General features: G+C 41.2%; 2 protein-coding genes and 3 long non-coding RNA genes across 7 annotated transcripts; 2 read left to right on the top strand and 3 right to left on the bottom strand.

The window, feature by feature from the left end:
- Positions 1 to 25,391: 25,391 nt before the first annotated feature.
- On the bottom strand, positions 25,392 to 37,578 carry TLR5 (toll like receptor 5). Its single transcript, XM_053973384.1, has 2 exons — positions 37,563 to 37,578; positions 25,392 to 29,282 (listed from the first exon to the last, which is right to left on the bottom strand). The coding sequence occupies exon 2, from the start codon at positions 29,275 to 29,277 to the stop codon at positions 26,698 to 26,700; it is 2,580 nt and encodes an 859-aa protein (XP_053829359.1). The 5' UTR covers positions 29,278 to 29,282; positions 37,563 to 37,578; the 3' UTR covers positions 25,392 to 26,697.
- On the top strand, positions 37,089 to 38,901 carry LOC128804990 (uncharacterized). The gene is made up of 3 exons (XR_008436236.1): positions 37,089 to 37,460; positions 38,306 to 38,397; positions 38,746 to 38,901. It is a non-coding gene; the product is annotated as an uncharacterized LOC128804990 (long non-coding RNA).
- Positions 38,902 to 56,045: 17,144 nt separating this feature from the next.
- Positions 56,046 to 127,196, bottom strand: SUSD4 (sushi domain containing 4). Of its 3 annotated transcripts, none has more exons than XM_053973884.1 (9): positions 127,135 to 127,196; positions 126,322 to 126,477; positions 85,663 to 85,875; positions 78,245 to 78,424; positions 74,676 to 74,864; positions 60,550 to 60,741; positions 59,889 to 60,033; positions 58,278 to 58,660; positions 56,046 to 57,111 (listed from the first exon to the last, which is right to left on the bottom strand). In XM_053973884.1, exons 2-9 carry the CDS (start codon positions 126,440 to 126,442, stop codon positions 57,083 to 57,085), a joined length of 1,452 nt encoding a protein of 483 aa, XP_053829859.1. In that variant the 5' UTR covers positions 126,443 to 126,477; positions 127,135 to 127,196; the 3' UTR covers positions 56,046 to 57,082. The 3 variants fall into 3 exon arrangements, with proteins under 3 accessions (XP_053829859.1, XP_053829858.1, XP_053829857.1); XM_053973883.1 differs by lacking the exon at positions 127,135 to 127,196 and adding an exon at positions 126,844 to 126,923; XM_053973882.1 differs by lacking the exon at positions 127,135 to 127,196 and adding an exon at positions 126,657 to 126,733.
- Positions 60,658 to 61,877, top strand: LOC128805301 (uncharacterized). Its single transcript, XR_008436370.1, has 3 exons — positions 60,658 to 60,729; positions 61,467 to 61,588; positions 61,736 to 61,877. It is a non-coding gene; the product is annotated as an uncharacterized LOC128805301 (long non-coding RNA).
- Positions 104,806 to 108,066, bottom strand: LOC128805302 (uncharacterized). Its single transcript, XR_008436371.1, has 3 exons — positions 107,856 to 108,066; positions 107,224 to 107,385; positions 104,806 to 106,761 (listed from the first exon to the last, which is right to left on the bottom strand). It is a non-coding gene; the product is annotated as an uncharacterized LOC128805302 (long non-coding RNA).
- Positions 127,197 to 144,179: the final 16,983 nt, after the last annotated feature.

The following is a 144,179-nucleotide window of genomic DNA, read 5'->3' as shown; positions in this document are numbered from 1 at the left end:
TAATGCTGTCTTTATTTCAGTGCCCTGATCTTTGGAAAACAGTGTGACTAAAATACACACTCAGTAATGGCAGGCCCTTAAAAATTTGACCTAAGCCATGTCTTCTGCATACAATAATATTTTTACAATATTATTCAGTAATTGGAAATGTCGTAGTTTAAATTGTAAGATTGATGATGTACTGAAATTATTACTGAGTTTACGCATATTTGAAGTCATTTTCAGGACAAGTGAAGGACAGGTGAGGACAGCTTGTCTGACGAGGTGGCACCTCTGGTTGTCTGCTCTCACTCAAGCCTCAGAGCAGGTCACCACCTGGCTGTGGTGGCAGCATTCAGGAGCTGACAGGAGCTGCCAGGTTCCTGCAGCATGGTGGGGAGCAGAGGGGCAGCAGCTGCATCAGCCTCCTCTTCTCCCATTTCCTCACTGGTAAAGTTCTCCATTTGGTAATAAAAGCCCCTTCAGTGTGTTGTATGCTGGAGCAATAATTCACCTCTTGTTTTAGTGGTATAAATCAGAAGTAAGTTAATTGGAGTTATTTGAGCTGTATTAGTATAAGAAAGAGAGGTATCACAACTGCTGAGTTATTGGCTCTCGTAAAAATTCCAAAGCGTTTGGCCCAAAATCTGCTTTTGAGGAGAGATGTTTATGTGCAAATGCAGAACCCATCAAAGTTCTTATAGTACAGGTAAAAATGAACAGAAATTGGCAACTGAAGGCATGTGAACTCAGTCCTGAAAAGATTTGACAGCACAGAAAAGCAGGATTAGCATTTCTTTGAGAGGAGAGATCTGTTGGAGCCATCCTGCAGTACAAAATTAGATACTCTCCTTCACTTTTTCTTACAAAAATAGTCTGTTTTTATATTTTTTTACATCTATATTTTTAAAATTATGTTTTAAATATCTCTTTTATAATATATTATAGTATTGTCCCAAAATTTTCCAAGTGGCGTAATATGCCATGGCTGAACATCAAACCTTTTCCCTAAAAAATGCTCTTTTCAATCTGATGGAACTTGAACTCATGACAGTCACATCATAAAACTGCTTGTAGCAGGCCTTCTCTCCTTTTGTTGGTTCCTTTTGTTTTGGGCTCCTGAAGTACAGCTTCTGTAGTGGTGTAGCATAATCTCTTTGAGCCTTTCTTATTAGAGGAGCTTTATTTACATTTGGGGAGTATAATATGTCAGCTTTTAAGACTTCACAGCAGTATTGCACTACAAAATGAGGCAGAAATAGAGAGGGCTGTGTTACAGTGACACTGGTTTGAATACTTGGAGCAGTAGGTAGTTCCATTACATGGAGGTGTTTTATTTGGCATAGCACTGAAAGAGTATAATCCTCACAAAGACAGGCATTATGAGTCTTGTAACATAAATGACAGATAATAACTTACTCTCACCTTCTTTTGTGTAGCATAACCTTCACACAAAGAAACTTAAAAGAAGTAATTCAGGAAGTATTAAGCAAAACAACATAAAATTGAAAAGTGCTTGGATTACAGTGGCTTGCCAGGAGGTAAACTCTACTGCTTTTTCAATTCTTTAAGGACTTTTTAAACCACCTTGCTTAATATGTCCCAGGTGAACAACATGCTGATGTTGAATGAGAATTCAAGAAACTTTCCTCCAATACAGTATCACTTTCCAGAGAAGTTTGAGTATGTGAAATAAAAGGACTGGGGAAAGATACCTTACCAAAATAAGGTGTCATAATGAAACTATCATTCAGGTATTAATCTGGCTTTTTCATCATTTGGAGCTGAGAAGTATTATGGGACTTGAACTAATAATACATTTTGACTGCAAAGTACTCAAGCCTGTGTGCAAGAATTTGAGACAGCTCAGTAGGTGCACTGGATAACTTAGATATCAATTATCTTAAAGCAGGGGAGAGAGAGAGAATCCCAAATCCTTATTTGTATTGAAATACTCTTGTACATATACAGAGGGACCAAATGTATTGAAAATATGTTTAAACTACAATATTTGAGATGACAGTAACTTTTATGATCTCAGAGTAATAAGCATGAAACTGAGTTACAAACAATAGCATGTATAATGTGATTGATGCTTAATTAGGGATTGGGAACTTCTGTGCATTTGAAAACACCAGTATTTGAAAGGGGAGCATTCAGAGAACCTGCAGTAAATCATAGAATCACTTAGGTTTGAAAAGACCTTTATGATTATTGAGTCCAAGTGTTAACCCAGCACTGCAAGCCACCACTAAACCATGTCGCCAAGTACCATATCTACGTCTTTTAGATAACTCCAGGGATAGTGGCTCAACCACTTCCCCAGGCAGCCTGTTCCAGTGCTTTACAACCTTTTCTGTGAAAAAAAAATTCCTAATATACAGTCTAAACCTCCTGTGGTGCAACTTGAGGCCATTTCCTCTGTCCTATTACTTGTTACCTGGGAGAAGAGACTGATCCCCACCTGGCTACAAGCTCCTTTCAGGCAGTTGTAGAGAGTGAAAAGGTCTCCCTGAGCCTTCTTTTCTTCAGGCTAAACACCTCCAGCTCCCTCAGCTGCTCCTCACAGAATTTGTGCTCTAGACCCTTCCTCAGCTCCATGGCCCTTCTCTGGACTCTCTCCAGCCCTTCAATGTCCTCCCTATAATGAGGGGCCCAGAAATGGACGAAGCATTTGAGGATTCACTCCCCTCATCCAGATCACTGATAAAATGATCATTAACATTAAACAGGGCTGGCCTCCAACACAGAGCTCTGAGGAACATCCCCAGTATTCCTTACTGGGCCACCAGCTGGATGTGACTCCAGTCACCACCAGTCTGGGCCCAGCCACCCAGCCAGGTTTTACCCAGTGAACAGTGCACCCATCCAAGGCATGAGCAGCTGGTTTCTCCAGGAGGGTCCTGTGGGAAATGATGCCAAAGGCTTTACTAAAGTCCTGGGTAAGTGCATCCACTGTCTTCTCTTCATCCGCTAAGTGAGTCACTCATCATAGATGGAGATCAGGTTGGCCAAGCAGGACCTGCCTTTCATCAGTCCATGCTGGCTGGCCTGATCTCCTGGTTGTCCTGCATGTGCTATTAATGGCAACCCAGCTGATCTGCTTTATGGTTTCCCTGGCACTGAGGTCAGACTGACACGCCTGTAGTTCCCTGGAGCCTCCTTCAGCCCTTCTTGGCGAACGGCTTAGTCATATTTGCCAACTTCAGGAAACTGGGACCTCCTCAGTTAGCCAGGATTGCTGGTAAATGGCTTGGGGAGCACATCCACCAGCTCCTTCAGTACCTTTGGAAGGGTCTCATCCAACCCCTCACACTTGTGTGTCTGAGTGGTGCAGCAGATCCCGTTGGTGCTTGTTCAAGTACATCCAAATAGTTTTCAGTGCTATAACTTCTATATACTCCACTTGGTATCTGTTACACAGGTTCACAGGTACATCAGTGCAGTGAATTCAGCTGTCACCAGTCTGGACTTTGGATGGGGACTGAAGTGCCTCCTGAATGAGCAGCTCAAAACTGAGACCACCTCTGAAAGCAGAGTATGCCTGTTTGGCTTATGCTAGACACTGGTTTGCTGTGGGCAATGGAGAAGGGAGGTTGAAATCTCTGCTTCTGTTTGTCCCCTGAATACAGAAACTGATAACTTTGCCCAGCATAGATATTTCAAAACTCAAAAGGTGAATCAATGAAGTCCTTGTGGTCCTGTGTAACTGAAACTTTGTGTATGGGCTGGGATTCTTTGATTGTTCCAAATAAATACTTACATTTTTGTAGCTAAGAAGTTGCTTATGTTCAAACTTATTTATTTTTCACTTCACCCTGTTAAGTGTAAAAGTTGGCCTGATCTATTTTTGCTTTGGTGCTGTCAAAGAAACAATATGCTCTTATGTTTAAATTAATATTTATTTTAAATATATAAAAGCTAGAATAACATGCCTGGCTTAAATTCCTATTATTATAACTGATGTTTAATGTTATTATTACTTCAGTATTTTTATAAATGGGCAAGACCAGTAGAGACATATAACCTCTGATTTAATTTACCAGTTTTAGTACATTGTGATTGTATTTCATGAGGCCTTTAAAATAATGAATTTCAAAGGCTAGGCCTGGATGCATAGATGATTCAAAGCACCTGAACTTGCATCCCAAAGGACAAGAGCTGGTTATGCTATTGCAAGGGGCCAACCAGTTCTGAGGGGCTGCACTTAGGCCAGTGTATGCCTGCTTTTTCAGTGTGTTTCCAGACACAGAACTTGAAAAAGACCCACTATTATATCTCTGCTAGTGCTTTGAGCAGAGGGAGGGGTTGATCTCAAGCAGCAGAGCAGGTGATATGGCCTGTGCAGCAGGGGGGCACTGGGCCATGCAATCCTTGAGGATTAGAGCTCTCAGCAATTTATCTGTCTGATATTGGGTCTAAATTGGCCTTTTGTCCCTTGCCATTGTGTTACCCTGCACGTTACTCCCCTTCCTTTGGGCGGCTCCCTCCTGGTGCTCATGTTCCTCAAATCCCTGCAGTTGCTGCTGCCTGCAAGGAGGCCCCACTGAGGAGGAATCCCCGCTGCTCCCTTGTTAAGGGGAGGAAGAGCTGGTGGCATTCATTTATTTCAGTGGCCTTGCCCCAAAGGTAGCTGTTGTTTTGGACGGTCACCTCCTCTGCCTTCTAGGGTCTGGGAAAAGAGCAGGGGTGCTGTGAGCTCCTGAGGTGGACTGTAAACGTGAGGGCTGTGAATTTAAACCTCTTGTGTTTCTAATCTCAGAAATCGTCCTGACATCTCACATCTGCTGTCTCGCTCCTGGGTTTTGATACACTAAAATAGTGTATCCTGAAAAGCCTGATTGATGTGAAACCCTGCTGGAGTTTTCAGTTTCTGAACTTGCTCTGGTTTCATATTGCATTTTAAGATCAGAAGAGCAAAGATTCATGTCAGATGTTGCTGCTGTTGTCTTCCTGCTTCCCTCCACCCAAACCCATGCTATCTGGAAATGGGTCCGCCCTTCCTTAGGAAACCCAGACAGTGAGGAAGCCACAGCCTCTTCATGTTTTTACATTTAGGTGTGCCTGGCTGGATATGGATTTCCTCAAAGCCATCACAACTCTCATACTGGTTTGTTTTTACTTCAGAGAGTCTGAAGTGATTCAGAGTATTGAACTAGATGCAACTCTTGTTTGTAACCTCTCCTACAGTGGGAGGGGAGATGGGAAAGACAGAAACTGTGTCAAAAGACTCAGTTCTTCCATCCCTTCTCTGCAGGACAGTGGCTGATTTGTAGCTGATGATCTGAACTGAGAATTCAACTCATAGCTACCAAATTTTGCCATATAGTGAATTAGTAAAGGGCGATCTTGAAGCTCCAGCCTGCCTGGGTACGGATGCAGCACCTAGAGCTGATTGCTGACATAAGGAAAAGGATGTGCATCCTGGGCTGTGCTGTGCTCCCTGAAATTCCTCTGTTCTCACTGCAAAATACTCCAAATTAAATGTGGGACAGGAAGCTACTGACTATGGAATAGTAACATGAGATGTAGCCCCCTTGTCTTCTGCCAACAACCAATCCAGGTGCAACCCTCTGGAAGCACGTGTGTCTTTTCCCAGTGACTGTCCAGAGAGCCCAAGGTCCTAATTCAGGAGCAGCAAATCCTACCTAACTTGGAACATCACCCTCTGAAGGTTTTCAGAAGTTGCAATCTCTTTTTTTTTTTGCTAACATTGCAGTATAGGTTCTTTCCTGTTAATTCACAGACAAGCAGATTGAGACCTGAAAGTGGAAAGTTGGAAAAGCACAGGAACAGGTGAAATACATCTTCTTTGAGGTTGCAATATGGCAAAGGGGCTCCCATAAATCTTTCTGTTTGACCAGACAAAGGAAAAGGAGGACAGCCTTAACCTGAGATACATGCTCTGCTCCCCTTAGCTACCAAAGGAATCCAGCTGGAGCAACACAAACTCTGGCCTGGTTTATTTATCCTGTCTTCAGTACTTAGTTCCCACAGGTATCTCTGTGCTGTGGAAATTAAACCATAAGCCAGTGCTGGCTTCTGTGGGAAATCATCCTGTGCAATAGTGTTTAGGAGTTGCCTTTTAGGGACAGAGCATCTCCTTTTCCAGGTAACTGCTTGCCTGTGTCATGATAGGGTTGAATCCATGGGTTTGGTAGTCCCTGGCTCTGAGCCCAGCTCTTGTCTCTTGTCTTTCCTGTATTGATGCTTCAAATCTAGTCCATCTTCCTCCCAGCATTCACCCCTCAACCATGTGCTGGCTTGGGAAAGCTTGATTCAGCTGACCAATCTATTGTTCCTGTTTGTTTGTGTGTGCAGTTTTTAACAGGAAAAGGCGTGGGGTTTATGCATGGCATCAGGCAGCACTCACCCAGCACAGCTGGTACTGCTGCTCTGTGTGCAATGCGCATCTTAATAAATCTTGTGTACTCTTCATAAACTAAACCACTGGATTTCCAGGTCAAAATCTTCCAGTGTGTAAATACAGATGTTAGGAAATACAGATTGTTATGTGTTATATGTATAATTCACGCCTATAAAGTGATATATGGGTAGAAGTTTTATATGATTAAAATATAGACACAAAGCAAGCGAGCCAGGGCAAGGGGGTTGCCTCACGTATGTTGAGACCATTGTAGACAAGGCTTCATTTGCAAGTTAATACATGTGGCTGCTCGGAGATGGGCTGTTTCTCGAGATTATCTAGGAATTCCCAAGCGATGATCATGATCTTCCCGACAACTACCCGAGATTGGGATCGCTGGAACCTGCAAAAGATGCATCTCAATGTCGGTTCCTGTAACTCCATCATTGATGTACATCTCTTCCCAGACCTCGGATTGTCGCGCAGAATGGGTGGTGTGAAGCACAGGAGATCCTCTGCTAGAGTGGTTGAACCTGTGTCTCACCCAGCGCCGATCCCGGGCTCAGCACTGTCCTTTTCTTTGTGGCTGGTTCAGATAGAATTTGATCGCTATAATAAAAATAGTTTTTTTTCTTTTTAATTTGGCTGGGTCAATTTTTACCTATAAAAGGTGATCTATTCTTGTTCTTAGGAATGAGCAGTTTTCTTCCATACCTCTATATTTTTATGTCAGAGCCATCATTTGATTCAGATTTTGAACAAAACCTCTCTAACTCTGGAATTTACAGTTGTCCTTTCCTGTGAGGAGAAATTAAATGAGAAATAGTTTTTCTGGTAAAGTTTTATCATTATATACCCATATGTAAGTGTATGTATAAAAATAAAAGCTAAATAAGCAGGCAAACCCCTGGATTTCTTTAAATGTTAGATCTGGTCATAAAAATTGACAATTTTTAAAAAAAGAAGTAAAAAATCTTGTTCTTACAGTGTTTACTCACAGTGTTTAGGCCAGCTTTGAGACACATCAGCATACTTTACTTGAGAAAACTCAGGTTTACGTTAGTTTCTAAAATTGTAGTCTTTCACTCCCAGCTTTCTAAGAAAGAAGGCACTACATGGTATCTGCTTCAATTCTGCAATATTAAACATAGGGCAGTAGTGAAAAGAATGCCAAATTAAGGCAGATGGTTTGGTTGTCCAGCATTTTTAGTTCTGTATTTCTTCTGCAGCCTTTTGCGGATGTTCCAGGATTGACAGATAAATATGAGGTCAACTCTGGACAGAAAGGTTATTAAGAGATTAATAGATGAAAGAATTAGGGAGAGTTAGGTGACTAATATTCATATTAGCTACTCCTGATTTAGAACTTACAGGACAGGGCAGCATCCCATAAATTACATCTCCAGTGTGATTGCATGATTTTAGTTATTAAAAACTATATATGAAATAAAAAGGCAAGTCTAATTCTCAGATAATGGGTTAAATCTATAGCACTGGCAGCCAGATAAATCCTTCTTCTGCCTGGCAAATAAAGCAGAGACAGAAGTGGCTGCTCAGCGGTGTGTTTAATATTGACTGCAAGAATAAAAGGGGCACATGTAGAGACAGAATAGGAGAGCCTGAGTTGTCAATTTGCCTCTAAGAGTGTGTATTGCTGCCTGGGTGGGTCTTTAATGTGTTGAGTTAGGAAGAACTGCCCTGGAACAACTGGAGTTAAGCAGTGTGTGCAGAAGTGTGACAGGGGCCCTGGTGGATGTGCAGACACTATGCTGCACAGTAACTGGAGAAATGCCACAGACACCCATTACTGTGTTGGCATGGGTTGCAGCACGCAGCCATCTGGGGCTCATCTGCCAGCATTTCAAGAGGAAAGGCAAAATTCCTTCATTATCTCAGTCTGGATTGCTGCTCTGTCTGGTTTTTGCACTGCTATAGGTACAGAAGGGGTGAGTGAGTTGTTTGGTCAAGATTTTTCCTGACACTGCTCTCAGGTGTGGCTGTTTCAAGTAAGGTTTAAGTGCTGATTGTGTCCTCATTGTAATCACACTGAAGTGTTGTATGGGTGAGGGTGGGAAAGCTGTTTTGTCATGACTGGTGATCAGTTTGTTCCCTTGAAGCAGGACAGCCGATACCTTTGACCATTTTTCATTAGCCAGTGTTATATTAGATACTATTCTTATTCCTCTGGATGTCTAATCCAGCTTTTGTTCCCTGCCAGAGGATATCCAAGCAGAAGGGAGAAGAACAAGGAAGACACTGTACTGATGTGGTGTGACTGCTGTTACCAGGAATCCACAACAGTAATTGCAGGGTTTTCCTGCTCTGGTTTCCTTTTCCTGTTGGTATTGAAGCTAATGAGGATTTGAAATAATTCTTCAATTTTGTGCTTGCATAATAATTATTGATATTCTGAACAATGAAGGCAACATAATTATGTGCCATCAGAAAATGCTAAGTGTTGTTGCTGGGGGGCTGAGAGGGTCACACAAAATACAGTGCAAACAATATTTCTTTAAGTAAAGCAGGAAGTCAAAACCTTCCCCAGGCCTTTATAGTTCAAGAATTCATTCTAAATTTTGCCAAGAGAGCAACTTGTCTAAGAAAGCAGTTTCTGGAATAAATCAAAGTCCTTGTTGCCCTTAGGGCCTCATTGAGATGTTCTTCTCAGATATCAGCTGCATGAGAGATGAAAATAAGTGTGTCTTTCTGACTGACTGCTGTTCTACCTTGTCTTTCTGTCAGCCTGGAGAGAATTAACAGTCACAGGCCTGGAGTGAGTGGGGTTGTCAGAAACTGCAATATTCAGGAGTCTTGATCTTTAAGGGAAAACCTCAGAACATGGCTGAGCTGGAAAACTCTAAAGAAAAACACAAACAGAAGAAATTTAGCCATTTAATGAAATAAACTGTTTATCAGCTCTGGGAATCACTGTCCATAGCTGTGTCTGGCCATGGATTGGCAGTAGCAAATGTTTTGTTCTGCTTGTCATTCAGCGTGAGGCACTAGGCAGGAATAAGAAACAGTGAGCTCTGTACCCCCCTAAATGTTATTTTTAAAAAGAGAAGCTGTAAAGAAAATAAGAAATAAACAATCATGTTATGCTCTTTGTTTTCAAACTGATGCTGAGTGATACCTGAATCCAGGGACTCAGACCTCCAGTATTATTGTTTATTTCAAATGTTATTGCTATGATTTTATTCAAGTGCAGTTTGGACAATTTTGAAATGTCAGAAATGTGACTCAGGGTGTTATTACAGGGCTTGTGAAGTGCTGAGGATAGAAAAATTATCTTTAAAAATGTTTCAGTTTTGAAGGCCTTTACATACAGCATAAACACCTTATTAATTCAAAATATTTCACCTGCATTCATACAGAAAAAGTCCACATTTCTTTGTGGCTGCTTGACATTTTCTCTTTTTCTCTCTGAGTCTTTCCATTTTGCCATTGAAAAAGTGTAAGAAGAGGAAAAGAGATAAAGGAAATCAATCAAACAAACAAAAAAAAAGAAAAGACAAGAAAACTGAAGCTTCTTTAATTGAGGGTTCATTTTTTTTTCAGAAGATGTTTCTGAATATATGATTTTTGCTGGAAACTAATATTTTAAATGTTTTCTGAAATTAAAGAAGCACCTCAATCTGATAAGAAAAGCTTGTTTTAAGACTTTGATCTCTTTCCTACCCCTGGCCTTTGTGCAGCTTTGTCTCCTGTTTTATAAATCACAGGCTGGGTCTTTTCACTCCAATTTGGGAAGAATGTCAGGTATGCCTGTGTCAAATTGCCCACATAACCTTCTCTGCTTTAAGGCACACACTGACATTAAGCTGTCTCTTTGTAACAGTGTCCAAGCTATCTGGTTTATCTCTGACACCTCCAGGTGAAGTCTCCTTCCACACTTTTCCAGGTAACAATTAAAACCAATAAGCGCCCAGACTTCTCAGCTCTGCCATGTGTGCCTGATGCTTGGCAACACGAGTCCCTGTGAGCAGAAACTACAGAGGAAATCCAGCTCCAGTGAAGTCTGATCTCTGGTATTTTTAGCACCAGAGGATATGAAAAAACAAAACAAAACAAAACAAAACAAAACAAAACAAAACCACCAAAAATCCCCACCACATTTATTTCTTTCATATTGCTGATCTTTCTATGTGGATATGTGGAGATGCCTGGATCTCCCAAATTCTTCACTTTCTTTCCTTCTTTTCTCTTACAAAAAGTTGCTACTTTGTCCAGATGCTGGCATGCACAGAGTTTATCAGTGCTAAAAAAAAATGAGATCACTCTGGTTTCAGTGAATTTTCTGGGGCAATCTTGATTCTCATGAAGATGTCTCTACAGCGTTGTGCCAGTTTCCCTTGCTGCATTCCCTAATTTCTGTTTGCAGTTTCCCTCCCATCTCAAATTAGCCTATCCCAGTAATACTTAGTTCTTCTTCTTTGCTTATTTCCATGTTTCACACAAACCTGTTTATGATATTTTCCTTGGCAAAGGCACTTGGAAATTAGAGGTGTTATAAGAATAACTCTGCAATGCAATGACTTTTTTTAATCTCCAAACCTCCCTCCCTATGAAGCAAAAGCTTTTTACAAGTTGAAACAAGACTAGTCACCAAGACTGTGCAGTGAAATTGCAATCACAGAAAGTTACTTGTATTTCCTTCTGAGGTGTTCAGCATGTCCAACCAGTTCTTGGGCAAAAACTGTGTTTGATGACTCAGCTGAGCAAAAATGGAATTATTTGATTTTTTTTTCCAAAAGATTTTGCATGGTCCACATGGTGGTTAAAGCAGCAAACATAGGGATTGTAATGATGGCCCAGACTTTGCCTTTTCCAATGACTTGTACTATTTGATTTCTCTGTGCTCTCAGGTCTGAGCAGTGGAGGAAGGATAATGCTGATTCTTCAGGAAAGAGAGGGAAGTTTACAAAGTACTCAGGAACTGCAGGCTTCTGTTACATGGCATGAATTTTGAACAGTTCACCCAGACATTCCTAATCTGCTCCTGGAAGGGACTACCTGGTTACTGAAGCCCTCTTCCCTAGAATCCCAAAGGAAAAATATCAGTGGCATGATATGGCCATGAAAAAACAGAGAGAAATGTGCAGACACATGAGCAGAATTTCATTTTGTCTTTCATCTTGGAATCTTGGAAGCCAAGGATTTCATCTTGGCTTCCAGAGCCAGCAGGACTGAGACTGGGTCTTGTCTGCAACTTGGACTTGTCTTTTTTGAAGCACAGATTGAAAACAACAGCCTGGATTTTTGAGGGTTTGTTGTTGTTTTTTTCACCCCCTCCTGCATGAATTATTTAATTATTCCCTGAAGTTTTGTAGCCAATTCCATTTCACACCTCACACTTTGCAGCTCTTCAAGAGCTCTGTATAATGTTGTCATGTTTGGAGATGCTTCACCTTAGATACATCCCATATGTCAGATATTGCCTGGAAATGAGACAGAAAACAATGGGTTGGAGTGTGATGACTTCCACATGACATATAAATCTTATATAAATTTTATATAGCACATGTTAATAATGTTATATAAAAAGTTATCACAGATGCTGAAAAAGTTCCATGGCCTAACAGACCTCTCCAGGTACTGTCATTTAAGCATGCTGTGATTCTTTGCTATCCCAGTGGATATTTTGTCCAAGGTCAGTTATGGGTATGCTTAGGTTTCAGAACAGATTTTGGTTTGTAGCATTTGGTTTGTAGATTTTGGTTTGTGTGCAAGTGGAGTGGAAGTCACAGAAGCCACTGTGTGTAATCCAAAGCCAAATATTTTACTCAAAACTCTAAGAATTTTGCCTTTAAAATGCCCTTTATCGATTACCTGGTTCTTCCTGTTCCAATAATAGCTTTTCTGATTCTTTCTCTGAAAAATGAAATCACATTATGAAATTACATTAGTGTGCATTGAGAGAGCGCCAGTTATCTCATCTGACATTTTATGTATTGATTGAAATGCTGAGAGACAAGAAAGTCATTATTTATAAGAGTACAGTGAAAGACTGAGAAACAGGTGAGGGAAGGTCACAAAACATGAGCAGTAAATGGGGTCTGAGCACACTCAGATGAGTCTGACAGGGCTATTCCATGATGAGAAAGAAGGAATATGGGGCGGGGGGGGGCTCTTATTCCCCAATCCAAGTTTGGTTTGCTTAGCTGTTTTATTTTTCTAGGTAGTCTTATGAACCTATGTGGAATAATCCCCACTGATTGTAAGAATTTATACTAATACCTAATGCAGTACATCTTATTAAAAAATAGTTCAGAAAGTTAAAATAGTCAAAAACAGTTCAGAAAGTTAAAGCAGCAGAGATGCCCCAAGGTGATTACCTAGCAGGCTGCTGGGGAAGCCAGGATAGCCCCCAGCACTCTTGAACCCCAATCAAGGAGTCTGTCCTTTTGGCTGAATTGCCTCTGATCATGAGACCAAGGAGTGATGTCAGGGTTATGTTGTCATCTGCACTTTGCAATAGCTGGACAAGTCACATTTAACTTGAGCTGGTTTCTGGAGCATGCTTGGCTTTGTCAGCCCGCCAACCTTGGCCCCTGGGGAAGAGCACAGAATGTCTTTCAGGGGAGGGTTTTTTAAAACAAGATTTTTGCTTTAATTGCTATTTACACGTTCCACCCTTCGCCCTTTTTCAGCTGCAGGGAGATCTTGTTCTATTTTAAAAGCTTGGGCAGGAACTTGAGGCTAGAGACTGCAGCCAAATCAAACGGGAATCTCACCAACCCAATAGAGGGTTGGCTGATAATAAAGGCTATCTTCCCAAGCCTTTAAAGCTCTCTTCTTCCAAAGACACTCCCTTATCTGAATCCTCTGGCTTCCCATGAGAGGGTATAAACATCTTCCTATGCAGCAGGGTACCCTTTGACATTAAGAGGAAAGCACAACTCAAGATAAATTGAAGAAGCTTTTATGTCTAATCTCAGTAAGCATTCAGAGGCTGTGAATGTCTTTTTATCCTGAGTTGTTGAGGTTTGTTTTGTTTTTTTGGCTGGGAGCACATTTTGCTTGGAGTTCTACTACATCCCTCATGGCTTTTTTTTTTTTTTTTCCTCCTTTTTCCAGATGAGCTGTCAGTGCAGTACTTGTTTGGTCAAGACTTGTGTGTTTACTTGGCATCTTCAGTGTATAAACCCAGTGCTGTTTGCAGGGCTTCCATGCAGCCAATTCTGCTAATATTTTAAGGCTCTGATTAATGTGGCTTGAGGGTAAATGTTTTCTGACTTAAACATTGTACCTTGCTTACAAGAGCAAATTCTGATTACTTCCTTTCATTGGCAGAGGTTTCAACTTTGTCAATTCACTGCTATTCCTCATTAGAGGTTTTTTTAAAAGGTGTCAAAGATTTTATTCTTTTTTTGTTTTCATAGCTGTTGGGATCCCATGAATGAACAGCTCATAGAAAGCCCAGCTCACTTCATAGAAATGCATCCTCTGTGACTGCTGAAAGCAAGACCCCTGTGCTCCCTTTGCACTAATAATCTTCTCTTTCAGGAGTGCAGATCTCCAGTGTGCTCTCCAGGACCTCTTCAATGATCCTTGTTTCATGTCCATTCCCAGCCCTTGCATCCCAACCACCCTTCTCCTGGCTAATGCAGAGCAAATGAGGTCTCATTCAGAGCCTGTTGTAAGTGTCCCCACTGCTGTCCCAAAGGATGGAGGCTGAAGGATTTGGGAGGTTCTTGGTGCCAGCCCAGGGCTGTACACTCTGCTTCTGCTGCCCTCCAGCCTGTCAGGCTGGGAAGACACTGGAATTGACCTTCTCCTCCCAGCAGCAGTGCCAAAAGCCTTGCTATTCTGCTTGCTGGAAGCCAATTAGAGAGAAAACAAAGACATTTCAGCATAGGATTCACCCCTGTGACTTACCAGCAGTGCTGTCTTTACTCAAAGGCTGTCTTGAGCCTGCCCCTTCTATCCCGTGGATAGAAAGGAGTGCCTTACATGTTCCCAGTAACCACAACAGGCCTTCCACACTGGATGTACCCTCATGTTCCAGCCACTTTCATTTCTTTCAGAAAGAAAACATCCCTCGAGGCTCATAGTGTGAATGTGTTTTTAGATAAAGAACAAGTATCCAACCACTATAATTAACCTTCCATTTTAAAACCTCCAGTTCCAGATCAGCTCCCTACAGGCTAATTTTTCTGTTTGCAGGAATGCATGAGTGATGCACAGATGCTCTGTCAGGACACTTTACCTATTCATTAAGTTTGATTAGATAGCATTTGCACTCTGCCATCTAAGAGTGTGCCACTTTCCGATATAATTAGTGTTCCTCCAATTAGGATAAATGGCTGTTTCATTACTTTAAAGTGGATCATTAAAGTGCCATTCCTGTCTCCTGCCTCTGGAGCTGACAAGGGTACCTGCACACCCTTTTTGCAAAGTCAAACCTAATTTCAGGAGGCTAATGGGGAAGGTAATGTACTAGGGCAGATGTTGCTCAGGGCACCTGCTGAGAGCAGTTCCTGGGTAGTTGATGTTCCTGTGTGTTTGAGACTCTGATTTGTGAAACAGAAGTGCCTGATTGCTAAGACAACTTTGGAAGAAGTTCCTGGAGGCATCACAACTTGGAAATTATTTAAAATGCATATTGATAAGCTTCTGTTGCCAAATAAATTCCTGTTATGACTGTGGAATTGTATTATTGTCACGGGGAAAACACAGACATGATACCTCATCAAGACCAGTCTTTGTATTCCCATCCCACATTCATCCACAAGGATATCTTCTCTCCATGGTCATGCAATTTGCTTGGAACCTGGGTGTAGCAGCCCTTTTTGTTTCTCCAAGAGGCCTTGCAATTCCTTAATCATTAGATACTGGTGTGTTACAAACACCATTTTCTGAGAACTAGAGGGCAGATTTCTGGCCCATATCAGAGAATTGTGACTCACATTTTGGGAAGGGAAGATTTGAGTTGTGAGTCACCATGCTGGTCCCTTTCTGTAATTTTTTCCTTTTTAGATGTGGAATTCATAGACAGCTGTATATTTTAAAAATGCTTAAGGCCACATCTGCAGAAGAATAATCTTGACAATTTTGGAGGCTGTAAGTCAGAAGCTGGTCGAGCTCTGAGATCATCTGATTTGCCCCATCAAGATCTAATACTGTTTCTAAAAATTCCTCAAGAAGGGCTAAGATTTTGGAAAACAAAGATTATACTTCCTACTGCAGGTTTAATCTACTTAAGATGTAGTAAAAATGCATTAAAAAAAAAAACCCTAAAATATCTGTGGAACTCCGTGGGTATCTTTCTGTTGATGAAGCTGGGTCAGATCTTAGATTGCTTTAAATGTAAGAGGCCTATTTGTTTTTCTCTGCACTTTTTGTTCTCCTCTAGTTTTCTCTGATTTTCAAGCCCTTTTGTTATCTTCTGACTCACGGTTGCTGGTTTTCTTTTTGCCACAACATAATTGTGTAAGACTTATCCTCCCCAGTTCCTCCAGCTTAAAACCATCCACATATTTCTTAGGTTCACATCTCAGATGAATAATGAAAGCCAAAACGTCCATTAACCAGTCACCAACCTACTGATTGTGTTTATTTCTCGTAAGTCTGGAAGAAAAAAACCAGTCAAAATGTTTTTCTCATCCTCTTCAAAGTCAGTGGGTATCAGGCAGGTGGGCTGCAACCTTTATCCCCTCCAATGACTTCTCAGTGGGTAGATTGAAACATGCAGAGCAGTCACAAAAGCCAAGTGGGAGCTGGGCAGGAGGGATTAGATCTTGAGGAATTTTATTTAATTAATCTTTCTGTTAAAGTAATCACATCTCACTTCTCAGACTCTTACCCTTCTAGGTCATGTTTTCTGTATCAAACTGTGAAGTAACACACAGAATTATATAGCCTTCTTGGTATCTTTGATTTAAAATAAAAACATAAATAATTCTGAAGTGACATGAAAGTATAAATAGATGGGGTAAGAAAATATTTACTGCTGTGTAAACAGCTATCAGTCTGTCAGAGACATATGCAGCTGCTGGATCTCGGTGGGAGGCAGCCTGAGCCTTGCACCTTGAGCCACTTGTGACAAAGGTTTGCATTGATCCCAGATGCTACTTTGAAAACTGAGGCTCGATGCATCTCTAGTCTTTGCAGGAAGTCAGAATGAACGCAGCAGCTCCTGTCTGCAGTCTGTGCTGGTTTTGCTGTGGAGGGTGTAGCAGCTCCAAGTGAAGATTCTGGCTCCAGATGCACATTCCACAGCAGAGCGCTATTTTGCAATGCCACATTTCAGTGACTTAGGCCCCAAACACACCCTGGGGTAGATCATCAGGCATTGTCAATGCATGTATCCTGGAGCTCTTGAGATGAGGTCTGGCCTCAGGTTCATAGGTTCAGGCAGGATGTGCTGCTTTGTCATGTCAATGAAACACAGTCAACAGGATATGGGGAGATCTCCAGCCTCAGTGAGGGGTACTAAAGGGTCACTGGAAGAAAAGCTGCTTCTTCTCCATGTGAAGTACCAGTGTATCCCTTCAGAGCGTCTCCTGCTAAGCTTTTCCTTCAAAGGGGTAAAACCAAGGTCAGGGAGCAGTAAGTTATTGAGTTAAAAACTCTGGATTCTGAGGCCATCTGGGAAGTCTACAGCATGGCAGTAGGAGAGGTGAGGCTTTGCTGAGGAGAGCTGCTGTTGCGCTGCTGTTGATGCAGGTCTGTTCAGTGAATTTCGTCACCCATTGCTGTGTCTCATGAATGTGAAGTATGAGCCAGTTTCTGGATAAATGTCTTACTCCCACAGGAGAACTGACATCTGAGAAATACATTTCTCTGAAAATTCAGGAGGTAGAACAGCCCAGCCATAATGATTACTTGCAGCAACCTACTTTGTAAAATATTTTTTCTCCAGAAATTCCTGATGGTGCCTAATTTATAGTGTCAGACCTCTTTCCTAAGGGCTTGCAAATACTGAGTACATGCAAACCTGAGGTGAGTCATGGATTCTTCCTAAATCTTGGACCCTGCAAGGAGCCCATGGAGAGTAACTTGAGTGGCAGAAATGATTGTTTACTGATAAGAGTGTCCCTGGTGCAGCTCTCTGAGGACAGTCAGTGGTGTCTGTGCAGGTGTCCCAGGCTGCCTGTTGGATGAGAAGGATAAAGCTTGTAGAGTGCCACTGCTGCCTCCTCACCACAATATCAGCAGGGCAGATTAAAAAGGGGCATGTCTGGTGCCTCTGGCAGCTCCCAAGTATGTTGGAGCTCTGTAGAAAACTGCAGTTATTGTTTTTATTCCTCAGGCTTGATACAACTGGGCAGCCCTTTTATCTCCCAGTGATTTTAGGACTGTAACACATATGTCGGCCTAGTGGAGTTGTGCAGAGGAGGTGTGTGCACCTTGGTAGCTGTGTGCCCCTACAGTGCTGTAACATGAACAAGATAGTTTAGTTCTGTCCCTTCAGCTAACTCCAAACTGTGTTATAGCCCATCCTCAGGTAGGACAAACTTCCCTGTGTGCCCTTCCTCCTTGCAGGGCACAGATGTGTCCCCTGTGTGTGCACTGTGGTTGGCCACCTGCAGCCTGGCCTGCCTCTCTCCTCGGGGTCAGGCTCTTGGCTGACTGGGTCAGTCTTCCCCAAATCATTTACTACAGCCACTCTTAAGCATTTTATAGTCCTTCCTCTTTATTGCTCAGCTTGCAGGAAGCTGATTCCTCTCTCACGAGGCGTACGCTCCGTGTTCTGACAGCACACGTGGCCCGGTGTGGAAACAGTCACGGTGCCAAATCCTCTAAATATTGTAAAATTCCAAGACCCAGTCCAGGTCTCCTAAAATAGCATGTCTGTGCAAACTTCCTGGGGCTTTTTAAACAGCCTTCTGATGTGTGTGCTGGCGTATGAATGGAACTGCGGATTTCTGAAGTGTCAAGGGAGTGAATGTGTGTGCACCCAAATGAGAATATTATGAATGAGTCTCTTCAGAGAAGAACACTGATGAAAAGGACACTGTTAGCAAAAAACGACCACAGAAGTATGAGCAAATACTCGAAAGGAAGAACACCCAGGGGGAGTGGGTTCCCACTTTCTAGTGAACTACATTATTTTCTTTTCAGAAGTCATGCTAAATAGGAACTATTTTCCAGTTTTAGCAAAAAACTGAAATAATGTCTGTCCTTAGTGTAAGTTCTCATGAGTGCGAAGACAAGTCCCAGTGTACTTCCATGGCCATAGGATAAGCCTATGGATTTGGCTCTTAGGAGGAGTTAAGTTAAAATAGGCTAAACTCTTACTTGCCTCCTGTGTTTACATTGCTTCATCAGCATGTTGTTTAATTGTCTCTCAGTTTTAATGTCTTTACAATTACAGCACCCTCATGATAAAGGGTTTCTGCTGTCTTCACACAAAGAAAGATGAAAAGGTGAGGCATAAAGGAGGTGGTTTGCACAAGGTTCTTTAAAAGTTGAATTTGTCTCCATTATTTCAGGCTATTGGCCTCTCATACCATTCTTTGTCTTCCATTTGGTCATCTACAATATGAATAGACAGCTGACAGGGACAGTGCCCTCTGTAGTAGTGCAGCTCCTCTTTTTTCACACTGAAAACTTCTGTGGGCTTCAGATATAATTTTCCTGCAGCTGTTGTTGGTAGTTCTGCTTCTCTGTATTCTTCAGCTCTTTCAAATCAGACTAAAGATCTTTCCTAACCTCTGTCTTGAGTGATTTGTTTCCATGTTCCGCAAGGAGAATGGCACAAAAATGGAAAACAGGGCAGAAAACTGCATGGGCTTTTCTAAAACATATCTCAAGTTTAGGAACAAAAAAGAAGAAATTCCCCCTTTATTTAAACTAACCAAGCTCTGTCATTCATAGCTCGAGTCTGTTCTCCATCAAGTCACATTCCAAAATTGCTCCTGATAAAGAATTGTAAAGACAGAACTGAGTGAAATACCACTGGCTTTGTACTAACCAACAATCTTTCCTCTTGCTGGATGTGGCTCTGAAAGGTATCAAGGGATTTGGCAAAGGTGAAGTGTGTTCTGGATTTCTCTTTGTTCCACACCAGCCTGTATTTTCCCTCGTGCCATGAGGATTGTCAAGGGCACCACTGGCTGCTACAGCTGAAGACTGAGCTGACATCTTTATAAAAGGTCCTGCCTCTGGCAAGAAAAGTGCAGCTCAGACTTCAGAGACATGAAGAAGGGCTGTGATTAATCTGTGGCTTTTCTCTGAAGCCCTGGTAGAGTATGGTGGAAATACGTGGGTAAATGGCTTGCAGATCTTTCCTGACTTGTATTTAATCACACAGAAGTTCATGGTACTTAGCTGCTCTCAGTCCTCCCTTGCAGCGCAGGATGGGCTGCAAATCTATTTATGGCAAAAGATGGTGCAGGGATGTTTGATGGTGCAGAACAAGGGAGGTTACAAAAAGGAGTTGCAAAGCAGTTAAAGCTTGAAATTAAGGAAGCTGACACTGAAAATTGCAAGATTGCTTCCAACAGGCAGTTGGAATGCAGCTTGAAGGCTGTTCTCCCTAGGAAAAGAGTGAGAAATTCAAGGCCTGCTTTTTGGGAGTGCTGAATGTTTATGTCAGGAGGGCTGCAGGTGCTAGCACTCTTATACAAAGTAAGTGATTCACCCTGGCATTTCTCACCATCCCAAAGGGAAAGCTGGGTGTATGGGCCTGGGGTTTTCCTTTCTGATGAGTTAAAGTGGACAAATTCCAGAACACCATCTTTGGATAAAAGGAGGTTATAGTTAGAATAGTTTTGTTAATTTCTCTTGCTCTGTACAACTTTTTGTTTTACCTTATTTTTTTCTTATTGACATTAATTTCTTAGGCGTCATTGTTTTGAAACAACATATCCAAATGGCCCATTCCAAAGATTTTTCATGATTACTGATGAATTTTAGTATCTGAGAGTTCTCAAAATAGACTCCATGCATTTCTAATTATCTTGCCTTCTCCTTATTCTTCCTACTCCATTGATCACTTTCCCATGGGTCCATCTTCATGAGGACAATGTCCTTATTGGGGTCATATGTGTTTTGTGTTTTTTTCCTATTATTCTTAATTTGCAAGCCCTCATCACAAATACCAGACCATGTGGGTACCTGAAAAGTATCAGCACCTCCCAGTGAAATGCCCAGTGGATTCTGGCTCCCATCCTGCATAAGCTCAGATCAAGTTGGTGACACTCAATTACTCTTCAGCCACCTTCTCCTCCCTGTAAAACCAGTTGTGACCCACATGGGCAGACTGGTAGCCATTAAGTGGAGGCCTTACACTGTTAATTAGTTCTGCTGCTAAATAGAAGACTTCAGTTTAAAGGTAATAAAAATGCCCATTGTAAAACTCCTGCTAAACCAAGCAAACAGACCTAAGAGCTTTGACAAAGCTGAGCTCTCTTCCAAGTGCTGCCTGTGCCCAAAGGTATATAATTTGATCCTCTCTGCCTCAATTCCTCCATCTTTATAGAGGAGATAATATCATGCACTCATCTTTATAAAACTCTTCTACGTTTACTGCTACAAAGTCCCACATGTGCCAAATATGTTTTGATACTGCACCTGATCTCAATGCTGAAATTACATTGCCAATCCAATTTTTAGGAACACTGTCAACAGACCTCAGGACTTGAAGTACTTAGCTTTAGGTAGCAGCATGAACAGCCTGGTAGGTATAATCCTGATTCAACACTCTCCCCCACATCTGCAATTCTGATATCTTAAACTGTTGTTTTGCATGAGGATTCTCCATTTGCTCCCCTCCTGTCCATCACTGCCCTCCATGCAGGCTTGAGGCAGCCTGATTTCTTACACTGTGGAATCTTGTATATGGTGATCAACCCAGTGCAATGACTGTTTATAAATCCAGTTTTGCAAGAGACTGGTGAACTAGTAAAAATACTCTAAACAGCATTTGGGACACACTAAATAAAAAGTGAAGCCTTCTTTGATACTTACTGATGTTTACATACCATGTAATTATTATTATCATTGAAAATCCCAACTTCCTCTCTTTGAACATAATGTCTAAACAGGAAAAAGCTAACCTTCCTGTTTTGTGAATTGTTAGTTTCAGAAGAAATATACTTTTTTCTCTCTTGCTTGCAGTTCTCAAAGATTTTATTTTTAATACAAATCAAAAAGACAAACAATAGACTATCTAAAAGGAAGGAAAACCACATGTCTGAAACAAACAGAGTCTGCTATGAATAGATAATCTTTGCACTATGAAATAACTCATGTCATACCTACATTTTGACTTTTGCATATTGGGAAAGGAAATGTAGACTTATTTTTGGCACCCCCTGCACCGTATATACACAATACAGAAAGCAAAGCTAAAGTTAGAGAAGGAAGAGAAGCCTCCTGTCAATCTGTACAGAGAGGAGGAATCATGTAGGCAGTTGGCCTGGCCCAACAGTAATTTCTAGATGTGATGCAAGGCTGACTTTAAAACTTCAGGTATGTGCTTGGCATACAGTGTTCTCTGGTTCAAGTCAGTGCTGACATGGCTTTTTGGGTAAATCTCACCTCCTAAACTCTGCTTTTGCAGCTTTTGTTTAGTTAAAGGAAATACTGGTGGAGCAGCACCTGCAGCTCTGTTCCAGGTGTGTGTGGAATTTCTGATGGCTTCCAGGAGCAGCACAGTGAGACGGAAGACCGAGACCCTCTGCTCATCTTTGGGAGGCAGAAATCAGAAAACAGGTAACTGAAAGCTGACTATGAAAAAGGGTTCCTACCCAAGGCAGAATGAACTGTTTGGCATTCCAAAGGCATTTCATACCTTCCCAGAGTGTGACAGGCAGCCTAATGGAATAACCACAAGGAGAGGCCTTGTGAGGACTGCTGATGTCAATTTGTCAGTATGGGAAGTGTTCATATTGTCACTTCTCCTTCATGTTATTTCATTGCGGGCAAGGCTGTAGTCTTGCTGATCCTATTTAACAGCAACTGCTGAAACATCTTGCATGAATGGAAGAGTATATATATGATATAAGATCGCTGGCCACAGAGGGCTGGGAAGCTGGAAAGGCCTGTCTTTTCTCCACCATCTTCCTAAAGTTCTGTATTCCAGGCCTGACTAATTTAGATGTTCTTAACAGCTAAACAGAAGTCCTGAAATACTTGGGCAAATTCTTGGCTCTTGTATTTACAGACTGTATGAATATCTACCATCTTTTGATCATGTGAAAAATGTGAAAGGAAGTGTGAAAATGTGGTCTTACAGGGTCAAATACCATTCATTTATAATTGTTTTCTATTCCTTGGGGTTTTTTTGCACCAGTCTATGATTTTGGAAGCCTTATTTTACAGAACTGCCAGCTTACTTTTGGCAGTACTGTGTAAGAGTAAAGAAACCCTGCCAATATTTTCTCAGGCTATTTCCAGATGGATCTTCTTATTCCATTAGGGCATTATTCTTGCTCATGTTTGTAGAGTCAGACCCTAAAGACATATCTTGTTCCTCGTCTGTCTTTGCTTGCTTCATGTTTGCACTTCTCATGGAAGCCAAGTGCGCACCCTACCCAGCTTTGTGCTTTTCCAGAGATTCACAGGTGAAGCTTCAGCTCCATTTGCAGCCCCTCACTCCTGCCACTCAGATGTGTCCTGCTCTTCATCTGTATCTTCCAAGGTATGGGCCTTGCTCTGTGATTTAACTGGACTGCAGCTCCAGCAAGAGAACATGTTAAAGCTGTTGTAAAATAATGGGCACCACATGAAATCGAGAAGGTGAGGTCCAATGATCTGAACTGCAGATGGTCATTGCAGGGAGAAGGAGAGCTGTCATGCTGAAAAGAAGACCCAGAAGTCAGCAAATGAGCTGAGTTAATGATGTGACACAAGAAAATTAAGGGCAGAGTGTATGTAGGAGTGTCCCTCTTGAGACTGAGCTCTCTGGAATTTTATCTGTGCTTGTGCAGGTTTTGGGGTGGGAGCAGTGCTGGATACTAACTGTCAGTAGTTAGATCTATCACCTCATTAATTAACAACATGATACTCTACCAGCATGTGGAACAGGCTCTCTGATTGGGATTAAAAAGTGCAATTGGACTTCACTGAGAATACTATGCATGTCAGATGGGAGGGGATGCCTGATTTCACAGTGTAGGAAATAGCAATAATAATGTCAAATGTGAAATAATATGTGGCCATACAATTGTTTCCTTCTGTTAGTCTCCATAGGGATGTTTATAGAATCTGGATTCTGGTCCTGAGTGCCTGGATTTCAAGGAGGAGCCCATGCAATCCTTGGACTCTGAGAGGCTGGCTAGATGTCACTGTTGAACAACAGTGCCCATTTGACCAGTTAGTGCTTATGATATGTATTGCAATGGCAGGACTGGGCTTTGCTATTGAATATCTGAGCTGATACCATGGGGCACTGAGTCACTGTCCTCCCCTGTGCTGCTACTGCAAATAAATTCACCAGCTTCCATCTTAATAGCTTGCTTTAGAGCCAGTGCCACACTTCACACTCTATTCTGGACCCTCTCCAACAAATTAATGTTTTTTACTGAGGAAGGTGAGTAAAAATGATGAGAGTATCCTTAACTAAGGAGCCATAAAATTCTGATAGAGCAGTAATGTTCCCAGTGAGCCTGAAGGAAATCCGATCAATAGTTATGAGGCTGAGGCTCAATTTATGGCCTGAATTCATCAAGCATAGTCATTCTCCATTTTTGTACAGGATGCTTTTGTGGTTCCTGCTGAGCAGAGGAGTATAAAGTCAGCACAAGCTCTTTCTCAACAATTCCCCAGGCTTTGTCATTTAAGATAGCTGACTCTACAGAGATGGTGATCAGGGTCCTATGATCTATTTGGAGGCAATTTTTCATCATATAGGACAGGCTGTACCAACTGTTTGTGTTCTGAGAGTCTCAGGCTTGGAATGGTTTCACAAAGAGTAAAAAATAAAGTTATTTTGAATCTCTTTGACACTGCAGTTATTAATCTGCCTGCAAACCACTCCACAGTCAGGAATGGTTCAGTAGCCTGTTCTCCAAAAATCCTTTTACTGCTTTTTGTAGACCCCTTGCAATAGAATTTTCTAGATGGAGGCTGGACTAATTCTACATTTCTAAGCTGCCTCTGTGGAAGAAGTTTTCCCATCTGATTCCAGCACAGGTGTGATCTCCTTAAGTTTTGAAATTGGCTTTTAAGGACAAAGGCAGACAATGAAATTTCATCCAAGGGTTTTATTAAAACCTCCATATAAAAAGTCAGACCTTTCCAAAGTCTGAAGTAAATGCAAACCTTATGTAGCCATCTCCCACCAGTGGCATAAGCATGGAATAGACAGAAGCTTTTCAAATGAAATGGAAAAACCTTGGTTTAAGCCATCTCCTGTATCTACTTGTCATTCCTGCATACACAGGTTAGCAGTGAAGTGACAGCAGTATTTTGTAAATATACACTAAGGTCCTAAGTGGAGAGGGCTCTAAATTAACACTTGACCAAAAATATTTTGTGATACTCGTTTGAATATAATTTCTTAAGGGTGCTTTTAAATCCCCAACTCTTACACCATGCACAGATCCATAGACTAAGTACCTGGACCTGCAGATGATCTTCATTGTACAGATTCATTCTTGCTTTGGCTATCTGCCAGTGGGTTTTATGTGAAATACTCCCTGGTATAGCCTCTGCATTTAAAGGATGCCTATAAATATCTGCACTGGCTGATGGGACAAAAAGAGAAAGAGTTGTACTTTTTTAGAGAAATGTAAGATGTGCAGAGAGCTGAAATGCCCGTGGTGACTCTTCTGACGGCTCAGGGCGGGCTCTGGGAAGACAGGGCTGCTGGTGCTTTCCCAGCCCTCTCCCTGCAGCAGGATTTTCCCCTCCTGCCAGCAGCTACAGGAGACAGGAGGGGCTCAGGAAAGCCGGGCTGTTATCTGAGCCAACAGCGACACCCAGAGCTCCAGCAGCACAGTCAATCCCTTCTTACATCTGCAGCCCCGTGTCCATGTCGCCTGGAAAATATCCCAAGGTTTAGCCCTTTTTGCCTTCCTGAATGACTACGCTTATTGCGAAGGAAGAGATATTTTGCTGTAGTAATTTTATCAATAGCAATCGTGTATACTGTGCTGAGAGTAAATTAGATCAGCCACAGGCACATCTATATTCCAACGCCTGCATTCACACAAAGTGGATTACACTCTTTCATCTCTATCAAAACAGTTAAGATAATGTTATTTATTTGCAGCTAAGGTTGAGGCAGACAACTTATAAAACCTCCCATTCCTGCTTCCTCACTACTGCAAGAAGTCTAACTGAGACCACACTGAAATTATTTTGGTAAGCTTTTGTTGAACAAATGCACAAACAGACCCGAACAGTACATGCAAGGACTACGTCAAGTTCAACATAATAGGTGCAGGTCCTGTAACAGTGAACATTGAGTCAGAATTTTATTAAAATTACCCTAAACAACCCCTTGAAGACATATACTGAGCAGACAGCAGTAAAATAATTAGAGAAGAGAGAGCTAGGCATTAATGTCTCTAGAAAAACATTTCAACAGAAGCAAGGAAACACCTTAGAATTGATCAGCACACGGGGTGTGCTGAGGACAACCCAAATTACACAGGACAATTACAAAGTACAAGTGTATTTCCCACTCCCAGAATGCAAAAGCCCTGTCACCAGGGTACAGCCTGCACAGCTGCTGAGGTAGTTTCTCGCCTCAGGCTTGCTTCAGATCCAAAGGGAATAGTGGTTCCTCTCTGCAGGGCAGGAGGCAGGTCGAGTGAAAAAGCACCAAAGCTTAGCAAATGTTGTAGACTAATGATTGTAATTTGACCACCAAGCAGAGAAGTTGGTGGAGGGGAAGGGCACAAATGGAGTCCAAAGTTTGTATGTTCCGGCTGAGCTGAGCTTAATTGAGAAGAAAACAAACAAATTAAGTCTGGGTTACACCAATATAAAGCATAAAGGTGCAAAACTATGTGAAACAGAGCATGAAAAGTTACCAGTGCAGCAAGCACAGAATTAAGTAGTCCAGGAAGCACAATGATCGGGCTTGGCAGTGCCGGAGAGCACTTTTGGTCACTCCTGGACAGCACCATGGGTTTTCTTTGAAAAAACAACCATGAGCATCCTTCTCTAGCTGAAACAGACCATTAAGCAGTACTCCAAAACCAGGACTAAAGTGCCTGAAGATGTATCCAAAATATGAAGCATCCATGATTCATTCAATTCTTCTGAAAATGCATGTTGTAGTCCATTTGCACTTTAATAAATCTGCTGGTTGCTTTGTCTCTGTGTTCTGAAGGATTTATACTGAAACAGTTACCATTCTGCATGTCTTTTCAAGGAAAGATGAAGCCATCTTCTTTTTATTCCTGCTATGGCACAGTTGGAAATGGGATATTTGCCAGGAACTCACATAGTCAATGTGAGACAGTTGCTATAGGCTGCAGCTCTATACCACTGGTTTTCCTTTGCACTTTTTTTTCCTTCAGAATTTGGCAAGAAAGGTTATCTAAAAACCAGTCTACATCTTGATAATCTTCAGGCCACCGCAAATACTGACTCCTTTGTAAGAAGTTTCGAATTGGTTTGTGTTTCTTCAGTTGATACTGAGAAAGTGACCCAACCACTACCATAATGAGGACATCCTTCAGATCACAGAAGTACCTGCTCTGGGCAAAATTAAAGGCTTCCACACACCACCCATCTTTGAGAAAATGCCTGGTCACAATGCAAATTGTTTTCCTGCTGCTCCAAATGGCATCACGAATATTGTTGATATGTTCTTCCCCAGGCAAGAAATCTCTTTCCTCAAAACACAAGGTAAATCTGTTTTTATCAAAATACTGTGAATCCAGGTGCTTTAGCAAAGAATTCTGGACCCATTCAAAGTCATTTTTGCTGTAGCACAGATATGCATCATATTTGTATTCACTTTTATCTGCTGCTCGTGGTTGGTTGTCTATCAGTCTTTTTGTGGTGGTTTTATACCAGATGAAACAAATCCCCCGGCAGCGAGTAAAAATGACAACTGCCGCCAGAAACACGAGAAGAATGACCAAAAAGAAGATGAATAGTGAGAATCTGAGTGTCTGCTGGAGTTCATCTTCATCACAGCCATCGTATATCATATGTGACAGGGGTACCCCTTCAAAGGCAGGGGGGTACACACAGTACCTGTCAGACTGGGAGCCAGCCAGGGTTACATTGGTTTCATTCAGCCACACTAGCAGGCTCTTTAAAGCACAATCACAAACATAATTATTATGTGTTATGTCCAGAATACTCAAAGTCATAAAGACTTCAGGCTCAGGGGAAAACAGCTGGTTTCCTGATAAGTTTAGGTTTGTTAGGCTTTGTGGGAAAAGCCCAGGAGAGAGATGAGACAACAGGTTGGAAGCCAGGTTAAGTATTTTAAGAGATGTTAGACCTCTAAAAATCTCCTGTGGAAGAGCACTAAGGTAGTTGTTATTCAGATGTAGAACCTGAAGTTTGGGCAATGCCCCAAACACATCCAAACATAAATCTCTCTCCCACACCAACTGTAACATATTTTCACCTAGATCCATATATACTAACTGATTGTTTTCTATAACATTAGCACTATTCTCACAGTAAGAGAACCGGTTCTGTTTTAAGAAGATATATTGCAGATCTGGAATTTGGAAAAGAACATACAGGTCACCTAGGTTTGCCAACCAATTTCTTTCTAATTCGAGGTGTGTTGCAGTTATTGCTACGTCGTCTACAGACATTAGCTTATTGTCACCTAAAAAGGCAGAGGTCAGACGTGGAAAGGAAGGGAGTCTTTTAATGGCATTGTCTCGGAGATCAATTATTTTCAGATTTACTAAATTCCTGAATGAATTGCCACCAATCATCCCAATATGATTTTGCTGTAAATCAATATACATTACACTGTGTAGACCCTCAAAAGTATAATCGTACAACTCACCCAAAAGATTACTTGAGAGATTGAGAATTTTTAGGTTGTCCAAGCCAAAAAATGCTTGCCTTTGGATTTGATTTATCTTGTTTTTGAAAAGGTTCAGTGATTCCAGATTGCCAAGACTTTGAAAGACTAAAGAACTGAGAGAAAAAATGTAACCCTGTGAAATATCAAAGAACCTAAGATTGCTTCTTCCTAGTCCTGCAAAAGTAGAATCATCTGGATTTTTTAAGTTATTAAAGCCAAATCCTGAACCCATTATAGTAGTGCTAAATATTAAAGAACTTATTTGAGTCCCTTCAATGGTTGTGCAGAAATACTGGACACTCTCTGTACTCCAGCCATTGTCACTAAGGTCTAGTGAGCTAAATGTAATATTTTTGAAAGGATTGGGGCACTTGGGCCAGGCCACATCTTCTGTCTTGTACAGATGATTAGAACCGAGGTTAAAAAATAAAAAGTGTTTTCCTTGGAAGCTGGTAAGATTGGTTTGACAAAAGTTGGATATCTTGTTGAGTTTCAGGTTCACACTTTTCAAGGCTGTTAGGTTATAAAATAAGGGATGGGGATGAAGTTTCGTGATTTCATTCATTGAAAGATCCAATTCTTCCAATGACCTCAAATCTTGAAAGTAACATTCTTCCATGATGGAATCTCCAAGGTAGTTGTGAAACAGACGGAGGACAGTCAGGTTTGGCAAGCCCACAAAAGCATCAAGATCCAGTTGAAGAATCTTATTGCCTCCCAAGTCTAAGATATGAAGGTTTGGCAGGTTCCTGAACGCTCCTTTTCCTATGGTAACAGGATGGACTAACTGGGTTCCGATTTCCAACAGCCACAAGTGCTCCAGCACTGGAAACGAAGTCACTCGTCTGATATAGTTATAAGTCAGGAAAAGCTTCACTGTATCCTTTGGCACAGGTGGAACATCTGTGAGGCCACAGAAAAAATATATGGAGACCTGGGCTTCTGAGTAGCACCTTCTAGATGCACACACACCACTAGCTAGCGACAGCCCAATGACAAGGAGGACCTGATGGCACAACATCATGAACCTATGTGAAAAAAAGTGACAACAGTGAGAATTAGTTCTGCAGTTGGCTGTCTTTGCCAGCCAACTGTGAGTTTCAGAGCACATTTCTAACAGCTGTAGAACAGAGGACTAATGTCACCCTTTTAAAAATGACTTGTGAATTGGGATTTATCCTTTCTCTGAAGTCTAACAGGCATCACCTGATAGCCGTTTGGTCAGAACATGCATCCCAAAAAGATGTAAGGACCTCCTACGACCTAAAAGGTAACTCTCCTTTATGTTCCTTAAAACCCCACCAGGTAAGAGTAAAAATTTTAGCCTAGCTATTTAATCTGCACCATGGAACTGGTAGTGCTGGTGTATTAGCTTAACTCCTTAATTAGTTTTTCCAAAAAGGCTAAAACAATTTGGATTGTCCAAGTGAAGTGCAGCCATGCAGTCATCTCTACAGAGCAGGCAAATGCTGCTCTTTCCCTGAGTGCTCTCCTTGTCACCTGTTTGGAATTCAGATTGTTATCACACAGAGGTGCCTAAAAGCCATGAGTTCTTAAGAAGGGGAACCTCTTTTGGGGCTCCTCGAGCCTCAGATTAACTTGACAATGTGAAAGTGTTTTGGAAATGGCTGTAAAATAGTTTAGAAAGTATAGGCAGGAGCAAGACTAACAGTGATGGAACAAAACAAAACAAAAGAAAAGCAGTAGCCTAAAAATGTGCTTCAAGATTTCATGTTTTATGAAAAACTACATTTCCCAAACTGTAAATTCCTAAATTATACAAAAAGGTGCATAGCACAATTTATGCAGCTTACCAATGAATCCATTTATTCCCACTCTCTATTTTTCTTGCATTATGCCCTCTGTCTGCCTGTCACCCTTTTTATCTGAGACAAAAACCTCTTCAGAGCAAGGAAGGTCTTTTTTTATTGAACATCGTAAAGAACAGAGCAAATTATTGGCCCTAAAGTGGTTGTTTGTGTAGTGTAGTTTTAAAAAAACTCCTGACCTTCTAACTAAGATTGCAACCATCTGCCTCTGCTTTTAGCCAAGCATTTATTGAAATGAAATGATGACTCAGTGGGTGATTTTTTGTGTCCTCCAGCATAATCTGCTTAAAGAATTCTTGTAGAAACAAACCCCCATCTTATGTCTGCAAAGTAGATCTCCTTCAGAGAGAAAAACAGTGGGGCTTTGAACGATTACTGTTCTGATTTGAGCACGCCTCCCTCTTTAAAGGACAAATACAAAACTCCATCCAGAATACTGCACTATTAAATTAAATTAAAATTATGCTTATTGCTGCCATACATTCCTGGGAAATCAGAAAGTATGGCAGTAGAAGCCACTACGACATTCCCACCGCAAAAAACAAAGGAAAGATCCAACCAATTTTTAGAGACTATCTGCTCCATAGAAAGTACAAGGATACTACAGTACAACCCAGTCCCATAACTGACATGATCACACTGTATCAAACATTTTTGGTGATGTTCTCCAAGTCACCTGATTATATTAAAACCTTCACTTGTAGCAGCTTTGACTGCTGGAATGAGGCTGTGAATTTTCACCCTAGAGGCTCAAACACTAAGTGGGAAACCCACATAGCTCACAACTTAAAATAGTTATCTTGTCATTTTTAAGACAATCTCATGTGCTTGAGACAAGCTGTGATCCTTGAAAGTAAAAGAGATTAGGGATATATGATAAGAGTTGATGTCTGAAGTCCTGGCATTCAAACTTCATTCATGTTTTGTCTCACTAAGGAATTTAGAATGTGCCTCAAAGGAAATCAAATTGCAGGCAGTGAGCATCAAAATTCTCTTTTATTGAGCATAGTAAAGAACAGAGCAATTTATTAGCCCTAAAGGGGTTGTCTGTGTACTGCACTTTGAAATAACCATGAAAAAAATTTAACTTCTTCTATGGGGAATAATTCCAAGTACTAAAAAATAATTGTGCCTACTAACCTCTTTTTTTGACTTAGCGTGCACTTTTAAAGGGGACTTTACAGGCAGTAAACTATATAATGTTTGTTGTGACTACAAAATATTGTAGGTTATTAAAAAAAGACACAGCTAAACATACAGCAGATCATTCAAGATCTTGTTTACTTTTTTACTTTTCTCTTTACTTGAACCATGAAAACAAGAAAACACCAAGTTACCCTTTAAATATTTGATAACTATTATATTGCTTCTTCTTGACACCTTGATATAAGGTGTTTAGCACAAATAGTTTTAAATTACATTTATCTTTCAGACATTTACATTTTCATCTCAGATTAGATGGATGCTTTTAAAGTTTGGACAGAATCACAGCATCATCAAAAGTAGTGACAAAGAGAAAATACTTTAAAAGTCAATATTTAACAGATAAGTGTACAATAGACAGCTAGAAAAAGCTCAGAATGTTTAGAGAGCAAGAATTAGAAAATTTTGGTTTTAAATTCTAAAATGTAGTTTTATTTTTATTATGAGAATACAAGAAAATGGGGAAATATTTTTAGATATCTTTTCTTTTACATTGACCTGCTTTTCCACATTTTTGTGAGCTAAAAAACCATCTAACAATCTTTTAGCAGGTGCTACACTCCAACTTTGCTCTGGTTTAGTGTCAAGCAAGATTTCACTTGTAAACTCTTTGCTCTCTTTCTGTCTAAGTTATTACCTTCTTCCCTGAATCCATGAGCAGCAGAGGGATGCTGGCAGTAAGAAATGCCTCTTACTGCTCTCATGAAGACAACAAAAATTTGTAATTTATCAGAATCCCATCATGTAGCAGTTTATGCAACCCTTCACCACTGTACATTAGCATGTACAACCTTTTGGGAAGAATATTCTTCCCCCAAAATGAGGATCACCCCATTCAATTACCTGTCTGTGCAGGGACATGGAGATGAAGGGATGTGTAAATGCTCAATTCATAGAATCATAGAGTCACAGAACCTTTAAGGTTGGAAAAGACCACCAAGATCACAGAGTCCAACATTTGACCAAACACCACCATGCCAACTAAATCGTAGCAATAATTGCCAGGTCCATTTGTTTCTTGAACACTTCCAGGGATGGTGACTCCACCACCTCCCTGGGCTGCCTCTTCCAATGTTTAAACACCCTTTCAGTGAAAAAATTCTTACTGATGTCCAACCTGAACCTCCCTGGTGGAGCTTGAGTCTATATCCTCTTGTCCTGACAATTATTGAAAATTTTCATCATTGAAAACTGGAGCACTGAAGTTCAGAGAACCAGAGTCCGGCATGTGAGATTTTGTTTCCTTCTACTGTACTGATGTCAGAAAGGGTAAGTAGTAAAGGGAAGGGGAAAAGTGGGAAGGCTTTTGGAACTGATCTTCCCTATTGTACTCAGTGTTTTAAAACCTGATTTTGCTAACCTGGTTTCAAACCCCACAGCAAAGGAGGATGGGAATTGGCAGTACCTGAGAGTGGATGCGGTAGCAGTGCCTGTCTATCTCAGCACCGCTGTGTTGGCCTGAGGACACCCGGAGGAACTGTCAGTAAGCAGGGCCTGGAGTAAAGCTGAAAAGGAGGGCTCACACTGTCTCTTTGTGTTATTCATGGCAGAGCAGCAACTCTCTTATGGAAATTTAGAAAGCACTGGTTGTGCCTCTTTCCACACGCCCAACAAAAATGTGCTGGAAAAGTTGCTGTGCAATTGCTGTCTAAACCCCATGAAAATTCACCTGAATAGACAAAGATGTCTCAATCTCCTTCTTCAGATCTTGGGTGCCTTCCAGCCATCCAAAGGAGTCTCCCTTGTGCAGTCTTCTCTTTATATTCCCAGGTCACAATTCTGTAGGGAAATGAGAATCATTCCTACTTCTTGGAGAAAGTGCAGAACAAAATATCATTGTCTGATGCCCTAGTATCATTCATATTTTCCTCACTTGTGGCAAAAATTATGATTATCTTTACCAGAGGCTGGTGATATTCACTGACTGTGAAGGACTATTTGTATTTGGTGGTTGGTAAAATTTCTCAGGAAAAAAACCCACAAAGACCTTCAAAGAGCATCCTTTTTCTTTTAATCTAACAGAAAGCCTACTGACAATGAGTTTGTAATATTTATTTAGGTCATAAAAATATCTTGAAAGATATATTGCAAAGCAGGAAGCCTTTGTTCTTAGACTGGTCAGATAAAGGCCAACTGCTATTGTGAAAATTTGTGTGGCTGCAGTTATCTGATTAAATAAAATCTACTTACTGAAACAAAAATAAAGCTCCAAGCTTTTGACTGGGCTTTAGGCCATCACAATATATGCATTTGTGCTCATAAAAAGCTGTGCAGTGTAAACACACTTTTTATCATGGGGCCCCTCTAGTCAATTAAGATCTAAAATAGAAACTATTTCATTCATCAGATGATGGATGAATGTGCCCCATCCCACCCCCTCACTTTCTCCCTTAAGTTGCCAGGATGCTTAAGTCAAACATAGCATATTTCCTATTAAAATCAGGAAGCATCTTACAAGGTAATTGAGCACTGTGACAGCTCCTATCATTGATGGAGAAAAGCATAAGGCAGTAAGGCAGTTAATGACCTGGCAGAGCAGAAGGACCATAAAAGCCAGTACTGGTTTGGGTGTAATGATCTACTTCCTGTTAGTATTTATTTGTTTGTTTTGATCTCCCATCAGATTATATGATGAGATGCAAACACACAAAGACAGACATTCCACTAATTATAGTGTAACAGTTCTTTACAGGAGAGCAGTCCCCAGAAGGATAGGAAAATAAACTTGAAAATGGAGACTAAAACATGCTCTGGGCTATTCTGTGGAGGACAGGAATAAATTGGATATGCAGAGAGAGAGTCCTAGCCCCAGACCTCAGCTTTTGGTCCTAGCTCAGCTGTTTTTAGCCTCTAGCACAGTTTTGAGTGTGTCTCTGGTGAGCAGGGCCAGCCTGCTCGTTTCCCTGCCCAGCAGCCAGCTGGGTTGTTTGTCCCAGAATGGTCCCAGCACTGGGCACTGGTCCATGAGCCAGCCCCAGGCAGCTCAGCTCTGCCCTGTGTGTCACAGGACAGTATGAAGGCAGAAAGAGCCTCAGCTGGGCCTCAAAGAGGACCAGCAACCAGTCTTCCAGCTCCTAAGGAAACAGGGCTTTAGTGAGGACAGCGAAGATTCATTTGGATGTTTGGAGTTTTTTTGCTTGGTGGGTTTTTTTTGTTTTTCCAAAGTTTTTGCTACTGTTGTCTGCCAGCAGTGACACTCATTCTAGGCTGTGCAAACCACCTGTGGGCAGTCACAGTCACCACTCAGGTGACTGTGATTCTTACCTCACATCTCACGCCCATGTTTTCCTCATTCTTTGAAAGATGTCATGTGAGAACTGCCTGGCTACACCAGAAGCCACCCTGGGGCAAAAAAGTCTCCTTCTTGTTAGTGTACCTTCTCTCTTTGCTGTAACTTTGTTTTTCAGAAACTGGATTTAGTCCAGGGATACAATGTTCTTTTTTTGTGCTTGGAGGACAATTAGAAGCAGCCAAGATTTAAGCTCTCACCTGGAAAAGATCAAAGTGATAATAGAAAAGGAGTCTTATGAATGACAGTCAAGTTTTTAAGTTACAGGAAGCCAGCTTTCAGCCAATCCTTCAGGAAGCAGTGAATTCTTGACAAAGTGGAGAAGCAGCATTCAGACTGTAACTCCTGGGGTCACAAGCAGAGCTCTGTACAGTTCTGTACAGCTCACCTTTTTATAAAGCTCATCAGTGCTGTCATGTCTGTGAAACAGCTGTGAGGCATAAAACAGTGGTAATGGTTTGGAAGCCTGAAGTCAGCAAAGATGAGTAACAGTGATCAGCCAGAGGGGGAATGGCATGGTTACCACTCCTGCACTTCTGGGACCAAATCTGGGCACATTTTTTATTAGAGAACTATTTAAAAAGTATGAAAACTGATTCCTGAATATATGGAGCCAAATGGAACAAATTATAAAAGAGATGTTTGCTTTTGCAAGTATTTTTTTTGCACATGCATTTTAAAAAAGCAATCAAAAGACAACAAGCTGCAAATGTCCAGTGACAAAAGGACCATAAATATAATATAAAGAGAGATAAAATCTGCCCAGCTTTTAGGTGAAATTAGAAACCTGCTCCAGACTTTCCTGGAATCGAGATGTTTCAATTTATTTTAAATAGGATTTAGATTGAGTTTGCTCTCGGTGGTGGAGGAGAAAAATGTGAAAATTTCACTCACTACTACAGCTGACAAAATTCTGTACTGTTGAACCTGTGATGCAATGAAGACCTACTAAGTGAAGAAGGTAGAAAAGGAGCTGGTAGCCTTCCTGAAACCATTCCTGTGGGAGGTTCTTGGTGAGGGAGCTGTTCCATCAATTCCCAGCATGGCAGGAGCATCCTAGGGCTCACCTGCAGATATCCCAGATCAATTGCTTATCCACTGATTATCCTTACACAAGATAGTCCCAACCCAACCAGGAAGAACAGCCTTGTGTCACACAGGCTGAGCAGGTGAAGGGTGTGTAGAGTGCAAGCAGGAGACTGAATGACACCATGCAGTGCATCTAGAAGAACATGCACCTGATTTCTAAATCCATAAAGACCTGCAGTCAGGCACCAAGGGACTGCCAAAACAGAAATCTCCATGCAGGTTATATTTTAAATTCTCTCCCTACTCAGCTCTTTCCAGAGAGAAAGCCAGCTATGTCTTTATTTAGCATATTAATCTGTCAAGTAAAACAGCTACAGTCAGCATTCTCTTCACAATGCAACACCAAGCCCTTTTCTCACACTCATACCCACTAAATGTGGAAGCATTGGTTATTTTGGAGAGGAGGCACTCTCCGCTTTCATTATAGCTCTTCCAACTGAGTGAATAATGTTCAAGATTCTCTAAATCAAAGATGTGTTTCAGCCTAATGAGGGGTTGGGGGATTCTTTGTATGGGGCCAAGGGAGGGAAGGGAGAAGATCTGCTCTGGGCTGCTTCCATGTTCTCACTGTGCATGTGTTCAACCCAGAAACCGTCCTTAGAGAACACTGTGGGTGTCCTTCTAGCCCTGTCCTCTAGTTCCTGTCTTTCACCACCTTACTCAGCTTCCGAAAGTTCTTGCATAATGGCACAGTGTCACAAGGAAGCTGGAGACGGCCAAAATTAGCCTGTTGCCAATTAAGAGGAAGACATTCTCATTCATTCTCAGGCAGAGATCTGATGAACTGAACTCTCCCATGATGACCTGGGTGAATGCTCCCAGCTGTAAGTCATGGAATTAAAGAAATACAGCAACAGCTCACTGCTCCATTTTACAATGCTGCTGTGCTTTATGCTAGGTCGGAGCTAGAAGCCTGCCTACCTGACAACACCTCTGCCATGTGCTAGCCAGGTTAGATGCTGGCCAGTCAGCCCTGCCAGACTGGGGCACTGCTGGGTGTCTGCAAAAGCAAAACATTTCGTGCTCAAGTTCTCAAGTACTAAAGTCCAGGGTGGAACTTCTGAAATCCCACAAACTGGACTCTTCAAAGGCCAGGTGCACATGCAGCCCTGTCTTATTAAGCCCCACCTCCAACACCTTCCTGCCTCCTAGGGACTTTGTACCCCACAGATCTATTTTTTCTCCATAAAAGAAAAAAAAAAAAAAAAAAAAGAAAAAAGAAAAAAAAAAAAAAAAGAAAAAAAAAGGTGTAGTAATCCTTGTCCGCCTCGGGGCGAGAAAGCGAATGAGTGCTAAGTTACATAGTGCTCTGAAAAATGCGAAGTGAAACTCTGCTGCCAAAGATTCTTCTAGGGGTGGAAAACCTTATTTCTTGGCGGCTTAAAGGGACAGTGGAAAGAGGGGCGGTCGAGGGTGGGAAGAAAGGGTAAAGACTGACCCTTGGAGTGCCGTGGGCTGTGACGGACCCGTGTAGGGCTGTCGTTCTCTCCCGCAGCCCGGTCCCGTGTCCCGGCGTCACCGCCAGCGCTCCGGGGCGGAGCGGCCTCGCACGGAAACCCAGCCGGGAAGAGCCGCCTTGTTCCCTGCCTTGTTCCCCGTTCCCAGCGTTGTTCCCGCATACACACCGGGCGGCTGGAGCGGGAGAGCGTCCTCCACCTGCCGGGAATGGCTGGGGCGCGGGTCCGGCGGGGGAGCGCCGCCCCGGGGAGAGCGGCAAGGAGCGGTGCGCTGAGCTGCTCACTCACGCAGGGCGAGAGGCACCAAAGCGCAGAGCCAGGGAGCGGGGGTGCCGCAGGGGTAAGGACTAGAGGAAAGCGGTGATTATGTGGATATGGAACGGGAAAAAATATTTTTAAAGGCAGAATCATCAGGGAAGAAGCACTGGAAGGTAAATTCCCCAGCAGAATGGAAATCCTCCCTGGCTTTCCAGGATCGGCTGCTGGATACCGAACTCTAGGCCCCAATAAAAGAAGGAAGTGAAGTGTTGGAGCAGCTCCAGAAGAGGGTCACAAAGATTCTTAGAGGGCTGAAGCATCTCTCCTGTGCAGACAGGCTGAGACAGCTGGAGTTGTTCAGCCTGGAGAAGAGAAGGCCCCAGGGAGACCTCAGAGCACCTTCCAGTACTTAAAGGGTGCCCATAAGAGGGCGGGAGAAGGACTTTTTACAAAGGATGTAGCGATAGGACAAGGGTTAATGGCTTTAAACTGACAGAATTTAGATTAGGTTTGGATTAGATGTTGGGAAGAAATTCTTCACTGTGAGGGTGGTGAGGCTCTGGACCAGGTTTCCCAGAGAAGCTGTTGATGCCCCTTCAAGGCCATCCACAGGGCTTTAAACAACCTGGGGATAGGGCTTTAAACAACCTGGTCTTGTGGAAGGTGTCCCTGCCCATAGCAGGGGGGTTGAAACTGGATGATCTTTACAGTCCCTTGCAACCCAAACCATTCTATGATTCCGTCGGAGAGGGTCAGGCCAGGGAAAACCAGACTGAGAGGTGCAGCCAGAGACAGGAGGCAGCTTTTATGGGCTTTGCTGCATTTTAATCCATAGGAATGATCAGACTGACTCATCTCAAAGAAACATGAACATTTCTGTTTGCTAGCTGCTTGGTGCTTGAGCTATTTCTTCTGCTCTTTTTTCAGGTGGAAAGAGCCAGCACATCTCTGTCTCTTACCTCCAGTACAGCTGACTCTTCTGATCTGCACTTAATCTGACCCAAGATAACTGTAAGCAGGTGATCCTCCACTCATATTATTATCCTGTTTCTAATGGCCATTACATTCCATTTCCTACATTACCTTATACTAAGTGGAATACTTAGGCTTCCTAAAGAAGTTAGGACTGAATGATAGATCTGTAACTGAAGTGATTTATTTGCCTGTTACTGTAATTCTTAGAGAGCAATCCAGGCATGAAAAGGGGACATAAAAGAGAGGATAGGGTAACTTTTATTCTTAAAAATTATAGTAATTTAGGTTTTCATGTTACATTTAGATAAAATTTCTGGAAATTGATGCTATTTGAAAAAGTGACCATCTCTGAGCTAACTCTTGAGCTCACTTTTGCATGGCCATATCCACAGGAGAGAGCTGGGGATTCAGTAACATTGTATGGGAGACATGGATAAAGCACTGGATCTACACCTTGTTAACCAAAGCATCACCTAATCTGGACAGCTGGAAATGCAGCACTGAGGGCCATGTTTTAAGATTATTAAATAAAATGAGTCTCAACTCTCTTGGGGTTGTGTAAGTTTCATCCTGTTTTGGAATAAAGTGCCTAAGGCTGCTTTTGCTTACAAGTCACACCAAGTTGTGGACCCTTCTCCTATGCAGATTGCTCCTTCTGGAGCCCTCCTCTTTGTGAACTCTGCTTCTGTTCCTGATGTCCCCTGGTCTCCCACCAGACAATGAGAATATCTAGACAGGAAATTCTTACTCTTTTCTGCTTAATCTGTTCTGCTTTCTATGGAATCAACTGGGCCAGAGATGACACCCAAGTAGCTACTTTCATACTGATCTGTGTTATGTACCTTTAATTACTAATATTCATGTCACTCCTGTATTAAATACTTATAAGTGATTGCTTACCATAAAGCCTAAGCCTCCAGGGACTTTGCAACTACAAAAGGCATGCAAAGGGGAGCACTTCATGTAATTTCATTACATTGATTACAATCACTTAACTCAGAATTTGCTTTTATTTCTTTAAACTGAATTTCATTTCATTGTAAGTTCATCCCAGTCTGTTTGTTTCACTTTGTTCTCTGACTTGGAGATTGTATTTCCTTTCATATAAGGAAATTCTTCATTTCATGAAAGGAAATGAAATCTTGCTATTTCAATCCATTTGGCAACATTTGGTCCATTTTCCTGCACTTGAAATCTTGAAATGAGAGAAGAAAGTATAACAAACACTCGGAAAAGGAGATAGAATTAAATAAAATGCAATTGAAAAAAAAAAAAAAAAGAAAGAAAATTTGAAAACAGAGTGACTAAAACCAAATGGATTGCAGTGAAATGAGGTGCAGTGAAAAGAACCAAAATTTGGCAGAATTATACTTACTGAATTCCCAAAATCAAATCAAACAAAAAGACAAGAGATGAAATTAATGAAATAAAATGCTTAAAGAAAAGGAAAATTTTGCAACAAAGTGAAAACAATAAAAGCCAATAGGATTATATGAGCAACAGGCAGTGGCCCAAAGTGTGCCATTGCCTTCTAAAATAGTGAATATGGTAGAACTTCCCCCAGCTCAAAGCTGCCAATACCTAAATTTCTGGCTGCCACTGAAGCACCAAACACCACGTCTGAGCTGACCCTGAGACACTGGGGGAATGAGGTTTTTTCCCATGGAAAATGACCACTGTTTGCATCCAGTCACACTGGCAGACGGTGGGGTGCTGCCTCCAAAACTCACAAATGACACAGCATGCCTCCCAGAACAAAGCTGCCACCAACTAGGACTCTGGCTGCCCTTGGAGCCCCAAATGCCATCTCTGAGCTGACTCTGAAACACTGGGGGCTGAGTATTGTTTTCCTTTGAAAAGGGACCTGTTCTCGTCCAGGCATTGGAAATCCAGGGAGATGGACCGAACCTTGCCAAATTAATCCTCATTTAATTCTCAAATATTCATTTCCTCTCATTAAATGAATAATTTCTCTCAATTAAATGTAATAAAAACTTGAATTCAGAAAAGAAAGTGCAACAAACTCTGTTCAAAGGAGATATGATATTACAAAATGCAGTTGAAAGAAAGAAAAATAAAATTTGTAAATGGAATGACTACAATCTAATGTATTGGGATGAAATGACCTGCAGTGAAAATGACGAAAACTGTTCAAAATTATACTTTATGTAATTCCAAAATCACAGAACGAGATCAAATGAAGAGACAGGAGAAAAAATTTATGAAAATAAATTCTTAAAAAAAAATTAGAAAATTGTAAATCAAAGTGAAAACAATAAAATGGAATAGGATGATATCAAATGTAGGTAAGTGGACCAAACCTTGCCAAATTTATCCTGACTGAACTCACAAGATTTTGTTTCCTTTCGTGAAATGAAATTTTGAAATCAGAGAAGAAAGTGTGACACTCTGGAATGATGATATGATAAAATAAAATGCAATTGAAATATAAAAAAATTATATTTCAATAAGATTTCAATTTAATTCAATATAATCAAAATAATCCATGATGGTGACTATGTCATTGTTTTCCTGCTGTACCATGGCTTCCAGCTGCTCCTGTTGGTTGCCCATGCTGCATGCACTAATGCACTTCATCTGGGCTCATGATTTCACCCCTGACTCTGGCTTACCCTCCTTGTGCTGTGCTTGTTTCTGGAGAGCCTTGCATCCCCTTCCCCCTTCAAACCTAGTTTAAAGTCCTCTCAGTCAGCCTCCACATGGGCTAGAATCCTTTTGCCCTTGTTAGTTAGATGGAGCCCAGCTGGCTGCAGCAGGCCAGGTGTCATAAATGTTGCCCCATGATCAAAGAACTCAAAGTTCTGCCCAAGGCAACAGCCCTTAATCCTCTTGTTGATCATGTGGGGTCTCATGTTCCTTTCATCATTTGTCCATGCTACTGAAGGGACTGAACAGAACACTACCTGTGCTCCTGCCCCATCAACCAATTAACCCAGAGCCTTGAAGACCCTTTTAATTGCCCCAGTTCTCTTTTCAATCTTATCACTGCCAGCCCGGAGTATCAGCAGTGGATGATAATCAGAGGGCTGAATCAGCTTAGGGAGTCTCCTGATATCCCACAGCCAGGCCCCAGGGAGGCAGCAGACCTCCCTGTGGGATGGGTTTGGTCAACATACAGGGCCCTTTGTTCCCCTCAGAAGGGAGTCACCCACTATGACTGCTCTTTTCTTTTTAATGCTAGAGGTGCTGATCCATCTGACCAAGTGCAATTGGGAGGCTCTTGGGGCAGGTTATTTTCTTTGATGGCACCTGGCTGACCCTCTGGATCCAGGGCCTCATACCTACTCTGAAGTGGCACCTATGTAGGTGATGGGGGTCAGAGGAATTTTTATTAACTCCCCAAGTAGGGACTCATTTCCCCTCCCTTTCATCTACTAGGTCTCCTCCTTCTGCCTGGTGGTAAGAGGCGTGGGAGTCCTCTGACTCCTGGGGGGCTTCTTTCAGGAATGAAAGGGTGAAACTCTACCAGTCTATTTCCCTTTAACTTTCCCTAATACTCCTAGGTCTTTCTACTTTCTCCTTAAGCTTGGCCACCAGACAGAGGCAATCATTCACCGGCTTGCACCACATGTGGGCATCTTTTGCATTGTCCCCTGGTACTATTGACAGCCTCAAACACTCCTTACAGCTGGGGGTCTGGACAGACACATCCTTCTTGAGGGGCGCTGTTCGGGTTGGTACATTTTTACTAGCCATAGCTTTAAATCATTTGGAGACCATTGCTGAAAAAAAAAAAAAACAACAACAAAAACCGCACAAAAACAAACAAGTAAACAAAATCCCAACACAAAATAAAAACCTTGCAACCAGGAGGATGACTGCCACCTTGCCTGTGAACACCACTGTGCCATGCCCTTGTTTGCCCACTCCCAGCTGCTGCCCTCCCTAGAGCCTTCTTTAAAGCTCCTCCCATGGCCAGAGTGGCCAACACGAGGGAAAGAGGACCACCTGGTCAGGTCCCTTCTGAAAGCACCTCAGATGACATGGATTGGAATGAAAGAGCTGCAGAGAAAAGGATAGGGCCTTGTAATAATTGTACTCATTGAAATCTTGAAATCAGGGAATGAAGTAGGTTGAAGAGACAGGAGCAGTAATTGATGAAATTGTGTTACTGCACCTCTCTGGTTGCCTGGGATATATTATACTTCCATTAAATCAGGTGACAGATCTGGCACTGAAACAGTCCTATGGCCACAGAAAATGGGACCTCAAAGACAAGTAATTCTGCTAAATTTGGAATAATAAAAAAAACCACAGGGAACTGAAGAAAGCCAAATATAGGAAAAGTCCTATACAATTCTTTCACGACACATGGGATATTAGAGAAGTATCTGGAAGCAAATTGTTTTGTGCAAATTTACGGTGTGAGGAAACGGTTGTGATACTTATGCTCAATAATATGACTTATTTTCTTTTTGGCCCTGCTTCTCCCTTTTATAATTGAATAGAGGACACTGGATACTTTAAGTTCTGAATATTTTCAGGATTACCCTTAGCTGTAAATAATAGGAAAATATAGTAAGCCTGTAGTAAATCTTTTTTCTACTGAGTCTACCACCACAGCACCTCTTTTTATGTGGTGACAGTAGGAAGCAGCATCATGATTTAACCATGCTTGCCCCGAGTTCACAGGCAACAAACATCTGTCTGATGTAGATACTTCACTTATAATCCTGTTGTTGCAGGTGGGAAGCACCTCAGGTTTTGTAGATCCTGTCAGTTTAAGCCTCCAATTGTTTGCACATATATCTAAAAGGCTGAGATATTTTATACTGACATTACTAAAACAAGATCTGAAATGCTGTGATGGTTCAGGTACCAGCTAAGCCAGTTTCCATTTGTGACAACTTTAGAAGTGGCTGAAGCAGCAGGTAAGCAGGACTGTTATCCTTTCATGGCCATAGTTTTTGAGAACCTTTTTGTTTAATACATAATGTACATTTCAGCATGGGAGCAATGTATTCACTGCTGCTTGTTGTACAGTCACCTGCTGCTTACAAATGGTCATGAATTTACACAAGTGTTCCCTTGCAGAAGTTCTTACTAAGTTATGGTTGAAAATCCAACCTGGAACTTTTCTGGGGTTGGTGCACTGGCTGATTTGTCACTGAACAAGGCTTGCACACCATTATTATGACTGAAGTCTTGCTTCTGGATTAAATCCTTTTGATCCAGTTATTAAACACCTCCAGGCTTTACGTGCATAAATCACAGGACTGTATAATAAAGATGCCAAAATATGCAACTACTGTGGCTGTTCTCTCTCTCAGAGAGAAAAGGAGCAGCCAAGATTTTTGTTAATGCAGCTGTATTTTCTGTAGCAGTGTGCTGATACCTTCCAGTGCCTTCTAGCACACAGGAAGAAATGCAATTCCAAATGATGCAGATAAGCATGTCCTGCATGTTATATTTTGATGACAAAAGGTACACCTACACAGCCCTCTCATGCTGTTCTGTCACTTGAAAGAAAACAAAACAAAAGCTGTCTTCCTGCCAAGGTGTCTCTGTTAAGCACAGACATGTTTCTTGCTCCTCCCTTGTCTTATGCAAGTCACATACACACAGTGAGCTAGACACCTAGCAGGCACTAAAAGGGATTAGGATGGAGGGGGTAAAGATTTCCTTTCCTATATGCACAGGAAAAAACCAGAAATTAAGAACAATTGCTTACAGGATTTTACTGTCTCCTAGATTTATGCAGCTTCTTGAAATTAAGCACTGAGAGACGTAATTTTAAGCACGTTACTAATTTCAAGAAAATACCATATATGAAGGTTCATTTATAAAAGATCAGTAAATGCTTTAACAGGTTTTATAGTTATTTGTCTCACATTTTGATAAAGACTGGAACAGGTTCATAGGCCATTTATTGCCAGGGCTTATCACCAGCTATGATGTCTTCTACTGATGTGCTTATAACATTTCCAGTGTATCCCACCCCATTTTAAACATGTTAATAAAATACATGAATAGCATGCAATCTTTATAAGCCCCCTTAAAATGCAGCTAGGATACAGTCTTTATTGAAATAAGACCCAAACAGGTACTCTCTCTTGTATTTAATGGAGTGGATTTAATACAGAAAAAAAAAAAAAAAAAGTGCTTCCAGCCAAAACCAGCCCCTTGTGTGTGCTGGTTGTGCAAATGACATTTGCCAGTTGTAAATGTACTCAGCCTCTGAAATTCTAATAGCCACAGAAGGTTATCTATGGCGAATGACTAATACCTTCTAAATTAAGGCCTGTAATTGCACTCCAGTGATTAATACATTAAATTACCCATTTCTTACATGTAGGACACTTACAAATGTGTATCTTATTGTACCTCTGAGCTCACCTATAATGTACAATAGGCAGGTGAAATACATGAGCATTTCCCCCAGGCTCCTTCTACACCAGACTTCCACCCACACAAGATCAACGCTGTAATAAGGTCATTATTTCTGGAGATGCACATTCTCAGATCTTGCATAGGTAATGACATTAAGTTCCTTTACCTTATGAGTCCCAGTTAAAATTATCATAATAAATGCCAAGAACAATTTGATTTTTTTCCATACGGATTTCACAACTAACATTGGAAAAATTTGTGATCTCTTTAATAAACCTCTAACTTAAAAAAAAAAAAAAAAAAAAAGACGGGGGGAAAAGGCAGTATTTTGGAGTATTTTGGGAATAATTAAAATCTTCTAGAAAGATTTTTATCAAAGCAGCAGTGAACTCAACAGTTTGTCCACATAATGGAGAGAATAAGAAAAGATAAAACCCTACATGTACAAACTTAATTATTCTCTCTTTATGTATATGGAAGAATCCAAAATGAACTCCTGCAAATTATTTTTTCCTGGGCTAGGTAGCATTGATTTTGATCTCAATCTCCTTCTGTGAGCTTTTTTGCTTAGTGAGACTAAAGACTTTGGAGAGGCAGGTTTTTGCACTTATCTGCCTTCAGAGCCTTGGCTACCACTGATTTCAGTTACAAATATGACTGTGTTAATTTGAGCAAAGAAGAGGAAAGTTCAGTAAAGGCTGGACTAACTGAGCAAAGCTTGATCAATTGAATAAAGTGCTCTATCCATCTCAACATAAGGATAATTCAATATATTAAATTTTAGCTTGAAAATGATGATACCTTCATTTTAGCACACACTGAAACCAAAGTTTCTCTGTTGAAATTAACATGGTCAGATCTTGGCAAAAAGAAACCCTCTGTGTTTACCCTGCTTTAGATTCTTGAACCCAAGGAAAAATATGCAAAAGGATAGTGATGGAGGAACTGGTTCAGCTTGCTCTGCTTCTCTCCCAGATCTGGGTAGGTTGTAGGAGAAAAATATACTCTCACATTTTATTATGGATAAAATATAGCCCTGGATTGTCTGACCTCCAGAGCTGTACAAGATAAATCCCTCTTTTGGATCCTGCTGTTAGGCCAGCCAGACACAGCAGCAGCAGCAGCAGCAGCAACAGCAGCAGCATCAGGTGCCCCACGAGGCCACTCGGAGTAGAAGGAGACCTTTGTTCGGGCAACATCCACCAGCCAGCTGTTCTCTGCATCCTGAAAAAAAAAGGCTGACTGGAGCTGAAATCTGGTTTTACTATAACCTAAATACCTTTCAAACGCTGGGGCTGTAGCAAAATGACCTGTGACAGCTTTTGTGTTATTCAGTTGTCTGTCATCGGGATGTGAGAGTACATGTGAAGCACTTGTGCAAGCTCAGGTTCTGCCATGGAATCATGGGATTGAGGAAGACAGGAGAGAGCCTCAAGACATGAGTTTCTGCTGTGTTAACAGAAAGAGGAGACGAAGGTAAAACAAAGTCCTCTGGTAACCCCAGAAGAAATGTCCCATGAAACTGAAAACTGTACATGCTGACAATATGCCAGGGCTGTGCAGGCAGCTGGGATTTAAAAGGCAGCACCTCCACAACAGCCTTGTATCCTCGTGACTCCTGTGGCATTTGAGACGTGTGTCAGTTAACAACAGCATACTCAGCCAGGATGGCTGGCTTGGTCCATGCTGGCCACTTCTCCAAGAGTAAAAATGACACATGAATTGTGACACGTCATGTTGTGCCACTCAAAAACACAGTGGATGAGGAGAGCGTAAAACCAGAACATCACTTCTTACACTCCCAGAATATTATTATTTTAAGGATCTCGAGAGTGGTTTAGTAGCAGAGCATGTGACATCCTAGAGAAAAAGTCCTTTTTTTTTTACATGGAAAGATTCCTGCAGGCATTAAAAGAATAACCTGAAGTCTCAATACTAGATCACATTTTTACCAAGAAGCAGGTAGAAGTAATCTTCTGTTCAAGAGGGAGGACTGCTGGGTGACCACATGAACTCCCAAGCTGGGTGGCAGCCTCCCTGCTCCTGCTGCCTCTTCCTCCTTTGTCCAGGGCAGGACAGAGTGGTGCAGAGGTCTGCAGGTGTGTGCAGGACACACCCAGCAGAGAGCTGTGACAGAGGCTGTGCTTCCCAGTAGCCACTGTAGCCCTCTCTGGAGAGATGCCAGTCCACTCCAGCTCCTGCCCCACAGCAGGGAATCACACTGATGGGGTGAATACAGAATAGAAAAATGCAGCAATTGTTCTGCAGTTCCTTCCACCTCGCCCAGTGCTTGGTTTAGCCAAACTCCACTAAGTGGTGCTTTGCACTCCTGATCTTACACCGACAGCATCTGCCAGCCAGGAGTAACTGGAGAAAGTGCTTGGAGAGGGATGTCACTTCTGGCTTCATCCACACCTGAAAGTCCAACCTTTCAGGCATGAAATGTGTTTCACTTTTTTTTATGGCCTCTTCCTGTATTTTTTCTGCCTGTTTTGAAGTGACAGCAGTTTCTGCTCATTTTATGCTATCAGCACAAGCCCTAAAACACTGCTCTTATCTACACCTGTTCCTGCCATGGAATGTCACTGCCTAAAGAAAAGACAGATGCAGCAGATGTCAAGAAGAAGCTTCTCTGACTCACTGCCTGTGAAGCAACCATCACCTCACAAATCATATTTGCCTGAAAAGATCATGCTTGCCATTTTCAGTAACCCCACCCATTGCTGATATTGTTTTCTTTGTAGATTTGAGAGAATTTGGTGCCTGGTCACCTTTGCTCCTGGCTTTTGTGGCCAATGCACCAGTACTAATGGAGCTGAAATAGCCTTCAGCAGTGAACAGCTGTTGTTTTTAAGAGAGCAGAACCAATTCTCTATGACCATGCCAAGGGGTAAAGCAGTTGCTCAAGTGGAACATTTGCCAGTTATCACAAATTTGTGCTTTTGAGGGATTCTTGTATTTCCTACCTTCTTCAATTTATATTGAAACAGTTGTGTTTGGCACCTGCACATGTGAGTCCATCTACATTTGGAATTTAAAATGTATCACACAACCTGTTTGGCAGCATTTTCCCTGTAAGCTTTCAGCATATACTTATGACTCTTCACAATCATTCTTCATTTCTTTTGCTGTAGCTCTGCTAATCAAAGCCTCAGCTCACTTTCCTTTTAAGGTCCAAACTCTCTTCGCTCTGTAAAAGAGAAAAATACTCATCAAATGTCAAAGGTCTTTGAACTGTTGTATTGGTGTAATCCTGATGATTACATAGGACTCTTTCTGACCAGCAGCCTGGGATTTGTGCCTTTCTTACTCAGTAAACAAATCCTTTCCACAGAGCTTAAATATGTAATTGCAGGGCAGAGGCTGTTGCTTCCTAGGAAAAGCACTTATGAACACATCTTGCACTAAGTGTCGAGATTTCAGTGTAATCATGGACTAATATTTCTCTGATTTACAGGCTGGATTTCTTTCCAGGGTCCAAATTATGAATATAAGATCTGGCTTCCCTATTTGTGAACTTCATGTTCAAGTGCATGACTAATCTGAAGAGAAAAATTAATGCATGGGGATAACATAACAAGGAGGCTACTCCTAAGCTTGATTTATTTATTTATTTTTAAAAACTATTTGTTTAGTTTTCAATGGTATTCACTTTGGAGCTGATGGGAGTTGAAAATATTTACTGCCTCACAGAGCCAGACCTGACAGACATCCTGATACAAAGATTTGATAGTGCTGAAGAACGCTGAGGCAAAAACCTAAGAGGATTTGCAACCATTTCTAATTGGGCTAGCCTTGACCGGTGCCATGTCCATCTTTGGAGTCACCAGGAAACTGGGTCTGCTAAACATGGAAGAAGCTTCAAGCAAGTTCTCACAGAAGCCACTCCTGTAGTCCCACCAGCTACCAAAACCAGGCAATGCTAAACCAATACAATTTCACTGCACATAATTTCATTTAATTCCATTCCATTTAATTGTTTTCAATTTTTTTCAGAATTTTATATTTTATCAATTAAATTTAATTTCATTGAATTATATTTCCTTCCCTTTCTATCCATTGCGCTTCATTTGTTGATTTCTCATTTCATTTCCTTTAGTGAAATGAAAATTCTTCATTTCATGCAAGGAAATGAAATATCAAGATTTCAATGAGTATCATTTCAGTAAGGTTTGGTTCATCTTACTGCACTTCATTCCATTCCATTGCATTGTTTTCACGTAATTTCACAATTTTTCTTTTTTTTTTTTGCATTTCATTACAGTTCATTCTTTTTCCTATCCTATATTTTCATTTCACTTCATTCCTTTCTCATTTAATTTCCTTTCATGAAATTAAATCTCGAGATTTCAATGAGTATAATTTCAGCAAGATTCGGTTCATTCCATTCCATTCTATTCCATTCTTTTTACTTCCTTTCACAATATTTTTTTTTACAAATTCACTTATTTTCATTCTATTTCCTTTCCTGTCTTTTTATTGCACTTCATGCCTTGGTTTCTTATTTCATTTTCTTTCATGAAATAAAAATTCTTCATTTCCCTTCATGAGATGAAATCTCAATATTTGAACGAGTATCATTTTGTTTTAATTCATTTCACTACACTTCAGTTCATCCCATTCCATTATCTTGCCTTCAATTCAGTATTTTCTTTTTTATGTATATTCAATTCCACTTCATTCTATTTCCTTTCTTATCTTTTCATTTAACTTCATGCCTTGATTTCTCATTTCATTTCCTTTCATGAAATGAAATTTCAAGATTTCAAGGAGTATCATTTCAGTAAGTTTCAGTTCATTTCTGTGAACTGAACCACTGCAGTTCATTCCAACAATTTAACTTCTCCTAAGAATTTTTTAAAAATTAATTTCATTCTTTTGCCTTTCCTGCCTTTTCATTTCATGTCATTCCTTGAATTCTCATTTCATTTCCTGTCTTTTTATATACTCTAGAGGAGGCAGATATTTGATTTACGTCTGCTGTCACTTAGTGACATAAAATACAGTTTAGTGACACTGCCTCAGTGAAGAGACTGAAGGGCAGGGGACAATTAATCACATTCTTGCCCATAATTGAATATGAAGATATGTAGGCATATTTAGGACACTTAGGCATCCAAAGGTGAAGGCAGTGTTATTCTGAATTTACAAGTGTCTAAGAGGGAAACTGTCTTAGTTTCACGTGCTTGTCTTTGTCCAGGGCAGCCAAAGGCTGCTGATGATCTGTTGCACAGCCCTCATGTGTTGTGAAGACTCAAATGAATCCACAGTACCACAATGCACACAGTCAGCCCGAGTCACTGCAAATGCTGTAATGCAGGTAAAATCAGAAGGCTGGGTCGATTTTCCAGAGTCCAGTTTTGCTCTAAAGGAGTGCAATGATAAACCCCACCATTCTTCGGAAGGCAGCACGTGGCCTTTCTTCTGCTACTAGGAATCAGATGGGGACTCTACACAGTCAGAAAGAGCTTGTTGCTGAAAGGGGTATCAGTTCTCATTCATTTCACTGGAAACTGAGAGCAGTGTGTATATCCAGAGCCTTCTGTCTGTAACAGCTCCTAGATTCAGAAATTCAGGGAACAGGAGCCTCCCAGACCAGAGAAAGCTGACTGAAGAGGCATCATTATCTTTAATAATGCTTCTCCTTGGCAATTTTTCCTCCCACTTTTTCCATAAACCAAAGAGAACACTATCTTCTAAGCCTTGTTGTAGGTATGCCTATCCCCAGTAAGATTTGTTTGTGATAGATCAGCCCAGCATCCTAACTGAGAAGCTGGACACTTTACAGCTGTCATGATGTCTTTTTTAATGCCAGGCTTCAGCACTTCTGTAGCTCTGTCTACACTGCACACGCCTGCAATGTGAATAGATATGTAAGAAAACCTGCTAAATTATTGTGGCACTTCTCTTCCCAAGTGGTTGCCCAAAATCTGATGGAAAACCAAGCAGGAGGTGTACAAGCAGACAATTGGACTAACCCTCATTTTTGCTGCAGCACTTTAGTAAAAGCCAATTATACTGAACTCCAGTAATGGCTCTATCAGTGATAGACTGCAGACATTTATAGTCGTCATCAATGAACAGGCTAAGTGAAGCTAAATCGTTCTGCTAAAATTTTTAGTAAGTAATTAACCCTGAATTATTAACAACAGGCAGCTCTGGTAATGGTTATGAAAGAAATAACAACTGGTTGCATGGTTATTAGCATGAGAGCACTGAACAAGGCAGGCGAGCAGCGTGCGCTGCCATGGAATTAATAGAAGGGACAAGGGTGGCAAATGTGATCCCCTGCAGGGCAGTGCAGCTCCAGGGGCTCACAGAGCTGCTGAAGACACTTGCTTTGGCAAGAGCAGCATGTACTCAGCAGTAGATGGATGGAAGTCAGAAGTGGATGGTAATAAGGAACGTTAAAAATAAATCCAGCCTCATTAGGTTAAAAAGAAAAAAAAGAAAAAAGAAAATATGTGAACCTGACAGCTCAGCAACTCTTTAGTTCAAGCAGTTATCCAGGGGACAAGAAATTCATACTGGAGCACCAGGAAGCAGGCAGATGAAGTGACCTGCTGTGCACCCTGTGCTCCCTAACTGGACCATATCAGTGCCAATTTTCTGAAGATGTGAGCTCACCAGTTTCAGAAAGGAGGGGGTCTTTTAAAAGGTCTTACTTTAACAACACCCTAAAACTGCTGTTTTCATAGGAGCATTCACATGCACCTGTGAATATCGGAGGTGAAAGCTGGTGAGCATCAGCTCAGTCCTGGGACCAAGGCAGAGACACAGCACTCATGAAGCAGTGTGGGCTCCCCTCAGTGCCCCTCTCTAACCATTTTCATGGACCATTTGCCAGCAGAGTGAGGAGCTCCATGTCCCTTCTTGTCCTCTCTGCTGAGAACTTAAATGAGCAAGGCAAATAAGAGCAACCACTTATACGGGAGGGAAAGTGTCCTGCTGGGTACTGCACTGCAATTAAGCAACTTGTTTTGCTTCCCAGCATGACTGGGGTGGCAGAATGAAACTGGAACAACAGTATTAGTTACCAAAAAAAGCTGAGCAAATAGAAGGATAAGCAGAGGAGAAAGGAAGACAAATGCAGTAAAATGGAAAAAGTGAATCCAAACCAAAACTAAGGCCCTTATTGCAAGCAGAACCAGTCTGATGACAGAAATGCAGAGGTGAAGAAGAGCTGCTGAAGCCCCAAAACTTGGAAGTCTGAGCTTGCCTCTTGACTTCCTTTTAAACCAGTTGTATTAAACAAACAGCTCCCTCTGTTCTTACTGGAGAACACAGGAAATTTATCTATGTCCCCTGGACTTTATTAAAATTTAAATGTCTTTTCTTCCTTTTCCAAGCTTCTGCTTAATATATTTTAGCAGGTGAATGCCATTTTCCTGGGTTATAAAATGTCCTCACATAGCAGCTGCCCCTGCCCTTCAGGGCAGCCCTTTTGCCTTGCTGAGGAAAGGTGCAAATCCCAGTTAGCCTCATCCATCCAATTTCTTTATGGGGTCTTTGTGAATTATTAAAAGTCTGCTCTGACACCTGGACAGAAGATAATTCAATCTCAGCCCTTTCTGTTGCTGTTAAATAACCTATCTTCCTGTCCTGGAAAATGTAAGGCTGGAAGAACAGGCTGTGGGCCACTATATAATAGTGAAGAGAGAAATCTGGATGCATGAAGTAAGTTATATACATTATATGGGGAGAGAAGGATTTGTCTGTCTATCCTGGCTGCACACCTTGGCCTGGGAGAGTGATAGGCAAAGCAGGGCCCATCTCCCCTCTGCCACAGGGCTTCCCCCTCCAGTGTAGTACAATTCCTTTGGGAAGGGACTGGATGTGTCCTTGACAATGGGAGATCCCCCTGGTTTTGGGGCAGATGTTTACTTGTTTTGTAATTCTTTCTGCCCCCAAGTCATGCCTGGGCATCCACAGGAGATCAAGAGCAGGAGCTTGAGATGTGCTTCTCTCATCTGTCCCCTCTGACAGCTGAAGTACTAAGCTGTGCTACCATCCACAGCACAGAGCAGGAAGGAACAAACAGCCTTTGGGCATGGGAAGCAAGTTTTGCATAAGCATGACAATGGGCTCTGTGCTCCAGTTGCCTGAGCTGCTGTTTCTCATTGAGCTCAATAGGTGTCTTCAGATAATTGCCAAGAGAGGATTTACTTCACCTAATGCACAGGGAGTATTAGCAGGGCTGCATTCATTTAGCTGCCTAAGATAGACATGAAGACCAGAAAATCCCAAGTTTGGATTTGTCACAGAAGAAAATTCTGAAATCAATGTCACATCAATGCAACAGGGTTTAATTCACAGGATTTTATTGGAGTTCAGCCCACACTACATGAAAGCTTCTGTTGGTGGAATCGAGAGTATTTCTGGCTGTGGTTTTGATGAGCACTGACCAGTGTGCCCAGTACCATCAGTTTGCAATTAGTCTATGGGCAAAACTGGGCATCAGCCAAGTTTACTTCTCACAAGCTGGGAATCATGCAGAGACAGAATGAGAAGGGGCCCCAAAACTCACATTGTGCATCTCCCCCAATGTTTTCCTGGCCTCTACTTATTTAAAACAGTCTTAAAAAATCCCTCAGAGGTTTTTACAGCTTCTTCAGATCATCTCCCTCTCTCCTAGTAACCATTCCTGTGACTAGAATGTTTTTCCTAATATCTAATCCTAATTCTCTCAAGCCTCAACTATGTCTATTTTTCTTGTCCTACTTATACAGATAAATTCCATCTTCTTTGCAAAATATATTTCTTACAGAAATCTGAAACACAGAAAACTGTGTTGTCTTTGGTCTTCTGTTGTTCACACTGAACACTACATAATCTGTGACCTGCGAGGACAGGACAGGTTCTTCCAATTCTCTCTGCTTGATTCTCTCTGCTTGGCTGCCATCCATCTGCACCACATTTCCCTTGAAGAGGAAAAAAACTGCTCAACATTTGACACACTGCTCTAGCTGAGGTCTTACTAGTGCTGAGTGCAGCTGAACAATTGCTTCATGCATTTTATAAGTTACAGTTCTGTGTAAACACTCCTGTGTTGACATTTAACATTTTCACAACAGGCAGGTTCTGTTGACTCATGCTCAGGTTGTGATTCACTCCCTGCAGGGCTCCTGTGAGACCTTGGATCACCACCCTTCACCCAGCACTCTGCAGGTCAAGTCCCTGTTCATAAGTCAGTGTTCAAGGCTGACACATTGCTTACTTCTGCTCCTCTTTTATCATTTTTAGAAATATTGGCAGGGTGAAGCCAGTTCTTGTTTTTCTTTCCTGGAGTTCTCAGTACACACCCTTCTTCTCTCTACAGAAGGCACGAGTTGTCCGTCTTCACTAACCCCTCACTAACAAGGGTTTTCCTGGATCTGTTTTAATTCACATCCAGTTAATTCAAGGGAAAACAGCTTCTGATCTGCATAAGATGCGCTCATCCTCCCATCTGGTCTCATTTACACAGTGGACATCCTGCCGTGGGCATAGCAGCCCTCTTGTCTCTTGAGGCTCTGAAAACACCCTGAGGTCTTAGGCCAGGGAGCTGTGGAGTTCTCCAGGGTGTCCAGGTTGCTAGGCAGGCTGAGGGCACCCGGGGGCAGCCCCCAGCCCAGGGTGTCACCCTGTGGGTTGGGACACAGGTGTGGATCCAGAGGCAGGCAGTCCTCTCGTGAGAATACAAGCCCTATGTGGAAAGAAAATAGCATCAGAAAAAATCCTCTCTTTCGCCCCAGATATTCAAACATGCAAAACCCCCAAACTCAACCACACAAATAATCCCCCCCAAAACAGCCTTTCAGGAAGTTTTATCCAACACAAGCAAAAAAATGGTAAAAACCTCTTCCCTTTAAAAACTGTATTTAGCAGAGTCATGTCAAAAGGCTATCAAGCAAAATTAATACATCCATGTTTTCTGGTGTATTTGCAGTTCTGCATTTCTTAAAATAAAAATGGTCTAATAAGTCATAAATTTACATTTCTTCAGTTACCCTGTCTGGCTCCCTTAATAAAATGACTGCAATACAATACACACAGCAGTGTAAATCTGTAAAACCTCAGAGCTCCAAATATTAATCAAGAAGCTTTCATAACTGAAATTAATAATTGGAAGCAAAAAAATTTAATAAGGCATGAAATTTCACCAGTCACTAAAAGACCAGCAAAGATGGATTTCATAATATTTTATAAGGCATTTAAAGTAAATCCAATACTTTTCAATGGCATTATGAAACTGACATCACATAACTGACTGGAGGCTTGGGGCATGCTTCATTTCAGGGTTGGTTTTACAGCACTCCTGTCTTGTTTGCTGGACTGGTAATTCCGAGCCTCAGTTAGTCGTGCAAACACCTCTGGAAAGCTTGAGATCTAAAAAGGAAGGGGTAGCCAAGAAAGTACAAACACCTGATAGATACATCTGTGGGATAAACCTGAGCATACAGCTGCCACTGAGACAATTCAGGAGAAGAAAAATGCAAATATTGTCTAAGCAAGGATAGAGGATAATATGGAACATGTCTCATTTTTCAGTACCAATGGCTGTGTTTTCATCAATCTTACCGTAGGATAATTGACAGAATTACTTCTGCTCGCCACAGCTTTTGGTCTGCTTTTGCTTCTTGCTGTCATGTACAGTTGCTGACAGGATGCTAATAAACACTTTTCTTGAATACTTGCAGCACATCTATTATTCCACTAGCCTGGCTCATGAGTGGGGCCACTAAATGCTACCACAATACAAATAAATCATTAAAGAATCATGAAAAAATAATAGAGCAGCTTGTAGTGATCCTCTATTTGCAACAATAGAGATATTATTAATTTACTTTGTACATAAAATCAGAACTCAGTCATATTTTCCTCTTTGGGTTGGATTAGCCCACATGATGGCAATCTCTGTCATTAATACAGAGTGAGTTATTCTTTCAAACACTGCCGGTTTAAGATGTTTCATCTGCACAATACCAAAAATAAGACAAGAAAATCTTCTTGGATTTCAGTAAGTACATGAAACAGCCAGGAATTTTCCTGACAAAGAACAAATAGTCTGTAACACCACGGAGTGAACCCCTCATACCAGCTTTAGCACAATGCTCTGGCCCAGCCTGCAGAGCAGAGAAAACCCTCAATGAGACCCACATTGCATCTGCAGAAGCTGTGCCCTGCTGCACCCATTCCCTGTGCTCTGCTTAACCAAAACCACTCTCTCCATTTCCAGTTGGATAATGGATGTAAAGCTGAAAATGCCACAGGACAGGTGTTCTGCTACCTCCTACCTTCAGGTAGGAGCTGGTGAAAGAAGTGAGGAAGGAAAAAAAAGGCCAACTACACAACAATCAGATAAGTCAAAAGAACTGAAACTCAGCTTTATTATTTTTTTAAAAAAAGTATTCTACAATAATGGCTCAGAATACTACCACAATGTACAGGGACAAGGCAGTGCTCTGGGCGATGACTGTAGATTACTCTCATATATATATATATATTTAAGAGCTTAAGAAAGGTTGAAGCATGGCAGTTCAACATTTCTTAAGCATGTATTTCATAATTTTAACATCTTCTAGATCTCTCATATTACAGCAGGATTTATCAAATGCAATGTAGTCACAGAAGTGCATAAATACAAATATTGATACTTTACTTTGAATATTGTCTATGATATAAATTCTGCCTTACCTTAAAAAAAATCTCCAGATCGTTATGTGACCTGGGAATCTTTCCTTTTCTTTCTCTTTAAGAGTTTTTAAATATATATATATATTTATATATATTTGCTATTGTACATCAAAGTATATATTAATCCCATCATTTCTGTTATATTTTCTGCAGACATGGTCTGAAGCAAAATCACCAACAACTAAATCAAAAACTTCCTGGTTATCATAGGAAAGCCAAAGAGGATCTTTCCTCTTTTTTTGTGTGTGTTTCAGTACTGATATTTTGTACACTTGAAAGGATTCTTCATAAACTAGAGGTCCAAAGATAATTTAAAGCAGTCTTTATAAGCAAATTTACATAATTTGACATGCTTTTGTGAGGCAGTTAGTATCAAAATCCAATAGCATTTCTTACAGAGCTGTATGACTTTCTGCGATGCAGATATACATTTAATTTCTAAAAAGCCACAGTTCTTTTTCTACATCTGCTCTCATCAAATCCCCAGGATTCATTCATAAAACTGCTGCTGTTCCAAATGCTGACGTTGTTATCCCCGCTGTGGATTAAGACATACACCCAACCTGGTGACATCATCGCGTGGAAGATTGATAAGTAGGAAAACACCCTCCCCAAATCCACAGAGAGTCTTTTCTATCTCTGAATCCTCATGATTCATGTCACCCAACAGTGCAATGTGACGAGGACACGACTCAGTGCAGGCTAAGGGTCTTCTTCCATCAAAGGAATCTCTAGGAGAAACAAAGAAATAGCATTGACTGCTGATTGAATTTCCCTTTTTGCTTTTGCAGAGTATTATTACCAATTCTACAAAACCAAAAACAAAATCTGAACAAGACATGGGATATTGCCAATTCTAGACACACTCAGACTCTGATACCTCTATGAAAATTAGATAAGTAAAATTACACAGATTATCTCCAATAAGTTAGGACCACAAAAACCTAAACACAAATATCCTTGCTACTAATTAATCACTGAAGCAGCATTCAGAAGTGGAAGGGACTTTAACTGGCAGCCCCACAATTTTTTCCTCTCCTCCTGGGTTTCCTGTTCCCCTTGTGATAACAGTAAAACTATCCAAACCCCTCTGAAGCAGAAGACTTCCTCTACCCAGATCTTCACCCACATTGAATTTAGGACACTGAGCTTCAGCTCAGTGACAATGGAGAGCGGGCTATGAGCCTCTCCCTATAAATGTCTCCAAGGAAAGCCATCCAGTTTCCTTAACATGCTGAGCAGCACCAACCAGAACTGCATGAAATCGTGTCAGTACATGCTCATGTTAGATTTAAAGGCAGGCAGTAATACGTGGCAAGCTCCCTCCTGGCACACGGACCTGTGGCACGTTCTCCTTATGCTGTGACTTCCATGTCCATGGCTTAAGGCTCACATGCCTCAGATGGAAGGAACATTTTGCTGGATGCACAGACATCATGAGTTTGCTAATAAAGGCTGCTAATTTTGGCCCAGTATGAAAATATTATTTATCTCCTCTTTCAAGGAGAAAATCCTGTTATTTGCTATGAAAGCCAGGGTATGTGAGAGAACTGTGAACGTAGGAGTTGAGGAGCAGATGAACAGACCAGCACAGGCAAGATGAGGGTTGGCTTTGCTGCTGTACACAGGTGTTTGCTGACATCTCTGTTGATGAGACTGGGGTCTGGACAGGAGCCTTCTGGCCTGGCATTCAAATCACATGCACCAAGGACATATCACAGACATGAAATTCTATAACCATGGAGTTTTATGATTTACAAAAATTTTGAATTAAAGGTGTAGACAAAGCCATGGAGAAAGTAGGAGCGAATCAGCTGGGTGAATTCCTGCTCTGCCAGTACAAACAAATGATGTCCCCTGTCCATGGACTCACCTATTGCACCTATGCAAGACTCACCATCTGTGATATCGATCCGGGGACTCGTGGATGCAGCGTCCCCGTCAGTGCTGTGGGATACGTCAGTTTGATCTGAGCCGGGAAGCGCTGCCGCTTGGCATGTCAGGGATGGGTACAAACTTTGGAGCAGTTCAGAGGAACACGACCTACTGTCACAGGTCTCAAATTCATTGGGCTGTGTGTCTGGAATCCTGGGACCGGGGTAAGCAGGGGGATTCTGATCTTCTGACTGCAAAATATGCCCCTGGTCTGTGACAGCTGAGTATCCGGGTGCCAGGGCATTCAAGCCGCTGCTGACAGCTTCATCGTAGGAAGGCAGCATGACAGGAACACCATCCACCACCACGAAGTCAGGGTCGCCCATGGAGCCCTCCTGGTTGCCTCTACATCAAACACAGAAAGGTTATCACAGAGAGCAGGGGCATGTCAGCAGCACCTCACAGCAGCTGCTGAACTCCAGTAAACACAGCACTTTCTAGTCATGCCAAATGAAGCTACAGGGTCATCAACATTCACAGAAATGTTTGCCAAACTATGCTTGGGTTGACAGGTGGAATCTGTTACAATTGGAAAAAATTAAACCGGTAATGGGAAAAACAGTTCCAAGAAGGGAAGGTAAACAGGTATGTGGAAGAGATAAGGAGCACCATTTGCTGTGCTGTGCACAGTAGGTGTCATGGATATAAGATCACAGATGTAGTTCACCAGGCAAAAGTGTCTGAATCCCTGGCAAAATGAATGCTAGAGCGCAAAAGTGTTTACAGCCCAAGTAAGTAGGTGCTGAGATCACTACTGCTGGATGACAAGGGTTTGGTGGCAAGACTTGTGACCTCCTTCAGGCCTTGCTTTCAAATGATGGAGGCTTCCTTAACCAGTATTAAGCTGGTTTCTTTTTTAAGCAAAAGATTTCTATTAATTGGGAAGATCCATTAAACCCCAAAGTTTCTACTTAGTAGCCTATTAAACACAGTATAGTCCAGGCAGGAGGGAATTGATCTTTTAAGACGTGAAAACATCTGAAAAGGAGAGGACTGAAAGCCATTTTAGTAAGCCAGACAAGTCCAGGCTATAGGCCTTCCTTATGGAGAGCACTATGTGAATCAATGACAAATGCTCCCAGCTCCATGATATTTTATGGAAATAAAGGAAGATGCAGGAGATGTTTATGAATCGTGATGAAAATAACATTAATGGAGGTAAAGCAAACCTTTAATATAAATTTGTCCATAGAGAAAAAAGAAATTCTTTCTTAAAACTTACATTACTAAGTCTACAGTAGTTAAAAAATTAATTCCCCCAGCACCTGAAAACGAGTACTTAAAAATATTGTCAGCTATTTTTACAGGCAGAAGCAGCAGCTCTCAATAGAAGAGCAGTAATTACTCCCAGAGTGAATCTGGCAAAATTTGCCTTTTACTTTAGCTGCATGAAGGACTACTGCAGGTTTTTGGGGGTGCCCTTCCACACCAGTGGTTCAGGGACTTCTGCTCAGAGCAGAACAAAGTATCTGCAAGGCTCATGAGCTGCTCCATCTCTCCAGCAAGGAGTGCTGAGTGTGAAAACTGAATCGAGCCCCTCAACCTTCAAAGTAAGAAAGAAACCAGTACAAACCGTGGAAGGAAATGTGTCTTAAATTTGGTCTGGAACATCCTGGCTAAAATAACCAGTAGCAGTACTAATAAAACACTGGTAGCAGTAAATGCCACTATTTTCCATGTAGTCAGGAGGGTCTCCTGTGTATTTGGCCAGGTTTGTTCTGTAACAGAAAGACAATACAAGAGCTGTGCTTGTATATTCCAGTTGTTATTTTATATTCAACACTACTCAGAAATGCCAGTTAGGACCGGACATTTTTTATATGCAACTTGTAAAAACACACATAACCCATTTGCCATGTACCAAAAGCAGTCTTAACATAAAGCTGTCACAGAGGCTGGATCTTGCTTTTTCCCCTTGACTGGTCTTTTATACATGCAATCATGACCTTAGCTTGCATACATGTAAAAATATCCAGATGTTAAAAAATACATTTGAAGAGGTAATGATCAAAATGGTTTAGATCCATTCAGAATCTTGGGAATGCATTATATTTAGCCTTTTTCAAAACCTGAGACTCTTGAAAAGGAGCTTGAAAATAGCAGCATCTTAAAATCAATGCTCATCACTTAACCATGAAACAGACGAAGTTCACCAGGCATTGCCAACCTACAAATTTGCTCTGAAATGAGGGGCTGTAAGATGACAGGCCTATTAGGATAGGACAGTCCTTTACCTGTTTTGACACAGTACACTTGGTAGGAGGGGAACCACTCTCCATACTGGCAGGTGATGTACTTGTAGTCGTTGGTGAGGGTGTAACCAGGGTCGCAGTAGAACTCCACCACCGTCCCGTGGTTGTAGCGCTCGCAAGGCCGCGGGTGGCAGATGTAGTCTCCATGACTCACCATTGGAGGTAGTGGACAAACTTGGGCAAACAAACAAAGGGAAAAGGAGAAAGACATTAATGCCAGCAACCCAGCACTGGGCTGCTTCAGAGTGTCAAAATGCAGCAGGCACACTTCAGGCTCCCTCTCGGCTCCCTGCGGTTCTGGGTACGTCTCAGTGGCACCAGGCCACTGCCCAGGCAGGCCAGGTGGCCATCCACACCAGCGGAGGGATGCACGTGCCAGGGGGTCACTGAGGTGGGATCTGGGAAGCTTCCAACCCACTGTGGGAAGAGGAGGGTGAGAGGAAGACAAAAGGGGACACATGCCCATCAGGTGGCTTCATGGGATGGAGCAGGGCAGTCAAAATAAGGAGAATCATGCTCTTCATAAAGCATTTATAATTCAGCTGTAACATGCTATTTTTTGTTTCATTAACATAATTAAGTGGTTATATGCATTAATTAAATTCCTTTTAAAAAATGTTTGCCATCAGCAGTGCTGCAAGAGATGCAAAGCACCTAGTGTTGCTTAAGCATGTGCAGTCCGTATCACTGTAATTTTATTAAGTTGAGCTTAAAGTCTACTGGTGGTATTTGTGTTTTGTTATTTCTGAACAGCCTGACTGATCTCAGTGGGACCACTGGTGGAGTGATGTCTTAAATATAGCAGAGGCTGAGCGTGTGTTAATTAAGTAGAGTGGTTTACTTAGGGTTAGGTAAATAAGAGAGAATTGCAATATAAACATGTGGGACCTTTCCTGTAGGCCCTGGAATGACAGCCCAGGCAGATGAACTCCATGGAGAACTGAGGGAGCACTCTGGAAAACAGCAGTGGGGAAAGCAGCTCACAAGCAGTATTTTTTACAAGAGGAAACTTTTCCACGGTGTAAGTGTTGGTTGATTACTGCTGTCTTAAGTGCTTCTAGCACAGGGCAAAAAAAAAAACCCTACAAAATGTAATGATGTTTCAAATGACTGCATACTGACCCAAAAGGGCTTCAGTTACTGGATGGCTGCTTTTATTTCCCTTCAGAGGCAGTTCCTGGCTGGCTCAGTGCCCCATCTACAGGCCCTTCCCTTCACTTCATGCCGCTCCCATGCAGGCAAGACCTGCTGCATTGATTTAAATAATGAAAATGACATCTCTTGGAAGAAGAATCTTCCCAGAAATTACAATTCAGCTGCTTCTCCCTGTGAATCTTGTTACATGAATAATGCATTTCATAAAAAAATACACAAGATATTAAATGAATCTTCAAGAGAGGCTGATTACAATGTGCAGCAACGTCTATTCCTCATTCTCTGGAGACATGGTTTTGTTTGCATTTTCACTGGCAAGGCTTAATAATAACTTGAAATCAGAGTAAGTAATTCACATAAAAATTCACATCCTCAATGCTCTGCACACTTTCCAAAGTCTCTGGGACCACAAGAAAGAGGAATGCTTCACTGGGAAGTCAACTCAAGATTGAAAACAATTTTCTTAAGATTAGGGTGAGGTTGTCAGACTGAAATAGCAAGAAAGCACCTATTAATAATTCTTGTATATTAAAAGGAAATGATCAGTGAAAGCCATGATCCTGGCCTATCATAAGGAAACCTGGTACATTTTTATTACCTATGCTTAGAGCATGAGAACAAAGAGAACAATTTAAGCTCCTCTGCAACTGAATTTTGCCAAGCTCTGGCAGTGTGCAAGAGATGTGTAGATGCCCACAGCCTTTCGAGCAATGAACAAGTAGAGCACACCTTACCACAAAGAGAAACACTCAGAAAAACTAATTTTCCCCTCCAGCAATGTAGCTGCTACATCATCCCTAACCTCTTAATGTCACTGAGAGCCAAAGCAGCCCGCTGAATAGAAAAATCCCTCAAAGCTGTCATCCCAGCAATGTGGGTCAGCTCAGGAATGACACATTTCTAGGCAGATTTAAAGCTATACACTGTGGGGACAATGCAGATATGGAGCTGCCAGTCTGTTTACAAACTGAGGTGTATTTTATAACACCCAAAAATGAGAGTGTCACTCTTTGTGCAGGACATGTCCCCAGTACTAAAAAGGGTGCCACTCCTTCCAGGGACACATCCATATTTGAAGGGAAATGCTTGTGTATTGGTGCTGCCTGGAAACTCCTGCAAACAATTTTTTATTGCCCTGACAAGTATTAGTCATGAATTAGTCAAGGTTTATGGAATCATATCTGCCAACAGCTCCTGCAAGAAACACTGGGAACCAACAGATGCAATGGAACAGGTTTAGAACTGAGGGCTTTTAGCTCAGCTGAAACAGTGCTTCATTCTTATGTCAACTGGACTGCAGGAGTCAGGGATTCTAACTTACCTGGAGTGTCACTCACCACCTCCCCTGAACTTCACGTTCAACCGCTGTCAGGATCCCTTTAACACTTCCATGGGCAAACTGGCCCCCACGTACAGTCTATAGCACTCAGGTTCAAAGCCTCTTTTCATAAATCAAGTCAAAGGTACATCACAAACAACCCTAAATGGACTCACTTTTACCTCTGGGCAGTTAGTTATACATTCAGTCCTTTTCTCCACTCACTTCATTCCCATGGCCATCCTGATCCAAGATCCTTTAAAGATGTACAGTGGAAGGACAGCCAGCAAGTGGCCTTGGTTTTGATCATAGAAAAGAAAGATTATGAAAGTCTGGAGAGCAGCTGAATTCTCTTGGCTCTCTTGGACAGAAAATTTTTAGTGCAGAGCTGGTCACCTTATAGGGTCTGAACCCTTATTTATGCCAGATGCCAGTGTATGATAGTGGTTACATGCATTAAAGGAATGTGACAGATCAAATATGGAGGGAAACTCCAGTGACAAACCTAAGGCCACTGAAGTTTTTTAGGAAATTTAAAATTTTAGCATTCCCAGTGATGAACCCTAATTGTGTTTGGAAATTACAGGCCATGGACTTCAGGCAAATGCATCAAACTCACAGAATGAAAATAGCCATAAATTGATTACAATAAAAGCATATCTGACAAGTTCATTTTCATTGCCAAAGCCAATAGCAGTATGCACAATAATCATAGAAACAAGGGAATTCTACTTCAAAAAGGTCTCACAGATCAAAAAAAGCCCTAAGTGCTGTGATACTAAATCTTTACTACCAATAGCTTTCAGCATCTTCACTTTATAAGGCTTTGGAGACTTTAATGCTCCAATTACAACATCCAGCATGGATAATCCAGTAGTATTTTCTGACGACCAGCATTAAAAGACCACATGCCTGTGTCCTTAACTTTGGAGCTTGGCAGAGGGACAGACATAATTTAAACAGTGTCTGCTGGTGGTCCTGCAGCAGGTGATCCCGGGTCTCTGGATCTGTCTTTGTACAGCAATTGGCCACAGACTGTAAGGGGATGTACAGGAACTTTATAGCTCAGCACGCACAGCTGAAAAGCTGAATCATTCATCAAAAAGAAAGAGCAATTGTGTTTATATGGCAAACAAATCCCTTGCTGGATGCTCAAGAGTCCTGTTACTCAAAGAAGTTGAAGGGAAGAATTCCTAATTTGATTTGGTGGAGTTCCCTGCCTGCTCCTAGGAGCTGCTGGAGCTGAGGGCTCTCCTCTGAGATCAGCTGTCTGCTCTGGCTGATTTTAATGAAGGACTAGCACTACCAAGAAGAGCTTAAAACCTGGGGAGCTGAGCCTTGTGTTACTTGGAGTGTGGCACTGTGGCCTGGAGCAGAGGCAAGGGCTGGTCTGCCCCACGGAGTGTCCTCTCCATCACAGCCTCCACAGAGCCACATCCCTTGGAGCAGGGCCAGGGGAGGGTGGCACAGGCTCCATTCCTCATTAATTGAGGAATTAATGATGTTCACCTGGTGATTTTTTCCTACCCACTATGGTCAAGAAGCTTTTTAAACTCTGCCTGGAGGATGCTGCAATAATTCTGCAATGTTGACACTGGAACTGGAAGAGGGAGGAAAGATTTCTGGCATTAGCATATTCTCATTTAACATTGATGGCACAGAATAAAGACATTGCATGACTTTTTAAAAGCCACTGGTAGAGAGATAACAGTGGAGTTACAGATATTTACACTGCTCAAAATCCATTTTTTAGTCAATGTTCAAAGGCTAGTGGTTTTAGTCTGTGGTCCAAGTGGACAGGTGGTAAATCACTTTTTGCCCAGTATTTTTTATGTGAGCCAAAAACTAAAAGAAAAAATGTCTTGAAGTATGGGACCTTTACTTATTAAAAAAAAAAAGGATAGGAACAAGCAAGCTTATTTTCCAACTGTGATTATTTGTCTCAAGCTACTAATTCATCTTTTGTGTAGAACATTAATTTCTTGGTTAGCTGGGTTAGCAGAAAGCAGAAAGCCAGCCATTTCTGTTTGACATAGGGATGGAGAGGATTAGAGACATTTGCACCTTATAAAGAATAACACCTCTTCCAAACACATCGTGAATGCCTGCTCATTATGCAAAGAGTGAGAACAGATTAAGATGAAACTTCCAGATGAGAAAGACACAGATAAAAACCTGCCAGTTCCACTGTGCAGGAAAATGCTGGTGTGTCTCACTCAGAGAATCATCTGAGAGGGGGAGACACTCTCTGCCTTGCTCACAAACTGAAATAGAACAAGAGTTTCTCCTGACCCTCACTTGTCATTTTTGTACACATCAGGACACTAATTATCACCAGGAATCTGGACACCTGTCACCTGGCTACGGCATCCCAACCAACGTTAAATTCAAGCTGTCACTTACTCCATGAGAGCACAGCTGTGTGTGTCCCAGCAGGTCTGACCCTTCCCATCAAGGGTGGCCAGGTCCCCACCTGAAGCTTTACTGGCTGGCTTCTGGAGCCTAAGGAGGGATCCTTTTCCATATACTGCCCCCGTATAAACACACGCTTAGGGATGCAAGATCTGAAAATTATATTTTTTCCAGGAACATGTTTGTTCCTTTTCCTTCTTCTTTATGAACACTGTGCTAATAAACTTGGTTTCTTGGTTCCCTCAGTGTTATCACCCTTAATACCTTCAGAATAAAACAAATCATTAACCAAGAAGTTTTTCTTTCATATTCAGAAGAATTCCTGTCCAGTTCACTTGACAGACCTGTCCATTTCCACAGATATTACCAGCAAATGAATCACACCTGTACTGCACAGTATAGAGCCTGAGGAAATTAATTCTGCACTTTGAATACTAAAAAAGGGAATTTTCTATTCTATACTTACATTTCAATTTACAGAAATGTACAAAACCCAGTGTATTTTATTTCTAAAATAGCAAAACAAAAGTTCCCATTAAAATGTCCAGTATTCTAAGTAGGATGGAAGAAAACTACTGGACTTAACCACTCATATCCAATCAAAAGCTTGAAGAAGAAATTTAGAAGTTTGTAAAAGGAAGGAAATAGCAAATCCAGTTGCTTTAAAATAAGCCCTGTCAAAACATCTCTTTATAAGAACAGCTGCTTAATGAGACTTTTTTTAAATGACACTCTTCAGGAATGTAAGCAGAACAGGAAGCATTACTGGAGTAAATTTTCATTGATTGTGAACATCAGCTTAACAATATCCTAATGAAACATTCCTACAACAAATTCTGCTGGCACTGTGAAGGGAGACTTGGTGCCTTTTACAGCTGTACTGGAACAAACTTGGAGGCCATTGAATTTGTGTTCTGAAAGTGATGCCGTGCTTTCAGGAACTTTTCTCATTACTTGTTCCCACAGCAAAAAAGGAGCACCAAGAGTAATAACAGAATAGAAAGTTTGGAAACAACTGAGCACTCATACATAAAGTAAATCCTATTTAGGCCTGACTGAATGTAATGAAGATGCAAGATTCTTACTTTGAACTCTCAAAGAGTTGCTACAGAATTTATTTCTTGAAAGCCTAGAGCAAGAATTATTAATGATATTGTATTCTCAGCCAACAGTATCCAAATTCTTTTCAATCTTAACCTTTCTTGATTACTTAACCTTCACAATGCCACTTAGATGTTTTCTACAGAAAAGACATCTAACAGGTAAGCAATTTCTTCTCAACCACTCAGCAAGCCAGGAACATACCCCAGGTCTTCTGGCTCCAGACTGCTGGCTGTACCCCTAGAAAATCACCCCTGAGTAATTCTGAACCAGCTTTGACACTGAGGTAAGCCTTTCAATGTGCACACAGTGAGAACTTCTCACCTTCTATAGAGTGTGAAATTAATTGAATAATCAAGTTTTTTAAAGAAAAGCTGCTCTCTGGTCTAGCTTTGACAAACACCATCTTAATGAGAATTTAATGAAACAGTATAAAACTAGTTTCAAACATATTTTAATAATAATTTAATATCAACTGATTCCAAAATGGAAACAGACAGTGTTTTACAATCACTTATGGTACATGTTTCCTTCCTGGAATTGCAAATTACACAGCAGGTTTTGCAGTTCCAGTCAGTTGAGCTCCTACAGGAGCATCATGCCAAATTCACACTCAACCTCAACAACTCTGCCCTTCCCAGCACAGTACCCTGTGAAACATTGATATCAATGCTAAAGTTTTTAGTTTCAAATACATTTCATAACAAATACAGGATGAAGCACACTCTAAGTGATATTTTCCTATAAATTATAAGTTAAACAGTGAAAGTTTAATGTAAACTACAAAAAAATTGATGACAAGTTTGCAGCTAGAACGCTATGACTTCTTTTAGCAAATGGCCTGCAATTATATTTAAGGAAATATTTATATTCATTATTAATATGTGAATGCTTGGAGCACTGTGGTCTCATTTACAGCAGATAATTTTGGCTTTCTTCATCACTTTCTTCCAATTTTGTTTCTTCCTTCCCTCATGAGTGGATGGCTTTATGATCAGCAATGGTCTTTTTAGGACTTTGAGAAGCAGATGCTGGGGACTACACAGACACTTTGCAGGAAGGACTTAGAAAACTCCAAAATAAATCAAGGCTTGGGTATTTGACAGGCATCCCAGGATAACCTGAGGACTAGAAAAGGTCAAAGTGCTTAGAAGTATAATGGAGATAGAGGGGGGAGAGAGAGCAGTCAGGAAGCTGGCTAAGAAAACCAGACAGCTAAAGGCTCCTGTGAGGAATGTCTGGAAAAGCCAGTGCTCACTGAAAGGAGGATGCATCAGTGGGTTTTTATGTTACTTTAATCCCTCTTTTTTGAATAGCTTTTTTTCTCTGTTGTAAGCAAGAATCCCTTGAGTTTGTGTGGGGTAACCTACACCAGTCATCAGGGACTGATGGAGACAAGGAAGGCTGGAATAGACAAGCTGTAATCCAGGGTTCAGCTGAAGGCTGAGGAAATCAAGCTATTCCACATAATGAAGGAAAAGCACAAGATCCCATTCCCAATGGAGAGCTACAAGGAAAAAAAAAAAAAAAGAGGGGCAAGGAAAACCAGCAGATGATCTTAGCACTGTAATTTCACAGATCATTTTACAAGACCAGGAAGGCATGGAGGAGTGTTGGTTTCTGTTATTTATGTTCAGTTCCCAAGTGTCTGCCTACACTGATTGGTGAAAGTTCTGCCCTTTAAATACCGGGTTTTATCTCTGGAAATGAACAAGAGAGTAGACTTCCTGATGCACAGAGTCTGTAGCTACAGTACCCTCCATTTGAGGAAGATGTTCTGTGAGTGCACCATGTCCATAAAGCAGAGAGAAGTTTGATTTCAAGGTAAGCAATTTGTTATTTTCCCTTCCAAGGAGCCTTGTCAGATACAGTTAAAGATTAATATCATAAAATAACCCTCAGGAAAATTTTTTGTCTGCATTGCCCCAGCTAACTCACAGTATATTCAAAGCACTACGGATAAAACACTACATGCATCTGGCAGCTAATATGGAACTTCAGGGCAGAAATTATGGCTCCATGAACAAGCTGGGATGTCTGGCTGATTCTGGAAATGCTAAGGAGTTTCTGAAAGGTACAGAGGGGATAGAGCAGGGGTAAAACAAAGATTTACCGTGGAAGTCCTTTGCGACAAGCAATACCAAAGACATGAAAGAAACAGATTATGTTATTCTGTTGCTTTCCTGAAAAACTACAAACAGTGGAGAAGGCATCTATTTCAATCCCAGCCAAAATCAAAGAAGATTTCTGCAATGCAAAAAAGGAACAGTCACTAAGAAATATAATGCTATTTATGTTCTTCAATGTCTTCAACTTGGGGCCTGTTCTCTAAACCCTCCATCCCTCACAACAAGAGAGGCAAAAAGCCCACTTTGTTGTGTATCCATTCTGTCTTTGGGTTTGGACTATTTTTCTTCATGTTTCATTTTGCAATATAGCTGCTGGAGTTAAGAGATTGGATTACTATTTAGCAGAATAACTTCTGCTAGACTTCTCTGTCTAGCATTTCATGCCTCTGTGCTCCTTTTGAATTCAATGCTTTTCCACGCCTCTTCTCTTCAGCTGTGGGTAACAGATGAAGTTCAGCATTTTCCAACAGAACAAAAATCCAGATACTCCAAGTTAAAGTGTTCACCTTCCACACTCATACATGGATGCATGTAATTTCTGCACTCCTGGTGATTAATGAATCAATTGTCTACAGTGCAGAAGCAAGCAGAATTATTGAATGACTTTTTCTAAAGAAAAATATACTCTTTAACTTCTTCATCACATTTGCTTTCCATGACAAGCACCCCTAGGGTGAGACACTGTCAGCCTATTTAGTCCTTTGGGTATCAGGCTAGAGGTGTCACTGCCATAAAGGTGTTGCCCTAGTAAAGGTCCTTAGATATATGGCTGTCTGCTGCTATTTGAGCATTTACTGCTGCTTGTAGTTTCTGAGTCACACATTTTGCTGTAGGCAGTGAAATACCACTGTAGTCAGAGCTATTAAAAACCAGGCTACCAATGTGTCCTATGCTAACATTAACTCAGTTAACCTGGATGACCTCTTTGGCTGTTGAGCAGTATTTAATTTATTCTCCTTCCTGCCTGCTGGAGGAGTGGGTGCAAACTTAAACCAGAAACCTGGTATCTACCTCACTTAATTTCTCAATACCACAGTGTTTCATAACTTGCTTGTATTGCTGCCCTTTGCTCCCTCTACAGGACTTCTGTCTGTTGGCAATGTGCTGCATCAACATTATCATCCCTGAGGATACACATCAGTCTGTCATGTTGGAATTTATCTAAAGCCTTCTCAAAGTCAGCAGAGAAATACAGAGAGAAATATATTTGTACCAATGTATAACATCTCAGGCTTAGGATTGCTTACTTTGTCCTGTTTCCTGAACATAACTGATTACAGACTGACTTCTATCCCTTTTTCTCAGAGTGTTGCTCTATATTCCTTCAAGAATTTGAAAGATTTTAAGTGCCTAGTTTGTCAGATAGACAGCTTGGTGTCAATCACTGTTCGTGGCCTTAGGAATTGTTATGGAAGAATGTAGATCTGTGAAGCTTCCCTTCAAAGTGTCCTGCATGTAGTTGGTAACAAAGTTTCAGCTATTTTGTTTTGAACTATTACAAGACTATGGCACTTCATCTCTAGTATCACTGTTTTCTGTCATACCCTTTATTTTCAAGGCTCTAAGACAGAATTATCAGCCCCTCTCTATGAGTGTCTATCCCCAGGCTTATGAGGAGAAAAATTTCTGTTCTGTATTCTTACCTGTCTTTCCAAAGTAGTTTTTTCTCTGCAGCATATTTTGTTGGTTTTCATTTTCATCTGGCTAACCCCTTTTTATATTACAGAAATCTCCTGGTGCCCAGGTAAAGGAGGTTGGGTTCCCTTGCACTTCTGGCTTTGTTGTAAAAATTCTTAATTCATTCCTTCTCCTACCTTTCTTCCACAGTTTCCATCATTTTCAGAATCCTGTCAGTACCTTTATGGCTGCTTAGCTTTGTATCTTTTCATCTACCCTCACAATGAAGTGGTTTTATATTCCAGAATTCAGAAATACCTTCAGTTTTTTTCTGTGTTTTTACTCTCTTCTGTTTATTGAATCTCCCCTTTGAAGTCTATTCCTCATGTTTGTTTCATTTTAATTTTGAATCTACCTACAAAAATTTGAAATTTTCTGTTTTACATTCTTTCAAGTTTAACCTCAGCTAGAGAATCTGCTGGTCCCACAAAGAGAATGAAGTTTTGATATTGCAATATATTTGATTTCTTCCAAGACCAGCTTTTCTGTTCAGCTGGGATGATGCTGAAACAAGACATTCTAGATAACAGGATCATGTCTATTGTTTGCAAATTGAATCAACCTGTTTTCCCTTTTACTCTTAAATACAAAGCCGGGAATTCCCAATGACACTATCCATACAACTGCTTTATTTTCTGGCACTATAATCAAATTCTCCCAGCCCTTCTTCTCTTTATCTGCTTCCCTTGCCACTCCCTACTCAGTTCTTTATAAGAACTATTCTTTACATCTCCTTGGAAGATTTCCAGAGGGCATAAAAAATTAAAATACAGACTCCAGATGGCAAGGAATGTAATCATATGCAGATCATGTTCCCAAAGTACTCATATCCAAGGGGTTTTTTTTCAGTTTGGTTAGGGGTTTCTTGGGTTCAGGGCTTTGGGGGGGTTTTGTTAGGTTTTTTTTGGTTGTGTTGTTTTTTGTTGTTTTTTTTTTCCCCAAAAATCTTGTGTAATATCTTAATTCACTATATCATAAACATTTCCTGGTTTTAAATGTTTCATTTCACAGAGTTCCATACAGGTATGTTTTCAAGTGTTTGTTCCCCTCTGATGTTTTTGGAAGCTGTTTGATTTATTTTACAATTAATATTTATACCCCATGTGGTATTCTTCACTCATTAATTCTGCACCCATATTTTGCATACCAGATTTTACAGAAGGCAATCTCTAACTTACATCAATTTCTACAGATGGATAATTAACCCCAAATTGGTAATTTCAAAATCATATTAAAAAACTCAAAGCCCATTTTCCTTCAGTTTTCTTGGAAGTGTCTATTGAGTTTCAGTACAGAAGAAGGTTTAAAAAGTTTCTGCATAATTGTGGAATTCCACTAGAAAAGAAGGAAATTAAGAAAGTTAAAGAATAAGAAAATTCAGTGTGAAGATGATTCATCTTATCCTCTAAATGACTGCAAAGTTTTCTAGAACTGGTAAAACAAAACCATTTCCTTTACTGTCCTTCTTTGATATCGCTCAACCATTTCAACTGAAGCCACCCAAATGATTCAGCTTGACACTCAAAAGTCAATCCAAATGTTTTAAATCCGGCAAAGGTATAAGCATTTAAGAAGAGGATCTCATACCAGCAAAAACTTAGAAATCTGGGCTAGAGGCATCCTTTTTTTCCAGAGCCATAGCCACTGCCCTGGCCAGATGCAAACAGCTGTTTCTGAGCAGTGGCTGCTCAGCTCTGCACTGCTGGCTGCACTCCAGTGCCAGGTGACACAGTGTCTATCCTCCGCTCTGACTAAAGCAGCACTGATTTCACTTATCAGAAAAAAAGCTTCCTTCCCTAACAGGAAAAATTAGTCTCTCACCTGAGCTGGTAGAAGCGCCGTGCTCACCAATATTGAAGTTAAGGCTGGGAATCATTAGAAAGCCTGATGTGCAATAGGAGCTGTGTGGTCCCTGGTGTGATCTTCTATTTAAATAGACCTACAAACCCTTCTTTCAGAATTTATTTGCCCTAACAAAGAGGAAAAAATTCACCAGATTGATGTATAGTGTTTTTGTGACTACACACAAATTTAGGAAATCCTTCTGTGGAGGCTTCAACAAGAACATACATCTAAATGAGGAAGCTGTAAGCAGCATTGTTTATAGGAGAATAAAAGCTCTCAAATGGTTTGCTATAGCTTCCTAGCAGTCATTTGCTTTTAATCATTACCATATTAAAATACTGAGCAGGAGATGTCATTACAATACATTTTTAATTGAACATGGAAAGAAATAAATGGAATTAATTTGTTATTTGCAAGGTTTCCTCTGTGAAAAGTCCTGCTTGGCAAGATTACACTGCACACATAAAAGGAACACTGAAAAAATGAGCTTGACACTGGAATGCAAGGTAGAGAATTAAAAAATATGCAGGGAAGGAATTTTGTCCACTAATTAAGAGTAGTGGATTGTAACAAGACTCCTGGAGACCGGCACTCCTTGCATAAATCACTTGAACAAGCACTTTCAAACTTTACCCTATCTGGATTCATTTTGAAGACCACTGCACACCTGCTGAAGCAGGCTACAGCACAGTTCACAAGGGGAGCTGTCAGGAGTGACCTTTCAGTGATGCTGGAAGCTCTCTCTCCTCCCCCAAAGCTGAGCAGAACTGGCTCTTGCAAGCGTTGTGCTCCAGATTTGGTCTCCCGTGGTTCACTGAACGAATGCACTGATGGGATGCCCACGTGAAACCACCATGGGAAGTGCTGGCATTTAAAGAGAGCAGTAAGAAAGTGATTCAAAGGGAAGCTGAATCGAAATCAGAACTCAGGAGGCCTCTCTGATGGCCTTGGTCCACACACCATTCCCCTCATCACAGATTATCATAGTTGAGTGGGGATGATAATTTTTGATGAATAATTTAAAATGTAGATCTGTCAGGGCAGAAGTTCTTGCCTCATGTTTTAAATTGTCAAGAAAAAGAGCCTCTCTATGACTTCATAACAGAAGCAAGAAACAATGAGCACATGAGTTTTCTCAGGTATTTTGATAGCAACTGGGATGTGCAGCTGTGTTAAGTGACAGTAAGACATAACTTTTCCTGCTTCACACGCTTGAGTTTCATGCTCTTATCTTCCTAACTGAAGAACTATCATTTTTCTCAAATCAGTTATATTGTTTGGATTAAGCCTAACAGGGTCCTTCTGATTTTTTAATGTGTTTTCCATGCTATAAACAACAACAAACAAGCCTTCCAAAAATGGCTTACATAGAGCTGATTGAGGATTAATCTTTCATGGTGAGCTAAATAAATTAAAAGAAAAATCATCTTGTTTTGTCATTCCAAAATTGCAAAGGCATTTTAGAATTTTGGAACTTGAATTCTCAGCTAAAAATAAGGATCATTTAATTATTTTTGTGCAGTTTGTCTCTTTGTTAATGCTTTTGGCAAATTTTTGCACTTCCAGAATGCTTAGCATTTAGTTCAGTGACATAAGCATCACATATGAATTCCTATAATTGCTTTTAGCTAATTTCTACATATAAAGAGCTTCCTTACAGGCCTGAAATAGAACAAAAATGTAGGTTTTTTAGGGGAATGAAATGCAGAGGATGTATTTGGACTCTCAAGACTCCCTAGGATGTTTCATTCAAGATGTGAAGGTGGAGGAGGGTAGTTTATGCAGTTTTGGCAATGTATGGAGCAATCCATCCGGTATTGCTGTTTTAAATGTTTTAAATGCAAATATAAACGCACTACAACACCCTCCATCCCAGTTCTAGTCACAGATTATTCCTTTTGGCTTGGTAGGATCTACCTGTTTCATACTGAATGCTTTTTATGTTCCTCATCAATAAGTTAGCTCAGTGTTTTTTTAGTTGTCAATCCTTCTTTAAGGTTAACTGCTACAGGAGACAGTGAATACTCGAGTGTGCAGCACTGTGTGGCGCTGAGTAATGACTGCAGCTGGCACAGCCCAAACCAAGAGTTGCTGTGGAGTATTTTTTAGCTGATCATGGAAATCTATCCATGTGTAGGACCTCTGATCATCTGCACAGGAAGGTGAGTTATGTAACTTCCTCTGTGTTTTGATCAGAAAGGCAGCAGAGAGTTTGCATTTTAGAGGCAAAGCAATCATTAGGAGCTTTCCCTCTTGCACTGGGACACTGCGAGAGCAAACCCTGCTTTGGGAACACCATGAGCTGAGGGTGCAGCGAAGCACAGCAGGAACACAGCAGAACCCACACAGGCTCTGCACAGCCACTGGGAACATCACTGAGAATGGAACCGTGGCTACAGCCCTGAGTTAAAACCACAGACAGCATGCAGGTCTTACAAACCAGAAAGAGAAAGAAACAGTAAGGCATTTACCTTCCACATCAAGGCACCTAGGTGGGCTATCTGACCAGATAAGGTTATACATGCACTCAAGGATCTCTGCCCCTTCTAGTTTATATCCAGGAAAGCACTGATAATACACCACTGTTCCTACGGGGAAGGAGGCCCCGAACTCAGATATGTTAATGTAACTATGAGGAAGAACCAATGGCCTCAGGCAACCTGCAAATTAAGAAGAGGGAGGTTTCTTTTATTATCAAGTGCTTATCTCAGTCATCTTCACACATCTCAGTTACAGTTTCTAAATTGAGGAGTGTGATATTTTTCATCCTCTCCACTATGAATGGCATGTCTGCATGATCTGCCTCAGACAGATCTGCCTCATTATCCCGTTTCAAACCCTTTTGTTGTTTAGCCCACACGCTTTGCTAGCGTGGGCTTCACTCCCAACAAATCCAGGAAAGGTTTTCTGAAACTGACAGTATTTTGTTTAACAAACATTCACCGTTTCAGCAGATGGCAATCTCTTTTTGAGGTAGAATTTTTAATAAAGAAAGATTGTAATTTATATAAATGGTGAGTTTTATTCCTCCTCTTAAAAAACGACAGTAATGTAAACCCTCTTAAATATTAAAACCGCTCCTGTGACAAAGTGCACGCAACTGTAAAAGATTTGCAGGCAGAATTAATGACTTTGAAATCCTAGACTGAGAAAGTCTAAAGGGACATGACTTCCTAGGAGCAGTCCCATGATAAATATTGAGTGAGGTCTCAGACTAAGTTATCAAAAAGTTAAGGTATATGTTATCATCAGAAATTTTAAATGTTGTCAGAATCAGAGACTGTGTTGCAGTTCTACTTCTGGAATTACTCCTGAGGGATTTGTATCATGGCTGGTACTGAGCAGTGACAGTTAAATGGTCACCAACCAAATTTGGGGCGACAAAGAGCAGTGAATTTAACAGATGGCATGTCTTTGTAACATGTCTTTCCTCATGGCCCTAGAAATGACCCTCTGGGTAATGCTTGATACTGTTTAATTTTTTAAATTTGCAATAATGTGGGGAAAAGATGACTAGTAATCATGGAATGAAAAATAATATTTTAGAATTACATGACTAATGGAAGCTGCATTATGGCAGTCCATAAATAGGTCTCTTGCCACTACTAGGAATTTGTGAAGGATGTTCATAGGACTCCCATAATTTTAAGCAAGGGAGGAAACAAAGATCAGCCTGAAAACTCTTTGTAAGGTACTGGCATTTAAAATAAAAAGCCTCAGCAGCATTTCAAGCAGCTATTTCCTTGCAATGGTCTTTTGAGGGAGAGGAACAAACCCAAAAGAAAATAAAAGAAAAAGCTTGAAAGCTTTTTGCAGCATGCTATACTACCAGAGCAACAATTTCAATAGCTGTTGAAGCAGCTGGTTATGTCCCTGCTCAAATAAAGCTTCAAGCATCCTATCTGCTGGCTGCTGCTTCCACCCTGATCAAGAATGCTCCACACACAACACACTAATTCCTGCAAACTCAGCAGCCCATTGAGCAGGACAACATAGGCAGCTCCCAGTAGGACAGAAAGAGCACAGATTGCCCAAGCAAGACCAAGCTTACTCTTTTCTGAACTGTATCAGGGAAAATTTGGTCCCTCTGGCTCAGAATTTTAATGCTCATTATGTTCCTGCTCATACAGGACAGATATTTATTTGAATTTGTATGACAGCCAAGCATTTGTGAAAATTCCTAGGTCCCCAAACAAGTCAAGCTGCTTGAAAAACTTCATTTTGACTTTTTTTTTTTTGCTAAGCAAAATCATTCCATACCAGTAATTAATATCATTATCTCATGACAAAAAATAGAGATTAGATTCTTATACACTCTACAATCCTTCCCCACTGCTCTGGCAGGAAAAAAAAGACATCTTAGTGTCATAAGACTCTCCTGCCTTTTATAATGAAAGGGCCATAGAAATGTAACTGACAGCCTACCTAGAGCAAGTAGACAAGTGGCTTTGATCTTACCAGTGCCTGACATGGCAAAAAGGAAAATCTGGAATTCTGCAGTAACTCTATGGAATTTGGCAAAATATGGCTGGGTCTTGAATCTGAATTGCCTATTCTCTGCCTGCCTGGTAACCACAGCACGTGGGTCTTGTGCAATTGATTTCTTAACTTTTATTAGCACTGCTTTTATTTTGAAAAGCAGTTAATATTGACTATTGAGTAGGTTAATATTGACTTTTGAGTAGGAGTAATTGATTGGTTTTCACAGTATAAACACAGCAACAGAAGTAACAAGCCAAGGGGTATTTAGGGTACTTCTGCTTACTCAGTAAATATTGTCTGTCAAAAAGTTTGCCCCTGGATCTTTGGTAAATACAACATCTCCAAATCAATCTTTTAAACATTCATGTCCCCCTACTGCAAAAGTTTTAATCTACCTAAATTAGATGTGAGGTGCACCCCCACAGAAAGGGGTTGTACATTTCATACTGCCTTATGTGATGCCATTGCTGATAAGATACCCCAAAACTGGCGCTTGCTTTGCTACAGTTTCACAAAACCTTCCCTTTGCTGGTAGGCCTGTTCAGATACAATGTGTGCATCTAAAATGCTGAGCTAGCCTGGTAATATGTCTAAGTTTCTGCTATAGTCCAAGGCAAGATCCTGGGGGACAGTCTGATGTGCTACTGCTCCTGAGAAGTGTCCCAGCTTCCCTGCTTGCCCTGACTCTGCAAATTGGTGTGACAGTGTAATTAAGTGCCTACAGAGAAGGGTTAGCTCTACAAGGGGACAGATGGCTTTGAGGAAAGCTGGGACTAACCCAGTCTGCTCTTCCGTTAAAATCTCTTGCTGCTGTTCAGTGGGCCAAGCTTGTTACCAAGACGTGACTTGGTTAAAACAGAATCAGTGGTACTCAGACATGCTTATTAGAAATGTGAAGAGAAAAGGAGCCCAAGATTATTGGATTTCCATTCACTTAAGCTGGCTTACCCCCAGCCATTTCTCACAGTCTAAGCTGAGCTGGGATCCCATGCTGTTGATATTTCTAGTTCTACGGCTAATGGCCTTTCTGGCCAAAATCATCCCTGTGCACACCCTGAATTTTCAGTCAATATATAAAGGTTTAATGGACTGTGAATCTAATCAACAGCTCTGCTGTTGAAGAACAGGTTCCAGTTTCTCCCCTCTACCCTTGCCTTCTGCACAAAGTAGAGGAAAATAAAGTGCAGTTAGAAGCTTAAATTTTTCCACAAGTTAATTGGTGAAAAAATGAAAGATGCCCAGCAGAACTTCTGACTGATTATCTTGGTTGTTTTTTACTTTTTGATGCAGTGTATCTGTGTCAGATTTGAACTTTGCAAACCAAAAAAAAGCAGTATTTAAAGTAGTATTATAAGCATGGGAATGTTCAGGAAGCAACATCTTTCCTGCAGTGAGCAAAGCGGAAGAGATATCAAAAAAATCTTAGCAGCAACACTACTCAAACACTGAACTGTGGAGCTTATCAGATCACTGACATTCTTACAACTGGAGGAAAAAATATTGACAAACTATCACAAGATGCATGAGCTATAAACCAGGATGTGCTGGAGTACTAAACCTTGACATATGGGTAGATTATCCCATGTTCCATCGTCTTGGCATATGGAAACCATGTTGTCTAAGTCAGGGTAACGGATCTGGAATCCTTCATGACAGCTGATTATTAACTTATCGCCAGTCCTGTATGTCTTGTTATGAACCTCTGCATCTTCAACATGTGGAACAAGGCAATCTGTGACTTCACGAGAAAAAGAAATAGTAACTTAATTAAAAAAACATGGCTAGCTCTTCAGTAATCAAGCTCTTAAACAAAAGTTAGCATTCAATATAAGTGCTCTGCTTAAACTGTTTGGAAAATGCATTCATTTCAGTAAAAGTGCCCTTTCCCTAGTACACCACCATTTTACCAAGTCTATAGCATGGTAGGAGAAGCTGAGGTGCTACAATAATGGATCATTCCCCCAGCCTTTTTAAAACCAACAAAATTAGGAGCCTTTAAGAAGACTGTGGTTAATTTTGGCCCTCCATTCATCTTATGTGCAATTATACCCCAAAGTCTGACTATCCCAAGGTTCCATGTGAAGGCAGACTTTGACAGCACTAAGGACAGGACGAAAGAAAAGATAAAATACAGATATGGCACGAGGAACACAGAAAAGCTGCAGTTTTAGCAGAGAGACAGATGAAAATCAGGTACATTTACAACGGTTTATCAAGCTCCATTCCACAGAGTTCATTATGAGAATGCCTTCATTTTAATTTCCTTGATTATGTTTTAAACGAGATATTTTTGTGTGCCTGCATTCATATGCCTCTAGAGGACATGATTTTTAGGGTCCTGAGCAGCATCTTGAGTGCTTGTAGAAGATTCTCAAGAAAGGACTGCAAACCTGAAGTGATACACAGGGATGGGCTCCAGCGCCTGTCTGTGACACATGCATCAGACAGTCACAGATCTCACTGTAGGTACCAGTGCCAGACACCAAAATACAGAATGAAACTCAGAGCACTGAAAGATGTACAAAGTGGAAAGGGGAAGCTGGGGAAAAATCCCCTAGTAATTCAGAACAATTGAGAAACAAGCCAAGAGGGTATGAGGGAATTGTCTGGGTAACTCAAAGCTCATTCTCATCACAAAGGCAAAGTGAGATGAAACCGAAGACATGGAAAGATTAAATATTGTGAGAAAAATTTTGTTTGTCTGCCAGTAGTCAATCCATGACAGAGATTGTAATAAAAGTTTCCAGGCATCAAAACCCAAGAAATATTTCAAACACAAGAAAGACAGGAAAAGTATTATAAGCCTGTGTTATGCTGTTTTATTCCCCTAACACCTCTACCATGAGAGACAATTATATTCATTTAGGAATACTGTATATAGTAAGGGGGAAAAAAAAACCAAAACAACCAGAAATCCCTTGACACTTGCATAGAAGAGAAAGTTTCTGCCATTTTCACGAGTAATTCTTGCTATAGAGGAAGAGGCAAAGCTAAATTTGTATTTAGCAATTAATTGTTAGTATGCACTAAGCAAAGTGATGGTGACAGCTTGTTTGTTTCGAAGCATAAGTTGAAGGAAGAGAAACTGTCATTTAGCACAGCACTCACAAACTACTAAGAGCCAATGTATTTCATAATGTTCTTATTTAGTTAGGCAAACTGAGACTCCGTCACTAAATTTTACTAACCTGAAGTGGGACACTGTTCCTCCCCCAGTTAAAACATACTTTGTATCTTCCCATCACAGGGATGTTTCTAAAATACATTGTACTTAGCTAACTTTTTGGTATGGGACCTGAGCACATTATTAGTTAAAAATTCTTCCATTTCTCTTGTTACTTTTTAGCTTCTTGGCAGCTGCTGCAGGTGCCTCCTGCTGCTGGTAGCAGGAAAGGCTGGCAGCCTGCCAGGCAGGCTGAGAAACTGCAGCAAGAAGTTTACTTGGAATTTATTCATTTATAAATGCACAAGTCTGGGAGGATCCATGCCCTAACTGGAGGTTGTAAAATACACTGGCAAGGGTGCAGACATTACTTTCAAAGATGGAACAGTTTTCTCTCTCTCTGTAAAGTTAATCAGCAGAGAAGACAGCAGAGGATGCCCCAGAAGAAATGCTTTACACTAAGCCATAAATGCTGTCATGAAGAGGCTGTCCTGGGCACCCCACGAGGATGGGATGAGATAGATGGAGAACCTGCCTGGCAGCCACGCAGCAGGAGACTGGAGATGGATGCCAGAAGATAACATCAGTGAACAGCTCCCTCTCTTGCTACAACGTCTTTCTGTTGCTATACAAATAAACGAGGTGTGTGTACACACAGCACAGTAAAACATGAGATTTCCCTTTCAAAGTGGAGCAAATTGATTCTGTAACAATGATCTATCACAGCGACTCCATCCATATTATTCCAAGGAACAGCTGTAGATGGGATCATTTTAATCGGGTAGATGTTGGCAGAGAACAACGATAAGTTGCTCACTGCACCGTCCTCCGCCTGCCACATCCTGGCTGACTTTGATAACAGGCTTATTACAAGCCCCAGCTAAACACCAGACCAATGGACCACAATATTACAGCTCTTTTTCCTGATGCCTTGCAAGCAAAAACTTGCTTTCCCACTGGCTGAATTCATATTGTTTAGCACTTAGGCATAAACTGCAGTAGCCACCTCTCCACAAAAAACTGGATTAGCTGGCACCAATTCTGCTTGGAAAAGTGACTGAATTTTAAAATGTCCTGTCCTATAAAATAAACTACTTTATTCTAAGTCCTTCTCAGCAAATCTGTGGAAGCTGCTAAACCATTTAAGGGAATATACAGTCTTTAACCAGCATCGAACAGCAAAGGCTATGACTTACACTCCTTTCTGGCAGTTTTACATGATCTGCTTATGTCTACTGAGTGAGTATTAAAATGGGACAGCCAAAAGGACACATTTCTTATCTTGCAGGGGCAGAAAGAGGTGGGGCAGAGCCAGCAGGCTCAACAGCCTGACAGGCACAAGGCACCTTGCCCTTACTTTCATGAAGATTTGTACATTAGGAACTCTTGGCTTTAGCAAACCAAGTGCATTCCTCATCACAGAAAATTGGTCTGAAGAATAAAATTTGTTAAACATTAGAGTGTTTTGCTCAGGTGCAAACAATGCAGAACCTCTGAGAACTGTTCCTTCTACCTCATGGGGAAGGAAGATCACCCTACCTCCTCCCAAGAGCACTTGGACCACAACAGCAACTCAGAAGGAAGGCATGACGTAGACGCCATGCAGATAGCCACATCATCCATGGGTACCAGCTGGCCTGGGATGGCTTGTATCTATTGCAGGTGAGCCATTATCATCCAAAATTTATCCCTGGTCCATGCTAATCCAAGGAGGTGCTTGTAGGATTTACTTGGGAGTACTGCCAGATGTTGGCCAAAACCATGTCAAGGACCTTTCCAACACTGTAAGAGTGCGTACAATCAAAGAACTGTGTCCCAGTCCCTGCTCTGGCACTGTTTTGTTTGCTATCTGTATGTAAATTCAAATGCAGAGGTCTGGTGCTCCTGTGTATCTCACTTTAGACAAGTCTCTGAATTAGCCTTGACTACATCGAGTCACACCACTGGCAAGCTGGAACAGAGAGAAACAGGGAGGAAGGATGAAAGGAATATCATGAAGAATTGGTTTGATGCAAGGACAGCTCATCTTCACTCTGCTCTCTTAAAAGTAAGCATTAAAGAGTAATATTGTCCCTTGGTTTTTTTTACTAGTGTTTAATCTGCAGTACTGTGTTATTAGGATTGTTCTGTGGATGGCAAACACAGTATTTTAGTGCATATTAAATAACCATTTCTTTTTATTGTCTTTGTTTGTATTGCAACAGTGCAGAGAGATTTCACCTAAGATCTGTGGCCATTGAGGTGTGGCCTGGTTACAAATATCACAGAGTGCTTGTAACCAGACTTAAGAATCAGCAAGCACTGGGCAAGACAGATAAGAGATGGAAAAATAAAAATACTTCAGTCATCTCACAGATTCAGGGACAAAGGCAAAGCAAATGGAGGGCTAAATGTCCTGCAGGACAGCTGTAGCCAAATCATGTACTAGTCCAATACTTTCACTGCAGGTTTATCATGCCTCGGAGAATGAGGCACTGAGAACATCTCCAAGGTGTCTGCCTGCAGAAGCACAGGGAGAGGAGGGCACAGCTCTTCGCTTCGTTGCCATCTTCATGCAGACTGTAAATTTAGATTCAATCTCATAGGAAAGAGCTAGCATTTGTTCCAAGTAGGGCAACAGCCTCAGCAGCCACATTATCACAGTGGGAGAAGATTAGATTAAAGTGTGAACAACATGACATACTGCTCTTAAACAGTAAATACAAAATTCCTACCTCAGAGGTTTGGTATTTATGTGCATAACTGTATTAGAGCTGATGATAGGTACAGTCACAATATGCTGTAGATCAATATAAGAACATAACTCTAAGCATACAGATTTTTGACAGGGCATTTCTTGGGCACCAAGTCATGCAACTTCATTCTTGTCCTGACACTTAAAATCTCCTGCCTCTTAACAAGAAATGACAGACCTATAAAATCAAATAGATTGGGTGAAGAGCTCCAGGCAAACGTATTAGATCTAAAATCAATTACATTCTGAAACAGGTTGCTTTGCTTCCTTTGGTAAATAGCATCCATTTGTGATTAAGAGATTGTGCTAGTAAACACATAATGACAATTAAATGTACATAACATATAGAAATAAAATTATCCTTCTCTGAATCCAAACTCCTGAGAATAAATGAACTCCAAAGTACGGAGTGTTTTTACTGTTCAAGCTCAGCTGGCATTGCCTGACATTTAAATATGCTGGGATGAGAGGCGTGTACAGCATACCATAGCCCATGGAGCAGCCAGCCCCTGCCGTAAACGGTAAATGCAGCATAAAGTTTATTTCACCTTGTGATAGGTAATGATGAATGGGAAAACATTAACTTCTCCCTTCTCCAGCAGTTGCTGGAAATTTCAAATTTCTTTCTATATATCATTACAGAATTTCTGCAATGAAAACTTTTATGTGTGCCATTAGACAGCTGAGAATCACAAACCCTGTTGTAATTCTCTCTTAACTCATCTCCAGATGTGCCACGTTCCTACACTGTCTACCTCCCTACCATGGCCCTCTCTCAATATTCTGCTCCCAGCGTGCAAAAGGATCTGTCTAAAAATCACTTAAGCTAATGCTTAGGCCTCATGGACTGCCACTGAGCCTTTGCTTAGTATTTCTTCTGAATCCGTGGTACTATTGTGCATTGGAAAGAAGAATTAATGTTGTAATCTAATACCTGAGGCATTATTATAATGTTAATCAGGGAAGTACTTAAGCACTTGCTTTACTAAATCCTAAATCAGGGTCCTACTCTTTGGTCCAAGTAATAAGAAGCATTTTTGCATCTGCCTAATTTTGAGCACAGATCTTTAACAAGACTAATCACATAATTACAGTTATGCTCCAGCTTAAGTGCTTTGCTTGATCAGAGCATTGGCTAGCAATCCTTTTTAAGCGTTCTGTGCTGGAAAGTAATTATTATCTCTAAAGCAACTGTTGTCACATCATCCATCACATTCTCATCTTCCAATTTCTTTCTTTTTTGAAAACACCTGGCTCGAGTGTTGATCACACTGACATTAGTGGCAGTTTTGTTGCTGATGGCACTGTGATCAGAAACTTCCTCCACAGATTTCCACTGGGCTGGAGGGCCTGGGAAGAGGTTTGAATATTTAATAAAACACATTAATGCTTATTTTAACAACTGCAGTGGATGATACAGGCAACATTTCAAAGATGCACGTCAACATTCCCAGCTCCCTTCTGTGCTTAAGAAAACAGAATTTCCAAGCATTAAAGATTTTTCTTTATAGTTTCTTCTAAAATAGCCAGTTTAGACACAGGGTGTTGTCACTCTAGATGTATTTTTTTCTTAAATAACCATGAGATGAGAGACAAGGTCATTTATGAAAAGTGGCTGTCATAGAAGAGGGCACAATTTTCATACATAGTTATTTTTAAAGGCATCAGGTTATTTCTTTGAAGCTGACCCATGTGGCCATATGATGAGGTGCTGTTGGCACCCCTTTGCCTTTATTTCTAGACATCAGCTGTCACCTCATGGGACACCTCACAACTGTGCCCCTCATGGCTCTGTAGCCCATGGCCTCACACTTGTCCAGGAGAGCATATTTTACCAAAACTTCTTCTGCCAACAGGCCAGCTACCTGAAGGCCCATGTACTCTTTACCATCTGCCTCTGGCTGCTCTCTCCAATATCTCATGCACCACTTTCACACTGGCCACTGTTTAGGGTTGCTCCCTTCACATGCACTTCCTGAGTGTGGTCTTCCCAGGCCCTGCCTGTCCCTCTCATGGCACATCCCTGTCCTGGCACAAGATTCTCACACCCACCTTCCCAGGATCACAAACAAGTACCTGCAGTTTTTATAAAGGCAAAGTGATGAATGATCCTATGCAGTAAGTGTGCTTGTGAGCCACATAAGTCTTTAACTACCTCTGACTAAAGTCCATGTATTTATTTGACTTTAAATGGTGAAAGGTTACCTGAAGTAGAATTTATCTTGCTCCACCATGAAGACAATGAGGCAATGGCTAATGTCTTCAGTGGAGAAGTCACAACACTAAAATGTAAACACTTTATTTAACCAACACTTTTCATGTTGGTTGACTTTAATAGCTCTGTTGACCAAAAATAAATCAACAACAAGGACAGGTTATATCTTTAATATACTTGGAGAAATAAATATTTGTGCTGCTTGGATGTACTTTGGCCAAAATTTACAGTTATGAAATTCAAATTAATCCTGCCTCTAAAATCTAGAAGAAGAAAGCAATGTAACATCCTAAGTATTTAAAACCAAATACAATTTCAAATATACAATAAAAATAAATTGGTTTATGCCATAATAGTCTGAATTATCTCAGAGTAAACTTCTACCCTGGCTTTAAACTTTTGCAGGCTCTGTGTATTTGATTTTGCTACTTGACTCATGCATACATCACCAAATACTATTGTTTAAAATTCCAAATTAGCAGGGGCAGTAGCATTGGAAATTGATTGTATTTTCCTAGTAAAATATTGCAGAAAGGAATATTAAGCAGGCAGCCTTAATAAATAGTTACAGTTAACTTACAATGGAGGTTGTTTTTCTTCTCTGCAACAATTTGTAGCTAGTTAAAAGGGGAGGTTAAATTCTGTTTTCACATTTCTTTATGTCCCTTTCAACACACACAGCCTCTCATGGTACAAATTTATCTGACAAAGGCGGATTATGGATGGAAAATTAAAGTATGTATCCAATAAGACACAGTGAAATGGACTCCAGCCTGTTGTGTTTTGTCGAGAGACACACAGACATGGTACATGGACAAGTGAGAAGAACTGACGTGGTGAGCAGCTTGAAGAAAACTGACTTACCTTCTTGTAGGCACACAGGTTTATCACTGGGTTTCCAGCTCAAGGAGCCATTAAAGTGTCTCACACAAAGTTTTTTGGAAGTACCATTGAGCCTGTATCCTTCTTGGCAATGGAACCGGACCACCACGCTTTCAAAGAAAACACCTGCGCTGGGCGTCTTGTAGCCATGCTCAGGAGCTCCAGGGTCAGCACACGCTTGCAGGTCATCAAACCCTGTGTCAGACAAAGGTACAATCCAACTGTGCTCATTTACTCCTTATGCTTTTTCTGTCTTTATCCATTATCTTCACAAGGACCTTGTACCTTCCATATTGACTGCTAGTAGCCCCGCTTGGGTACCAGGTACTCCAGGAGAGGACCCACCCCCAGCTGAAATGCTCAGGTGACAGAAGTACTCCTGTCTTTTCATGCAGCTACTGGGGAAGCAAAAGTCAACCACACTCCTCAGTAGCTGCCCTGGATAAAAATAAAGCACTTGACCCAGCCTACCAGTGGGGATTGCTCAGTAATGTGTCTGTAATTACTTCTGGGGACTATGGGGTTTTGGAGGTCTCGTGCAGCCACTGGTAAGAATAATAATGTGTCAGAAGCAGAGAGGAAGAGGAAATAAAGGGGCATGAAACTTAACTGCTATCTAAAGACACAGTAATTGAAATAGGAGAACTGCTAAGTACAGGGAGATTTCAAGATGGGAGGGAGATCTGCCACAGGGGAAAGGGACACTGTGATGTTGGATGAATGTGACCCCCTTATCACTTTGGTGTGGTGGCCCTACCACGTTTTCCAAACACTGTTATGGGAGTGCTGTATTACTTCATTGACACCAGAAGGGAATTTGTGAAGTCCTTTACCTCTACAAAATTAACTGTAAAATAACAAACCAAACCCCAACAGTTGCAATCAATAAATGTGACTGTTTATCACTTTAGCAAACTAATTTCAATGCCATTTGCATAAGTGGAAGCTTTTTTTACTGCAAAGCAGCAAAGGTTTAGTGCAGCAGTGAACAAGGGCTGCATACAGAAAGAGCAAATAGCTTTGGAACAGGAACAGCAGGGGGGGCAATTAATGCTGGCGGGAGGGATGCCTGGAAAATGTGAAAATCATTGCATGATAGTTTTAATGTTTTGATTTTAAAAGAATAGTATCAGAGAGCCTCAGCTACTTCCTGCATGATAAGAATGAGATGCCTCCACAGTGCAGTCAGAGAGAAGGAAGATATTACAGTAAAGGACTTTTTGAAATAATCTCCATTTCCCGAGGCTAAATCATTCCCTCTGCCAAGGGCTCATTATGATGCTGTGGCAGCCAAATGGAGAGCACTGAAGGTGATGAAGGGCTCTTGCATTTGAGCACTGAATGTCTCTGCTCAGTCCCCTGGCTGACAGCTGCTAGTGGAGAAGCAGGAGGCCCACACCAAGCCACTTGGTCCCATGTCCCATTACCTGTTCCTGTGAGCAGAGGCAGGACACACTGTAGGGTCACCAGGGTGGATTGCACGTGCCTGATTTCCAGGTCCTGTGCTGAACTCCCCAACCAGGCTACAATTCCCAGGAGGTGATGTGATGGACAGAGCCCAGCCTGAATTCCATGACCAACAGCCAGGCTGTGCCTCTCTGCAGTGCTCCGACACCCCTGGACCTCCCTCTCCACTTGCCCAGTATCCCATCCTCTGACTGAAACAGCACAAGAGCAGCAGAGCAGCTGCTCCTGTGCAGCTTCACTCCTCCATCCAGTGCAGCTCATCCTGGGAACTGAAGGGTCAGTGCAGTGACCAAGTCAAACACATCTCTGAATTCCACCCACGCCTGCTCATCTGCCACAGATCAAGTCCTCCAGTGCAAATCGCGCCAGACTCTCTGTCATTTGCCAATGGGATGAACAAGGAGTAGCACAGTCATTATGATCATGGGATTACACGCTGTAGGCAATACTTATTAGCAGAGAAAGGCTGTCCATTTTTACTGGAGATTAAAAAGAAGCTTCTTATGCTTCAGACAGCAAGCCCACATCCTTTAATAATGTCAGCGAAGATCTTAATTATTTCTCATTAAACCAAGGGATAACACGACATTTAGATCAATTTTGTTACTTCGGTAATCTTGGAATTTGCAGTCAGGCGAGGAATACTGTAACCCACCTTGAGATATGTGTCCTTTCTCACTAGCTGCAGCAGGGAAAAGTACACTGCTGCCTACTACTTTGCCTCTGCAACAACTTAGAAAAAGGAAAGGTGCTGAGGTCACACATAATTTGCCTGGTAAAAAAAAATGAGCCAAGCTCATGTCTGTTTTCATTAAGTCAAATATGCAAAGTTAGAGATTTTGTGTTTGTCAGCACAAAACCAGACATGGAAGGCAAGAATGTTTCTTTCCCTGGTGCAGGCTAATTCTGTGACTCTACTGCCACTTTTCTGGCGACCCTTCACAAGCAAAGATTTCCATTCCTCCTAGGGATCCTTTTGCAGTGTGTTGGTCTCTCAGGTTCTTTTTCTCAAGTGCTGTTAGCGAGCAGACAAATCTATCCCCAAGGGGAATTCCCAAGTGGAAACTGGAACACAAATGGAAAAACTGATTTATGCACCCTCTGGTTTCTACAGAGCCAGTAGCCAGCTGTTATTCAGCTACTGCATAAGAGATGACACATGGACTCAGCACAGGATCATCACTTCCTGGCCTGTTCCTGGAGCAAGGAAGAAGGAAGAAGTCTCAGGGAAGAGCCAGTTAGGCAGATGGCACACACAATACAGTAACACCTCATGGTAAAGCCATGAAGGCAAAGCAAACAAATCCCTAACCCCATCTTAGCTCCATAGGTAGCAACAGTAGACAGCCCAAATCGAAGTCCTGCTGGAAACAGTGGAAGGCACCTGTATGTCAAGCTTCTTTATGAAAGTGTAGATGGTCCAGGCACAAAGCAGAGAAGCCAGGGCTGTGCTGGGGTTGGGAAGGAGGAAGGACACGTATGAGGAAGGTGTGGGGAGGCTGCCCCTGTGCTGAGGATCTCCAGTGCACAACAGGCACTGCAGGTGTTCCAAAGGGGCAATTTCCACCAACCAGAGAAGCCAGGAACTGCTCTGATTTTCACCAGGGCTGCTCCTTTCTTGCACAAGAGCTGTGGTGAAGTTTCAACAGCTTATTTAGCTGACAGTTAAGTCCATTTCCAATTTAAGTTTGAACTTTCTGGTAGAATATTCAAGTACAATAATGCTCAAACATCCCTGAGAATTGCCATATTCCAGTTCTTCTTAATAACAGCAGAATTATACCTTTACATAATAATCCTTTCCATATAATCTCATCTAGTTAAGCCTATCAAAAATTTTTGAATATATGTCTTCAATGAGATACAGCCTGGTAATTTTTTTTCCCCACAATCTTTGTTTTCTTTTCTTTTTCAAAACTATGCATTTAAGAGCAGCTACTCCAAGTTATGACACAGTAACTTTCTAATGGTAGGAGTAATCCTACATCATAGATAAGATGCTATAGACATCTTATGCTCCAGTCTCTTTAGAATCTGATGAAAAAAGCCAAAAATCTTCTCAGCCAGAGTTACCACATAAGTCTTTGGAAGAGAAAGTCAATCTTTTGGCTATAATAAAAAGCTGCTATCCTTCAGGAAAAAGGTATATCAAATAAGTTAGAAACTAACTTAGAACTACAATGGATTCTGTTTCTTGACAAACCCTTCAATGAGTCTTTGGGGAAAAGAAGCTTACTGGACTTTTTCTCACGGTTAAAAGGAGGGAAGGGGAAATCATCATCACTTCCTACTAGTAAACATTATACAACACACTTGTTAAATAGAGTAGTAAGCTTTAATGTTGCCTATATAGTAAAAATTTAGTAAAGCCAGCAGCCATCATAATCAATACTACATCATTGGCAGCAACTTTATGGGATGCTATTGCATGGCTTTAAATCCTAAAGTAAAGACTACACAATTACTGCTGGAAGTGATTATTTCAGTAATCAAAATAGGTTAATATTTGGTCCAAGTTGCAGACTTTCTGTATCAAAGCACCTTTTAGGGATATTGTGTAAAATATCATGGACAATAATATCTTCTTGGCAAGGTTAATGAGCACATAAGGTCATCATCACCAGCAAAGCATGCAGTTGATATAGAATATATTTTGGGTTTGGTATTTACCAATTTACCACATTTCTACTGTTGGACCAACCAGAAAATAGCAATGTTCTTAATTTGGATAACCCTCAAGCAGATTATATGGGTGCTTACTTTACCTATATTTCTGGTATTGTCAGTCAGGCAAAATAATGTAAAATTAATGAGAAGATTGAAAAATTAGCAATGCCCTCCTTGGGGTATAAAATGAACCATTGTAAATAACTTGATTAGACTGGTCCTAGAATTCTGTATTGTGCATTCTCAAACATAAAATGATTCATCTCATCCCCAATGAAAAGCCTGAAATGTTGGAATCCAGGGGACCATTACATATGAGTGATAACAAGAAATCATAACAGCCACAACTGATCTTCAGACATGCCTAAAAAAGAGCAGGAGGAAGAACCCCTCAGTTCATCCCACAAATCTTCTTTTGTCTGTTTCTTTTTCTCAGTTTCATGTTTTCTTTTCCTTGTTTCCCTCTTCTCTCACCCCCATATCTTAGAGCTCCTTGTAAATTCATGGTGCTGGCAAGGTGATTTCTAATCTAGATTTGATGGACTTCTTTGCCTCTAAAGCTGCTATAAAACATTTCACTGACACACTGATGATGCATGTGAGCTCAGAACTGGCTGCACTCATTCTTAAACAGAGGCATCAGTCTCATTTCATTGTGTTACATACACCCAGTGAATGAAAAGTGGCATATAATGTGTAATAATATTCAAGATAGAGAGTATTTTCAGTGTTTGTCTTCAGTAGGATGGAGAATGAGCTTCTTGTACATCAACACCTGCATTTGGGTCCACTAAATCTGTCTCAGCCAGAAGCAGGGAGAGGCAGAGACTGTGGCAGGACCAGACTGCCTGCATGCACATTTTAGGAGGAGTCTGTAAACACTGCAGGAGCAGGTTATCTTAGGCCAGCTCTCAGTAAAAAGCCATTCTGGGACTAAAACAGAAGGGCCACAAGTGCAAACATGCCAAGGGCTTGCTTGTCTTGTACAAAGGAAAAGTCTTTTTCATCCCTTCAGGAGTTTCTGCCCCGCTTCTGTGAAAGCCATGCAGGCACAGCACTGTGTGCCTCTGGCTGTTTATGCTTCCTTGCTGCTGCTGATGTTAATCAAACTATCCATGTACCCCAGGAACAAGAAAAGGAAGGATGTGCTTCGATTAGCATCTAGACTTGGAAGTGAAATTTAATTATAAAGCTATGATTTCATTAGTGAAATGCCTGCTAAAATCTAAACTCTCCTTAATCCCTGAAGGGCCAGTAGTGCTTAAGCTTCCCTGAGACTTCAGCAGCTTTGTAAAGCCTTAACCTGTTTAGGATTTGAATCACAGCCTCCCTTGCTATCCTTGCAGAACACGCTCCCAGCACGGCTGCATATCCCTCCTCACTTGGCTAAGCCTTACCCAGGACAGCCTAACAAGCCACTGGAAGAAACGGAGAAGCTCAAATTACTTTGTAGGAGAAACAGAACAGCAAAAAATACCTCCAAGGGCAGTATTTTGCTTAAGTCACAAGCTGATCTATCAAATCAAGAACACCATTAAGCTACTTTATCCTTCTTATAACACAAGAGCATCATAGCAGAAAAAAGAAAATCAGTGTGTAATGCAGCTCATGAGCACCAAACTGACCCATCTGCAGTAAAAAATGAACATGCAAGCCCTGCATGAAGGGCAGCAGATTCCAAGAGAGGCAATTGGTCATTCATATGGCTGAAAGGTTGACTCATTTGCAATTCCTCATTTTTCTGATCTTTCATCTTCTCCCACAGCCCTGGCCTCCCACCTGTGTTCTCCATCCTCCTTCACCACAACCCACTGTCAGCCAACCCCCCACCTGCCCTTGCACTCTCCTCAAAGACCACCATGATCCCAAATCTTGCTCACCACCTCCCTTTCTCCTCTTCTCAATGGGCCCTTGGAATGGGGCAGTCACTCAGAGATGCTCTTAAGGGCGACCATCAGCTCAACCTTAAAATCCCTACTCAGGTATGACAAGTCCCTGGGCATTTTTGTGCTACAACAAACTGACATCTCCCTAGAAAGCCCAAGAATTGCTGCTCCCTCCAGAGCAAGGACAGGCGATGGAATGTGAGGAGCTGTAAGCAGGATAAAGTGTCCTCAGAGGACAAAATGGGTCTCCTAGGAACCACCCAGGAACTGCTTCTGCCTGGGAACACCACCAGGGAGAAAAGAGCGCAAGCTGCAGCGTCAGCAGGGCAGGTTCCTGGGCCCTGCATAGATGACTGCAGATGTAATAACAGCATCTTTATTTCAGGGGTCACGCCTCCAATTAGTTACTCCAATTACCATTCCACACTCACAGCTGACAGCACACCCCAGCTGGTGCCTGACCAGTGTCATACAGCAGGGAACAAGCTGAATTTCCTGCCCATGGAAACCATCACCAGTTTGAATTTTCAATGTGAACCTTGATGTAGGATTCTTTTATTGCCTTGACATTAGGCTAATACACGAGGAAAACCATTTAAAACTGCAGGAAAAGGAAGGCAGTTCAGAATACAATCAGCAAAGCACTTCAGTAAACCCACAGCAAACTAAAAAGATGCATTTGTTTCTTCTGGAAAGAGTTTCTTCTAATTAACATCTTAAACAGCACAGACTTATCCCTTTAATCGCAACTTCTCACAATTAATATAGCTATGTCATCTTTGTAAATAAGCCATTTCATTTATAATGCAAGAAGCACTTGTTACTCCCAGGCTTTTGTAATCCAACAAGTCTGACTGCATAATTTATGAACTCTTATGAAATGTCATATGCTACTCTGTGATCCTCTGAACTTGCCATTACTTAAATGAAAAACAAAAGGCAGAAAGCAAATTTGCTGTTGGTTCTGCTGACGGAGCTCACGTCTTCTGTGTTTTTGTTACAGAAAGTTACCATGGCTATCCTGGGATATGATTCAGGGTGAATAAAAGCCAATTTACCACACAATAAATCCCACAACCTCCTCCCAGCTCCTAAACTTTTAAACTGGCTATTTATTTTTCCAACAAAGCTGTTGAAAATGATTAAACTGACACTCTGAGGCCTAGACTGAGGTGAGCTCAAATCAAGTATTAGGCAGAAATAATTAAAAACCTGAAGACAAAAGTTTGGTCACCTTTCTGCAAATATAGGGTGAATATTTTCTGAATCTCCATTTATTCAGTTAGTTCAGTTTAATGACTAGTTCTATTCAAGCTGCAAACTCCACCAGAAATTAAAAAAAGTATAAAACCAGAGAGGTTTTTTTCCTATTCTGTGAAAAAGAAGCATGTGAGAATAAATGACTTCTTCAATTTCCAATAATATTTCATGTTTCTAAGTTAATTTAAAATACAAAATGTGCTTAAATAAGCTTATCTGTGTGCATATTTATTATCCCAAAGGTAATTTAAACTACTTTAAAATGGTGGTTCTTGGAAATGGTAGTTCCACATTTCTTATTAGAACCTTGAACATCCATTAATTCTAATTTCTATCTATTTTATTTATTCTAGTTTTTATTTCATTTACTTATTCTAATTTCTATCTATAAAAAAAATTCTAAACATGGTTTGACAAGGATGACTAATTTTGAAACAATCCAGTTTTAAAAAATAATCAAACCTCACCTTTTACCATAATAAAAACAAAAATGCAGTAAAAGCTCTCTATATACTTCAGCAAACGGGCAAATACCTAACACATCCTCCTATTCATTTTGCTGATAAGGCACTGTAATAAAGATGATATTTGCCAATGTGTGCTTGTGGACTGGTGACCCATAAGCATCATCATAATGAATTAAATATGTACAAATCCAGACTATAAAATATTAATACATCACTTATGCCAAGATTTTCTTTTTACTGATTTAAATGAATAAGTGAGCTCATTACTTGGATTTAAATCCAAGTAATCCAATGTTTTCATCCTCAGATGGAACATTTTATATATTGGGTGTCTAAGGATTTCATTAGAGTTGCAGTACTGTCAATGTGGGAATCCAGCCTTAGGTCACTAAACTGGATTAATAACAGCATAGAAAACTACTAATAAAACTGTGACAAATAAAACAATATTCCCATAATTTCAAGTATGTTATGGGCTTGCTGTATTTTTCAAAAAGCAGTATCTAAGTATTGTTGTTTATCTGTCCCATATTCTTAGCACTCTGGAAAAAATTAATTACCATGAGTTAGTTTAAACAATCTTAGTCTAGACAGGGAACCCTGAGGAAATATAGCAAAAAAACCCATAAAAAATGAATTATGAGCTAGTTACTATAGTAATACTTCTTCTAGACCAATAGCATATAATATTATTCATCACAGCAAATCCAATGTGATGAAATGTCACACTGTTCAGCAGAGATCCTTGTTTCTGTAAGATGCAGGAATCAAATACTCAGGGGTATGAGTTGAGGGGGTTGATATTTATGCTCTCATCAGCTACAGGCTTCCCTAGATAACACTATATTTTTATTGTACGCCACACTATGGTAATCCAACAATTTTTTTCCTTTTCAGCTGTGCTCTTTAAATCGATTTTATACTTTTCCAAGACCAGGCAGAACTGGATATGGGGACAATCAGGATTAATGTGTGAATATTGTAATATTAAACTTTTAAATGAAGTGCACACTAGAGAAGACTGAGAGACAGGGGATTTAAAACGCTGGTACATACTAAAACAGGAGAGCTGACACCCACTGTTTCCAGCTTTTGCACCGATTCCTTATCACAGTCCTCTGATGCTTCTGGGCACTCTGACAGCTCTTATGCCCTACTGTGATTTTTCCCTATATGCACCTACCCATGAAACCATGGCCTTTGCTCTTAAATGGACCTCATCACAGCCATCCATTTTTTATTCATCTTTTCCTCTGTATGTTTTACTTGCTGATACTTGTTTGCTTAGCCTTGCACAGTTGGGATATTATTTACCTACAGGTCTAGGAGATGTAAAGGAAGACGAGGTGGCTTTATGGGTTCACCAGGTATTTCCCACATGAGAACTGGCATCGCACCTCCAACATTTGCTTCAGATCACCCTGCAAAGCATTTCTATTTTATTCTAAGTAAAGCTTTTAGAAAGCAAGCAGATAATATCCACTGGGGAAAAAAATAATACCCTTATTGATTTTGGTCCTAATCTGGACCCAAGGAGAACTGATTTTCTTCTCTATTGAAAAGTTCCTGTATACTTTTTGTGCTCTGCTAGTACTGTTAGCATAAAACACAGCTTTTACTCTGTTTCTCTTCATGAGAATGCATTTTCTGAAGAAAACTGGAACATAATCATGCTTTTTTCCAAGTATGTGATAAACCCCAAAATTGTATAGAAAGGCAGCAGGAGTCTGGCTGGGCACTAAAAATGAAGTATTGTCATCACATCCAAACACTTTTAACTTAAATTACTCATTTAAAGTGCTCTGTCCTGTGAGTTATTCTGTCCATACTGAGAAGACTGGAAAAATCAGTGTGAGTTTAAGATAATGCAGACACATTTTTCTTCCTTTTCTTTTTGATTCATAACTGTGTTACACTTAATCCTGGTGTGCCCACTTTCCTCATAAAGTCCTTCCAAGGAATTCCCAGCTGATAGAAGGTGATGGGAGGCTGCTCACAGCATTAGAACAAGCAACTCAGAGCAAAGTCACAGAAGAGCCAGTGAGCAAGATGGAAACATTTATAATTAAAATGCTGTGCAACTCCACAGTCACCATGTTTAACCCCCTTAAAAAAAATTACAGAAAAATGTCAATGACAAATTCCACTGGCACACTCAATTTTTGTGGCATCACCAAAAAACCATTGGTGTACAAAGTCCCCTCTGGTCCAGTATTTCTCCTTTCAATGCAATCTCTTTACCCTCTAGTCAGATTTCTATATATTCTCCAATTCTTCCATGAACCCAAATCCTCACAAATACTTTCCCTAGTGGCAGTTTACAAAAGTCAAGGTGGACAATATCTGCTATATTTTTCATCCATGGGAAACCAGCTATTTTCTCAGGAGATTAACAGATTATTCTGACACAACCGTTCTTTTAATAAAGCCATGTTTTATTTTATATCGTACCTCCAATATTTTTAATCTCTCTACCTTAAAACAACTCTAAAATCTCAAATATTTGAAGTGAGAGAACCAAGTCCCTGATTGTCAGATCCTGTGGTTTTCTTTCTTTTTTTTCCCTTTAATCTGTGAATATTACAGATAGTGTCCTAGGGAATACTGGAAATTGCTCTGTTTCAGTTCTGTGGCAGTGAACTTAGGCAGAAGAGGAGGAAGTTGAGGACAGAAGAGAAACCAAAGGAACTGGAGCAGGAACAGCAGGAGAGACTTGGCAAAGGTACAGAACTGGGATGAAGGGACACACAAAAACTTGTTAGCCTGGAAGGCAACTGACAGCTGTTTGGATGGTGATACCAATAGCAGGTCAGAGAGGAGGAGATGGGAACACAAGAAACAGCCCAATAGCGTTCCTAGGAGGCTAAAATGTGGAACTGGAAAGGGACAAGAGAGAAGAGAGGAAAGTGACCCCCAGTCACAGGCAACAGAGATGGGCAGTGCCTCACAGGACAACTTTGGAGGCCTGTAAGACACTGAGAGCCTTCTCAAAGGAAGAAAAACCTGGATCAGAAAAACCTGATAAAGACACCTTTAAAAACTACAGACTCCATAATGTACTCGGCGTTGACAACACTGAAGTTGAGACTGTCAGATCAAGTCTTGTACAATTTATATAATGTATACATATCATTATTAGTCAGTTGAAAGATTGAGTTAGGGTATTCTTGTGCACAGATAATAGGTGTTGCTGAGCTACCTGATGCTTAAAATATTTTCATAAAAGCCAATCTGAAAATCACATATGCTAGTTAAATGTAAAGATTATGGGCTTTTGTTCTTCAGAAAGCATTAACATCCCTACTTTTCATGAAAATAGGTTCTCATAATTTTGAAGAAACAGAAGAAGAATAAGCTGTTATTAAACTGTTATGGTACTGTAAGTTGATTATGTGTGAACTAGGAAAAGTCTAGAGCTAGTAAGTGACAGCTCTTTACTCTTATTCAAGGGACAGGGGTTTTAACCATACATACAAGCAATTTATTTGGAACTTATTTTTCTTAATAGGTATTCATTAGAGGATTTCTCCAGCCTCTCTTTCCCCAGAGTGTTAGATGGTTCATTTCAGAGCAACAGCTGCAGCAAACCTAGTTAGAATAAAGAGCAGGCAGCACATGGATCCATACATATGCTTTGTGAGAAACAGGCAGCATATCCAGATTTATATGTGTGCCAGTCCCCTAGGATATCATAATTGTGTTTGTTCTTTTAATAACTTTAGGCTCCAGTGATCAGAATAAAAATTCTATGCTGAAGCTAATGCTTCATCCTTAGTTCACCTCAGTACCCTGAATTATATAGTAAGCAGACTTAAATAAATGCAGGAGTCTGGCTCCTTCCTTACACCAGACTCCAGCCACACACATAATAGGTTGCCTGATTTAATTCAGGTTCTCTCTCTTCAAATCTTACTTTGTTTTTACAAAACATTTGGCTCAGCCATTTTTTTCCTTGCACAGCTTTCTGAGCCCGCCTTCCAGCATTTGGGGAATTTAGTTCCCCTGATAGGAGCAGCACATCAAGCTTCCTGACTTGAAAGAGCAGTTGCAAGTTATTTAGACAATCTTGTTCTCCCTAATTATTATATCTACACTTTACATTTACTCTTTCTACAACCATACTTCAAATAACTGAATTAGTTGAGCAGTTTATTAAGTAGGCATGGCCTTCCAGCAGCTGTTGTGACTACAGCATGCCAGTCCTAATCTAATGATTACATATGATTTTTTAAATTCCTATAACCAGGCTGCAGATTACCTTGTAATGAAGACAGACTTATAGATTACCAGCATCTATGAGGGGCACTGAGACAAATAGAGATCATAAGCAGCAAGGGTTAATGGGACAGTGGTGGGCAGAAAGCCAAACCCCAGTCAGTCAGTGCCTAGTCCAGTGTGTCATACAACATAACGGCTGAAAGTGAGCTGAACATGCCTAAATATACTCCCACTTTCAGTTTCTGACCACCTTGAAAGATTTTTTTTTTAACATGATCTGACACCATCTTGAACGTTGTTTAAAACCAGAGATAACAGCTTTAGGAAGGTCAGAAATTATAGAGTCATAAAATGGTTTGGGTTGGAAGGAACTTAAAAAACAATCTAGTTCCAGCCCCTGTAGTGGTGGAACACCCTTCCACGAGAGCAGGTTGTTTCGAGCCCCTTCCAACCAGGCCTTGAACACTTCCAGGGATGGAGCATCCACTGCTTCTCTGGGCAACCTGTGCCAGTGCCTCACCACTCAGTTCTTGCAAAATTCTTGGAGGCCTTGCTGGATTAGGCAAGACTACTTGTCTTTGCAACACATGAAGTACATGGGTATTTTTTGCCTCCAATAACTCAAAACCTGTTTCACAATAAAACTCTAAACTTGGTTGTTGATAATGCTGATGGAAAAAGAATATTGATATGGTCCCTGCATCAGTTCCCTGACCACCACCTTATGTTGACCCTTTTCTCTTCATCATTACCCATCTTACTGTCCTCCTAAGGACAATAATGCCCCTTTGTTTCCATATCTCCTCTATCCTTACTTAGTTTCTTCTGTGGCTCTGCTGGATGCCACCTTCCAAATATCTCTATTATTTTCCTTTCTTCCTTCCCATTCTGATTGATGGGAGTTGCCCAGCATAAATTGATCCATTGTCTGGTGCCAAAACTGCCTTTCTAGAACTGCCTTAAATCCCACATCTGTTATTCCCAGTAAGGTCTCTGCCATTATTCTCAGTAATGTCTCTCCCTGAGGGCACTGACTGGTCCACCTGGAACCCCCAGTCACACTCTCTGCCCACGGCCAGGAGCTCCAGGTAGCTCAGCCTTGGCCTCCCAGACCTTGCCTGGGCTATGCTGCAGCTGTGCCTGTCTCCAGTCCCATCTTCTGGGTGAGCCTTGGACCAACGTTGGACCCATTCAGCACATTCTGCTGCTCTGACTGGGTTCATCCCCTGGCTGCTTCTGGGGCTGTTCCTGGACCCCATCACCAGCCCCCAGCTCTGCTGAGGCCCTGTGGCCCTGGTCAGTGACAACACAGCCCCAGTTCTCTTCACTGTTTTCCTTTCTTTTCTTTCTGAAAATCAAACCTCTCAGCTTGTCCTTCCTCAGCATATGTCTCTATTCTCCATTTTTTCTGTGTCCTAATTTTCTTCCACATTCTCCCCAGAACACTGTTTTGGCTGCTTTGTTTTTTCTCAAGTTTGAATTTATCTTTTTATGACACCTTCCTATTTCCCCATTTTTCCCCTTTCAAGTCCAGTTGTCTTTTAAATCCCACCTCAAAACTCCATTTAATTAATTTATTCTTGCCACACCAAGCTGCTTTCCCCTTTGAGGATTGTTCTCCATTAGGTCTTTGAGCTTTGGCAATAAAATCCACAAACAAGAAAGCATCTTGCCACACTTGGCGGTCTCAGACATAGTCTGCCCTAACCTTGGACTGAAAATGTTAATCTTTTAACTATTTGTTCCTGGAAAAAGCCACATTTTTCAAATGTCAATAATTTTCTGTGAATATGTTGCTGTACCTGTAAACAGAGAGACTTCCATTGATCTGACCTGGCTTATTGTTAAGAAATACTTGCTCCTGGGATGAAAAGAAGTCTCTCTGCTCCTGATTTCTGACTCAAGCCACTGGGTAGCCCACATGCTGCTCACCAAAGACATCAATCATCACACATCAGGCAGGAGTGACCTCCACAGGTAGTTGCAAGTTCCTTCACTGAGATATCACACATAGCTTCACCTAAAGTTCTCTCCCACTCACAAAGCAGGCCTGTCATCCAAGTATTCAGACCTTCTGCTCTCATAAAATGCAGCATCTTGTGCCTGATGCTGCAACCTGCTGAAACTAGGCATGGCTATGGGAATGATAACTCTGTATTGTTTATATTTTCCACTATCTTAATGGAGAAATTGTATAGATATATGTCCTTGTGCATTTTAAAACCCAGTATATTTCTTATGTCATAGATACAATTTTACATACAGTACACCACACACACAAGTCTAACTGGAAACTGAGTGAAGACTGAGGTAAAAAAACCTGTATCCCATGACAAAATGGAGGAAACTGCTACTTCTCAAAGCTTCCATATGCAATCCTGGCTGAAACATCTCATCTTTCTCTCAGGAGGCAAGGGATGCTCTCTCAGCGTTATCAGCTGTTCTACATGGTATGGAAAAAATACAAGAACAGATACCCCAAACTGGGATGAGTTCAGCTTTCTTTCTTTTTTATTTTTATTTTTTTTTTTTACAATTCATTTAATCAGTAATCAGGTAAACTTAATCTGGTGCCAAAAACCCACATGGTTACAATTTACTTTTGAAACCCAGCGTACCCAAATGAGGGAGGAAATTGCTTTTGTGTGATTTATAATGGCAATAAAGAGTTATATTATTTTTGGTAATGACATTGTGTGATGCATTTTCTCTTTGGGGAGAAAAGTTCCGAAGTGTTTTAAGCTGTCTCATCTACTGTTACAAACTCCAGCAAAACTGCGAAATCCTCACGGGAATCACGACTGTATAAAAATCCAGTTATAACCCACAAGCTTCTCTGCACTTTGGTTGTGTTTTTCTGTTGTAGATTCTTTTATGGAAAATTTGTCAGTTTTATAACCCATTGGGCCATTTAAAGGGTTTTAGCTGTGTATTATGGCTGCTATGTTTGTGGGCAGCTTTTAGAGTGAAAGGGGAGAGGCAGAACACCACGAGGAGGGAGCGCAGCTTGCTCATGACCTACAGGAAATGAATGAACTGGACAGCACAAACTCCCAGTGTACAAATGGGAAGGGCACTATTTAAAACCAGTCCTTGCTTTGGCAGCTAGGAGGGTCAGTGCCACTTCTAGGACTGGCAGAGGCTGCCTGGAGCTGGTGTGTGCCCCATCCCCTTCGCACAGGTAGCGTGTGGCAGCTGAGTTGCGGCAACAGCCAGTGCACTCTCTTTGCCCATGAGACGAAATGCTTTAGCTTCAACTAAAGCAGCCACACTATTTACCAGATGGATTCCTAACAAACAGCACAAACCAACTGCTGAATTATTTTAAATATGCTTGAAAGGCCTAGGAGAAAAATAAACACAAAATGAATTACTAATGGAAATTGAGTGATGCATTTTTGAGTGCAACAGACCCCATCATTATTTCAAAAAAACCTCTGTGCATTATGATTCTATTAAAAAAAAGTCAAAAATCTAAGCAGTTTCCCACTCTAAGTGAGATAATGGGTCTAATTTTCACTCAATAGAAATATGAATCCTGTTCCCATCTGAGCACCTGGTGTACAAATGTGTTAAAGCTCATATTGTGCTGCAAATATGCTTTAGCTTTGCCTGCAAGAAATTCCCTTTTCCCTCTTCATTAAGAATCTACATTGCTGCTTCTGTACAACAGCTATTATTATTATTATTACTACTACTAGTACTACTTTTTCTTTTGGTTTGGGCTTTTAATATTAGGAGATGCTCTGCTTTTGTCAGTTAAAAAAAATCAAAATCAAAATGAAATTAATGCAGCCACGAGAGGGAGCCTCTGATGTCTTTGTAGAGAAGAAAAAGCTATTGACAGTGACAGAGAAATTAATGAAAATAATTATAGTTGAGAAATTGAATTCCAAGAAGCAATGACTTTGCCTTAAGACCAAATTCTATTTCAGTGTAAGGTTATGGGAAAAGTTGTAATTTATGACATAACTGCCTCCTTTCAATATGCAAGATATTGAGAGGAAGGACAAAAATCTGTCTGGGATGAGAACAACCTTGATTAACAGTTGCTTAATCTAAAAATGCAGCAACTCTTCAGCCACGGTGAGTAGCAGAAGCAATTCAGGCTACTCAAGAGAGCCAGCGCTTTGCAAGCAGATATTAATATATAAATACAGGAGGGTAGTAGAATAGTACCAAATTTTCATTATCTAGACACAAACTTTTTTTTTTTTTTGCAAAAGAAAACATGCAGCTTCTTTCCTCTGTGTGAAGTCTGTGTGAACACAGGTTTTATATATCTCACAGCTGCCTTGGTAAGAAGGGAGATGAAACCAGAGCTCTCCAGAAAAGACAGCAGAGCTTTCTCAGACCTCTCAACATTTTGCATAATCCTATCATGTTCCCTAGACAGCTGACCTTCAAAATGTCATAAAAATAGGTAATATTAAAAGTACACTTCTACAGAGTAGCATCTGGGCTTTATATCCTATTCCTGCCATGGCTCTTCAGAAGAAATATGCCTTAAAGCATATTTTGCTTAAAGGATAAAAAAAAGATACAGTATATTTGTAACCAGTATCTTCAACAGTACATTTAGTGAAATATTCATCACTTGTTCTAGTCCCTGAACTACTTATGAATTGCTCATGTCATTTTTTAGAAGATACCACATAAAGACTTTTTATGTTGGTATTTATTAACTATCATCCTTCTAACCAAGAAATTTTGCCAGAGGGGCTTTACGTCACAATTACAAAAACTCACGTTTTAGTTTACTTGGTCTGGAACTGTGACACTTCCCTTTCTCTTCCTACTAATGGAGGATAACACTGCCAGGGAAATACCAGACTGATTTCTCTGATGTGTGGTACTTACTATACTCCCTCAAGATGCTTCTCGTGCATGCTAGGGGACTCAGTTCTGGGCTTTTCTTTCCCGTAACTGACACAAATATGCTACTGGAACCCACACCAGTAACGCTGGTCAGTTGAAACTTTCATTCTCATATCCAAAATAACTCTGCACAGGCAACCCAAGGAGGAACACACTGGGCACAATTAGGTATTTAAAAAAATCTTGTCCTAATAGTTCCCGAAATCCAAAGCTCTTAAGCCAGAGATAAAACAAGAATGGAATATTTCATTTAAATGCTTCAGTACAAAGTTACAAAGCACTGAAAACAAGGATTACAACTGAAGCAGCTTTAGCTACAAGCCTTGCTGCCAACTCCACCTTCCCCAACACAGCACAACCCCTCTCGACTACACATCTGTTCATCACACCTAATATAATCTCAGTTATATAAGCAGCTCCAGCACAAGGCACTTGATATAAATGTTGATGTCATGGTGATTTTTAAAAACAACATTTCTATTAACATTCTGTCTTCAGCCTTCCCAGCTGGCTGACTGCAGACCATTTCCCAAAATGTTCCAGTTCTTCCCTGCAGAGCTTTCTCATGTATCTTAATAATAATTCATAACATTTCTATTGCACCTTTTACTTTGATTCCCACTGACATATTCAGCTGTGACTTTCAGAGCAGCAGTAATACTGTTGTAGCTGTGATTGCCTCCAGGATACATCAAGGCAATATTTGTCAGGAAAAGAAATATATTTTACTAGACCAATTAAGAGAATTATAAAAAAAGAGAGATCTCGCAGTCACATAAGGCCTTCCTCACAAAGTCTGCTGTATTGTCTCTCCTGCAGTTATGAACTAGAAAATGCCTGCTTAATGGTGTGCTGGCCAGAAGATTGAATTGGTTGGGAATATAACCTAACCTCATTACAGGAGTTATAAGTTTTCAAAGATTTTATAGTTTGAACCAGGGCAAAATCTAATCAAACTAGAAACATATTTTCAAAAGCACTTTTCCCTCTCCCTCTCATCATTACACTCTTCACTGACCTCTTTCACCTTTTCATATACATGTGGATCAGTGAATAACTATTTACATTTTATGCTGAAAATTAAGAGGCCAAGAAATGCATGGCAGAACAAAGAAGAGAATGTAGATCAATCTAATGCTAAAGCAATCAAGGAGAAAATGAGGTAAAATCACTTTGCAGATCTGTTCCTAGCATTTTCCCTCCCCAGTTTCAGGAACAAGTACAACAAGCAATCACATGCCACCTTAAATCAGCCTAACTCTAATAGCATACACACAAGGCCAAAAAACAATGAGCAAACATCACTAAACATACTCTAAAAAGCATAAAAATTATTTTCCTTTTGGCATGGACATAAGATGCTATGAAGTAGAATAACAGAACCCATAGTAGAGGGTGATTGCAAATTTCTCCCATTGCCCAAGCAGCACTCTCTGATCCCAAGGAGTTAAATTCTACAACCAAGCATGGTTCAACTTCCACATCTCATCCAAAACTGGCACCTCTGATGAGACTGTGAAAGGTCTTGAGGAGACCACGTGGGACACAGACATCTGAGCAACCGGAAAATCCATTCTACATGTGTGAGTTCATTTAATTATCTACTTAGATGGCAGGAATGTCTTGTCACTGTTGAACTAAGGTCACTGAATCATGAGCTTAAAATATAATATTCTTCATCCCTTTGTCCAGATTTAAGGTTTCAAGGCCATTGTGGCTTTTATGTAGAGAGAAGTCATTTCATTGCTACACAACGAAAACGTTCAGAATCAGATATGGGAAGAAATGCCTCAAAATGCACGTATGGCTGTGAAATCAGTCACTTTGCAACTTCTGAAAAATCTTTATTTCTGTGTGGTATGCGCTTGCCATATTTGAGAGATATTAGATATAATCTGTGCAATGGAGAATTACATCTAGGCCTGATTGCTAGACAACACCTAACTGTAATAGCCAGCATATTCCAATGAGAGCCAGTTCATTTGACCTTCTGCATCTTGTTTTACCCAAGCTGGGAACACTCCTGCTATGCCATCTGTTCCTACCACGGAAGCAGCAACACAAGGACACTGACGAAGACGAGCTGTGCCTTAGCAGTTTGGTCCTACTTGAGCCAAGGCAGCATACGGTCATGTTGTGTGTTCAACAAGCACCAGTGCAATGAACTTCCTAATTTCAGCTGAGGATGGTAGCCAGGCTATGATAAAAACAACTATGTCACTCATAACAGCAATAACAAGGATGGTAACAGTAACAGCAAACCATAATAGCACTGCCGAGCCTAATGTCTTTATAGTTTTAATTTTCTGTCATTCCCTTCACTTACATTGCACTATAGACCTTTAACTCTGTATTGAAAGGGTTGCTAAATTGTTATACCCTGAGCAAGTGCTCCATTTATCTGGACTAAAGATAGAAGAGGTATGAAAGGAGATAAGGGGTTACATGTGGCCAAAATTAGGCATTTCTTAGGCCATATTTCCAGGCTGGAATTAGCCAGGTTCTGGAACATGAGCAAAAATGTCCTCATGTCTGTACACAAATCTTGCTGGATACACTTAAAATTTCAAATAGCAAGTCTGAGATCTTCATCTGCTTCTTTATGTTGTGAGTATACCCCAGCCTCACACCCAACTTGCCACATAAGTCTGTGTACTTTGGACATGACCTGCACATCACATTCAGCCATTCCATAACTTTACAATGTCTGTATAATGGAGTATCTCTCCCACACTTCCCATTTCCCTGACAGTGCTGATGGACAAGTCTGACAGGGAGGCTTCCTCTGATGTGTGTTGATATGTGGTATATCACAGAACAGCAGAACTGCTGAGACTCTAAGGGACCTTCTGATCATCTAGTCCACAGCCCCAGCTCAACCAGGGACAGCTAGAGTGGGCTGCCCAGGACTGTGTCCAGTAAGGCTTTGAAAATCTCCTCAGATGGAGACTCCACCACCTCTCTGGAAACCAGTGCTTGGTCACCCTCACAATGGAAAAACTGTTTCCAGACATTCAGAGGAAATCTCCTATTTCAGTTTGTGCCTTTTACCTGCTGTGCTGCCACTGGGCACCACTGAAAGCCTGGCTCTGTCTTCTTTGTCCTCCCCATTCAGGTTATTTTTTACACATCAGTAAGAGCTTCCCTGAGCTTTCTCTCCTTCAGGCTGGACAGTCTCAGCTCTTCTGGCCTCTCCTCACAGGAAACAAGTGCTTCTCTCTTCCCAGTGCAGCCCAGGATGTTGTTGGCTGCCTTTGCTGCAAGGGCACACTGCTGGCTCATGGTCACCTTCTTGTCCATCAAGACCCCAAGCTCCTTCTCTCCCTATCTGCTTTCTATCTGCTCAGCCCCAGACTGACTAATAAGATTAAAATATGTGCCTGCATAACACCAGACCTGGATGTTGATGCACAAATGGCAAAGAAAAAAAGAGATCCTTTAGACTAGACTAGGCAGTGGAATTTGTTACAGCCAACTGTGAAGTGTTGATGAGTCAAACATGAGACTTAGAGTGGAGTGCTCAGCTTGCAGCTACCCTGACTTAAAACATTCCTCTCAGACATTCACATAGGACCAGAACAGACAGTTACAGTCTCCTGCTTTGAAAACATCTCCCTGGTGCAGTTTGATAAGATTCCACTCTCTCCCGCACAACAAAAGAACATAAATACCCGTGAACACCAGTTTTATTCCTCCTATGAAACACAACTCATCTTCAACCTTCTACACCCACCATTTCAAACACAGAGATTAAACTTTTACTGGGCTATTTCAACTCCTAGGTCTTTCCACAGGACAAGAGAATCATTGAAAAGGAAAATATTCTACAGAATTTGTTACATCGTGAAGATTGCTTCCAATCAAAGGCAAGTGGTCAGCAGCCTGTTGCAGTCTGAAGCATCTTCTAGATTCTTCATTCAATATCCACATGGTAACTATAAAACCTCCTTCCACAGTTAAAGGCTTCTTCCATGACTTGAAGACATGGCCAAAGAACACTACGTCTTTCTCTGGATCTTCTGGATCAACTATCCTATCCCACTGTACATGGTGGCAGACGGAATCTACAGAGTTCATAACTAAGGGAAGGAGGAACACATTCCCAATGACCAAATATGCCAGGAGCCAACATCAAATTGATCCTCCAAAGCATGAAGTAAGAAGGTTGCACCCTCTCCTGAAATTGCCCCTTCATGGCCACAGCAGTGTTCTTAGGATCAAGATTCCAAAGACAAGACCTGCAATACAACAGATGCAGTCACAAAGGCTGGCAGAATTCCACCTCTTCTGCTGAGATCTCACCTATGGAATATCATTGTGATCTCAAAACTTACTATTACTAGAATGAAACAAAAGGCTCAGGTCACAATAGCTCACGATTCTATAGGAATTTTCTCAATGAAAATAAGTGGAAAAAGCATCAATAAAATTTTACCATGTTGTACTCTTGTTTAATGCACTGCAGAGGAAAGAGGGACTACATATGGTCAGTGTTTCCTTTTCTGACTTTTTTTTTCACAGAAAACTCTAGTCTTAAACATCTGAACACATTAGACAGATGCACAAGGGTTAACAGGTTAAAAATGTGAAAGTCTAAGTGCATGGTTCACAATATTTCTGCAGTTCTCTCTCAATGCAAAATTAACTGAATATCAGTCAGATTAATTCTTTTGTTGAAAAATGAATGCAGGATTGATTACCTATGGCCTCTGCAGCTCAAAGGATTGTACCTCATACAAGGACAGACTGTAAGACACAAGTGATCACACCCTCCTTCCAGGAGATTGAGAAGTCAGGGATTTAGTAAGTCTTCAAGAAGCATTCAAAACAAGTATCTTGAGTCTTCAGTTTTGAGAATGATTCTAAAGAAATATAGTATTTATTTAGCATATTTCACAATTTAAATCTTTATTACTCTAGACCCATTACACAAGTCAGAACTTTCCAGAGTCTGAAACAGAGAAATCAGAAATCACGTGTGCATGATTGCTTATAAAACCAAAATGTTGTATAAAACACATACAGGGCATTAAGAAAACTGAGGTGGGAGATCAGCTCCACTAATTTCTTCAGCCTACACAGACATATGCCCAAAGGATAAAACCATCATCTTCTAGATATTATATCTATTCTGCACAATTTTAATTTCTAAGTAGTCAGATCTTTTGCCCAAGGAGTCTTCTCACTTGGCACTGCTAACACGTTCCTGAAAAAATCATCTATTCATTTCAAAATTGAACAGAAACACAATTTACTAACAATTACTTCAGCTACTTATTCCTCCAGATTTCAAATATGAAGCCACAGCTTTGCACCCCTGAAACAAACTCACCCTGCAGGGCAGGATATGGGTTGGATTCTCACCACTGTGTCCCAGTGCACCAGGGTGCACAGGGACATCTCAGCTGCTCCTGCATGACAAGTCCCACACGCAGTGGGCTCGCAGTGGATCAGCCCATTTGGGGCAGACTAGGGACAGGCACTGCCTTCCTTTCACAAAGCAGCTTTTTGGCATGGCCATACAAACTTAAGAACAAGACAAATCCAACACTATGGCAACTGGTTCCAAGGGTACCTGAAGAATCTACATGGTGAGGCCAAAGCAGGGGCAGCATCACTGAGCAGAAGTGGTAACCACTTCAGAATGGAATGAGTGCCCTCCTGCACATGCAGAAGACATATTCATGAATAAAGAGAGATGATCATCCTGAATAATCAATCTTAGGAACTGCCACCTGCTCGGGTAGAGTGGATAGAAGATTCACACTTAAATAAATATAACCTGTTTGATTTAAAAAATCACTGCCTCCAGCAAACACTTGAGTATATATTTACATGAAGAACAGAAGAATGAGTAGGCAGAATACAATATTCCACTCCAGTCCAGAAGCACGTTGCATAAAAATCCCACAAATACAAGCCTGGAGCAATGTCAAGATTATTTTACTGCCTACTAAAAACCTGCAATTTTGCTGTTAAGCTTGATGTTTAAAGCAAGATTCATTAATGGTCTAACAAGAGGTGAAACCACTCACAGAACACAATCAGTTTTGGTAGCAAGGGACGCACGACCTCACCCAAAGGCCATGGGAGAAGTTCGCAACACAGAGTCAGAAGCTGGATTCAAAAGCGGGGAAACAACACTAAGAGCCACTGCTGTTAAAAGGGCAAGACGATGCAGACACTGCCCTTGTTAAGCAGGCCCCAGGTCTGTGAGCAGTTTTGCAGACAGAGTAAAGTAGAACTGAACAGTGTGGCTGAAGAGGAGTCCTGTCATGGGCTTGGCTAAGGGGATCAGACTGTGTAGTTCCAGTTCTTAACATTTATCCATTTAGAAACCTTTTTGGCTTAGGTCGTTCAACTCATAGCATGTACAGCATTATCTATTGACAAATAACCTTTATAACATTAAGCACATGAGCATGTCTACTAAAAAAAAGTCAGATTTAATATTTTCCTGCTTGCAGCTGACTCATAATGTGACTTGAACTTTATATTTAAATCCAGTGTGTGTGTGCACAGTGTGTCTCTTGGTATTTGATTTGGTTTTTCAAATATGTTGTTAAGTGAAAAATGTTCTGCTGTACAAGACAAAGATGCTGAATACAGTAAGCTACTGTCAGTCTTAAAATACATACTAACTTTTCAACTGCTACATTGCATAAATAGGTATTTAGAGGTTGTTTAAAAGCAGATTATTTATGTAACAGTTCATAATAAATCCTGTAGCAACAGTACCATTTTCATGCAAATTTGAACTGAATGCCTTTAAAAAATATACTCCTTTTGTCTAATATACTTATTACAAAGGTAAAGCAGTTCAGAAAACAAAGTGTTACTGAGCTGTGCAGTTTTCAATATATATCAACTTCAATTTTGTGAACATATTGGGTCAGAGTCATCTGTGTCACAAGTCCAGAGATGTCAGAACATTCTGTAATTAGTATTTCCTGCCTTTGCAGAACACTGGACAGATGGTCACATTTTAAAGAGATTTCAGTACAGTGGCCAGAAGTCCTTCCTCACTAACGGTGCCGTATAACTGAGGTGTCTTAGGTCAGGATCTGCTTTCAAAACATGATACAAAATCACAACCTCCATGGACTTTTACTAGAAATTTGGGATAAATCGCATCTGAAAATAAGTTCTTAAATTAAATCAGTGGTCTCCAGTGCTTTTTTTTACATTAATAACATTTGATCGTGAAATGCCACCTCGTGTGTCAGGGCTCAGCCCCAGGCAAAGATTTTTAATTAAATGGGCAAATAAATGCTTAGAGGACAAACTCTGGAACCTAAAAGAAATTCAAGCCATCAGTTGTGCAAATAAACCGGAGTCAGAATCTAACCTTCAGAGAGACCCAGGGTCTCCCCTACTCAGTTTTATAAGTTACAGACAGAATCAAGTAGGGCAGAAATGTTCTGCTGTGTAGGCATTAGCCTGCTACAACTGAAGTCCAATGAACAGAAATATAAATTTCTAAATTGGCACTAAGTTAAAGAAAATTGAAAAGTGAGCTAAATTTTATGTTTTCAAATGCTTTCAAATGCTTAATATATCTCTGAAAGTATGATCCTAAGTGGCTTATCCATGGGACAATCTGTGCAGAGCCAGGAGTTGGACTTCCATGATCCTTGTGGGCCCCTTCCAACTCAGAATATTCCACGATAAGAAATTGTTCCATGAAAATTCAGAAACTGAATTTCTCCACTTAATTGTGACATTTTACTTCTGATGCAGAACACCTGTGGTCTTCACTGAACCAGGCAACACTCGGAAAACACGCAGGGGAGGCCACAGCAGCCTTGTGTGACAACTGGTGCTAAATGTAAAACTTCCAGGCAGGCCAGAACAATTCCCTCTCTTAGCTGACTCAGTACCAGTTTTTCCTTCAACACTGACAGCAATTACTGGGAATTAGTGTCAAATGGCCTAGGGCTGTGGGACAGACAGGTATCCCACAAGAGTATGGTAAGAGAAGGCCTCCGGGTGAAAGGAGCTTCAGATTTGGAGCCAACAAGTGCTGACCTATTGAAGGAAGAAGGATTGATGATCAAGTACAAATCCCTGTCATGCTCAGTCCTCTTGAATATACAACCATTCAATATTAATTTTCCTTTTTTTTTTAACAAGCTGACATTTCAACCCCCTGCTCCTATTTCTGGCTGCATAACTTTGCATCCTGCATTCCCCATGTATAAAGAACAGGATTCTTGTGTACAAGAATATTTTTTCCTCCAGCAATGCATAAAGGAGTGGGTGTTCACATATGTGTAAGGCATATGTGTGAGCATTCACTCACATTAACATTTTTGGGTTGTCAGTGGCTAGGTCTGTGTGCAAGTAATCATAAGACAGGTTGAGACACAACACGGAAATCTGTCCCATCTGCAAAATTGACTCAATCATGTGCTGTCAGCAGAGATTTAGCTCACAAAGAGCTTGAGTCTTACAACATTTTATTGACTTAAAGGCCGTGCTGGTAAAGCAAATGGTATAAATTAAGCTATTTCTCACCATAGCATTATATCCTTTAAATGTCTAACAGAGGAGCAAGCAAACATAAGCCACAGCTGTCTAAAAATGTCAGGTCTGTAATTCAGTGACCACTGCTAAACCAAGGGGACTGGGATTCTTTGGGCAACTCACCTTACACATCTCAGAGATACTATCTGGGTTTTTTTTTACCTGCCAGCTCAGGGTTTTTTGCATCCAAATAGTGTATTGCAGTTGACACAATTTCTTCTCTCTGAAGAGCAGAGAGAAAAGAAGTCTTCTGAGTTGTGCTTCTCTGTCTGCTCAGGGGATCTGAGGAAGCAGGGAGAACAGATGGGCAAAGTAGCATGTGCAAAAGCATCTCTGAACCAAGTCACTCAACAGAAGATCTAGAAGGGACCCTTCAGCTGTCACTTTCCCAGAGGTATCACATAACATTTTTGGGCCTAGGTTTTTTTTTTGTTTTTTTTTTGTTTTTTTTTTTTTTTTTTGGTGGCTTTTTATCACAGGCATTTTAATATATTAAGCTGAAAATATCTGTGGGACTTTTGGCATTGACAGCATTCAGTTAGTCCAAGAAACCAATAAGATCTGTCCGCTGGGCCATAAATCCAGGAAAGGGCTATGACTACAGAACTGCCCAATTCTGCTACACAGAAATCACTACAATGAGCACGGGGAGGGTACAGCTGAGTTCTGTTTTCACCATGGCATTTTATTTCCTGAGTCTGGGTAGCTCCTCACAAGAAAAAGGAATTACATCCTAGCAGCATTTACCACCCACAGACCCTGACAGATTTAGCAAGAGGTACGGTGATTCAGTACACAGAGGGTGGATTAAAAATAGTGACGTTGTGGCTAAGTTGCCTCCACTGTGTCTCTAAACACTGACAGCCTCAAAGCAGCCACTTACAACACTTGAAAACTAGCTGTGCTATTGGAATTGTGTGTCCACACACCAAGGTTGTGAAATATCTCCTGGACATGAAGGCAACGAGGCCAGAAAAAAGATGATCTGGCCAAAAATCCTGCTTGCACAGATAGTTACTGAACAAAACCATTGCTTCCTACTCCATGCATTGCAGCTTTAAAAAAGGATGAGTCAAGAAGGCAAGTGGAGAGAGCAGCACAAACTCAGTAGCATCACTGTGCCCCAGGATATACTAAAATTGATAGAGAAGAGCTCAAATAGACAGAGAGACTGTTCTACTTCCACTGTCTGCAATCAGTATGTTTGTTCTGGGATAAAACAAACACCCATAATCAATACTGAAGGAATGCTGGACTGCGTGTCATATACTTGAGCAACTGATCAAGAAATAATTTATCCCTGCGCAAGTCTTGCCCTTGTAAGTCTGCCAAGGTCAGTGTCACTTTAGGTTATCAGCTGTTGGAAGTGCTGGCTAAGTTGAACTGCCTAGAGCAAGCTTTAAACTTACATACTCAACTTCTTTGACAAAATGTCTGTGTCTTACTTTATCTGAATTTGCAATCCCCTGATAATGCAAGGCACATTCTTCTCCTGTGCTCCTTATTCTCTGCCCTTATTTCCCTTTTTGGCTCTGATAAGTCTTCCATATGTAGCAGACCAAGACTTGACTACAGAGAACATACAAGCATCACTCAGTTGACATTCACCATCATATGTCCCTCTTAAGAGATAATACAAATTAGATTTAAATCCTGGTAAAGTGGGTCTTTTTCCATTAAAAGGCTGCTGTATGTGCAGTGTCTTAAAGTGATTTAAATTTCTTTTTCTTCAACTCACCATAAAACCCGCAATCTCCTTATAAATTATGCTGCATCACCATTATGAGCCACAAACTAGGACCTAAATCCCACTATTCAGTAATCTGAATGCAGGTTTTTGCTTTGGTCACAGTCTTAGCAAGTGTCCCAAAGGCCATAGCACCTCTCTGGTCTGCCCTGTACCTTCACAGCAGATCAGGCCCTTTGTTTCACTGAAAGTTTAGGGACTTTAAGCTTCTTTCAGTGCTTAAGCTAATTCTAAAGCAGTTCTTAAATTCTAAAGTCACTTCACTGTTTTTTTAAGGTGTAAAAATGTTTTTTCATTCAAATCTGTCAGTATCACCACTCACTTTTACTTAGAAATTCAATGTTAGAAACTGGAACTGCTTGGATGCAAGAGTATTTTAACGACCAGGTATTCCCCAGGTAAACCTGGCAGGAGCAGAGCCCAGGCAGCCTGGTAGGCTTTGCAGCACTCCATGAGATTAGGAGCAAAACCTTTCAGAAATCACTTTTCCAAACTGAATCTGGATCAGTTATTGCATGGGAAAATGTGATTTTTTTCTTTATTATACCAGTATTACCAAATGTCTAACCTCTGAAAATCATTCTTTAAACATAAAATAATTAGCATTCTGAAGGAAAAGGGAGAAAATATTTATACTTTAAGTAGTACAAACCAAATCCACAGACTTCTGTGTTGCTGTTTCAGTTAAATCAGTCACATTTTCTGCTTTGGCTGTTTCCAGTAACAATTCAAGTTGCAAAGTCTCTGCCCTGTGCAAGGGCCTGTACAGTACCAGAAGAGCAGAGAGGCATTCTCTCAAGGAATGAGCATATTATGAATAGAAGCCAAACAGATGCATGGCATCTTGCAGAAACCTGGTTAAAAACAGAAAGATGAACATTAAACCTCTCAGCAAGATCAGATTGTTCAACAAAAGGCACAGTTGGTATGGAAAGATGAACCTTTGCTCCACTGTCTCCTCTTCAGAGCTAAAAATAATAGTGAGTCATGCCAGTAGCAGTTTTGCTATTTAGCTTTACAAATTCAGGTCATTAGGCTTGGATGTACAGAATCATTCCCTTCCTATCACAGATCATATGAATTGATAATAAGGAACACTCAGGACTGGACACTGACCAGCCCTTGCTTTCAAAACTCACTAAGCCCAGACAAACCAAATTAACACAGTCAAGTTCAATGGGAGAGGCAAGAGTGAAACTACCATTACAACTAGGAAAAGAAAGGAAGTTTTACATAAAGCTCTGAATAATATATCCCTTGACATTTTTCCCCATCTAGCACATCCCTGTCTTGTTTTTATGACTCTTTTTTCGTATTTCTGATCAAGGCAAACAGTTAAAAAGTGTGTGTGAAGACATTTTTCAAAAGCTAGTTGATCTAGATAGCAGAGAGACCAGACGATCTGGAGAAGGCTGAATGGGAGCCAAATACAAAAAGAGATATATTAAACATTTTTTAATTGCCTTGTAGCTTCCCAGAGAATCTCCTAGAAAATACACTAGTCCACCTGTTCATTTTATTTTCAGGTAAGTACTTTTAAAAATAAGTCAGAGGAAGAGATAAGTATAGATTGACAAGGTTGCAAGGGAGAAAGAATGAGTTGTCTTCAGACACTGAAAGGAGAGGCTGTACATCAAACCAGAAGGACCAGCATCATCTTGTGTTGTAGAAAAAAATCAGATTTTCCTCATCCCCACATGTACATTGAGGGGAGCATTGTTTTAGAACTGTTTCATGAGGTCAAATCTCTTCATCTCATACAAACTCCTCCCACCGCTACCTCCTCCATTCCCAAGGTCAAGTGTAGGAGATAATACAGCGGATCCAGATTTGCTCTTGTAGGAAATTTGGCTGTGGCGCTGGTGACCAGACTCCCCACAGCCTGAATGACTGCCTTGGAGCAAGATAGGAAATTCACAGGAGAAATGGAAAGCTGATGAATAGGAAAATCCCTACATCATCCTGTTTCCAAACACGTTCAGATCAGGAAAAAACTAGAAAATGGATTTCCAAGCTAACAAACAGCAGTCTTGTGTTAACATTCACAGTAAGCTGCCAGTCCCACTGGCTCCTGAAACCCTGCTGCAGCTTCCTGCACTGCCTGGGGTTTGCACTTCAGAGGAGATTTTATGATAACAGAATCACTTGACTGCAAGGACAGAAAACATCAGTATATGGAAAATATTTTTTCTAATTCTACAGGTATATATGCACTACCAAAAGACTTTTCCCTCTCAAATAAAACAACCAAAGAATTAAACTGAGATTAAGTAAGGCAAAAGGGGATCATAAACAGTAGATTCTAAGATGACTACAGAGCTGGTACATTGTTCCTTTGGAAAAAAATAATTATCAGACCAGATTTATAAAATATATTAAAAATCAGATCAGATTTATAACTGTTTGCCCTGAAAATCTGCATTTTTAAAATCACAACTTCAAACAGGTCAGGATGGCAAATGTCATGAATCATTTACCTGTGATACTAATGCACTGCAGCAAAACCTCCAGTTGACATAATTCTGAGCTACTTTAAATGAGTGCCCCCTTACATTTCTTAATATTCTAATAACGTTGGCATTAAAAAAAAAAAAAAGTTCAAAATACTCTTTTTTCCAGTCCTGTAACTGTGGCCTGGCTGACATACTGACTTCCTGAGCAGCATAGATCTACGTGCTCCAAGTACAAGGTTTCTCAGACAGCCTTTTGGAAGAACCAAGAAAACTCTTCCACATGCAGAACCCAGGGTTAAAAAATACACCTATTAGTAGCATCCAGGAAACACACCTCCTAGTACACCAAGGCTACTGCAGAAAGGCATCTTTCATCTTGGTTTTGACGAAATTCCTCTCCCCGCAGTGAACACAATTTATCTGATGGATTTCTCTTTGAAATGAGGAATGAAGTCCGTCTCTGTAGCGTTACTGAATATGAAATAAAAATGAAATAGAATCTAAATATACCCAACACTTTCTCGCTCTCCATCTCTCACATGAATCCAGTATCACTCTTGTGCCTAAACAGAAGCATTAGAGGCAGTGCTCATCCATTTTTCAGTGTAAAAAGCAACCTTGTAAATGCTAAGAACCAGCATAAGAACCTAGGAAAGACTGTCAGTGAGTGTAGTGTATTTTTTGCCATTTCATTCCTGGGTTGTGGGTTGTTTTTTTTTTTGTTTTTTTGGTTTGTTTTTTTTTTTAGTTGTTTTTTTTTTGTTTTTTTTTTTTTTTTTTTTGTTTCTCACTCTTATTCAGCATATATGCATACATCTCTCTATTTATCTTCCTCCCTCCCATCCACCTATCCATAAGATTAATAAGGGGCATTCTAAGTGCATTAGTGCATGGCTGCATGCAAAGAGAGATATGTACCCCTCCTTTATAACCAGATGCCTCTTCCTGCAATTTCTTCCACTGGCATCTCTTACAGCCACTGTGCAGAGGTGTGTCCCATCATGACCAATTGCCAAGAGATCATAGGCGTGATGGAGTTGGGCTTCATCTACACACATTGTGCAGTCATTCATGTATTTTATCTGGTGAATATTTTCACTGGTATTTTCCCTTTGAACTAAAATATCCTAGCCTCTACAGAACAGCCTAGTCATGACAAAATCAGTCCTAGACTGGACCTTTCTTGTGCTGGTCTCTGAGACAGACACACTGGATCAGGGCAGCAGTGACAGATGATGTACAGGCTACCAGCAGGGAAGGACTCTGCTAGACTTGAAAGCTGGATTCTTCCATCTGGGCAAACATTTCTGAGTGTCAAAAGAGAAGGGGCCAAGGCCTGAAACAACAGCTTCTCTTGTTGGGACATGAATCCCACAGGGCAGAGTGAGGGGGAGTTTTAAAATGTGGGTACTGTGCTGTCACAATCATGTCACACCCTCCAGCTCACCCATGTAACTCCAGATGGTATTAATCTGGAATTATGTCTAAAGACAAGAGACTGTATCCTCCATACTTCCTCTCTGGACCCACAGAAGAACCTCAGGCCTTGGAGAAGAGAACAAGGAGCGCAGAAAAAAGAGCATGTGATGTTATATGAATCAGCAATGGAAAGAACTGCTCGGGATGATTATCTCTGAACCCAAGGAGGGATAGAGCAGGACCAAGGATTGTGGCTGCAGCAGCTTGGTGCTCCCCCAGAATGGTTATGACTGTACTTTTGGGAAGTCATGGTCCCCCTTCAGAGGAGAGAAGAATGATTTACAAGATCAAGAGAAATGTCTGTGCATTTTCATTTTTACTATTGCTCATGATAACACCATTTTATCTTAATTCCTTCAAGATTACTGCAAAGCTGGTAATTGCAATCAAGCTATTTTATAAGTCCAATTTACAGGAGACCAAATTATTTATTATTTATTTTCAGTTCTAAGTGGATCATTTGTGTTTTCTCCGAGTAAGACGATGTGTACAAAATATCCCTAAAAATGTCAACTAAATGGAGAGATACAGAAAAATGCCTCTCTCTCATAAGTACCCATTGCTTTCAGAATACAAATCATTCTTACACAAACACAGCGATAGTGTGGTAGGCTTCCACAGAGTATTAGAAATACATAAAAAAACCCCACTGAATGCCATGAAGTTTTTACAGCTAAAAGATTTACCCAAGCAAGTAGTGCTGTTGACTTCCATCCCCACACTATTGCAGATCCCCTCTTGCTAATTCACCTTAGTGCTGCTCTAAATCTAATTTCCATTTTAGCCTAACCAAGCAATTCCTCCCCACACACTCTCCAATATCCCCCACCTCTCCCCCTGCCATTCCTGAATGACACAATCTTTCTGGATATTCACAATCACCAACCATTTCACTGGAAATGGGAATGCAGGCACTAGGGGTGACAGCTGTCAAGCAGCTGCTTATCAAAATTCCAGTTAAAATTGTTTATTTGCAAACACACGTGGAAGTTGTAAGCTATTGACTGGCTTTTGTGTGGATCTAATCCATTACCACAGGGCTGTTCAGTTTATACAACTTCACTCAGTCTGCAGAAGTAAAATACAAATTCACTTGGGTGCAATTTACTGTGGCAATAACCATACTGTTTACATCATGATCAAGTACAAAGAGTTGGTCTAATATCCCCAAGGAGAACAAACTGTGTAAATAAGCATATTTTATGGGAGGCCTCTGAGATATATTCCTGATGCTTTCCAATTCTGACTTTGAAAAATCCTTGCAAACCCTTCAGAATGAGCAAGGTAAAGCTGACCCCTTTGATAGCTGCTGGTAAAATATCTGATCTTGTGTTAAGCACAAACTTAGCTGTGACTTCACTAAACCAGAAAAATGGAAGTTCCACCATCAAGAATCACAACGGCTCCTTCTGTGCTGGCAGCAACACATGAACATTGGAGTAGCTCCAGCTAAACTTCAGCTCCCAGGCTGTTAATTAATCCATAACTTTTGAAAAACTTTTTGCTGGGGCAGTCTGCATTCTTCCAGCCTGACCCAGAAAAGTGACAGCAGCAGTCAGGATGGCCTAAGACACAGCACTGATGGATTTGTACTGACAACAGCACAGTGGAGGAAGTAACACTTGGGAATCCCACACTAGAGATGGAAATCCTCAGAGCCCTATGTTACAGCAATGATGATTTGAGTTAGACTTGACAAAAACATTTATAAAGGTTTGAGAATGAAGCATTTGGATAGAGGGTAGAGTTTCCAACCTAAAGTCTCAAACAGTAACATGCCTGAGGTAAATGTGGGACTCCCATGTTCTGGGCAGGAGGATAAACTACAGGCATTTCTGAGCTCTTTTCCAGTCCTGTTTCTGTGACTCTGCTCTGAAGTGTGTTGTCCCATGTCTTGAAAGATGGAAATGAAATTTCTGTTCCATAGTTTTTTACTGTACACACTTGCTGGTGCTAATGACAAAAGTGAGAACAGGACCCCATGTTTACAGGCTTCTTTTTACGAGCATCTTCTCCTCCCTCCCAGCATGTATGACAGCTTTTCTCTTGAATCTGTATCGTGTTCTCCAGCCTCCTGACAGATAAACAGCTATGAGTTCTGCTGCCTTTCTGCAGTACCAAAAAAGATCTGAAGGCTTTGCATTTTCAAAGACAACCTCTTCTTTTTAGCATGCTCTCTCAGTCTCTGGAATGGGAGTCCAGTGATATAATGATTCCTCTGATTCATGTGCATGCCATATCCCATTTTTTCTTTAGCAGTGTACAAGAGAGTGTATTTTAGGATATTATCTCATGATACCCTTGATAACCCAACTTCTACATTATCTAACCCCTAGTAACATATCCTATTTTCTTCCTCAGGCTATTGTAAGCAGTTTCCTCTTTTCAGTTTCCATATTTTGTACATTTTTCTAGTTGAAGAATTTGGCTTTACACAGAAATTCTGCTGCACCCTTAGCTGTGCTTCACCATGTGCAGAAAGGATCAAGGGACCAGACCTGTTTCATCCTTCTGTGTCCTCTGCATTACATCTTATGTTTTCATGAGCAAACATTTGTAAGCTGAACCATATTTTTTATGGGAACACATTACACATCCACTGATTTCTAAAGAGGGATGGGCAGTATAAGGCAATGGCACTCAAGCCACAGCCTGCGTGGAGCTGCCTGTCATGCAATGATCTTCTCTCTAACTGCTCAAGTATGTTAGAATTCATTTAAAACACATGCAGTACTTCTCTAATGTTGCCCTTTTGTGTAAATTGTGATCATGAACCACATGACTGAGCAAGGCAGAAATACCCTTCCTCTTAATATGGACTTTACACAATGAGAAACCTGCATAATACCATTTTTCAGGGCTCTACCCTAACTCATGACACTTTTTTTTTTTTGTTGTTGTTATTCTGAAGATGTTTTTGGTGTCTGGAAAAACGCCATGTGCTATCTCAGACATAAAGGAGTCACACAAATAAACCACACTGAAAAACTCTCTGTGATTTGCTTAAGTAGCAATTTAAGTGAATAGGAAATCAGCTGCTCATCTCAATTAGAAGACAGTCACAGCCAAAAAATCCTATTATAGAGACCATATTATAAAAATGTGGATTAGGAATTTCCCTAAATTCTATTTACAGAAGAAACTGCCAGATGAAGATCTAAAGGATCTCTTCCCTCTATATGGCAACATCTGTTTCTTAGGTGAAAAGTGTCTTCAAGACATTTAATCTTTCTACAGTCATTTCTCCATCTACAAAGGAGCATAATAAAACTTATGTTCCTTTATAAAGTGCTTTAAACTCCATGGATGAGGAGAGCTATATTTTAAAAAAGTCACATTTTTAGTACTGTTGTTACTATTAAGCTACCACAAGCAAGAATATTTGCCAAATTATGGGTTTAATGAGATAGGCTTATCAAAAGTAAGTAGGGGTGCTGGCAGAAAAGCCCCTATACTCCTTTCTGAAGTTGGTCATCGTGACAAAATCAATTAATACAGAAATGTTCCTGATAAATTCTAGACCCTCCCTAGCTAAAAAAGCTTGGTACAATCCCTTAACAACAAGCAGAAGAGCAACCCAGGATGGACACTACTCGATTTAAAAGATCAAAAATGTGGAAACACATTTACCCCACAGGATCTCCGTGAGCACAGATGGCACCACCAACCACTTCCACTGTTTACAGTACAAAGATAAAGAAACATTCCGATTCAGATAAATCCCATCAGCAGCCCAGCTGTTCAGGAAAAGCCATTGGGAGCCTCCTCTGAAAAGCAGGAGGCCAAACTTGGTGCCAACAGAAGCAATGGGGCAGTCAGTAGAGGGTGAGTGTGGACACCAAAAACTGCTGTTATAAACCACTATGAGAATTAATAGATGTACAGCTCATAATTGGTTTCATAATGCTCTGCTTGTGCCACCTCGAAAGAAGTAGCTGAGGACATGTAAAACTAAGTGAGGAGATGCCAGTTTCACAGTTAAATTGCTGAATTTGGTAGGATCCTTGTATCTTCAGTCCTTAATATGCTAGCAAAGCAAATTTTTCCACTTAGTGAATCAAATTGTGCACACTACACCGCTTTATCCCTCAAGCTCATTTTCTGACCAAGCAATGCTCACCAGTAAGCGTAGCCCAGCCTTCAATCACATTTGCACTGGCACACAGCAAATATGAATTCAGGCCATACTTTGCTGTCCTTTTCCTGCCTAAAACTTCATGAAAATATACAGCTCAAGTGCAAGGTTTCCTGCTTCTAATAATGTGTATTTTGTTATAAAAGTAAATGAATTGCAATCAGACTTAGACTATATTTGAAAAAAGAAAGTTGAGTACATGATCAATCCTGCAGAAAAAAATCTGTAAGAATCTGTAAAAGTTAAAAAAGATAACATTTTCCTAATTCTGGTAAGAATATTTAATTATTAAACCTCACAAATAGCAACAACAAAAATCATGAATAGTAAAGAACCCTCTACTTTGATAAAGCTCCGTTTATACTTTGCTAAAATTCCCATTTCTCTTTCCAGTAACATTTTCTTTGGGAGGTTCTCAAACTCCCTTATAACGCACCCACAAAATACATCGCTTATCTACTTTACAGATGAGAAAATCAAGCAAAGCATAATTAATTAATTCTCCTAAAGTTGCAATCATCCTTAATGCAGAGATCAAAGATACTCTATTGCAATCCTGGGAGCAAGGGAGAAAAGCAGAGAAGGAAAAGTTAACCTCAGTCTCCAAATGACACAGCACGTCAGTGATAAAGCTCCTTCTTGCACTGTGCTAAGAAACTGATTTAAGATTAATCTATCAAATATGCCCACCTCTCTCAAGGCTGTAGGCAGATGGATGTGCCACTAAGACAAATGATGAACTGCCATCCTCTGATGTCACCGGCCTTGCCACTTGCAATCAGAACAGCATCGGAATGGTGCTTAACTGCTGAGAACAGAGGTTGCATGAGGTACATCTGGGACTGAGATTCTGTCACTGTGGGAAAAAAACTTCCCTTCCAAAACACTGAGCTTCTCCAATAAGCTGGAGGTTAAAAAAATCCTGCAAAATAACTGATGATTTCATCAAATGTACAAGGAACTCGAGTCTGAAATGTCTATTTTGTTTGACAAGAAACACAGACGCACTGAGAGGGAGACAATAAAATACATTAACTGCAGACTTAGTGAGAGGGTATCAGAAAACATTCAGAGTTTTCAGAAAACCTTCTTTATAATCCCAAAAATCACATGTAAGACACTTACGGCAAATCTCTGTCTGGCTTTTCTTGCCAGAAACAACTGCAGGTTACCAAAAAGTCAGCCCTATCATAGCCTGCATCAGCAGCACACATCAAAAACTTCTATTACCCCAGAGAAACAAATCCACCATCCTCAGAAACCCAAAGGATGTGGTTTTGATGGCCACTACATCCAAAGTCAATGGTTAGTTACCATAACCACGGCATAACCAAAATTTCATTCAAATGCAATACAATCAAAAAGCAGTAACAATTCAACCTTAGTCTACAGAAAGAAGCTCACCGCTATTTTTCATGGAATCACTGAAATTCAATATATTTGAAGGTTTCACAACATACCAGATTTCTTTGCAATCATGCATGATGTACTTCCCAGCTTAAAAGCACTACTGATGTGCAGGGATGTTGCCTGCAAAACATGCAACCAGGGAAATGTCACAAATTGATTACAATGCCAAAAAAAGCATTTTTTGCCCTGGGAGCTACAGGGAACCAGAAGCTGAATATAACCCAGCATCATCTTATAATGACAACAAAGGACCCTGGGATGTCTGAGCAGGAGGAGAGCTCCAAGGCACAGGATATTCCTCAGCTCTGCTCAATGCCAGTGAGGCATATTCCACAGGGAAGTGGTCCCATGACAGCAAGCTCACGGTCTGAATGACCAGCAATTCAGAAAGTACAACAAAACTTAGGAAGGGTTCAGAGAAACTGGAGCCATCCAGGCTTTGGAGGAACTGGAGTGTGCATTTCTGCAGCAGAACATTCAAGAGATGAAACAGACCATGAAATACAGCCAGAATGCTGACCCTGCTCGAGGCCAGGAGGCAAGACAAGGTCATGGCCCTCTCCAAGCCTATGGTGACGTGTGCTGCAGCCCTGAGACTCCCCACTGGGCCCTGCAGAAGAACAGAGTTCACCCAACTGACCCATGACAACAAAGCAGACACATGCCCAAGTCACATCTGGATAGAAGACCACATAACAAATCTCAAAAACAGAAGCTTATTGAACTTTTTTTTCTCTCTCTCCTTTGAGATTTTGTCATCCTCCACTACTGTAATATAGTTGCAGGAATTAGAAATATATTTAAAAATTCATTGTTAGAGCTATTATCTCCATACTACAGTTTTCACAGTGAACTCTGTACAATAACTTCAAACTCCAGGAGCAAGCTGTTGTCAGCTCCATCCACTACACATTTCATTTTTCCTCATACCAGCCTTCCCAGTCTGCCCCTGCTTTGTCTCTTTTTTTTTGTTGTTCCTCCTGGTGAGCAGCTGAGGGAGCTGGGGAGGCTGAGGGGGGACTTTATCACTCTCTACAACCACCTGAAAGGAGGGTGTAGCCAGGAGGGGGATGGCCTCCTCTCCCAGGTAAGGAGTAACAGGACAGGAGGAAATGGCCTCAAGTTGCACCAGAGGAGGTTTAGATTGGATATTAGAAAAAATTTCTTCACCAAAAGGGTGATCAAGCATTGGAACAGGCTGCCCAGGGAGGTGGTTGAGTCAACCACCCCTGGGGTATTTTAAAAATGTGTAGATGTGGCACCTGGGGTCACGGTTTAGTGGTGGCCTCGGCAGTGCTGGGCTAACACTGGGGCTAGATGATCTTAAAGGTCTTTTCCAACCTAAATGATTCTGTAAACAAAAATTATTAGATGAAAGCCACAGGCTTAAGTACGAGAGATACACTTCATCCTGGGTATCAGCAGAGTTTTAAATACATCAGGGACGAATGAGGGATATTGATAGCTGAAAGGTTTGCTCATTTGAGTTCACTTCTACAGCAAATTTTTTCGCTAGATTCACTTTTGCGAAAGTCAAAGTGTAATAAACAAAGTTATTCTCTGTAGGGTTATTGACAAGAAAGAAAGAGTTATAAGTAGTATTGATTTGGGGTGAAATGGTAGAACGTGACAATCAATAGAGCTTAGTCAGATATAAAATAGAAGGAGTCACACAAGTCATGACAGGATTATTACAGGAGACAAATCCTGGTATCAGCCAAGGAAGGGAAGAAGCTGTAAATGGGATCCAAAATATAAGCTGTGGATTGCTTTCTAGAAAAAATAACCCTAAATTATTCATTTTAATGTTTTAATATGTGAGGTAGTTTTTATTTCAGCATATTGTCAGTGCTGTTTTTCTAAAGCTTTTGAAACAAATTCTTTCCACCTCCATAGTATTTTCATTAAATGTCATCAAAGCTCTTTTCAAATCTCTGAGATAAGTATGATTATCCTTATTTAACAGATAATGAGAAGATAGAAGGAGACTGGAGCTACATTTTCCAAACCAGTCAGTAATGCCGCGTGCCTAGTGTCTAAATACACAAATCCATAAAATGAGAGTCCTACAGAAATGAAATTTTCAAAGGTCCCAGGAAATCACAACTTTGGCCAACAGCTGCTTACAGAGATCCCAAACTCTGGGTCACAGGCTCGGGAGCCAAAAGCTGAGCCCTCACAGCAAAGACAGCAAACTACATAAGCACAGTGAGCTTGCTCACAGATACACCAGAGCCTAAAATAGGAGGGATGCTAGTTCACAGTCCTCTGTTCTAATTACAAAGCTCATTATTTTTACCACTTGAATGACTCAGGGCGAAAGAAACCCAACAACCGTATATTCTACCACATGAAAGGACTGTACATTTGCTGGGATTTATACGGTGCCTACCTTCTGAGCACAACCACACTGGAAAATAATAGCAATAATCAGGACAGCAATTAATGTTTTTCACTGCTGATTATGCCCATGCACAATTGTTCAGTGCATTGCCTTTTCCTAGACTCTGGTCTAAAAAATAACCCCAAATTATTGAAAGATGCTAAAATGATTTACAATTGAAATTTGTTACAGAATTAGTTATACTACTGAGGTGAAAGGCAGAGGCGTTAGTAACAATCAGCATTGCACAATGATTTATTGCAGGCTGGGATGAAAACTATTCCATTTGAGGGGGATATAAACCATATTTTGAAGACTCTCTTGCACTAATCGGCTAAATAAGTGCTGACAATCAAACTGTGGGATATGCAGAGCCTCAGGGAGGAGGGGACCTTGGAGCAGCTTCATTTTTATGAATGGAGCCATAAGAAGGAGGTTAGAGAAGGACAGGAGCATGCACAACTCCAATCCGGAGAAAGGCTCAGGACAGGCTGAATAGCACCACCACACTGAAACATGAGCTGCCCAGGAAATCAAGGGTTACACAGTTGCAATAAAATAAAATTTTAAAAAAAAGCCATTGATTTCTAAAGAGGGATATGTAGTGACTGCAACAGTTTAAAAGCTTTTTTAGCTGGAATCACATTTGCAGTCACAGGATTTCTATTGGAAAATGGCATTATCGTCTCCAGAGAGAAAACTAGGACTGAATCAGAAGGAGGATGGACAAGATGACCTTTTGAAGTCCTCTTCAGCCATATTCCTGTAAGTACATATTCAGTGACAGAAAATACATCTGGACTGGAGTTGCTGTGGCTTAGGCATTCAAGTTAGAAAATTTTGGCATAAGTCTTTGGCATGAGAAGAAGCCCAAGCAATTTTTATATCGGGCTCTGTCTGCCATTAGTGATGTGATTCAACCATAAAATGGCTTATTCCCCCAACATAAATATATAACACCAGTAGAAATGTGAAGCTGCTCTCATTATCACAGCTAAGTTCATTTTTTGCAGCAAAGCAGTTTACTTTAAGACTTTTCCAGTAATCCAAGTCTAATTATGGAACCAATTTAAAACAATTTTCTAATTAAAAGTACCTGCTGAAATATCTCACAGGCTCAATAATTTAAATGATAGTGTTAAAAAGGTAATTAAAATTAAAAAGGCCAAATGAGGCTGGGTCGCTCTTCCACTAGGAGAGTGCTGAAGGACGTCGCATTTGCAAACCTGAATCGCCAGCTTCCTCCCCAAATTCCTGCTTTCCCCAGCTGCACGGGGATTTCGCACTAAGAGTCATCCAAGAGATGTCTGAGCGGACCGCGGCGGGGCAAGGCTTTTTTTTTTTTTTTTTTTTTTTTTTTTTTTTTCCCTTTAAATTCAAAAAATTACGCTGTTTCAAAACGAAGCTGTACTTACAGAGAGCCAGTGCTCTCTAGCCGGGGTGAGGCTCCCTCCTGCCGGGGGTCCGCACGCAGGGTGCCAAAAGCTGCGCGCCCCCGCGGCGGGCACGGGAGGGGGTGGGGGGCGCAGGGGGGGAACTTTCCCCGCTCCCCCCGGGTCGGGGCTGCGGGGCCGGCTGGGGTTGGGGTGGCGCGGGCCGGGGCCGGGGCCGGGGCCGGGCGGAGGAGGGGACCGGGGACGGGGCCGGGGCGCCCCACTCACTCACCGCCCGCCGCCAGCCCCGGGCCGAGGCTCAGCGCCAGCTGCAGCCACAGCGCCGCGGCCAGCGCCCGCCGCCGCGCCGCCGGGAGGGCACCGCCGCCGCTCGCCTGCTTCCCATGACACATCTTCTGCCCGCCAAAGGCATCCGGTTCGCCGTCACCTGCAACGAGAGAGCCGCTCCGCCTCGCCGCTGCTCGGGGCTCCGCGCCGGCTCCGCGGGTCGCCCCCGCCGCGGCTGCCCCCGCGCACCCCCCCGCCAGCCCCGGGACGCGCTCCCGCCCGCCCCGCCGCCCTCCCGGCCCCGCGGCTCCCCCGGCCGTGCCCCCCCGCCGCCGCTACCTGGGGGGGCCCCCCCGCCAGAGCCGGCGGTACCTCCGCGGCTGCTGCCGCCGCCTCCGCCGCTGCGGCTCGGCAGCCTGCCGGGGCCGGGCGGAGCGCACACGCACACACTCACTCACTCACACACGCTCACACGCCACACAGGCGCACAGGGACCCCTGCGCGCCCCGCAGCCGGCCGGCCCTACCTGGGAGCGGGGCAGCGGCAGCCGCAGCGCGCACCTGCCCGGCCCGCCCGCCCGGCCGGCGCGGAGCGGAGGCGCGGGGAGCCGTGCGCGGCGGGAGCGCGGGCAGCCCCGGCGCGCCGAGCACGCATGGCAGCCGCGGGCACGGCCGCGCTGCCGCTCCCGCTGTCCCGCCCGGGCAGCCCGGCCCGCAGGGGCACCCCCTGCCCCGCGCCGGGGGGCGCCCCAACACTGCCAAGGGTAGGGGAAGGCGAAGTTAAGGCTTCGCTCCCGGTAGTTTCTGCTCGTTTTCACCTCAAACTGGGTTTCGTGGTGCGCAGCACTGACGGAGCATCTTTGGAGTGCCCTGTGCTTCGTCACGTAGGCAGAGCGTTAGATACGAGACACGGTTTAGCAGCGCTGGTGGCAGTGCCGCATCTTTCACAGTTTTTGGGAGTGGGAAGGTGTATTCCTGAGCACTCTCACCCATCAGCTTCCACTGGGGAAAGACAGGACGCCTGGGCCTGCCGGCTGGAGCAATTTACTGTTAGGAATCAGCATCCAGCTATATTTAGTGAATCTGTGAAATTCACAGCCACGAATCACTGAATCAGAGACTCGGTCTCGTGGCTCCAGCAGCTGTGGTAGCTCTGTGTTTCCTGGTGCGGTTCCCAGTGTGCTGTTAGGGGCATTGCCCCTTTGCCCACAGCTGGGCATTGCATCTCTTCCCTTGCTCAGAGGAAGCAGAGGGTTTCCTCTAGCTGAAGAGGACTCTGCTAAGCAGATTAAGGTGTTTGGCACACTCCTGGGACACAGCAAGGGGAACAAAACCAGAGAAAAGGGAATGCACATTTGTAATGAAACGCACCTATGCCCAGTACACAGACCCAAAGGTACATGGGATAATACTAACAGCATGTGGACATAGCACATCCTGATGTTTCAAAGTTAATAGTAAATAATAGCAAAGTTGAAGTTCTTTTCAAGTGTCTCAGCTATCTGATGCTGTCTCCTCCAAGTTAAAACTTAAAGCTCTTCAGGAGAGATTTTAGTTCAAATCATGAATCAGTTCAAAGGCCCGCGTAAGAAGCATAGTTCTTTATCTCCCCTGGAGAAAATGGACATCTTACAGTGAAATGCAGGTATTCTGCTAAGAATGGGGAAGTATTTTCAGCTAAGAGAATGAATTATCTCTGAAATACCTTTTTGGCTCCTTTTAAACAGGAAAATTTGGAAACTATAGAGCATTTCCACTATAAAGTATCCTTTCCTGATTGGGTCAGTTTTCATGTCCCCAGCCAGCCCAAAGAGGGAGTTCAGGGCAGTAATAGCCCTCATAAGCCATGCAAACACAGCACAGGCAGTTACAAGATAGAGAGGTTCTTCAGAGGCAATAAGCCATTGATTACTACAAGTGGCAGGACAGAGCAATAATGCAGCAATTCCTGTTATCTGTAATAAGAGGATCTTTATGTTACTGGTTTGGTAGCTTTCATTTTTTTAAATCAAAATAGCAAAAGATAGTGTCCTGAGCAATCTGATGCTATTCGTGTTCTCCATCAATTGAAATGCAAAGTGCTGGATGCAATGTCTACCTTCAGTGTGGATGGAGCACCCAGACACATCTGAGGAGGAAGAGGAAAATGAACTAATGTCTGTCAGTGTCCATAGGTACTACTTAACCCTTGTTTCTGCCGGTTATTCCTATCCCCACGTGTGCAGCTGCACCTCTGACACCATTCAGCCTGAGGAAGGACAACTGAGTGCTCCAGGCACCTGTCAGCCACCTCATATGAGTGGGAGCACCACTGCTCCAAACAGCACCAAGAAATCAAGGTTCTCTTGTGCAGCAGCTCTTCTTCAAAATCTTAACGAACTGTAAAAATTCTCCTCTTGCTGAGCAGGGCATGTGTGAGCAAGGTGGTGGTAGTGGCTGAATGGGCTGGGGGGGGCTGGCCCCCCAGTGGTTGAAGGAGTTTAGCGGGAATCCGTGTCAGCCGGGAGCAGGGAAGGGCTCCTGCAGCCCGGGAAAGCCTAAACTGAGTGAGGAGCAGCAAAAGGTGGAGGAGGATGAAGCCTGAGGCAACCCCAACCACAGAGAGGCAGAGGGGAAGGAGCTGCTTTGCTTTGGCTTGAACTTCGTTTCTGGAAGGGATGGATGGATTGCCTGAAGGGCTACAACCGCTCTGTGACCAAATCTGACATCTGTAATCAATTTTACTGCATCCTCCTGAGCTGAAGTGGGGCCAGAGCAGTGATCAGTGGGCTGGACCTGAAGCTCTGAGCTGCTGTTACATAGAACAGACTGAAAAATGCAGGATTTGTCCCCTGGTTATCCCACCCAGATGTCATGATTTCTGTGCCTTCACAGAAATCTATAGCCAAGCTATACTTGGCTGCCCCTCCACTATTTTTTTAAAGTAAGTTACAAATGAGCCTCAAACCTGTGGGCACTAACCCTGAATTGCCTCTGGTGGGGATAAACCCTCCCTGGAGCTGGTGCAGATGGGCTGCAAACAAGTCAGAGAAATTATGTCATCTTTTTTTTTTTTTTTGCTTCATATGTACTCACAAAGCTGCTTCCATCTCCCTGCGCTGCTTCTGCAGCTAAAAATGCCACCACTTAGAATGAAGATGAAAAGTGCCAGTGCTCATCTGCACCCTCCAGACTCAGATCCCTGTTGTCTGGGCCCAGGAGCATCAAGGTGGTGGTGGGAGCAGGGGGAGATCACGTCTTCCTCGTGGCAGGTTGTGGGTGCTGCCATGTGGTGAGAGGTGTTCCTGGCCAGCTTCACTCTCCTTGCAGGGAGAGGTTTCAGCTCTGCTCCAGCTGGTGCACACAGTCAGCTCCTGGCTGCTTCTAGCAAGTGCAGGGTGAGCATCCCAGCCAGAATCTGGCTGGCTGTGGGCTTACAGCTCATCTTCTCCTGGGGTTTTGTAATCACCTTGATGAATAAACAATTGTGTGTATAACTCCTGTAGTTGCAGGATTTTAGTTTTGTCTTGCCATGCACATTCATCTGCTTCATTCTCTCATTTTTATCTTCTCACATGCCCCCTTTTAGTTGATTATCTTATTCTGAGGTCTGTACTTGATAAAAAGCTAGATTGGAAAATTCAGTTAAATGCATCCAACCCAAAAAGTCGCCCCTCACTCCAAGCCTGGTGACAAGAGCAGCAACATTGACACTGCCCAGGACTAGGAATATGAAGGCATGCCCACCCTACACAGCGTTTGGCCCTGAGTCCTGGATACAATTTTCTCTCTGTGTCAAGAAGTAGGGACCATCTTTCAAAGCATCCAAGGCTCACCCGGTCCTCCACCATCCTGACAGGAAGGGGAGGGGAAAAAAGAGAAGAAACTCATGGGTTGAGAAGAGAACATGAGTTCTGAGTTTAATAATTGAGATAAGAACAGTTTAATAATTGAAACAAAGTAAAATATAGTAAGGATACTAATGACAGTAATAATTAGACTGAAAAAGATGGACAGAGAGAGAGAGAGAGAGAATAGTAAGCCCCAAGAGAAACAAGTGATGCACAACACAGTTGCTCACCACCCTCTGACTGATGTCCAGCAATGATTGGTCCCTCCTGGCCAATTCCCTCCAGTTTATGTCTTGAGCATTACTCTTTATGGCGTGGAATATCCCTCTGGCCAGTTCAGGTCATCTGTCCTGGCTATGCTCCCTCATGGCTTCTTCTACAGCTCCTCACTCGCAGAGTATAGGAAACAGAAAAGTCTTGATTTAGAGTAAGCACCGCTCGGCAGCAACTGAAACATCAGTGTGTTGTCAACACTGATCTCATACTGAACCCAAAACACGGCACTCACCACCCACTAAGAAGAAAATCAGGCCTATCCCTGAAACATAAACTTTAAGAGATTTAGAGATTTTAGAGGAGATAAGATTTTAGTTAGAGATAAGCCTTACTAGAGTAAATTAAAATAAAGAGATTTTGTAAGTAGGCCTTGATGAAGTTAAGAGTTAGTAGTTAACTAATAATTGATTGCTTGTCAACACAATGTTTAGTTAGCTGGGTTTATAATGAAGAATATAGAAACTGACAAATAGCTTTTAGGAACATAAGACAATTGTGGGCCTCCTCTGTTCTGAAACCAATTGAAGACAAGGAATGGGAGTTCTACCAAGGTTCATTTGTCATATTAGCATTGAAAAAGTAGAAAGGTCAGAATGAGGAAGACTTCATTTACTTCCTCATTTTGGGACCCCTCCCCATGAAAGGGACCACCGACCCATTTCAAGGAACAAACTACGCATGCTTAATAGCTTTTGAAATGATTAGCATACGAAGCAAAGAATGGGATGTACTAAATGATGAATATGTATTTGTATTTTGGGTATTCAATTCTGGTGTGGATAAAAGGACTCTGTAATCATTTGAAAGGCGCAGTGTGTATTTGGGAGCTATCCCGCACGCTGTCCGGCGTCGCAATAAACATACACTTTCTAACTTTAAACTGTTAGAGAGTTTTTGTCCGTCACAGTTGGATATTGGTGCTAGATCAATATCCATATTTCTTTAATAAATCATCCCAGCCAAAAGCAGGACACTGTGGTAAGAGTCAGCTGGAAAGGAGGCTCTGAGGTCCAAATTCTTGGGTACCTAACACTCTGCTTGGCCTCATTGCATGCATGAGTGGTCATGGGCATCTTTAATTTACTAGCAAAATGTAACCCAAAATATTGGGTATTGGATTAAGTCTTTGGGGATTTTAATTATCACATTAAGATATTCCTTCTCCATGTTTTACCTGCTCAAAAGCAAGGCCAGAAGGAATTGTCCTGGTGATGTGGCTGTTGGGTAGGTAAGTTTCATCCTTAAATTGGACTCCAGAAAGGGTGAAAAGGAAGTGGTGAGGGTTGTAGCTGAGGGTAAAGAGAGAATTTATATTTGACAGCGTGAGGCTTTAAAAAAAAAGACCCCAGGGCATGTTAGTGGCAGTTGTATGAGTAAAGGGGTGGTCAGACCATGGGGAAAAGAACAGCTTAACACAGAAGTCTGCAATTAATTATTTTAAAATATAAAATGGCAATGATTGGCATTGAGATTTGGCTGCAGAACATCAGTCCAGACTGTAAGTACATATTGTTGCAAAATATCCTCCAGACCTCCTGGCCACAGACCAGCTTCCCATTTTATTGGCCACAAGGAAGAGTTGTTGCCTTGACCTCACAGGTATTTATTGGTGTAAATACAATTCTGCACACAAAATTAAGAAAAAGAGCTCAAGCATCATCTAACAAAATGCAGGGAGTTGCTAAAGGGAGCTCTGGATGCCTTGGAAGGCACAAAACTATTCAGGGCTAGGATTCATAATGACCATGTTGTGTCCTTATGAAAGATAACAGCCTTAGATATGCTGTATTACTTGTACTCTTAACAGGCTTTCAAGCATTTTCAAGTAAAAACTCATTTGTTGAACTCGCTTATGTATCAGATAAGGCATACAGTCACTTCCTTCATACGTGGAGTACACCGTATTTCCCTTTGAACTTAGAAATATTGATGAGCTGATATTTCACAAAAACAAGGTTTGCATGGGTAATCCTGGGGAGGTGCCCATTATTAAACCATGTAAGAATAAATAGATGCTTTGCCAAGAAAGGTTTTATCTTCTTATATGTTAGTGGTGATTACTTACTGTTAATATTCAGGAATTTAAGTGTGTCTGAGTGCTTTCCAATCTATTCCCAAGTGTGCCCAGAAGGGTACTCCTGGAGATCCTCCTCTTCATCATGACTTCGTTCATTGCCTCCTCTTCATTCATTGACTTTGCTTGATTCTGCAGGAGACTGACCCCCTTCACATCTCTGGGTAGATTTGCACTGGAAACCTTGATTTCCTTATTTCCCTCCATTAATGTCTAAAAAGGCCAGCTCTCTCCCCTACCTCAACCTGAAGAGGGTGATTGCTGGACACGCAGTAATTGCAGGGATTGCAGGAAAGCAATTATTCTTAACAGAATACTTTAAGGTGACTGCTTATAAGAGAGGCTTCCCTCATAAATGTGCTTTCAAAAACAGGTAAGCCATTAGGAGGATAATTATTTTGATGAATTCTGAACCACTAACAGTTATGATGGCTCAAGAAAAGCAGCCCTAAAATTGCAGAGTCCTGATTCTGCAGATGCTAAATAGTGCTGGCTCCTTTCAACTCCTACCAATCTGAAAGGAGAGCTGAAGGCATTCATTTTCTCACAAAGTCAGGATTTAAGAAGAACATTTCTTCCTAAATATAATCACTTTTGTTTTAAGGGAGCAGGGGACACCCTGAAGAAAATGACAGGAATATGAAAAGATTCTTTTTCCTTCATTGAGCCATTTGTACTGACAGCCATAAACTCACATCTGGGACCAATACACAAACATTAATAACCAGCCATCAGTATAGTTTTACCAATTAGTGCTAATTACATTTCATTAGAAAAACTGGCAGTGTAGGGAGGATGGAGTTTGAACTACTTTTTTGTTTCCTACTGACCTACATAACTAATGAAAAGTTTTAGTTAACAGAAAACCACACTTTATTTTTATTTCCATCAACACCACAGAAATAAATGATACCTGGCTAATTGGAGAACCGAACCAAATCACACTTACTAGGAGGCCAATTCTTCGGCTGAACATGGGAGATTTTTGTAACTCTAATGGTTACAGCCAAATTGAACTTGCCACTAGTCCTGTGACTACATTTGGCCCTTGCTTTCCAGTAAACAGTAATTTCCAGCAGAAGAATGTAAAATGAAACAACTCCAGGAACTGAAACAATTTAAATTGGTTATGAGTGCTTTTCATTTCATCCCCTCAGACCAGAAGAGACTTGAAAATGCAAAATACAATATGTAGTGTTTGATTTGCATCACCATTGTAAGACCTGAATGGTATTCATCACCCTTAAGTATAAACTCATGATGAATTTCCCTATGCCCACAGCACACTTGGCACAGTCCATTTCCTTTGCATTATGATACCTGAAGTTCTGCATAAAAGGACCCCAGTGTCTTTCACCTCCAGCTTACAAGTTCATTACTCACTGGTCTGTTTAAATTAAAGTACTCAGCCCCATCCATTTACTACCTGGAAAAGTTCCCAAATCCCACTTTCTGACCTTTTCATCAGTCTGGCAGAAGCAGACCTGAGTGCCAGGGTGCCTTTGGGGTGTGCAGCACAGGGACAGCAAGATACAAATTCCTTCCCACCACTGCCTGAACTTACAGCTACAAGCAAGTCCCTCAGATTCAGCTCCCCCAAAAGGTACCTACATTCAAAATTGCAGCCTCCAGGCCCCAGCTCAGCTGCAGTTTAAGTCAAAGGCACTTCACTATCTCTTAGCAAAAATTCCCAGGAGTTTGCAGTTGTGTTTCAGACTGTGGGCTCAGCCCTGGCAGCAGGGATTTTGTGGCTTGGTTGGTAGGGTTGTACCTCTGGATGCTGGATTCACAGAAGCTTTCACAGTGCTTCTGATAAGCAAAATGTCTTTCAAACCAGAAGGGATGTGCCTTCTTTTGTCCAAAGAGAGAATTGAGCTTTCCACTCAGATGCTGAAGAAATTGTCCTCTGCGGCCCTTGGATTGCGGCCCTTGCATCTCATGTCTCTGCAGAGTTGATGTAGACAGAGTGTGTTTGCCTAGAAGCATTTAACTAAACCATGTAGAAAAGTAAAAAATTGTGGTCTACCTTTTTCCTTGCATGGAGAGCAGCTTTATGTATTCCTTCAGGACACAAGGAAAGAAGAATAAGGAATCACAGCAGAGTCCCCATGAGAGAGGAGAATGAGAGAGCTGAAGCAGATGTGTTCAAACATATTCTTTGAAAAGCTGTGACAAAAATAGAGCAGCTGGTTGAGAAGCCTTCCTGTGCAAATATCTGTACCTTTACAATCCTAAAGGTAGAGTAACAGAAAAAGTTAAAATGTCACCATTTTATAGTGCTGCATAATGACTTCCTAAGATGTTGAGATTTTTTTATATTGAGTCCTAACTAAATGCCATGCAAAACCTTAGCTTCATAACATATGGTCAAATATGAATTCAGAGAATAAAGAATCAATTTACATGCATCTTAGGTATTTCATGTCTACACATTTTTTTATGTTTCTTGGTAGGCATAGAGCAATTTGCATTAACTTCATTTCACAGCAAAACCATGGAAAAGCTGCAAGAGCATAGTTCTGTCAGTGTTACACTAGAATTTTTGTAACTTCCTCTGGCATCTGTTCTGATGCACATACTAAAAACCACAGTATTGGGCTCCAAAACTGTTCCAAAAGTCCAAAATGTGAAGCAACAGCCATATAGTGGGAATTAGTGCAGCCAGAAGAAAGGGAATGGAAAGAAAGATCCTAGACAGAATTTGATGCGAGCAAACCTTGAAGATGCAGAGATTTGGATTTGAGCTGTTCTCATCTTTAATTTCCATGTTTATTTTCTACCTTTTCCACACAGACACAAAAATAACTCTCTTCTGCTGTAGCCACATTACCACTGAGTTGTGCCAATTGTATCAGCTGCTCATCTGGCTCTCAGTACAAGCAACAGTTCAGGTTTGTTCAAGTTTCTCCCTGCATGTGATCCTTTTCTTCCTTTTTGCTGATGCTTTTTTGTAGTTTTATATCTGTCAGCTCTTATAAGGTGAGATAATAACAAATCTAAAGCTGTCCGGAAAATACATGATCACCATTCCTGCTTGCTGTTGCCACCCTGAAATTCATAGCAACAAGGGGATTAACAAGCTTGAACTGAAGACTAAACTAGATTAGGTTCGATTAGCTATTCTCCTTTAGCAGAAGAAGCTCTAAAGAAAACAAAACCCCAAACAAAAAAAAAAAAAAAAAAAAAAAAAAAAAAAAAAAGTCAGCAGTTCCTTAAAGGAGAGGTGCAAGAAGGTCAGGACAAGTCCAGCCAGCCCTGAAGGTTATGCATTGGGTTGTGACTTTGGGGGCTGTTCCTGCCCTCTCTGGCCCACAGAGGCAAAGCTGTGGGTGGAGAGCAACAGAAGGGGGGAGAAGAGGGAAAAGGAAATTGTTGGAACTGGTGTGAGTTACCCTGTGATAATCTGTTTGGGAACAGAAAAGATGGGAGTGAGAGCAAGCCCTCCACAGTCTGGAGAAGGCAGCACCCTGCCAGGGACACTTTGTTGCAAGTGGCAACAGCATGGATTGGAAAGATCTCTGAAATGATGCTGCTATCCTCTTTTCTTCATGTCCCTGCCTTTTCTTCACAAGGTCTACTGCATCCTCCAGGGGCAACAGCTCCCCAGGGCAATGGCTGAAACCCAGCCTAGCTCTGCAGAGAAAGGAATTCTGCCTTTTTTTTGTCATTAATAAGATGACTTTCAGATATTTAAATCCCAGGGGAGTCATCTAATTCTTCATGTTCGCTAATGAAAAGCAAATCCAGCCAGGTTTAGTCTTCCTCAGCAGATTAATTGTCATAATATTAATTATTCCTTTTTATGAAGTTTAGTGCCATTTAAAGCTTTGTCCTTCTTTGTACTTAGGTGTTAAGGCTATATTATTTATATGTGATTGTTTTGTTTAAAGTGTAAAACACAAATTGAAACATAAACTAACTTTTTTTGGTATAGCAATGCCAATACACTTTTGGTGCAATAAAGCATCAGGTATTAAATACATGGATGGGACAATGTGTGGTGGTGAGATGGCAAGAACTTCACATGACAGGCTTTCAAAATCCAACGCTAATTACATCTTCATCAGCTCAGAACTTCCATGTGCCCCTGACCTCTCTATCTCAGTTGCTCCATTATACTTTGCATGCTGAAGCTTGTTAGGGTCTGGTTAAACCGAAGTTTCCGGGACATTCAGCTTACTTATGTTAGTTTGTTCAAACACTCCGTTACTTTCCATGTGAAAATAAGATTTCCAGCTCTCCAAATTGAATTTGTCAACTTCAGCTGACAAACAATGATTTCGGAGAGATTTTTTTCACTTGGATTTCCCCTTACCCTCATTTGGAGTCCCTTCATAATTGTACTTATTCTCATGAAAATACCTCAATAGCACATTTGAAGCATTTCACAAGATTCTTTAAAGTAGGAGTGAGGTCTTCAAATTTCTCACACGGAGAGTATTAAAAAGGAGCTTGTTTGAGCAGCTTCAGGGCCACCTGGCATGGAGAAGGCTGAATAGGGGCAGGACCCCTAGATGGTCTAGATGATCATTGTATGATTCTATGATTCTGTGATTCTATTCTATGACAGGGCACGTCTGAGCTGGTGGCCCGTGTGATCTGGACCTGCTCAACCACCTCTGTGCTCAGCACTGCTGTGGCTCTAAAGGGAAAGCACTGCTGGGCAGAGAAGGCCTTGGCTGAGCTTGCTCCTGCATCACGAGCAGCAAGGAGAGGAGGGTTTTGAGCCCCCACTTTTGGCAGCCACTGCCATTAGCTTGGCTCTGCTGAGCTCCTCTTCAGGGAGGGAGAAACCTGTGCCAGGGTGGAAAAGGCTTTGCTCAGTCCTGACAGGAAAGGGCAGGAAGAAACAGACATTCCTCTGTTAAGAGGTGGTTTCTTCTCTTCTTTGGAGCTGCAAACTTCAGGCTTGGTTTCGCTGTTGAGAAGTTCATAGTCAAATAGTCCTTTTTTCAAAGGGATTCCTCCATGCTGATGAGGGCAGCCACCAGCCCCAGTGCTGGGCTATCCTGCCCCTAAAGAAAAGCCCAAACTCTCTTGTGCACAGCCTGAAAGGAACTGAAAGATTTCACTGTCACGTCTCTTTGTCCCTCCTCTGTTCCCCACACTTCATAAATTCGCATCTATAATTGATCATTATATGTTGCCCATATTTATTGATTGTATATCATGGCTTATTCCTAGTTACTGCATTCATTTTTTTTTCCTCCCCCCAGAATTTGGCTTTCAGGCAATGCTGTCATCTTTCTTGGCACTGGAATCACAGCTTTTTGGCTGTTTAATGAGCTCTTCTTGAAAGAGCTCAACATTCTCCATCATATTTGCTCCTTCTGGGTTTTTTTCTCACTATCACTCTCTTCATCTGGGAAACCAGTCCTTCTGAAACACTAAAAATGTATAAAAGTGTGTTTTCTTTTTGCCCATTGTAAATACTGGCAAGCAGTGATTACCATTGCATAGCTGATGACTTAGCTTCATCTGTAAGAGAAGGGCCCAGACTGGATTTGCTTGGGATGGGTGTTCAAGATTAGAAAGTTACTCTTGTAACTTTTAGAAAAAAAAAAAAAAGCCTTCAAAATAGTCTTGAAGGATATTGCAGTTCTTTCCTTACACAAAGTTTATGAAGGAAAGGGGGACTGTGAAATTTTCTTGTAACTGATTTGAATCCAGGAGTTCTTGTTCAGTCCATCATAGTCAAGTCAGAAATTATTTTTCTAACACTTGAGACTGTTTGGGTAGCAGGTTGTATTTCAGCTGATGATTTATTTATAAATCTGAGGAAAAGGATTATTTATGACTGCAAATGCAGGATAAATTGTGAAATTTTACCTATAACCAGAGTTACAAAATTTCAGCATATATTTTATTCACAAGCTTCCTTCCTTTTACATTATTTAGTAAACATGTTATCTCCTTATATGTGGTCTCTGCCCCAAAGAGTTTGCAGTCTCATTCAGGTGCCAAAGATTTTTTTTAGCAGAGGAAAGCATAATGAAGTAATTAGTTTTGAAATAAACAGACATCATTGCATATTAGAGAGGATGCACATTCATTAAGGCATCATGCAGAATCCTTCTCCTGCAAGGCACATGTTCCGCACCAGGCATGGCTAAAGATGTTACAGAAAGGGCTTCACTGAAAGCAGAGACATTTCCCTTTGGATTATGACCATGAAGTCATTTTATCCACGCCAAGATCTGAAGTCCATCAATAAAACTGAAAGGAGAGTGATTTGAAAAGCCATGCATTATGTTTAGCCCTCCTTACAATGCACTCAGAGCACTTCCCCGTGGTTTGATTTTGCTGGGAGCTGAAACCATTGAGGTGCTCAGTCCTCAGGCAGAGTTACAGCACCGGGAATTATTCCACCACAGTTCAGTGCCATTTACCACGCCTCATCATACAGACAGCCCCTGAATGCAAATGGGAAGAATAATTTCATTAAATCATTTTTGGAACTGCATAATTTTAGTAATTAAAACCTTTACTTATACCTATTCAGGAATGAGCATAATATTATATTAATGCACTGCACTTATTAAATTTTTAAGGTTGAGTGGTAAATTTAGGGGTGATGCAAGACATAGTTAAACACCTTTCAGGGAAAAAATGGTCAAACAGCGTTCTGATTAGTACAAATATGTGGGAATTTTCTCCTCAAATTTAGTTTGGTGGGAACAGATGGGCTTTTCCACGTACCTGATTCTATGGCTATTTTGCTGTGCTTCAGATGTTTCTGAGGCACAGGTGTTTCTAGGCAACATTTAGAGAATTCTCAGAGGAAAAATATCTGCATAGGAAAAGCAAAACTAAAAGCTGCCCAACCCAACCCCTGTACTGAGTTAGCATGCTGTCTACTTCTTCAGTCATTCAAGGCCAAAGAAATATGCTTATTTATTTCTTTGGGCTTTATGTCAAGCTTTTAGGTTATGATTTGCAAAAAGAGTGGGAAACCCAAACAGAGCAAAGCCCAAGAGATATGTAAGGGAGCACTGAAATGAAGACATTCATCAAATACTGATAATCATTCCATTGTCTACAGAAGCATGGACAGGATACAGAAAACAAATGCAACAAAGCACATGCAGTACATTAAAATCCTGATTTTATATATATTTTATCTTGCAAAAAAAACATGGATATCTCACACACACAAAAAAAATACATATACAAAAACACACACAATACAAAAAAAAAAAAAACAGGGAGCAAGGCTCAATACAGATTTAATCACAATGTCTGATTCCAGGTTAGTTTAAAAGAAAATGAGAGAAATCATCTCACCTTTCATAATTCATTAGAAATGTAAGTTAGACACTACAATTGATTCAGATGAGTACATGACACCTTTTTCATTGCCTCTTCTCTATTTCTCTGCCAGAAAGCTCTTATATCTCAGCTTCTTACAAGATTGTTAAATTACTAGTCAGAAGAACAAACCTTTCAAAAGATTTAGAGGTTCTACCTTCTGGATTATATACCATGGTAATTTAATGCTAACAAGCTGCAGTGCTGACTAAGGCAATTTGATTCATAAGAATTTATGGGCTATTCAGAATATATCCCAAAGCATGATTACAATTATCTGACAAATTGTTCTGTGAGGAGAGGGACTGATGTTGCACCCGTGTCTTCTTCCCATCCCAGGCATCCCAACTCCCTGCTTCCTTCAGCAGCCCTTGGCTGTGGCTGGGGCAGAGCTGCAAACATCCCAGCCATTGCTTCTGGGGCCAGACAAAACCTGCAGTGTGTTGATTCTACACCTAAAACCAGCGTGCACAATAGAAGAAAGAACTGTTTAATAATCCTGGTAGAAAGAGGCTTTCTTTTCCTGCTCCCTTCTCAAGTCTGTTTATTTTCACTGCTATCCAAGCAAATGCAGGATTGCCACAACAGCTTTAGGCACCTGCTGGAAACCGAGATCACAAGTCCTTTGTAATTCATGGGGATTTGCCTTTGGCCCCAGCAGTTAGAGGATCATTATTGAAATCTTTCAGCACTCTGTTTGCTCCTGTTTGTACTAGCACAGGTTATCTCGACTGTACCTCCTATGCTTGATCACATTCCAACTTTACAAACAGAAAAGTCCTTGGGAATACACAATTCTGAGAATATACAATTTACAATTTCACCTTATCTGCTGTGACTACAAGGTAAAAAATCATAAAGAAAAGGCACAACAACAAAAGAGTATAGTGGGGTGAAATTCTGTTTTCTCACCCTGGAATCACTCCCAGGTGCTATGCAGCTGAAGTAAGTGGATTTACACTCAAGTAGATTAGAGCAGATTTAGTTCCTACACTGTCACCCATATCTGCCTCTTATCTCATCATTGTCAGGCTTGCACTATACTGTTAAAACTATTGAGGAACGATACCTTCATCTAACGTTGCCCACAGATCTGTAATTCCATCTGCATGACGAGGTTTTAGCTGCTGCTGAATTGGGCTTCTACTTCGGTTCTTTTAGGAAAATAAGATGCTCAAAGCCCTAACATTTTCCCTGACAATCACCCAAAGTGCTTCTAACTCATATCAGCACTACTTTCACTTCAACTCTGACCAAGCAACATTTTGGATGGCTTTGGAAAAGGAGAACTGCAAAGTGGCTTCATTTCTTTCTAGCAGCAGAGCAAATGAGCGTCCTAGGACTTTGTGATCTAAGCCACTTTCTTTTCAGCCTCTGCAATGTCTTTATCACCTCTGGCTGTTACATTACATATCCGTCTGTGATAATCAGTCTGGAGTCATTTCAAGCTCTTATTACTTGGCGTTCAGGTGCAATTGTCAATAATTCTAAAATAGAAGAGTTCCTGCACTCTGAGAAGCTAAACTGCTTAATGCCCTGAGACTGAGTCTTCCCTGGCTGAATTCTCTTGGTGCTTAGATTGGCCCTGCCAGCTCCCCAAAAGTTCGCTGCCAGCTTTGTTTATCAGAGACTGCAATAATTAATTTCCTATTACTTTCCTGTGAGGGTGAATTAACCTTTTCAAGGATCTGAGGGAAGACTCCAGCTGTGAAAAGCACAACCACAGTGGGCATTGCCATTGCAGGCACCAAGGAAGTCTGAGAGTCTGCTCAGAGAATCCCAGAGTGAGCATTTCCATGTAAAGTGCTTCACACCATGCTCAATTGCCTAGAATTACCGATTGGGAATTTAAAGGCTGTTCATTGACACTAGTAAAATAAAAGGCTTTTATGCACAACAGAAGAAATACTTGACCAGTCTACAGTCTTTGTAGGAGAAATCATCTTCAATCCCATTCTAACTGCAAAAGGAGGAAATATGTTAAAACCAAATCACATTACAGCGTTTATGCTTATGTCTTGCATAGATTTCTTCCTCTCTATAAAGTTTGACTCTGATGAGAAGGAAAGCTGTGTTAGGAATGATTATGTGCTTATTTTCATAGAAATGATCCACCAGTTTCTGAAGAAAACAACAGAGAAACATGCTTAAAAGATACCAGCTCAGACATCTCATTGCCACACTCATTTTCTTCTACAAATACCAAAGCCTTGAGATAAATCTGAAACTTCTTTAGTCTTTTAGACAAAAATAAACATACTCAATTGTGAAATTGTGAGTTTCATACTGAAAACTCAAAAGCTATGGAAAAAATGTCCTTTTGTGGCAATATTTGGGTTTATGTTTTGTTTAGGGTGCAGTCACTGAAGAATCTGATCTATGGCAGCAAAGTGGATATATCACCATCTACAAAGCAGTCAGATATGCATTCATTTTGAGAGAGAGGCCAGCAAGCTGCTGGTTCTCTCTCTTTACTCTCTCCCCACTGGCTAAAACACATAATAGCACAAAACCCCAACCCAAGCCCCTAAACTAAACAAAACAGGGATGTAGTTCTACATTTGATTTAAATAAGCATTTGTTTGAAACCTTGCAAGCCTTTGTATCCAGCATCACTAAAAAGCCTGAAGCAGATAACACATAAAAAAGCAATCATAACTCACATCCAGGTACAAAAGGATGCTGCTCTCCATGTGCAGTTCACTAAGCCTTACTCAAATAACCTCTGAAAACACTGCCCCATATTCTACTGCTAATCTCAGAAGAAAAAGTAAAAAGGTTACTTCATATACTTCTCAACCATCTCATCTAGTTGGGCTTGAAGGGAATAAGGTGTTTTCTAGGCATCTTGGACAGGATGTCCAAATTTTAAGTCCAGAGAGGTTCACTAGACATCATGAAAAATTTTGACATTTTCCTTCTTCATACTTAGTATTCTGTTTGTATTAAATAGTGAAGTTCTCATACTCTCTAGTGACAAGATTTTGGTCTTCTAGATAATGCCTTGGAGATTTGCTGGACAGAGAGATAAGTGAAACAAGCTTCTTGTGGGGTGTATCACTGCTCCCACTGCTGTGAAGATGCTCACTGTAAACATAAATGGTTTTCTGTGTCGTAGGAATTTGAATATCTCAGTACTCAGACCATTTATTGGCTTTCAAAATCTGTATGGCTGAATTATATGGCACAAAACAAATCTTTTTATATTTAAATAGAGCAAACAGGGAATGCCACAGTGACATGATGAAATGAATTTCTTTTTATAACAGCCATGTTGTTTGCTGCAACCATTGCAATAGAAAGATAACTGGGTGAGCTTGCATCTTATTAATTCCTTTTCATTGTGGAAAAACCTAGTGATAATATATTTTACTTTGCCTTTCTAAAATGAGCTTGAGTTTTCTTTAGTTGAATCCCTTAACATCAGGGGAACTGTTCAGCTGAACTGGTCATGCTGAGTCTTAACAATTCTGAAGTTGAGCAGACAGAAATCTAATTATCCCCCAACCCTTACCACAGATCAAGTCTCTCTGGGCAAAGGTTGGTGAGTATGACTAAATGACAGTGGAAATCTTACCCATTCAGCTTCTTCAAGCTAGTTATCACACTGGGGACCACGTAACAGTCCCAAACTCCAGTTTTCACACTGCCTCCTGCAATTTCAAAGTAGCTACATGTAATCTGAACATACAGATGAATCTGCATCCTTTTTAGATGGCATTATGCAAATTCTGTCTGCTTTATCCAGAAAAATTGCAGCCAAGAAGAATCATATACTTAATACTATCAGTGTCACATGGCTGCCTCTTCAAGGGAGATGTAGCTAACAGGCAAGGCAGGGTACACCAGCAGAGCAGTTCCCTGTCAGCTGAACACTTTAAAGTGCTCCTGCCTCCCTGTGACTATCCTGCAGGTGGGACCAGGCTCCTTTGCAGAAATCCTCCCCTCTCCCTTCGATGTTGATTGCCAGACCCAGCGTGCAACCCAGCACTTGGAGTAACACTGATGTACTCTCAATGCTTTCCTGGTGGTCTCCACACTTCTGTAGCCAAAACTCTAAGAAAAAGAATCACTGACCTCGAGAGACTTCAGACCCTGTGGTTGGCGTATCTGGAAGATGTGGAGTAAGAGGCACGTTTGAGTAGAGTGAGGGAATAGAATGAAGCAAAGCACCCCCTGAACCTACTGAAGAAGACACACTTAGTGGATTAACTCCTCATGGATGTCCTGGGACAAGTAAAGCTAGAGGATGGATTTGGATACTGATAAAGCTACACTGGGGGACCATCCAATCATCCTGTTGTGGTCTGCTGAAGGTCTGAGAAGGTGTTAAAATCCTTGAGAGAAAAGCAGATAAACAGCATTTCCAATCTGA

The sequence above is a fragment of the Vidua macroura genome, chromosome 3 (assembly GCF_024509145.1).
Source record: "Vidua macroura isolate BioBank_ID:100142 chromosome 3, ASM2450914v1, whole genome shotgun sequence".
Classification (NCBI taxonomy): domain Eukaryota; kingdom Metazoa; phylum Chordata; class Aves; order Passeriformes; family Viduidae; genus Vidua; species Vidua macroura.
The sequence above is the reverse complement of the archived record's forward strand: the minus strand, read 5'-3'. Positions and strand labels throughout refer to the sequence as shown.

Bases quoted from the DNA above. Each gene is read 5' to 3' on its own strand.
- SUSD4 (XM_053973884.1), bottom strand. From the start codon at position 126,442: ATGTGTCATGGGAAGCAGGCGAGCGGCGGCGGTGCCCTCCCGGCGGCG. The intron at 78,425-85,662 runs GTAAGTCAGTTT...TTTCTCGTGAAG, and splicing joins ACCTGTGTGCCTACAAGAAG to TCACAGATTGCCTTGTTCCA. The intron at 74,865-78,244 runs GTTTAGTACTCC...CTTAATTTGCAG, and splicing joins TAATCTACCCATATGTCAAG to GTTGCCTGAGGCCATTGGTT.
- TLR5 (XM_053973384.1), bottom strand. From the start codon at position 29,277: ATGATGTTGTGCCATCAGGTCCTCCTTGTCATTGGGCTGTCGCTAGCT.